General features: G+C 46.9%; 1 protein-coding gene and 1 long non-coding RNA gene across 3 annotated transcripts; both read left to right on the forward strand.

The window, feature by feature from the left end:
• The first annotated feature begins 1,068 nt into the window (after nt 1-1,068).
• On the forward strand, nt 1,069-28,260 carry LOC129383990 (uncharacterized). Its single transcript, XR_008611753.1, has 3 exons — nt 1,069-1,146; nt 2,902-2,998; nt 28,212-28,260. It is a non-coding gene; the product is annotated as an uncharacterized lncRNA (long non-coding RNA).
• A 5,402-nt stretch (nt 28,261-33,662) lies between these two features.
• LOC126528625 (uncharacterized) lies at nt 33,663-98,494 on the forward strand. Of its 2 annotated transcripts, none has more exons than XM_050176467.3 (9): nt 33,663-35,080; nt 82,350-82,485; nt 86,546-86,697; nt 88,218-88,473; nt 89,960-90,123; nt 92,409-92,500; nt 95,721-95,879; nt 97,791-97,860; nt 98,168-98,494. In XM_050176467.3, exons 2-9 carry the CDS (start codon nt 82,355-82,357, stop codon nt 98,248-98,250), a joined length of 1,107 nt encoding a protein of 368 aa, XP_050032424.2. In that variant the 5' UTR covers nt 33,663-35,080; nt 82,350-82,354; the 3' UTR covers nt 98,251-98,494. The 2 variants fall into 2 exon arrangements, with proteins under 2 accessions (XP_050032424.2, XP_054925271.1); XM_055069296.2 differs by lacking the exon at nt 33,663-35,080 and adding an exon at nt 62,989-63,470.
• Nucleotides 98,495-144,179: the final 45,685 nt, after the last annotated feature.

Here is a 144,179-nt window from a genome sequence, read left to right on the forward strand (position 1 = left end):
TTTCGTTCAGGCGCTTCTGCATGGAGCGATGGCTTTGCGGTTCTAGTGCTGTGCTGCGAAGCACGAGGTGGCGATATCAGATGCTGGCTGCGGTGACGGCATTTCAGTGGTGGCGAAATGCAAAAAACACTGGTGCCACGTGCAATGGGGGTACGTTAAACATCTCCTGGTTGTCAAAATTAATCCGGAGTCCCCCACTACGGCGTGCCTCATAATAAAATCATGGTTTTGGCGCGTAGGACTACAGAATTCGTTCTTCTATCTGGGCAGTACACCCTGTCGCCCTGGCGGCTTTCGCTGTCTGTCGTGTATCGTTGAACCGGTTTTCTGTTTCTCGCTGGGTAGCGTCCATATGGCCCAGTGCGGATGTAGAACGCTCCATAAATAAGCATGCCGCTCAGTGCACTACCAGATCGGCATCGCCGCGAAACCCTGGGCTTGCCTGCTGAAGAGCTTGTCGTTGGTGAAATAAGTGGCGTGCATGTATTATGCCTTAATATTGTGATAATGCATCGCTTCTATTTGAGTTCAATATATGCATACATATATATAGATATAATAAGCACCTGAACAAAATATCATTTCAAAATTATTTATGAATGGTTAGCGAAATGCACTGTAGATTAGTTATGTGACAAAGTATTGGAGGAAATAAATAGCCAAGTCTGTCCGTATTGCTGTCGACACTATCAGTAGAAATCTTATATGCCTACACGCTAGTATAAAGGTACCCTATTATTTCCAGAATCATCACGATTTCGCAAAGTGGCCCTCGGACTCAAGGGCGTGATAGTGACAGGAAGATCTCGAGCGTCGAGATCACCGATGCAGCACATATTATTTAATTAAGCCGCGGATGAACAACCTAAATTAGGGAAAATATTGTGAGCACCTCTCATTCCCAATTTTGTCTCGAATAAAGCCATATCTTTGCATGAAACATACCTTGCGAGATTTCTACTAAGGTCATTTGGCACTCGACAGAGATTGAATATAATATAGGTGCTTCGATTTGAGAATGCTGACTTTGTTGATGTAATGCTTTTTCTCTCATGTGCAGTGCTCCTCATCATTGTGCTGTTGGCCATCGCCATCTGGCTGCTGTGGAACATTTTTAACATGCTCCACGGCAACAACGCACAATAAGTAAGTATCCAATCTTTTCTATGCCCTCCGAACGAAAAATTTGTCAGTCGCGTGAGAGAACGAATGGGTGATCACCCCGTAACCAAGCAAAAAAATGCAATAGCTCCCACCCACGTAAGCCAGAGCCTATAAGCGCTCAGCAAAGTGAAGCGAACAGTGCATACATTCATTGGAATCACCCATACAATGCACCGAACAACGTATGTTTCAATAAATAACCAACTCAAAGCAACAAAACAACTCAAATCTCAAAACTCAATATCTCTGAAGCACTTGACTCGACGGGACAAGTTGACATGCTCTTTTAAGATTTTAGCAAAGCGTTCGATAAGGTACCCCAAGGAAAATTAATCTACAAGCTCGAGGGCATTGGTCTTCCATCAAATATTAAATCATGGATCCAAGCCTATCTCCGACATGCTGAGCACCCGGTGTTTTTTTTTATCCGGACTTCGGCATGACGAGAGTCCTTGTTTACATGACGCCACAACGCTCTTTCTCCCGGCGCCGAAATGATGTGGATGTTGATGTGGCTTCACGCGCAAACACACAGGGCACTGGGAGGACGTTGTTCTGATATATGGTTCCGATCTCTAAAGCTTGTTGTTCTGCCGGGCCACCCAGTGGAGATGACGCACAGCCGTGTTTGCGTGACAAAATGTGGAAACCCTACGTATTAACCAATACGTACGCAGTAAGCTGGTACAGTTTATGTGGATACAAAACACATTACGCCCAATGGCCACTGAATCGGAGATTTGACTATACTACTTTTCAAACGAAACTACTGTTTAAGCGGGTATGGTTTAACGAGGTTTTACTGTAATTCAAATTTTTAAAGCATCCCCGCGAATTTCAAATTAACGAGCTTTTACTGTATTTGGTATTTCGGGTAATCTCCGCTGAGTCCTAATACTCCGTCTGTAACTTGGTAGTGCCTTTCATTTGTGTGCATGCTTAAGTTTCCTTTCTTATCTCCCCTAACTACACCCTTGCCTAATAACTGTGACCACCTTATAACCAAATAAAGTAAAGTAGGCCCATTCATGAGTGGTCAGTTGCACCTTGCGGACTTTTGCCCACTACATAGCTTTTTTTGAGGATGTAACGAAACTTACTGCATTTAATGCAGCTGTTATCATCGCAGTTCTTTTCATTAAAAAATCTGTGTAGCAGCAAGTGCTGAAATAGTGACACTAGCAAACCCAGAGAGGCGCCAAAGTAGAGCTAGATTGATAGACTGTTGTATAAAATTCCATCATTGTTTTCTGTGTGCCAATACCTCACATTGTTGCATAGCAAATTGCGGCCCAAATTCCCACTGCGGCTCCACAATTTAAATTGCCCTCACCAAAATGAGCAAGTTGACATAATCTCCACATGTCGTCTCTATAGTGCTCTCTGTGACCTATATCCAGTGCTGACTTCACATGAGTTACGACAGTTCACGACAGGTGGCGCCACTTCGATTTTCTGTTCTCATCGTTTTATCACTTACTGTCCTCTCTCGCTAGGAATGACGAATTTGTTATTACTGAAGCATAACCTTTAAATCAAGCTCAACTTAATATTTTCCTTTATGGTCCTTTTAAGGTCCTACACTTTAATGGCATTAACCTCACCTGTGTGGCAGGAGTATAAGCTGTTTATCTTTCCTAACTGCTGGTCATCCTAGAGCCAAAGCATAACTTGTGTCACTGTGTCTTCCTCTGCGGTGCCTCTGCCTGCAATGTACATCTGCTCCATCGCCGGCAGGGAGTGGCCCGTCAAGGAACGCATTCTCCAATCCAGCGGCAAACATCCCCTCGCGGACACCATCGAGACGCAGGTTGGCGTGCCCACCTCCAAGAAGGTAGGGGGCCTCCAGCTATCAAGTGCTTTCCTGTACACCCCTGAAAATTATTAGGCTGTTTTAGAAGAGGGGCCCTGAAAGACAGGGAGTCCTGAAAAACAAGGTGCCAATACTGTCTTTCGGGGCCCTGAAAGACAAGGGGCCCCTAACAATTACCATGTCCTCCTGCCGCGTGCACCAAACCCAAGAAGTATCTTTTGGTTCGTGGGTGCCCAAATAACAAGGGTTAACGACCCAAACCTGCTTTGTGTCATGTGAACGTCACCGTGAGCATCACAGAAGCGTGTAAATGCCTTCTGATTAAAATAATCGACTATCAGGTCTTGTTTTCATGCTCTAAGATATTACAGATTTCGTGTTTCGATCTACTTATTTCAAGACAGCGATGGGATACCAAAGTGGAATCGAGCTAGTGGGGAACGCCGGAATACAATGCCGTGAGAGCAAAACTTGACGCTCAGTTTACACCGCCTGTAGCATAGAAAGACAGAATAGTGGTGCGTCTGGGCTATCGCCTATTAAAAGCGCTTCCAACGGCGGTGTGGCACATGTGCTGTGAAAGAGTTAGATGACGATCCTTATCGCAGTAGTAGCGTTGGCAGTGATAGCTGTGATTGCAGTGACCCAGGAGGAAATCTTCTGGCACTCGCAGAGCAAAGTAAGTGTGTGCCAGCATCTCCTCGTGACATTGGCAGGCGAGTACTGTGGGAAAGCTGCTGTGGCAGGTGCCTACGGCTCTCGACTGCTTGCCTCGTGCCTTTTCTTGTTCACATGGGACCTATGCGGCTAGAAAATGTTATTGCAGTTTGGCAGTGCACTGAATATTGGTGCCGAAAGATCAAATTTACTGGGAACATACTAACCAGTAAAACAAAACCGTAACTTCTTTAGGTCAATTTACGTGTTCGCTGTAGGTGCCGAGAAATTATACGAAACATGATGTATCAATGAGGTTCTACTGTACTGAGATCTCACCGTAGCATATTGTTTTATGTAGATTTACTGTCTATTCCTCATTGTACCACTGATATTCTTTTGATTCTATCACTCCTAACAAACTCCCTACATTTTTGTGTGACCTCATAGTAGGTCTGGATATTTGTTGGTCTCTCTAGCAGGTCTCTCTAGTAGGATATCTCTAGTAGGTCTAGTAGGAGTGTATTATGGTTTACCCAAGCAGAAAAGGCTAATAATGTTGTTCTTGTTTATTCAATACTGGAAACCTTGTACAAGTCCAAGCAGGGTGGGTAAAAAGATAAACAAAGCCAATACAAAGGTAATAAAGTTTCATAGTATCAAAGTGTGGTGACGTTGGTTATTTCAATTCACTGCAATGGTTCATTGGCTATGAAGTTTTGCTGCTGAGCCAGAGGTCACTAGTTCAATTTCCGATCGTGGGGGTCGCAGGCAGATTTAGGCAAAAATGCAAGAACACTTGTGTGCTTAGATTTATCTGGGAATGAACTCCTTCCATGCGATGCTTTTATCCCTGGTTCTGCTCATGAACGGACAAATTCTTTATTGCAGAATTCTTTGAGAAAAGCTATGCAGACAATAATTGAAGATTTGTTTGTACAAAATTTCACCCAATGATCGCAAAAGTCTAGCTTAACCATATATTTTATAATATGAAAAGCAGAGTAAAAATTAAAAGAAACCTAACTATTTTATCAACAATCTGAACTCATCCTTGGTTGTTTTGCTTGGATATAGAAGTCATCTATCATTCTCATTATTATTGATCATTTAATACAGACACATGTGCAGTAAGTGTTGCCTTTAAACATCACGAGGGCGTAACCGTATCCTCTCTTGGTCACTGACAAGGTCAACAAAATAAGCTGCCTACTCTTCTCTGCAGTTATAAGGGTCATTCCACTCCATCTGTCCCAACCATGGAGCTTGAGAAAAGAATTTTCATTCATATAATTGCGAAAAAAATTACAGGTATATAAGCATTACTTGAACAGTATTTCCCCAAAATATTTTGAATGGAAAAAAACTTTAGGTCATGTGAGCGTCATTTGAATTTCTTAAAATGATGGAAAACCAGGTGCAAAAATTTAATTCACCAAGAACCGACTATATTGCACATTATTTCAAAATTCAGAGTCTTGCGTTGTCTGAATATTGTTCTTTCATTGTAAAACACTTTCACAATATAACTTCGTGTTTTTTACTCCGTAGCACTGAGGTGAAAATGTACAAACTCCACCATTTTTGTGAACTTTTTCACAAAGAAAAAGATGAGGGGAGGAAACCTGAAATTACTTTTATAGAACTGTCACTACAAATTACTACCTTCTAAAATTTTATGTACAAATTCTAGCGTTCTTGTGAACTTTTTCACAAAGAAAAAGATCAGGGGAGGAAACCTTAAATTACTTTTATAGAATTGTCAATAAAATTTACTACCTGCTAAAATTTTATTTTCGGCAATGTGCTGCTCACAGGCTCCAAAATAAAAGCCCGAATTCAGCAAAAACGCTATTTTGGCCTATGTTTAGACGTTAATAACATACTAATGTGCTCCATAAAAAGATTACGCAGGAGAGCGAATATCATCAAGAAGTATAAAAACTAGGGGTGTGCGAATATTCGAAATTTCGAATACTTATCGAATATTTTCCTTATTCGAAACGTATTCGATTCATGGAATGCATATTCGGAAATTCTCGAATAATCGAGGACGACCGCATAATGGTAGAAACGGCGAATATTAGGACAGACTGTGATACCTAGAGCAATTAACGAATCATATGCTTGCTCCGCATTCTCCTAAGAACATGTTTGTTTACTAAGAACTTCGCATAATCCTTTCATTCTCTGTAGGCTTTTTTCAGTACATCTACATCACGCCCGTGAGACATGGTCAGTGTCGGTTTCTTTTTTACCAAGCTTTATTCCAGGACTCTTTCACAACGGTATGTAATGTACTTTCGGGTTCTGTAAGTATACGCAATAAAATATGTCGTGTAATATAATATTACGATATCATCGAGCGATGCTCAAGACGACGATGAAGTGGGTCTGTGCCCTTGGCGCGAGTGAATATCGGCCTGGCGCTCTGGCTCCAGTCCAGTGGAAATAGCCTTTAAATAGCCTCTTTCATCTGTGTCTTTCTACACGTAACATTCTGGTGGAGGTCAGCCATCCCCGTTCTCGCCACGGAACTCCGGAGTGGTCGGTACATCGAGCTTGTCACCATGCCTCCCGGTGACCAGTTGCCCAACATCGCGACCCTGGTGTGTTCTCTGGCCTGGAGGGACAGGATGTTGACGAATGGATCAAGCTATATGAACATGCCAGCGCTAATAACAGGTGGGACCCAACCATTATGCTCGCCAATGTCATCTTTTATCTTTGCGGCACCCCACGCGTGTCGTACCAGACGCATGACGACAAGATAAGCAGTTGGGAAACTTTCAAAGAAAAGCTACGGGAACTGTTCGGCGACCGCATTGGCCGCAAGGTTGCCGCGAGAAAGGCTCTTGCGTCTCGTGTTCAGACATCTACAGAGCCGTGCGTTTCATACATCTTCGACGTCTTGGCTCTATGCCGCAAAGCCGCCGATGCTATGTCTGAATCAGATAAAGTGTCACATGTTCTAAAAGGCATCGCCGACGACGCTTTCACTTTGCTTCTTTTCGGCAACGTCTCGACAATCGACGCCATCATTAAAGGATGCCGTCGCCTTGAACAAGCCAAGAGCCGCCGTATCACACACCACATCACGTGGCTACAAAACACCACTGCTACGTCGACATGTGAGGATCGACCGTGTCAGGCCACCACCTGTGACGACGTCGCCCGTATTTTTCGCCGCGAGCTCGAGGCCGCCTGTTCGCCAGCTTTCTCCACGACGCCTCCCGATCCGCCAGCAACCACGAATGCCATGATTCAGGCCGCATTCAGACAGGAATTTGAGAAGATGGGTCTGAACTCCGTGTGTCCAGCAACTCAACCCTGCGTTCCCCAGTTCTTTACCGGCCCTCCTCGACCGAGACAGTCCTTTTCTACCGCATCGCGCCGCAACCCGTCCGAATGGCGTACGCCTGATGAGAGATCAATCTGCTTCAACTGCTGTCGCATCGGCCACGTCGCACGTCACTGCCGCAACCGATGGCCACCGCCTTCTCGGACATGAGCCGCCACTTATTCCCGCACCTTTGGACCTTCTGTCCCTTATACCACCCGCCATGAACCCGCTGCCGCTGATGCCCCTGCGCCGAACCTTCGCTACAGCCGCTCGCCCTCACCTCGACGCCATCAGTCTCGTTCGCCCCAGCCCCGCCGCTTCTCTTCGCCGCCTATCGCCTCCCGGGCCCAGCCGGAAAACTAGGCACTGCAGCTTTTGGAGGTGAACCTGCGTTGTCGACACTGCCCTCAAATCCTCCGCTCACGTTAAACACGAACCAAAACCTTCTTGACGTTGACGTTGATGGCTATCCTGTCACGGCACTCATCGACACAGGGGCACATCTTTCTATTATGAGGGCTGCCTTCCGACTACGACTGGACAAGCTACTCACCCCAGCGTCGCCACGCGTCGTCCGTGCTGCCGATGGCGGTACTGTGCCTATCATCGGCATGTGTACGGCAGGTGATAGCATCGCCGGCCGCCGCACTCCTGTCCTCTTCACCATGATTGCTCATTGACCCGACTACCTCATTCTCGGCCTCAATTTTCTCTTTGCGCATTCTGCTCTTATTGACTGCTTTGCCAGTACCCATCGCCCTGAGTTGCCGATTCTCGCAGAACCTTCTGACGCACCCCCGTGCCGCCTACGTCCCACCGGCTTTATTCGCCTGCCGCCAAAATCAATTGCTTATATTGAACTCTTGTCTTCTCCACCAGTCCCTCATGGCGAGTACCTCGTCACTCCTCTACCCGACATTCCACTACAGTATGACGTTACCGTGCGTCACAGTATACTTGCTATTACTGCGAACTGCACTTTCATGCCTAGCTTTAACTTTGGATTAGCAAAGCAAATTCTACCGCAAGGTATTTGCCTCGCCAACGTTGATTGTCTCGGCGACCATCACGTGGCAACTTTATCGACTGATACTTCTTGCGAGCTTAGCAGGCCCATCGTGCCAGCCTCGGCCACCGATCCCAGGATACCGAAAATGGTTGCGGCTGACCTGTCTTCTGCGCAGGCTGAAGACCTTTACCAAGTGTTATCGTCCTACAGAGGTATTCTCGACTTCGACGATCGCCCTTTTGGCCAGACGCTCACGGTGAAGCGTCGGATTCTTACTGGAGATGCTACTCCTATTCACCGATGACCGTATCGAGTTTCTGCATCGGAACGCCAAGTAATTCAAAGTGAAGTGAACAAAATGCTAGACAAAAACATCATTGAGCCTTCTTCGATTCCCTGGGCGTCACCTGTAGTGTTGGTCAAGAAGGATGGCACGTGGCGCTTCTCTGTAGACTAGCGTCATCTGAACAACATTACTAAGAAGGACGTCTACCCGCTCCCACGTATAGATGACGCCCTTGACTGCCTCCACGGTTCCAGCTATTTCTCTGCCATTGATCTTCGTTCTGAATACTGGCAGATTGCTGTTGACGAGATGGACAGAGAAAAAACCACGTTCATCACACCTGATGGCCTATACCAATTTAAAGTAATGCCGTTTGCATTATGCAACGCCCCTGCCACCTTTGAGCTTATGATGGACTGCTTGCTCCGAGGTTTCAAATTTTCCACATGTCTCTGCTACCTCGACGACGTCATAGTCTTCTCACCCACGTTCCACACTCACCTTGAGCGTCGAACAGCTATACTTGATGTATTTCGAAAGGCGAAGCTGCAACTTAACTCGTCCAAATTTCGTTTCGGCCGTCGCCAAATTACTGTTCTAGGCCGCCTCATTGACGCTTCCGAAGTACAGCCTGATCCCGACAAAACTCGCGCTATCCGAGACTTTCCGGTTCCGAAGACGGCCGCAGACGTTCGAAGTGTTGCAGGGCTATGCTCGTACTTTCGTCGTTTTATTCAAGATTTTGCGGCAATTGCTAGACCCCTCGCTAATCTTTTGAAGAAAGGCGCACAATTCTCGTGGGGTACTGCAGAAGCCGCCGCCTTTAATCGTCTCGTTACTCTTCTCTCCTCACCACCCATTCTCGCCCACTTCGACCCTGATGCCCCTACAGAATTGCGTACAGGTGCCAGCGGTCATGGCGTAGGTGCCGTCTTAGCTCAGCGTCAGCGTGGCCAGGATCGCGTTATTGCTTATGCGAGCCGCCTCCTCACACCACCGGAGCGCAACTATTCCATTACGGAACGAGAATGCCTTGCTGTAGTCTGGGCGGTTGTGAAGTTCCGTCCTTACCTTTACGGTCGCTCTTTTTCCGTAGTCACTGACCATCATGCTCTCTGCTGGCTCTCATCGCTAAGAGATCCTACAGGCCGGCTTGGTCGATGGGTTTTGAGGCTACAAGAATTTTCATATTCCGTGGTCTACAAGTCTGGCCGCCTGCACCAAGACGCTTACAGCTTGTCGCGTTACCCTGTTGACGACCCTGATTCCTCCAATATTACCAGCGCTGCTTGCGGATTCTCTGTGTCGCAGCTGCTTCATTTCGCCGACGAACAATGTCATGAAGCTTACATCAGTGCACTCATCGAACGTTTCGCACACTCTCTGGCCGACACCAGACTACGCCTCTTCGTCCTCCGCGACGGTGCTCTGTACCGACGTAACCTTCATCTGGACGGCTCTGAGTTCCTACTTGTCACACCTAAACACCTCCGCTAAACCGTTCTAGAAGAGCTTTACGATGCACCAACGGCAGGACACCTCGGCGTATCTCGAACCTATGACAGTGTACGTCGCCGATTTTTCTGGCCGGGCCTTGCCCGTTCCGTACGATGTTGCGTCGCCGCTTGTGAGCTTTGCCAACGACGCAAGAAGCCTTCCCAGCTCCTCGCTGGTTACCTGCAGCCGCTCGACATCCCTGCCGAGCCCTTCCATCGTGTCGGCTTTGACCTTCTCGGCCCATTTCCGGAATCTACATCAGGAAACAAGTGGGTTGCAGTCGCGCCGGACTACGCGACCGCTACGCCGTAACCCGCGCTTTTCTGACCAGTTGCGCAACTGATGTTGCGGACTTGCTCCTGCATGATATCATTTTGATTCATGGTGCATCAATTGCTAACAGGCCGTGGTCGTACGTTCTTAGCCAAACTCATTGACATCATGCGTGCCTGCTCAATACAGCATAAATTTACCACCTCCTACCACCCTCAAACGAACGGCCTCACTGAGCGTTTGAACCGAACCCTTACAGACATGCTATCCAAATAAGTTTCAGACAATATCCGTGACTGGGACCAGGCTCTACCTTATATCACCTTTGCTTTAAACTCTTCCCGTCTCGACACTGCTGGCTTTTCTCCTTTTTACTTCTTGTATGGCCGTGAACCGACGCTACCACTGGACACTGTGCTTCGGTCCACCACAGCATCAACTAGCGCTTATGCCCATGATGCTATCGGCCATGCTGGCCATGCTCGCCAACTTGCGCGCGCTCGTCTACAAGTCTCTCAAGACAAACAGAAGCAACGCTACGACCTCCGTCACCATGATGTCAATTTTTTGCCCGGCACCCTCGTGTCGCTTTGGTCACCATCGCGTAAAGTTGGCCTTTGTGAAAAACTGCTTTCCTGCTACACGGGCCCATATCCCGTGCTTCGCCAAGTGACCGATGTCATCTACGAAATCACTCTAGCCACCTAGCCACGCTCACTACGTCCTCTGCTCTGGCAACCAGTGACATTGTCCACGTCGCCCGACTCAAACCTGACAACTCTCCACGCCCCTTGGATATTTAACAGCACCGTGACGGCGCTTTTACCGCCGGGGGGTAGTATTACGATATCATCGAGCGATGCTCAAGGGACGAGCCGCCGCGAGAACGACGACGAAGTGGGTCTGTGCCCTTGGCGCGAGAAAATGTCGGCCAGGAGCTCTGGCTCCAGTCCAGTGTAAATGGCCTGTAAATAGCCTCTTTCTTCTGTGTCTTTCTACGCGTAACAATATCTATGCATGTAAAATAGGAGTGTATGGAATGCTTCTGACAATCTGGTGATGAACAAGGAGAATTCGCATTTAGCATTTGCCCCTCAGAGGGAAGCTACAGACCATGCAAAAGAGCCTATTCTGGAATGGGGCAAGAGTCCTTGTCAGTGGTGGCAGTCCATTGGCCACTTCAAGTACCCGCTTTTAAGTGCACTCGCACAGAAGTACTTGGCCATCCAGTATTGAATATCGCGCCGAAACCACAGCGCCGGGACGTCAGCGTGACGTCACGGATTCCAAAGTATGTTTTCGCATTCGGGCTGCGTTGGCTGAATAAAGGTTCCCGAAACTTGCCGTGTTTAATGTTTGGTTCCTTTAGAACGGAATATAGTCAATCTGTTCCGACATATATAATTAGTAGGCCCTAGAACATGCAATCAAAATCCAAAATGTCACAGCCCCCAGGTGCGGGAAATTAAGTAGGCGTCGCCACCCGTATTTTGTTCTTGCGCTTTGTCTGGCTTACCAAACGTCTTATCGTTGTAAGAGTGGTGTTTTTGGTGTTGTAGAACGGTAATTTACTCATGCAGAAGAAATCATTTTTCGCTTTAGTGTCCCTTTAACGCTTAGGTAGCGGCATATGTGTTCTTCCAGTAGGACGGAAGTGCGCTATGTCGATCAACCTTAAGTAAGCCTACCTTCAACATTCAAATTCTTCCGAACTTCTAGTGATATCGGCTTTTATTCCTCACCACACAAACCATCATGTGCACCACCCTGGTTTGTATTACCCGCCAACCTGCTATCAGGTCAAGTAGAAGCACGAAGCAAAGTAATGCAAAGGTGGGTCTAAAATGAAAGTTTTCTTCTCAATGAAAACGCAAATTATCTTGATTAAAATTTTCATTTCGAAAGCTATTTTTCTTTTCAATGATACCTGCTTTTCTGCTTATTTTTTCATGGACCACCTCAGTGTCTCACTAACATCTAAGCATAGGCCAATATAGCATTTTTGCCAACTTCAAGCTTTTATTATGGACCCTGTAAGCAGCAAATAGGCGAAAATAAAAGTTTAGAAGATAGAAAGTTTTAGTGAAAGTTCTATAAAAGTAATTCCGGGTTTCCTCCCTTGACCTTTTCTTGTGAAACATTTCTCAAGAACGCTAGAATTTGTGCATTTTCACATCACTGCTAAGGTGTAAAAAACACGAAGTTATGTTGTGAAACTGTTTTATAATAAAAGAACAATGTTCAGACAACGCAAAACTCCACATTTTGAGATAATGCACAATATGGTCGATTTTTAGTGACTTTGTTTTTTCCACCTAGTGACAACTACATCGTGGAAATCTCCCTACCGGTCAGCACGGCCCCGCAGATTGCTTTCGAAATAGTCAACTGGGACGCCTTCCGAGAGAGAAGGCAGGACTACCAGAAAAAATACTAGTCGTGTGCGGACCTCGTAGCGCAGCTCAACAAGGACGCAGCTGCGGTCACCAGGACCGTTGAAACGGACCTCAAGGTCGACCGCATCGACGCTCAATTGGCGCACCTGATCGAAGTCAAGAATTCCCTCACGGCCAGATGGAAGACGCAGAAGCTGAATCGCAACCTCCGGAGGAGGATCGCGGCCCTCAACCGCGAGATCTAATCGCACAGCAAGGTGCACGGCCAGCAGCAATGAAACGAAGTTTACGCGTCGGTCGACGGCCAGGTGCGTGCGGGAGGCAAGTGGAACCTCCTCAAGCAGTTATTGGACGACACGCAGTCCAAAACAAACCACACTCTAGCTAACGATAGGCTGGTCCACAAGCTCAATAACGAAGGCGCATCTAAGAACGAAGTGACGGACGAAGTCGCGCGTCTCTACCTCCCCATCGGGCAGTCCGGATGGGAAGATTACCCGGCCTATGGCGGCAAGGCGGAGGAGCAGCTCGACTCCCCCTTCTCCGTCTCGGAGGCCAGAGCGGCCCTTCAAGGCCCCAATGGAAGATCGGCGCCGGGCCGGATGGAATCTCGAACAGACTCCTTCGAAATCTGGACGACGACTCGATCGAACTGCTCACTAAAGAATTCAACGATGTCTGGGAGGCCGCCATCGTACCGGATGCCTGGAAGGAAGCCACGGTGATGCTAATTCCGAAGCCGGGCAAGACACCAGCCATAGACAGTCTGCGACCCATTTCGTTCACGTCTTGCGTGAGAAAGGTGGCGGAGCTTGTCATCCACAACACAACATCGAGACATGTCGAGGAGCGACACCTCCTCCCGCCGAATATGGTCGGCTTCAGACCCTCGCTGTCAACTCAAGAGGTCATGCTGCTGATCAAGAGGCAGATAGTCGACGTGGTTACGAGAGACGTCGGAGGCATGTTGACGCTGGACATCGCCAAGGCCTTCGACACGGTCAAACACAAGCACCTCCTCGACTGTGTAACCAGACTGAACCTTGGCGAACGCGTTCACGCGTACGTGAGCTCTTTCCTAAGAGATCGCAAGGCCACGATCAAGTTGGGCCAGGTCAAGTCGGACGGATACGCGCTGGGAGCCTGCGGCACGCCGCACGGTGCGGTGTTATCTCCACTGCTCTTCAACATCGCCATGAGAGACCTATTAGTCCGACTCGACTGAATCGGGGCCGTCAATCTAAATCACGCTGTCTAGGCGGACGACATCACCGTCTGGTGCGGCGGTGGGCCGGACGCAGCGGTGGAGCAGGCCCTGCAAGCGCCCTTGCACGTCACGGAAGAATTGCTCGACGGCACTGGACTGGCCCTCTCTCCTACCAAGTCGGAACTCTTGTTGTATCGGCCCGACAGAAGAGGCCGCGAGTTCGACACGACGCTGGACCAAGTACCGATCGAACTCAGAACGAAGACGGGTCAGCGCATCCAGAGGGTGGAATATCTCAGGGTGCTCGGACTGGTCCTCAATGCAAAGGGCAGCAACGCGCAAACGATCGCGCGCCTGAGCGCGAAGACGGAGAACATGCTCAGACTCGTTTCGCGAGTGACGAGCAGGAAGGGGGGGGGGCATCAGCGAAGCCAACCTCGTGGACGTCAGACTCTGGAGTTTCGCAAGACTCGTAGCGCCACCTGCCGGTGCGAAGAGGCAGTAATTGAGTAGTGCGAAGCCCGACTCCCTTGCTAAGTTGCCTATGCGGCTAGCGACTGCGAAACAAGAATGTAACTAGATTTTGGTCCATATTGCGAGTGTTTTGCGCATTTAACACCCAGGCAGAGAGCTATGAATTTCAACGATAGAAGGACGCGCCGCCGAACTGCCATAAAGCGCTTGATACTGACCTTTCTAGTTTTTCATCAGGGTAATTGATGCAGTTCAATATTTCTTCATTTACCTGCGCTGCCCTATGGCGTATGCCGTTAGAAACGTGTTGGAAGACTGCCGATGCTTTCACCTGTTAATTTGTGTACCTGCACCCATATTTAGTGTGCGTCCGTTGCGTGCTTCGTGCATAGTGAATAATTAATTTTTGGCTTCTCTGGGGCAGCATGTCTTTTCTGGAGCCCATGTAGCACGCGCCGACTACTGGTTGTGAAGGACTGAGTGCGCTGTTGTGCTAACAGTGCACCCGATAAAGGCATATGGAGTTCTGTCTGCCGACGCCTTTTAATTTGTTGTCGCTAATTTTTGCACTTGCAGCTTGCTTTTTGTATTCGTTTTACACATTCTTTAAACATGTCGCATATTGACGCAGCCTTTAAGCGCTGCCTTACTTGACGGGTTTACCAAAGTGGTGAATTTGTTTGCATCTACTTCTACAGTTACAGATCTGTTAGCTTCAAATATTGTCGCAACAGGGCATCGCTAATATTAGATAATGTTAAAACATAGCAAAACATACATATCTGTGCGTATGAGCTACACTGTTCCACTTAAAAGACGAATCAATATAAGCGAATGAGTGCCTTAAAGGGGCCCTGAACCACTTTTTATAAATGTGGGGACATGCATTTGAAGTTAAAATAGGGTATTTCTGAAATAGCTTGCCGCAAGAAGTACTTAGATGGATTCAGCAGAAGCGCAGTTATTGGCAACCGAACACGGCCTCCGCCATGCTCCCGTTCCTTCTTCAATGCCTTGCACTGTGAAGGCTGTGGCAGAACGGGGCGTGCCCACAACACTGCGCCTATTGATTGTCACCGTGGTGCGCAGTCCAAACTTGATTTTGGATGTTAACGTAGATACCACTACTTCCAGTTTTGGTACCTACGACGCAACAAACCTAAGCCAAATGCGATTGTCCTCAGCGAGCCCCAGTGCGCTGAGCCAGGGGACTCATTGTGGCACCTTGTGGCGGCCACGGTATCCACGCTACATAGCAGACCGCGCCTGCGTGTAACTGTAGTGCATATGTGCAGCGCTCGCTACGTGCAGGACAGGGCTTGAGTGCATGCTTGCGCTCATACGCTCTAGTCTGACCGTACTACATGGTGCGGACTGGCTTTGTCCTTCATCAGCTTGATCGACAGATAGTAGACACGTCCAACTTACACATTTTGACGTCCTGCCAATAGTCTGCCAAGGTGTCTAACCAGGAGCGCCAAGAGTGAGCGTGCGCTGACAAGTGTATGTGTGGTCTCACCTTAAGTATCGCGTGGTTTGAGGCTAGTTGACGTTTAAAAACTAGTCGAAATTAGCGAAACCCGACGGTTACAACACCAATAATCAGGGTGGCCAAAGTGTAATTCCTACGAGGACGGCTGCGGCCTAGTGTGAACAGACGATAGTCGGATTCTTCGGGAAGTACATAATTATTATTGAAATTCGAAAGCAGATTTTTGCTTCAGCCTGTTTATTAAACTTCGCCAATAAGTATACATAGTAATAGTAGGAAGAACCTCACTGACACAACTTCCTTCTTGATTGATGTCTGCTATTGGCAAGTAGCAGACACGGACCAGAATCTGCTATATTATGAAATAAAGCCTCCACAAAAGAGTGAAACGCAGGCTCTGCTGAAAAGTGTGTTTGAGAATAAAGGTGGCTTCGTGCTCCACTTCCAAGCTCCATGCGCTGCTCACGATTCCATAACTTGGCTCAGATGTTCACAGCAGCATACGCTATCCGTGGACTATGCTTTTTCACCAAGCCCGAGGGATGGTTCAGGACCCCTTTAAATGACAAATGTGAACTAAATACAAATATTACGGGCCGGTAATTCTGATTCTCACTTTTCTTCATCATATTTACCGTTTGTGTATTCCACAAAGTATTGTGGGAGAAAACTGTGTTCGTGTGAGCACTCACCTACAGGCCGTTAAGTCCTCTCGTGAAAACACGGATGACATCGCTGGTATCGTCCGTAACTGAGGGAGATGGTTGTTTATGCTGCCGTACTAAATGCACCATGTCGCTTCTCATTTCATTTACTGGTAAACAGAGTATCTCTGTAATTAGGAAATGCGTCACTATAACAATACATGCTGACCCACTCATATACCTAGTGAATTATTGACATACAAATGTTGTCACAGGGCTGTGTCCCCGCTTTCTTCTTATTATGTGCCTGCTGTGCGAAGTGAAGAGTAGTTGATTTCAAATGCTGAGGTTAAAACTGAACTATAAAAGTAGTTACCTTCTTCCTAACTGGTTACTGTGAACTCTACAGCTTCGCCAGGCCTAACCTTCTTTGAACAGGATCAACATTGGCTCAGTCTTCAGCCCTTCGGAGGACTGAAGTTTGGCCATATCGACTTCGAAAGCATGTTTCGATTCATATTGAGCGCGATCAGTTATATATACAAGTGAAGGTGCTCTGTCAATCACGTCATTCGTTCGGCGGTCGATTGCACCGGGATTGGTGAATCTGTGATCAACATGCTGATTTTGTCTGTTCCGTCAACATTACAGCATGTGCACTATGATGGTTTCCACTTGTCCGTTGCAGCGTTGTCAGCTTGGTGTGACAAAATAGTCCCGGAGACACACCATGCTGAATAGTCGGGTAATTGTTGACTTCGGCATTTCCTTGGTCTCGTATTGAATCAATCTTACCCCAGCTTAAACAAGTACAAGCATGTGCTGCCACCCCCAGCAAGAGAGACACCGCAAGAATACTTCATCAGCAACGTAATGTTTTTTAACTGTCGCCTCAGTGTAACGCAGGGGTTCTTCGATAAATTTGCTAGCCATCAATGAAAGTCTACAAGCAGAAGGTTTATGACTGGGTTGCTCGTGTGTGTTTAGGGCGGCCGTGCTCTGACTTCTCTAGTTAGCGTGCATGGAACTAGTTACTTAAAGACGCATTATTTTAAGGGTTCTACGGAGTGCGTAACTCCCGCAAGCTTAAGTGTTCGTTTAAGGTACGTGTCCTGTATGGACAAGAGGGAGAAACGCGAGTAAGCGTAATGAAACGTTTGCCTAAGACGCAAGTACGCGTTCTGAATAGTGACCACAAAGCTAGAGCGCTTGTGATTACGCACTTGTGGAGATGACCGGACTGTGGCATGAACACGTGCGATAAGTACGCCACTGCAATAGGGTAAGAACAGGCTGTTCGTGAAGTTAGGCCACTTAAGCTATGTTCGGCTGCTTTCATTATTTGTTTACCTCAAAATTAAGGAAAGAAAAGATCAGGGTTTATTTTGACTTAGTAATAGCCTGGCGAGTCAAGGGTGATGAGCTTGCGCTTACACGTAGTGCAGCGCTGTGTTGTTTTGTTTGTGTGACGTACGTTGCCGAGGGCCCAGGATCCCGAAGTTCATCACACGAGGCTCGACACCAGTACCCTACATCTTTCAGCGTTCCTCATGGCCAGCGATTTGATTCCACGGGCGATTCCAAACTTCCGGGGCGAGGAGGAGCTGTTAGATACGTGACCTTTTCCTGAGCCTCCTTCGAGTTCACCAGACCACATCGAATCGCGTCACACTTAATTAATGATCGCAGAAGCACATCTACCACGTTCCCGGGGCGCGGCAAGTCCAAGCAAGTTGGCGTCCCCCACCTCGTGCGCACCATGTGGAGCTATAGTCCCACTGCTTGACTCTTGCCGAAAGTGTAGCGGGAGCTTTGCACGGTTCCAGGTAACGTGGGTCCCGAGCAAAGCTGCTTTGCTACTCTGAAAAGTCGCTCGAGAACAAACCGCCTGCCCCCGCTGTGGGCTTGCAAGCCGTGAGGCAAGACGACTGTAATGCACCGTGAAGCCCTGGAAGCCACCCCCCCCCCCCCATCCGCCTTTGTGATGGCAGTGGCAGACCAGGAAGGCAATACCGCAGAGAAGTACTCCCTAGGACAGGTGGAGGCGCAATATAGCGACCCTCTGCGCCGGGTGTGACTTACATTCGCACGGGTGCCTACGATTGGCCAAAAATGACGCCACCTGAGCGGAATCGCCGATTGGCCGAACGTGATAGGAATTCGAGACACCGAAGGGGTTAAAAGCCAGAGACCGGGAGCCGCAAGAGAGCATTCCTTCATTCATCTCTTTCGAGCTTCTTGCCTCGACCGCAGCGTCCGAGTTGCTGCCGGCCCGTAATGACTTTATGACTGTTAATTTCTTTGTACTCTCACTGTATACAATGTAAATAAACCTCCAGTTTTCATCTCAAAGTCCTCTTCAACGTCGGCCAACTTCCGCACCTAACGGCAAGGTCCAAAACCTGGGGGACAGCAATTAGGATTGTCCTCCAGATCCAACAGCAGGTACTGCGGGCGCTGCGGCCACTGCTCTTCCAGAGTCCCTAGCACCTGGCCCAGTCCCCCATGCTGGGTTACGTGGTGCCTCACTCACTGATGCTGCATTTCCTGTTTGCCAAGACACCGGCTGAGCTTTGGTCACCATACGAGGTGCGTTTCTTTGTGCAGGATGGACTTCCTTGAGCCTATGTTTTGATCAGCAATACTGTGGCGGACGGCAGAACAATTTAGATAGCTGTAAAGGATGGTGACATGGAGGCAGGGGGCTTGAAATGCTGCTTAGCTCCGGAAGTGTAAACAGTTGCTGCCTCACAACTCCCTGAGTAGGAACCCCATTGGAAGGTGGCGTGGCCATTGTTGTTGGACAGTGCAATGCATCACCCTGGTGCTGGTTGCATCAGTGCGCGTAATGTGTATTCCAGTTACGTCGCTGCATTATTAACCATATTGTTATGTGGTTGTGCACTCCATGTTGTCCAGCACCTGTTTCCACTTTGCCCGTGTGCGTTTCAGAAGATGGTGTAGCACAGATAGTGGAAGTGTTTCACATGCTCACGTACAATGCCATGCGCTAGCTCACCTTTGAAGATTGTGCAAAGGCCATGACACGAATGGCAACGTATTAGGCGGAGGCCTTGCGCATCCTCTTCCTTTTGTTTTCTGTCTGCGTTCTGGACAATGCGGAGACAGAGGGAAATAGTCAGATGCATATACAATTCCAGCTTGTCGAATTTGGTCACTGGTGTGTCGCGAGTTGGTTCGGGAGGTGCAACCAAGGAGTTAAAACCCAACTCCCGTCCCTTCATGAAGGTTCTAGATGTAGGAGTGGTGTTCTGCACTTTTTGCTTTGCCAATTTTAATACATCAGTTCTGACGTAAACAGCTGCTCGTAAATACTCTGCACATAAATTCCCATTGTTTTTTAAGTTTAAAGCATCTGTGGATACCTGATGGCAAGAAATAACGAAGGTACTGGCAGCAGGTGAAGCTTCTTCCCCAGTTAAGGTGGTTACGTTGACTTGAGAAGCAAAAGTAAAGGAGTGAACAAACTTTAGTGGCACAAATGCGGGTAGGTGGTATTTTGTTTGAGATTAAGAGGTAGAAGTGTTGTTGTGCCGGTCTTGTAATGTAAACAACAGGACTGCTGGCCAATTATAGTATAAGAATTAAAGCTTAGGGAAGGAAAAAGGAGTCGAGGGTCGCAGAGGATTAGCTGGAGTGAGAAAATGAAGAAATTTTCAGGCATAGGTTGGAGTCAGCTCATGCAAGACACGGGTGAATAGAGATCACCTGGCGAGGCGTTCCCCCTATATTGCAGATAAAGAGTAACTAAGCTCCGCTGTAAAGGCCGTTGCTGTGTCTGTGATGAGGACTTCCTGGGCACCATGTCGCAGCAGGATGCCTTCGACGAAAATTTTTGCCACTTTGGATGCGCTACCTTTCGGCAGAGCTTTAGTTTCAGCGAAGTGGGTGAGGTAGTCCGTCACCACGACGATCCACTTATTTCCGAATGTGGACCTCGAAAACGGTCCCAACAAGTCCATCCCCGTCTGCTTAAAAGCTCGGCAAGGAGGTTGGATCGGCTGTAGTAATCCCGCTGGCCTTGTGGGTGGTGTCCTGCGTCGCTGACAGTCTCGGCATGTCTTGACGTAACGGGCGACGTCGGCAGTTAGGCATGGCCAATAATACCTTTCTTGTATCCTCGATACCATCCGGGAGGAACCGAGGTGCCCGGCGGTCAGATCGTCATGTAGGGTGCGCAGTACTTCTGAACGCAGCCCCGACGGAACAACGAGAAGGTAGTTGGCGCGCACTAGTGAGAAGTTGTTCTTCACGAGTAGATTGTTTTGAAGCGTGAACGAAGATAACCCGCGCCTAAATGCCTTAGGGACAATGTCGGTGCGCCCTTCCATATACTCAGAGGCATTTTAGCTCCGGGTCTCCTCGTTGCTGTTCAGTGAAGTCTTCCGCGCTTATTATTCTAAGGAAGGCGTCGTCATTCTCGTCATCTTGCGGCGGCGGGGCAATGGGGGCGCGTGATAGGCAATCGGCATAAGCGTGTTTTCGTCCGGACTTGTAGGTTAGTGATGTCGTATTCTTGTTGTCGGAGGCACCACAGCGCCAGTCGTCCTGAAGGATCCTTTAAATTCGCTAGCCAACACAACGCGTGATGGTCGTTGACGGCTTTGAATGGCCTGCCATATATATAAGGGCGAAATTTAGCTGTAGCGAAAACAATGACGAGGCATTCGTTTTCGGTGGCATAATAGTTGCCTTCCGCGTTTGACATAGGCCGGCTAGCGTAATCTATCGCCTGTTCGACTCCGTTTCTCCTCTGGACTAGAACGGCACCGAGGCGTAGGCTGCTGGCGTCAGTATGGATTTCTGTATCGGCTTACTCGTCGAAGTGCGCAAGTACCTGTTGCGACTGCATGCGTCGTTTGAGTTCTTCAGATGCCTCGGCCTGTCACGTTTCCCACTTGAACTCAACGTCACGCTTAGTTAGACGAGTCAACGGCTCAGCGATGCGTGAAAAGTCCTTGACAAAGCGCCTGTAGTAGGCATACGTGCCAAAGAATCTACGCACTCCCTTCTTGTGGATGGGTTGCGGGAACTGTGCGATTGCAGCTTTGTTTTCTGTGTCTGGGTGGACAGCAGATTTACTGATTACGTGGCCTAATAACAGAAGCTCATCGTAAGCGAAGCGGCACTTTTCAGGCTTCAGAATGAGCCCTGTATACGTGATGGCCTCTATTACTGTCCCAAGCCGCCTAAGGTGACCGTTGATATTTGCGGCGAAGACGATCTCGTCATCCAAGTAAACAAGACAGGTCTGCCACTTCAATCCTGTTAAAACCGTGTCCATCATGCGTTAAAACGTTGCAGGCGTCGAAAACAGTCTGAATGGTATAACCTAGAACTCGTAGAGGCCGTCTGGGGTCATGAATGCTGTCTTTTCGCGATCTCTTTCGTCACCTTCTATTTGCCAATAGCTCGACTAGAGGTCCATCGACGAAAAGTATTTAGCGTTGCAGAGCCCATCCAATGCGTCGCCTACTCGTGGGATTGGGTATACATCGTTCTTCATGATCTTATTCAAACGACGATAATCGACGCAGAAACATAGGGTTCCGTCCTTTTTCTTCACCAAGGCCACAGTAGATGCCCACGGCCTTTTCGATGGCTGGATGATGTCGTCACGCAGCATTTTGTCGACTTGGTGTCTTATAGCTTCACGTTCTCGCGTCGAATCTCTGTAAGGGCTCTGGCGCAGTGGTCGAGTGCGCTCTTCGGTTATTATGCGATGCTTTGCGACTGGTGTTCGTCGAATCCTTGAGGACGTCGAAAATCACTCTTTGTATCGTCGAAGCAGACTTCTGAGCTGTTGCTGCTTAATCACGGGTAGAATTGAACTTATGTCGAAGGCTGCCTCGGGAACTACGGTCGTCGGTGTAGATGCGTCAGAATCAGAGAGGACAAACGCATTGCTGGTTTCCAGAATTTCCTGGATGTTTGCGATCATCGTGCCCTTGTTGATGTGCTTGAACTCCTGGCATAAGTTTGTCCGTAACACTTTCGTGTTTCCTCCGTGCAATCGAGCGATACCTCTTGTGACGCAAATTTCACGGTCGAGCAGTATACGTTGGTCGCCTTCGATGACGCCTTCTACGTGAGCGGGTGTTTCGGTGCGGACCGAAATAACAATGCTGGAGGGAGGCGGGATGCTCACTTGATCTTCGAGGACACTCAAGGCGCGGTGACTAGGAAGGCTCTCCTGCGGTACTGCTTGATTTTCCGACAGCGTTATTGATTTTAATTTCAGGTCGATGATTGCGCCGTGTTGGTTCAGGAAGTCCGTGACGAGAATGACGTATCGTGAACACTGTTGAACGATAACCAAGGTGGCAAAGAAAGTCCGGTTTTGAATGGTAATTCTTGCAGTGCACATTCCAGTCGGCGTTATGAGGTGTCCTCCAGTGGTCCGAATTTGAGGGCTTTCTCATGTAGTTTTTACTTTCTTCAACTTGGGGGCGATGTGTCCACTCATGAAAGACTAATCGGACCCTGCGTCGACTAAGGCGGTGACTGCATGGCCGTCGAGAAGCAAATCGCGGTCGGTGGTTCTTTGTCTTGCATTACTCTTCGCTCTTGGCGTCGGATCACGGCTGCGTCGCGCTGACCTGTGACTGGTATGTGACGTCGCCATGTCGGCTTTCCTCATCGTATTCTTTGCTTCCAGATATCGTAGGGTCATGGCGTGTCGTTATGTCGTCGAGGTTCTTTCTTTGGCGGCGGAGGCAAAAAAAAACTAGGCAACTAAAAGCAGTAATCGCACCTCCATCGGTTGCTGCTTTTAGTTTTCCGGACATGGGCTCACTGACTGGCCTCGGGCTGGGCCAGTGTATTGTCGCCGCTGCGGCGACAGGTAACGGCCTGGTGATGGCGAACGGGACGCTCCTCGATAGCTCCACTGAGTAGCGGCGATGTAGTCCACGATATTGAAAGGGCGTTCAGCTTGCTGCAGGGCGCGGAGCGTTGATGGCGGAGCCTCGTAGTCCCATCTCCCGCTATGGGAATCGTCGGTAGAGGTGACCCGCTTCTCCGCAGTGGTAGCGGAGCGGACGGTGGTTAGGAGCGCGCCAAATGTCTGTCTTCCTCGGGTAGCTGCGCTGGTCGACGGGTGGGCGTGCTGGCGGCAGTGGTCGATGGAATTGCGGCGTTACAGGGCCCTGGCGCGGTCATGTAGGGGTACCTTGACGGCGGGCGACAGCGGCCTAGTTCATCACTTCTGGCTGGGGCTGCGGTGATTTTGGTTGCACCACGGGAACTCCTAGCGATCGCTGGAATTCTTCATTCACGATTTCGGCGATTGAGGCCACTTGAGGTTGCGATGAAGGGAAGATCTGAAACTCCTCTCGTTGGACTGCCCTAATAGTTTCGCGCAGGTCGTCGGTGGCCAGTGATTGAACACCGGCGTAGTTTGTTGACTTGGTGCGGTGGTTGAACTTCCGGTTCCGCATTTCCAGTGTCTTCTCGATGCTCGTCGCCTCAGGAAGAAACTCGACGACGGTTTTCGGTGGGCTTCTTTCCATTACATCTAAAGGTTCCTCCTTTTCACAACGCATCAGTAGGCGGAGTTTCTTCGCCTCAGACATTTCCGTGTCGGCGTGACGGAACAAACGGCTCATTTCCTCCGTGATGATCGCGATCGTCTCATGTGGCAGCTGCGCTCAGGTGTCCAGTAGAGCTTGAGCTCGCTCTTGTCGCACGACGCTTGTAAATGTTTGCAGGAAGCCGCTTCGGAACAGGTCCCACGACGCCAAGGTGGCTTCTCGATTCTCGAACCACGTCCTGGCGGCGTCCTCCAATGCGAAATAGACATGTCGCAGCTTGTCGTCACTCTCCAAGCTTTTAAACGTAGCGACACTCTCATACGTCTGCAGCCACATTTCCGGGTCCTCAAATGTGGAACCGCGGAACGTCGGTAGTTGCCTGGACTGCTGAAGAATTATTGATGTCGCTGCGGCTGCCATTGGGGTTGTCTTCTTGGTCGTCTTTGCACGATCTTCTTGGACTTTCTTCTTGGTTGTTTTTGGTAAATGACCGTGTTCCCGGGGCAGCTCCTGTAGCCGCCGGTTTGCTTGATGTTCTGGGACGCGTTGGTTTTGTCTTTGCAGTCGGGGCTTGGATTACCGCTTGACGGGACGTACCGTACATGAACGTAAAGCACCTCCACCAGATGTCACGTGGTAGTGACGGTGAAGAAGGCAGCCAAACTTTGATTAAAGGAACTAGCGCTATGGGAATAACTTGTGCCCTCAAAGTAGGCTACACCCAAAGAACGATATCGGCGAATACAATCGGCGATCGTCGAAAATCTGATGAGTGAGTCAAGCGCGTCGGCTTATATGCATCGGTCGTCGAATGTTCCAGAGTAATCGCTGGGACCTGCGTGCCTTCCACAAAGTTCTACATAATTCGCGTCGCGGACACATGTAATCAGATTACATAAGGTTCGGCCATGGACAGCGGATGGAACTATTGATAACATTCCAGAAACTTCAGATACATGGAGGTGCGTCATGCGCTGTGCGATAACATTTGTTAGGCGGTGAAACGTGTCACCCGATAAAGACAAATACAGGTGTCACTATTTCTGACGTATTTTTTGTCAATATTTTTGACGTATTTTCTGACTAGATAAAATTAAATTATGGGGTTTTAAGTGCCAAAACCACTTTCTGATTATGAGGCACACCGCAGTGGAGGACTCCGGAAATTTTTGACCACCTGGGGTTCCTTAACGTGTACCTAAACGTAAGCACACGGGTGTTTTCTCATTTCGCCCCGATCCAAATGCGACCGCCATGGCCAGGATTCGAACCCGCTACCTCTTGCTCAGCTAATAACTACTTCGACACATCGAGCCGGCTGTTCAGTGCAAGTTACCTCCAACATGTACGCTGTTTTCGAAAGGCGGCCGTTGGCAGTGAACAGCGCCAAGAAATATTATCAAACCTTCACGGTCATACGGAGTCAATCTTTTTTAAAAGGCAATCGTCGCACCTGTTTGGTTACTCTTTTGAGATATGGCAAAATGAAAGCAATCCCCCATGTGGGAACACAACAATATGTGCCTGGATATGGTTGTCCTAGACCGAAGGGATTACCGCTTCTCCCGATATGTGTCACAAAGTATTGCCATTGAACGGGCTCCTCGCGTGTGAATTTTTCGTAAATGTTTCGTAAATATAGCTTAATTGGTTGGAGCATTAAACACGTAATGCGAAGACGGGTGATCTTTCCTCACGTGCGGCAAGTTGTTTTTTCATTCACTTTCATTGCCATTTATAAATCATTTCTTTAATTCAATTAGAAAGACTTGGGGTCTTTGTTTATTAGAATTAGAAAGACCCCTGTTTTCCTTGGGGTCTTTGTTTGTTGGCTTCCCATGATACGATTAATAAAAACCGGGCCCCTCGGTTAACCACTTACTTCTCGTTCTTACATATCGAGGATCTCGAATGCGGCCACATTGATGCCTTCAGGTACCCTGTGCGGGGTTATCGATCAGTTGCCTTCGCCCAGGAAAATAACGTACTCGTGACGGCTGCGGCAGAAAGGATGTTCAACATCCGCCATGGAGGTTAGTGAGTTGTGGCGCTGGCTAACACTCCCAAGTTTAGTTCTAGTAGTAACACATACATATATACACAAGAAAGTGAATGGGGAAACGGCGCCGGCGAGAGCTCGGCTGGTTAGAGCATAGCACACGTAATGCGAAGACGTGGGATCGTTCCCCACACGCGGTAAATTGTTTTTTCATCCACTTTCATTGCGATTATTTTATCATTCATTGAATTCAGTCAGTAAGTACAAGTAATTTCCCCGGTTTTTGTTTGTGCATTTGTTTGTTGACTTCTCACGATGCGATTAATAAAAATCGAGCCCTCGGTTAACCCCTTTCTTCTCGTTAATTTCTTTGTGTGATAAAAACAGAAAAGGTGCTAATACAGTTTTACAGTGCTGTAAAACTAAGGCTGCACTGACATCTTTGACAGCCTTTACCAAAATCTCCTGGGCCTGTTGCATGCACATGCGCGCGAAGTTCGCTCGGGCTATAGTTTAGGCATCTTCTGATCTCACCAAGGCAGCATCTGCCAAACGAGAGCGGCATAATTGCTTTACGTTTAATGACTCTTGCTCGAGTAACCTTGTGTGGAGTAAATTGCAGTTGTAGTCTGGTGTTTCTTGTGTCTGCGTCTCTGCCTTGTGCATGGAGTATTTCGCGCTCGTAAAACGACTCGAGGAACACAACATTTCGACGTTGCCCGAGAGTCTGAAATGGCATTTTATCGTAAGGCTTGTTTCCACGAAACAGGGTGCAGCACTGCGCAGGGACAGCTGCTCCTGGCAGCAGTGCATCCAGGTAAAATTAATTGAATAAGGGTGGCCCGCTGCAGTTGCTTAGTGGCTATGGTGTTGGGCTGCCGAACCCGAGGTCGCGGGATCGAATCCCGGCCATGGCGACCGCATTTCGATGGCGGCGAAATGCGAACACTTAGATTTATGTGGACGTTAAAGAACCCCACTTTGCCCGAATTTCCTGAGTCCCCCCACTACTGCTTGCCTCATACTCAGTTAGTGATTTGAGCACGTAAATCTCCAGCTTCTTTCTAATAAGGTTGAAGTAAAGTGCAACAAGGGCGATTAAAATGGAATAATGTGCGTTAAAAGGGATTAAGGCATGCACAAATTAGTGAAAGGTGGTTTTAGGTAGAGCTGTGAAGAACACGAGACAATGTATGACGCCACGTATTATGGACGTAACCAATTAACTGGAAAAGTCAAAATTACTTACGTGACTGTCAAATTTTTGCGTTTCTAATCCCGCGGCCTGGTATGAAGGTATTGTTGTCATTGACATTTTCAATTCGAGCGAACGACTCAGTTCGTGAGATCTGTGGGCCAAGAATGCCTTCCTGGGTGTAAATTGAGTGAGCGCGAACGGGCGCGTCTGAGCAGATTTTACGTGGGTCTCATTGCGAGTGAGCCCTAAGCAAAAAATATCATTTGTGACTGAGTTTGTGAACTCCGTATACTTTGCCGAGCCGTGGTCAAGCGTCGATCTAAAAGCAAAGACGTATGGCACGACTTGACAATAGGAATGATACTAGACAATCGGTGTTGTAACGAAGCACGCGGGTTGAACAAATGGTTCCTTTGAAATTGTAGAAAACGGAACGTAAGAAAAGGGTGGTAGCCTTTTCAACGTGAGTGTGAATGAGGGCGGATATATTTTTTTATAACTGAGGACGACAGTGAGGGATGGCTGCCAAATTTTTCAACGCGAGGGTGAGGGTCACGAGAGTACGACGTCGTGAGAATGAGGGAGCAAAACGAAAAATAAGCGCATCTAACCCCTCTGCTCACCACACACAATCGTTTGCTTTCAGCCGACGATGTCTCGGGTAAAATATCGTATGACAAGGTTTTATAATCGTTTAGTAGTTCAATTTCTCCTAGATTGCGCGATGCGTTCTCTTCCGTAGTTAAGATATAATATTGTTTCGTAATTCATCAGGATAAAGGCAGATGTAGCGTCCTTAATCAAACCACGTGAACTACTGAAGCTTGAAAATCTGAGAAATGCGGCACATATCAAGAGCAGGCATTCTAAAAACAAAAATTGACCGTGCAAATGTGGGACACACTGCTCAGTTCCAAACTATGCGTATTATGCCTCTTAACAGGTGTATTTTCTAGCTTGTAAAAGAATATTGCAGACGCTACTGCCATGAAACATTCAATTTGTAAAGCACGTTTCTCGGCTGCCTAAATTAACGCAGTGACTATTACCTGGAGCGATATGTACGAACGAAAGTCATGGTGCTGAATGTAGTCTTTCAATGCTGAGGTCTCACTAGATGGCAGCTGCAACAAACCCACTACCTTTTGCGTGGCAACAAAACGAATGTACAATATTTTCGTGTGTTACCTCGATTCTTACACGCAGGTGTTCTGGACAACGTTGAGCCAAGCGAGCCAAGCCACACAAACCACAGGTGCGTAGTTTCATCGGGTAATGACCCTTCTCCGACCCTTATTTCATTTTTACTTTTTGTTTATGACCTTGTTAACTTAGTTAAACACTTTCAAGTTCAAGTCAGGCTGTTTGCGGATGATTGTCTTGCGTTCACTGAAATCATTGCCACCAATAAACAGTTACTTTAGTAAAGCCTTCTGTCCCTTGAACTCAAACGGGTCGATGAATAGAAGTATCAAGGTGTAACTATAGTAAGTTCAAACCATACAGCGCAAAGCTGTCTGTCTCACCAAAATATCTACAAGCAGGCTCCCCCACACCGCTTATGAAAGAACGCAGCGTCCTAACGCTTTAGACAAGCCGTAAAATTTAGAGTAATGTTCCCCGCCTAACTAAAAACCACCAGCTTTACCTAAGGGCTGCACATGCGAGACGAACGAGTCACCATCACCGCCACTCCAACTCCACACAACTAACTCCATACAGCCAGAACAGTATCAAGAAGTACAAAATGCTAAAATCTTCGACTGAGACATTAGGGTATGCGATAGATATCACTGATATCTTTTATTCGTCTGATCTTGTTTTTTCGTTCTATTCCACTCATCATAGCCACTAAAACGGCTGCGCGTACAGGTCAGTGCGCTCACGACAGTGAGGTATGAAGCTGTAAAGTCGTTAAGCAGTAATTAACATTTAACCCCGTGTTCAAAATATGGGCAATCGGGCTCCCCCACACCACTAATTGCAACGCTTCAGACGAGGCGTGAAATTAAGAGTAAGGTTCCTCGTCTTAGTTAAAACTGCTTTACATAAGAAGCACAATATGCTAAAGATGTTCGACTCGGTAATTAGGATATTCGAAAAAGATTACCGATATATCTAATTCATCTTTTCTTTTGTTGTTGTCTTGGCACTCCTCATAACCGTCGCTACCGTGGCGCGCACGGGTAAGTACCCTGGCACGAGTGCCCCACCTCCAAATTTCTCTTTCTACTTGCATTTTGGGGAAGCTTTAGCAAGGCCTCAACGCCAAAGCCGCCTATTCCAATACACGTAAAAGACAGAAATGATTTTCTGAGACGACTCTTTGGCTGTCTGTAAGGAAATCCGCTGCATTTCAGAAAACAATATAAATTCAGGTCACTGCTGGGAGCGTAATGATGGTTTAAGGCTTAAGTTGCTTGCCAAAATTTCCGAGAATTCGTAAGGTCACTGAACAATAGTTGAAGCAGGAAGTTCACAATTGCGCAACTCGGCACCCAGAACAGATAATCACAGTTTTGTGAATTGCATAGGTCGGAACATCCATAGGACTCAAATCTGATATAAATATTGTCATCTCACGCAAAGTTGTTTCTTTGTTTAAGGTTTTGCCAAAGTGCGCCACGTATATTGCATCACACTGATCCGCTTCAGGTTTCCTACTGGATGCAATTTGGAAAAACGCGATATCTTTTTTATAATTACCGAGTTAGAGGACTTCAAAGTTGATTGTTTTTTTTTTTTTTTGGAAAACTGTGATCTTCAGCAACTCTCATCAAACAATTCATGGCCTTAATCACAAAATCGGTACCAGCAATCTCTAGAGTTTATCTTTTGTTTTAACCGCAACAAAAGTGATCAAGTATATTGCAGTGGATACCGAGAAAAGCGATTTCTCCGTTAGCGTGTCTTCAGATAAGAGGCCTCGACACCTAAAGCTTGCCGTTGATATCCATATATGAGGTTCAGATAAAATTACCGCGAACTTCCGATATTCGTAACAACAGAACTGCAGCCCATGCGTGGTCACACGGAGCAATATTGGACATTGCCCATTCAGCAACCTGTGGATCTACACCGCAATGCACCAGGGTAAAACTGAGTGGACCGAATATAGAAGAAATTATACCTCAAAATATAGGCCGACTTTCAACCAATTTGAACAAACAGATCCGAGAGGTTACCCAATTCTTTCAACATATGTATTTAGGGCACTTACTCGTAACATGTGTGCTGCCTGAACATGTGTTGATGAGCGCCGAAGTCGCTCGAGGCGTAAAATCATATTTGCACTCCTCTCCCCACCTCATTGATTTGAACAGGCGCAAAATTTAGTTAGTAAAATGTTTTATTACAAATGTCGTGTCACCAAAAAATGCAATGTTTTTTTTTTCTCATTTTTTGCACATCTTCCCAAAGTGTAATCCGTTAAGTGGGTCATACACAAGCACATCGGTGCTACCACTCTGGGAAAGAAATGGTCTGCAATCGTTCTATCGCGACTCAACGTTTAGGTGGCAATCGAAAGGATCGTATCGAAATTCCGCACGCATTTTTCTCTCCATTTATTTAGTACAGCACGTCTGCTACAGCTGTGTGCTGTGCCACGTCGAGCTTCAACTAGCTTGCACAATGAGAGAGATCGTTCGCCACATAAACTGCAGGTATGTGCATGGCGTGGTTCCGTGACTGCAAAAACAATGGTCCATCGCAGCTTCAAGATGTCTTTGCAAAGCTAAGAGGTAGCAGCGAATGCAAGTTACACTGCAGTTCATAAAGCATGTTGTTTTAGTTTATTTTTCAACCATTGCCACTTTTATTCACAATACCCTAAAGCGTTTCGCTCAATTAAATCACTACTGATGTGTAGACTGCAGAAGCGTGATTCATTTAAAAGACAATACACAGTAATTTATTCTCTAATTACTTCAAAATTACGCCGTACGCCGGATGTACTGCTGGCATGTTCCCCTGAATACGCTGGCAGAACCACGATGAGCGGCCACCAGTACAATCCACCTAGCTGTGACGTAGGGTGGCTCACTGTAAGATGCATTGCCATTGTAAGATGCAGGCACTCCGTATGCTGCAGCGACTGTGCATCCAGTACGGGGGCTGCGTGAATCTCGCGCTGGCATAAGCATCTGGGAATAAGGAACGTCACTCGGAGCTTCACGCTGAGCCGCCTGTGTATGCTGCAGGTGTCATCGATGGCAAAGCCCACCTAGCGGGGCCGCCTGGTGTATTCACTTCAGCTGAACGAATAATTTAGCAGCAAGTGTATAAAAACAATCATGAAACTAGATATTATATTGTAATGACACTTTTGATGGAATGAATTGAACCATTTTTCTTGCAGGTGATGTCCGCTTAGACATATAATGTTTTTCGTGCGACGTAATTGGAGAGCATCTCGTAGGCTCTAACAAATATGGTCAAGGTGAAAAAAAAAACCGCTTCACTGACTGGTTTTATGTACACTCGTCGTTCTTTTTTTTCTAGTGTTTGAACTCAAGTAAAATTATAAGGTTTTAATAAGATTGAAAAGAATGCTCTGTGTCATGGAGCTTCTAAGCAGAGGGCATAGAGAGCAAACAATGCAGTGCGTTCTCTTATTTAAATATGCTGATATCTTAATTGCGCAGTCCGTTGTCATAAGTGATTGCAGCATGAAACCATCCCGATGCGATCAAAGCGATCTCTGAGGTAGTTAAATGGTATAGGGAAGTACCAGATGCCTAATATATCCGACTCCGAAATTATATGTGACAAAATCACCACTGAGATCAGTTTTTTTTTTTTTTTATGTTGTCTCCACACCGATCATAGACGCTCCAACCGGAGTGGCCATGGGTAAGTACCTTAGTCGAGTGTCCGACCTGCAAATTTCTCCTCATGTATTCATTGGAAAATGTCTGAGTACACTGTCGCAAACATTTAACACGGTATTCAAAAGGCTAGGACATACATTCCCCTCTCCAGCCCTGTTTTACGAGAAGGTTTTCAGCAGGTACACAGTTCGTAACGGTCGTTCACACCTTTGCGAGTATACCGGGTAAAGCAGGACAGGTTGATTTATATTTCTCGATTTTAGCGAAGCTTTCTACCTTGTTTCAAATTCTAAGCTTACCAGAAGGGTTAATGTCCTCCCCCTATCCTGCTTAATTCAGTTACAGCGTATTTAACTAATCGAGTGCAGTTTGTTGTTATCGTTCCAGAGTTTTGCGTGCCTAACGGGTAATGAGCCTTTTCCGACCCTTATAATATTTTTACTTCTTATTTATAACATTATTACCTTGGTTGAGCACTTTCACGCCAAAATTTCATACAGGATGTTTGCGGATGATTATGTTGTGTTCACAAGAAATCAATGCCACCAATGAACAGTTTACTTTTAGTACAGCATTCCGTGTCTTGAACTGAATCAGGCTGACGAACACAAGTGATCAAAGTGTAAATGTAACCAGAAACTCAGTTCAAATTCGCATATGCCTAATATTTGTGACTGAGCGTTACGTAAATTTCGTCTTCTAAAGCATAAACTAAAACACGCTACAGCAAAACTGAACTTTTAGCTTATTCTTCCATCCCCAGACCTAAATTGTAATACGCGTGCATTTTTGGGATCCTTACACAAAAACAAACATTGACGCGTTCGGGATGATACAGCCGCAAAGTTGTTCCTCTTATCAAAATATGAAGTATCAAAAGCTGTCCCGCACCACTAACGAAAGAACACGGCATCCCAACGCTCCAAACAAGGCGCAAAATTTAGAGTAAGGTTTGGCGTCTTAATACCACGAGCTTTACCGAAGCCCTGTGACTACGAGATGAACTCCACGCAACCAACTCTATACAGCTAGAGCAGTACTAAGAAGCACAAAATGCTGAAGGTGTTCGACCCAGGAATTAAGATACGACAGAAATATCACTGATATATTCTATACGTCTGATTTAGCTTTTCTTTGTCTTCACACCCATCATAGCCACTAAAACGGTTGTGCACACGTAGGTACCATGCAACGAGTGCCCCACCTCCAAAGTTCTCTGCCTACGCGTACATTTGGGAAGCTTAAGCTCGACTCCAACTCCAACGCCGCCTATTCAAATACATGTAAAACAGAGAAATGATTTTCTGAGACAACCATTTGGCCCGCTTTAAGGAAATCGGCTGCAGTTGAGACAAAAAATATAAGTTATAGTGACTGCTGAAGCGTAATATTAATTTATGGAGCCAAGTTGTCTACAAAAAATGCCGAGAATTCCTAAGTTCGGAGACACAGAATTGAAGCACGAAGTTTACAAATGCGCATCCCAGTATCCAGAACAGGTAATCGCAGTTGTGTGAATTGCATTGGTGAGAACACCCAAAGGAGGCAGATATGATATAATATTTGGCATCCAACGCGTATTTGTTACTATGTTTAATGCTTTGACAAAGTGCTACTCACTGACTAGTGCTGCACTTAAGAACCGCGTATCATATTGATCCGCTTTAGATGTGCTATTCGATTCAGTATTGAGAATCGTGGCATCTGTTTTCATTGTCGAGTTACAGAGTTTTAAACCTAATAGTTTTTCGTTCTAAAAATTGTGGTTTTCAGCAACTTTAATCAAATAGTTGAGTGCCTCAATCGGAAATTCGCTGCCAACAGCCTTTAGGCTTTTTGTTCCTTTTCATTTTGCCTCCAATAAAGCTGATCAAATTATGTGCAGCGAGTACCTACAAACCAAACCAATTTCAACCTTATCATATTTTTAGATAGCAGCCCCCAACCTAAAGCTTCCCATGCATATCCACATATATTATTTAGAAAAACGTACGGTAAACTTCCGATATTCGTAATAGAGCTGCAGTACAGGCGTGCTTTCATCATGCAATGCTGGACAAGGCCCATTGAGCATCCTGTGGATCTTCACCGCAATGCACTAGGGTAATTGAAAGGATCCAATATTGAACAAACTATATCTCAAAATAAAGGTAGAGGTTGTACCGATTTGAACTAACAGCAGCGAAAAGGTACTGTTAGTTGTTAGGTGTGCTGCCTCAAAGCAATGGTTTGTTTAGAGTTGAGCGGGGAATCGCTCGAGGCGCACATAAACCGTTTTGTACCCCCCACCCCGCCCCCCCGGGCAGAGGCTACATTGATTTTAACAGGCCCCAAATGTAATTCGTAAAGTGGGAATTATTACAGCTGGCATTGGAACAGTAATGGGAGAAGGATTGCCAATCTATCTGCATACCTAGGAATTCGTGACACTTTGTTCAGTTTCTTTTTTTTTTTTTTTGCTACCGCCTGGTGTAGCGACCTTAAATATTCAAAAATTGCGCCATAACGTATGCCATGACGCACAACTAAATAAAACACAATAAAAAGAAGCAAATTATTTTGCACTTCTCATTTAGAACGATCGCTTAGCTATAGAATCGGCGCACGCGTCCTGTTTAACATCTTCGCCTTAAACGCAATTCTCAGCACCTTTCTTAAAGCATGAGTAAACGAGTATTTGTACCACATATCTGATAGGGTGGAATAAAAGTTAATATTAATTCTATTTGACCTCAGTAGACGGATTTATTTTTCTGAAGAGGACTTGCTTACTTACTGCTCCCTAGCCAACATGGTGCAGAATTGCGTCACCATTTATTTTAGCACTATTTAGGAATACAAATTCTGGTCTTAAATACTTCCATGCGAAGTTCCGTCTAAATAAATAACGACTCTTATCAACCTGACGTACACCCATGAGGAAGAGGCCATGGTGTCAGCGAAGAATTTAATATTTTGTTTCTTTTTTTTTAGCGCAGCTCCGCAAAGTGTAATTGGTTAAGTGCACTCCATGGGTGAAAAACTGGCACATAGGCGCTACTACTCTGGGACAAAATTGGTCTCCAAACATGCTATCGCGACTCTACAATTAGGTGGCAATCGAAAGAATCGTATTGAAATTCATTACGCATTATTTCTCTCCATTTCTTTACTACAGCATTTCTGATGCAGCCGTGTACTGTGCCACGTCGAGCTCCATGGAGCTTCCACATCGAGAGAGACCGTTCACCACATAAACTACAGGTATGTGCATGGCGTGCAACAATTTCATCCAACGTGTGCGCTGTTTTCGAAATATGGCCGTTGGTATTGAACAGCGCCAGGAAATATTATCAAACCTTTACGACCATACGCAGTCATTCTTCTTGAAAAGGCAGTTGTCACACCTGCTGCTTTACTCTTTTGAGATACGACAAAAAGAAAGCAATCTCCCAATGGGAACACAACGGCATGCGACTGGATATCAATCAATCAATCAATCAATCAATCAATCAATCAATCAATCAATCAATCAATCAATCAATCAATCAATCAATCAATCAATCAATCAATTAATCAATCAATCAATCAATCAATCTATATATTTTCTTAAAGAAGGAGGAGATAGGACTAAAAGCTTAGACAGCTTGACGAGGTCCCGACCCCTTGTAAGTTGGCATAACAGCAAGATGACAGCGAGTCATACACAAGAAATGAAAAAAGCATCACAATGTAACGGGTAATACAGGGTGAAACAAGACGGCAAGAAATAATCAACACTCATAAATAACAGTGGGCAACAAAATTAGGAGAATAAGAAGGCATGGTCTAGTCTTGCAAATAAATAGGTTGACAAAAACGTTTAATGCGAGAGTTTCGGTTTCTGGAGGGACCAAAATTTTGTCGGTCTAATAGGTTTAAAAGCGAAGGTAATGTCTAATATAAAGATTGCTCGTCATAGGAGGTTCTTGAGGTGGGTGCGAACTACATTTCTTTATGTCGGGTCTGTCGTATATTTGTATTTCTCGAAGTTTTGTCAGATGAATTGTATCAGCAATGCCAAATTTTACGAAATCTTTGTAGCACAACATCAACCTACAATTATAAAAACAAAGTACAGGAAGAATTTCATATTCAGAAAAGAGTGGTTCTGTGGAGTGCGTATATTGGACATCAGCTATGTAACGCACAACTCTTTTTTGTAGCAAATGTAGTTTGTGCAAGTTTGTTACACCAGTGGTACCCCACACCATGACGTAGTACTGAATGACAGATACCACCACAGCATTGTATAGCATTATTTTTACCTTGGTCGGAAGTAAGCGACGCAGATGAGCTATAACACCAATGCAGATGACAATTTAGATTGGAGATGATCAACATGCTCATTCCAGGTAAGGTGCTTTGTAAAACGCACCCCAAAGGCATTACCACTACTCTCGATACGTGTAACAAAGTAATCGCTATTGAACGTGCTCCTTGCTGTGAATTTTCCTTTAATTTTAAAAACGCCGAGAAACGCTATGCAAAGACGAGACGGAGGCATCGCATGTGCTTGAATACGACTGCACTTTGCTAGACGTAATGATAGTCTAGCAATAACTAATAAAACGTACTGCATTTCTAAACCGCCTGTATGTGTCCTTCATCCTATGGCTGTTTCATTTCTTTGTCGTATCATGAGAGGCCAACAAACCGACCCCAGGAAAACAGGGGAAATTATTTGTATTTAAATTAACTAAATGATAAATTAATGGCAAAGAACGTGAGTATTGCTAAGACACAGCTGTTTTACAATTTTATCTTCAGGGATAATGGCAACCTGCTGTTCTTGATATGAGAATGCCTGCCAAAGGCGCCCCAGCCCATTCTTATTCTTCTGATCATTTCAGTCTCATGATTCGGATCTGCGGTCACTACCTGCCCTAAGTAGATGTATTCCCTCATCACTTCCAGTGCCTCGCTACCTATCGTAAACTGCTGTTCTATTCCGAGACTGTTAAACACTACTTTAGTTTTCTGCAGATTAATTTTTAGACCAACCCTTCTGCTTTGCCTCTCCAGGTCAGTGAGCTTGCATTGCAATTGATCCCCCAAGTTACTAAGCAAGGCAATATTATCAGCGAATCGCAAGTTACTAAGGTATTCTCCATTACCTTTTTTCCCCAATTCTTCCCAATCCAGGTCTCTGAATACCTCCTGTAAACACGCTGTGAATAGCATTGGAGAGATCGTATCTCCTTGTCTGACGCCTTTTTTTATTGGCATTTTGTTGCTTTCTTTATGGAGGACTAGGGTGGCTGTGGAGCCGCTATAGATATCTTTCAGTATTTTTATAGATGGCTCGTCTACATCCTGATTCCGTAATACCTCCATGACTGCTGGATAAGATGGAAGTGGCAATTCGAAATTGCGCAATAAAGAGGAGAAAACTATCCACAACCCTACTACGTTTGTAAATTGGCCCACAAAGACCGACTTACTCCACCTTTCTTCCAGCGAACTTGGAAATTGCGCCACTGTAAAGCTAAGCTCCACCCGAGCAGTTTGCCGTATATATGTGACATGCTAGTACGTAATGCGACGCAGCGCGCTTAGAATAAGTCACAAAACCTGGCAAATATTAAAAAAACAAAAAAAATCATGCGAGCTGTACGCAACAAGCCGCAATCAAAATTGCATTGAGGCATTTTACCTTCAGCCTACATCTCTGAGTACCTAAAAAAACGAAAACACCAACTCCTTCCTTTCTCGAGCGCTCAGCTGTCACGTTTTCGTGAATCTAAACATCAAACTAACTAAAAACATCTTGCCATACCACAAGCAACGATAGCGCTCCTGTCAAATAAAACGCGGCTCGTTATGAACTCTCGCAAAAGTATACTTAACCACTTGCACAATTGCGCGGGACTTTTTGAAACTGTAGGCAACACTGACCCTGTTCGCCTTGAAATTTTCCCCGTAAACTTTCCACTTGATTTTGGGTATCCAACCAAAGCCGAAAATGCTAACAATCTATTTTGTAGTATTTCTCACGCTTCTAAAGCGTTCAATATTTGCAACCTGCCTTTCTGATTTCCGTATTCCAAGCACCAAACGTACCCTATCAGACGAGCTCGATAAGGTCGCCCATTCCGGCATTTTCGTAAAGTGCAGTCTCCAAAAAGGCAAAAGCCGCTAATTCGCCTGACACACCACGTGGCTGTAGGACAGCAGCCTCCAAGCGCTAGCAGAAGGGTACCTTCACAGACCCGCGCGGGCATCGTCCCTTTATGTGATATGCGGCTGCCTTTCTCAATCCCAACCAGTGACCGGCTGTTGTAGCAGTCTTGGGCCTATGCCTTTTCTCCAACATCTGTTCTGACTTATTCGAACAGCTTAGTGCTCGTTCGAATAGGTGAATTTCGGTTGCAGACTGGGTGAACTTGCCGCCTCCGTACACAGTCGGCCCAACCGGCCGGGGCCCTCCGTGTCTTGTTCGCGAAAACCGCTGTCGTCATTGGAAACTGCTTTCACCTTGCTTTTGGCTACTAACGCATTTGACTCATCATTGCACGCAGCTGCCTCGGGAATCGCTCCATGGCGCCATTCTGCTCAATAGGGGATACGCCTAGTTGTTGCTCTGAAAGCTCCCATTATGAAGGATTTTCCCCGTTCCACCAGCGTTTGCTCCGACCTATTCCAAGAGCAATAGGTGACTTACTGTGGCAGGCTGGTCAAAAGTTGCGCCTTCGTACAAACTTGACCATTCGCTGAAATCTGTCGCATATACGGCTTCAACAGGTCCAGGTTGTGGCAAATTCCACCCTCTTCTCACACCTGCTGTCTATGTGGCGTTTTTCTCCGCAGTTGTAGCTGTAGAGAAGGATATGAACGATATACTGGGTCGTCCTCCCAAGCGCTTTCTAGTTCGTCGTCCTCTTCAGCGCATTTTGCTCGGGAAATGCCGTTCGCGCTCGCAGCCCGTGCTCTGCCTAGACTGTCGCTCCTGCGCTGCCCTTGGTCCAAACACATCTACGTTTAGTGGATAATGATGTGCCCTCAAACCTCCCACGCTTCAACTTCGATCCCGAACCTTGTTATCTACCATGCACTAGGACGCCTCCCAGAAAACACCTCCTCCTGCACCGACCCCATGTCCTGGCGTACCTCATAACCACGACCCTGCCTTCAATAGCTCAGCATTCACTGATGTGGGGAACTGGCTCATCACATACGAGAGGGTCAGCGCCCATAACAAGTAGGACGAACCAGCCAAACTGAACAATGTACTGTTCTATATCGCGGGCGCTGCCAGCCTAGGGTATAAAAACTACGAAGTACATTTCCCGATCTGTTCCGCCTTGGAAGAGCACCCCGCTGTTTGTAAGCTGCGGGCCGAGCAGCGCTCGAGGGTGCGCTCTCAGCAGCCGGGTGAATCATTCACTAGTTACATTGAAGACACCCTGGACCTATGCAACAAAGCGAACTCCATCATGGCGCAATCTGACCGGATCATTCATGTACTGAAAGGTATCGAAGACGACGCCTTAAACATGTTGCTCGCCAAGAATCCTCGCTCCGTGGCCGAAATCATGACATTGTGCTAAAGCTATGAAAAGTTTCGGCGGCAGCGGTCGTTCATCCGTCACTCTTCATTGCGCGGCGGCCCATCGCTGGTATGGCTGCAATTTCGGTCTGCGTTGCTCAAAGAAATGAATGCATTCGTCCGTGAAGAGGTTGCCCACCACCTATCATTGCTGAACTTTACGCAGCCGCAGCTATGCAGGAGCACTCCTCGCGTTTTGTGCCTCCGCTCCGCCGCACCATTGAGTACGAGATCAACCTGGCTTTGCTTGAGGTCAACCAAAATCTTCCTGTGACTGCACCTCTCAGCTCCGCAGACGTCGTCACCCGACCCCCACAGATCTGTGCGGCTGCACCAATAAGCTACGCCGATGTCGTCGCCTGGCCCCAACCACTTCCACAACGTTCGCCTCTCAGCTACGCCGACGTCGTGTCTAGACCCCGATCGAAGCCCGCCGCGCAACCATTCTCTTAGCCGCCACTTACAACGCCTCCTGTGCCATGGATGGGCCCTGCCGCAGTGATTAGGTAGCGCACTTCGGACAGTCGACCCACCTGGTTTGCACTTGGCTACGCCGGCCACGTGCCGCGCTCTTGCAATCGCGTGCAGCCTTCCAGCGCCGCATGATACCCTATAGGGCGTCTTGTCGATTTTTCACGCACATATGATGACCCACCTTCTGACTCTTGACCGGCAGTACGCCCGTGGCCCGTCACTCGCAGTCTGCGTGCTCCACATCGTCGCTCACTATCCCCGATGCGGCCTCGCCCCTTCGCTCCCGTGGAGGTAAAGCAGCCCTCGCAGTCAACGAGGCACGGGCTGCGGCGCTATCGAAATCTGAAAGCCTTTAACGAAACCCATCGAATCTCATAAACGTGTTTGTGGACGGTGTTGACGGATCTGCGCTTGTGCACACTGGCGCCGCTGTTACAGTTAGGACCCGGCAACTTAGCCGTGTGCTTCGAAAAGTGACGACGCCACAATCACGACTATTCCGCCCAGCGTGTTCACCCCATAGCGGCGTGCAGCGCTTGTTTTGCCAATGTGGAGGTTCTGTACGCCGTCGAATTCATCATTTCCTCATGTTCATATGAGTTCACCTTAGGCTCGGATTTTCACACCCGCCACAAAGCGGCGATTTATTGCGCCCGCGCCGAAATAGAACTCTAGCCGTTTTCAGACTTGACACTGGCCGCTGGCCGACAGTCTTCGCACAAACTACTCGTCAACGAGGATACCAAAGTCCCTTAGAACTCATCCACGATTGCGGTAGCCTCTCCGGCACCACGGCTCTACTTTCTCCATCCGGCCGCTTTTGCACCCGGAAAGGTCTGTTGCTACCTTTTCCGACCGTAGACGTCATTGAGGGATCCAGTGCTATCTTGCTTAGCAACCTGTTCCCATGCACTGTGAAGATGCTGCGAGGAGAATCTCTTGGCAGTGTGGAAGGCATTGAAGGCACGCACGTTACGGACGTGCCCGATGACATGCACTGCGCCACTTACAGTACGCTCAGTGCTATGTCTACGTCTGCTCCGTGTACACCACACAACATAGAAGACCCCAAAACGAACACCACGAGGGAGCAATGAGAGGCACTGCTCGAAGACCTGCTCAAGCTGATACAGAGAGCTGAGAAGATGGCAACAACCAGCGGAGCCCTGGACTGGGGGCCCCGACCATTAGCGAGTCTTCTGATTATTCTTTAAATAAAGTTTATCTATCTCTCACCCTGGGATGTATTTGGTTTCTGTCCATTGGTGATAACCTTACGCCGGCTCAACATTCCCAGCTTCGGTGACTGTTAGAATTTTGTTCTTCTTTCGACGTCTGACAACCTTCCATGGGTCGGACGTGGGCTGGTACGCATCGCATCTACAATGGCTCACACCCACCACTGTTCCAGCAGAACTGTCTCCCACACTATCTCCCACAGACCGTCGTGCAATTAACGAGCAAGTTGATGATATGCTTCAACGAGAAGTGATTCGCCCTTCGAACAGATCATAGTCATCAGCTGTCGTCCTTGCTGCGAAAAAAAGACGGTGCAATACGGTTCTGTGTGGACGCTCGGGGCCTCAACAAGATTACTCGCAAGGACGTTTATCTTCTACTGCAAATTAACGATGACACTGACATCCTACAAAGAGCAGAGCTCTTTTCTTCGCTTGACCTGTGCTCAGGGTATCGGCAGGTACCCATGGCAGACGACGAAAGACCAAAGACACCTTATGTCACCCTAGCGGCTTGTACGATTTTAACATCATGCGTTTTGAACTTTTCAGTGTATGATCGATACCATTCTGTGCAACTTCAAATGACGTACGTACGTACGTACGTACGTACGTACATACATACATACATACATACATACATACATACATACATACATACATACATACATACATACATACATACATACATACATACATACATACATACATACATACATACATACATACATACATACATACATACATACATACATATTGCTACTCTTTTTCTCCCGCTTTGCCGTTTGTCTTTGATCGTTGCTGCTTACTGCGAGAACTTCGGCGCGTCCGATTAGCCTCGCCACCAATTATGCAGCTCCCTCTTTTTGACCTTCGAAATCGGCAGGATCTGCTAGACCGAAGTATCTGAACAAAGCCTTCTTAGCTCTGTCGTTGTATCGCCCTTTCTCCTTGTACAAGGAGTTCATGAAACACTTAGCGATACTAAACGGCATCACACTTGTTCAAAACCGGCGAGGAAATAAACTATATCCTCGTCTGTTCTGATAGTTGAGAGCTTACATCACGCTATTTGCCATATAAGCGTCTGACTTTCCTCTAAAGCTCTTCAATTCTAAGAGCGTGCCGTTGCGGTGCCTCCTGATCACGCCTCTCGCTCTCCTTTGTTTTAGTTTCTTTCAACAATGGTTTCCAAGCCTCGTCAGTTTCCTCGACGATCACATCTTCTGCCTTCGTGAAGTCGATAACTGCTTCTTTCTTTTGTGCAGCCGGCGAAATTCCCAATGACGCAAATGAGGAGCACATCCAGAGCGAACTTGTTTTCTTTCAAAATCCACCCTTCCTTAAAACTCAAATTCTCTATTTAAAGAAGGTGAATATCGAAAACAGTACCCACCGGAAAACGCAAACATACACTCCCAGCATCTGCTTGCTTGTACAAGAGTTCTGGCAACATGAAATGCAAACCTCGGGCACTACCTAATTTTCCTGCTCTCCTTCCTTGCGAAATAATTTTGCTGGCCTCACTCGCCTCCTCCCAACTGCTCTCCTTATTCTGCAAAATGCTGAAACGCCTATCTGCTTAGGAATTTCGAGGAGTTCTTAGATTTGAAACTCATCAAACCTCACAATGCACACTTTCTTCTCCACTATTAATTCAGCCCGCGAGACACTATATTCTTGGTCTACGAGACAAAAACACAACACTGTACACCATTACCGACTGCCTGTGCTAATGAGTCTGGCCAAAAGAGAAGGAAACACGTAGCACTCACCACACCGATGTAGCCAACGCCGACAGAGCCCACAAGCTGCCAGCCACTTTTGTGAAGTCGGCAGTCCATGAGGCCTCGAAGGTTCTTTGGATGACGCCGTGCGAGACACCGGCAGAAAGAAGGTCCCGAGCGACATTTCAGAGAGCGGAAAAAGTCTTATATTCAAAGGTACGTGGTTGTGCTTCACAAATACGGCTCCAACTCTCGGAGCACACTACGTCCTGGAGTCTGCATGTCCGAGCCTCATTTTCTCAGAAGTCCAGATCCGCTTTTTATATCGTTTATCTTTCACTTCTCCAGAGAATCCACTAGCTAATCACAAACGCCGAACCGTTTACAAGCTCCTGTCCCCAACGTCTCACTATTTTGCTGGCTCTCTTCTCTCCAAAGTCCCACCGTATTGCCGGCTCTCCTCTCCCCGACATGTCCCGTAATGGGCAATGTCGGAGACAGGAGTGCTCATGTCGGAGGCAGGGCTACGTGTTGGCTTTCGTCCCTCAAAGATCCTTCAGGCCGCCTTGGCCGCTGGGCTCTGTGCTTTCAAGAATACAACTATTCAGTTGTATACAAGACCGGCCGGTTACATTGTGATGCGGACTGCTTGTCGCTCCACCCTGTCGACCCTGTCACCGTTCTCTCTCTCTGGCTCGGTTTCGCAATATTGGAGCCGGACATCGTCGGGACGCCTCATTAGAAGACCTTATTCAACGGCTCACTTCAACGAAGCCCGATCCTTCCCGTCACATGTACGAACTCCAAGATGGTATATTGTACCGCTATAGCATGTGCCCGGACGGCCCTGTCCGACTCTTCGTTGTGTCTGAGCATCTGCGTCAGACTGTTCTCGCCCATCTTCATGATGTACCGACTGCAGGTCACCTTGGCGTGTCACGGACTTATGACCGCGTTCGTCGGCGCTTCTTTTGGCCTGGTCTATACCGTGACGTCTGCCGTTATGTCGCTGCGTGTGACCTTTGCCAACGACGCAAAAAGCCGACCACACCCCCTGCTTGTCGCCTTCAACCACTCGACGAACCATCAGAACCGTTCTTCTGTGTAGGTGCCGATATTTTAGGCCCTTTTCCTACGTCTGCTTCAGGAAACGAGTGGATTGCTGCAGCAACAGACTACGCAACCCGATATGCAATCACACGGGCTCTTCCGACAAGCTGAGCAACCGATTTCGCCGACTTCTTCCTGGAGAACGTCCTCCTTCACCACGGCGCCCCTCGACAGCTCCTCGCCGACCGAGGCCGTTACTTTGAAGTTGAAGTTCAAGTTTATTTACATCGCCAAAAAATCAACGATGTGTGTAGGCCCGGGCAAAAAGTGAACACAATCCGTTGAGGGACGCCCGAGCCCCCTGTACAAGGCATACAGCGAAAACGCAAAGTGTAAAAATCATAGTAACGCTCTGGCTATTTAAGAAGGGCAAAAATATCTCGTATATGCATGAGTTTGTGAACAAAGCATAAACAGAAAAAACACAGCATAATAGTAAAAAAACACAGAAATGCATAGCAGCAATATAAAATTACACAAGATACATCGCAGCAAGATACAAAAAAAAAATACATGAACGCGGCTTTCAAAAAGGAGATATTAGTGAATAATGCACTTCTCATGTCCACAAGTGAACATGTTTCAGGAATTATACCCCTTGACAATTATTTATTTAAAACAGTGGGCAGGCTATGTTCTTTTTAAAGTGGTCAATGACATCCTACACACGTGCGCGAGTAAACACAATATTGCTACTGCTTACCATCCACAAACGAACGCTCTGACCGAGCGCCTTAACCGCACCCTTACTGATATGCTGTCCATGTATCTCTCCGCAACCATCGCCTGTAATTCGTCTCGCCATGATACCGCCGGCTTCTCTCCATTCTTCCTTTTGTTTGGCCGCAACCCTACGCTGCCTTTCGACACCGTTCTGCCTGATAGTCTTAATTCCACATCTGAGTACGCCCGTGAAGCCATAGTCGAAGCACAAGAAGCACGCCATATTGCCCGACGTCGACTTGTAAAGTCGACAATCAGCGCCGCTTATATGACGCCCGCCATTGTGACGTCCATTACACACCGGGCGCCCTGGTTCTCCTTTGGTCGCCGTCGTAACGCGCTGGCCTCTCGGAGAAGTTACTTTCCCGCTACTCTCGCCCTGACCGTGTCTTGCATCAAGCAACTGGCTTCACGTACGAAATCGCCCTTCTTGAGCCAACCGTGGCTCAGCAAAGCTCCGACGTGGCCCGCGTCGCGCGTCTAAAGTTGTATCACTCGCCCGCCTCCTAACCAGCACCGAGCCGGTGCTTCAGCCGCCGGGGGTCTTGTTACACGCTGACGATGTTTTGATCCTGGTCGGAAGAAGACGGCGCTCTGGACTTCGCGTGCTGTCGACCATGTTGTCAGCTGCTACAATAATTGTAAATAGCTTGTAATTATACGTCTGACAGTTTTTAACCCCGTAACAGTATGGTAGAGCAAGAGGTTAGTTGCAAGTTGTGTAATTGAAGGGTCCAGAATAACTATAATAAATTAGAAATCACCGATTACGGCACACCAAAGCACATAATCGTAGACATTAGGGACCTGCCAGGCTAGCACGACTTTGGCGAAATTCCTGGAAACCTGGAGATAGGAAGCGGTAGTAATGACGTCACTAATAATTTCACACAGAAAAACGAGGCATAATATTTAACTGGCTAATTAATGGAAAACAGTTGCCTCCGAGATAGGTTCTTGCGTTGCGTTCGCCTAAAGTTAACCTAAAGAACACCAACGCCGAGGTGCGAGTGCCGCTAAAAGGGACCCAAATCAAAGATTAGGGTCGCCTACGATTTTCTTAGCAATATCCACCGTAGCTTTAAAATGTCTTTACCTTCAACGTGAGGAGCACCATCAGTGGCGATTTTATGCGCATTTGTTTCACGTTACGAATAATGCAATACGAGAAAGTGTTTGATTCTGCCGAAACCTCAGCAGTCTTGGAGGCATTACAGAATCAGGGTGTAGACGAGCCGTATGTAAGAATACTGAGAGATATCTAGCGGCTCCACAGCCACCGTAGTCCTCCATAAAGAAAGCAACGAAATCCCAATAAAGAAAGGCGTCAAGCAGGGAGATACGATCTCTCCAAAGCTATTCACAGCGTGTTTGCAGGAGGTATTCAGAGATTCTGATTGGTAAGAATTGGGGATAAAAGTTAATGGAGAATACCTTAGCAACTTGCGATTCGCTGATATTGCCTTGCTTAGTAACTCAGGGGACCAATTGTAATGCATCCTCACTGACCTGAAGAGGCAAAGCAGAAGAGTGGGTCTAAAAATTAATCTGCAGAAAACTAAAGTAACGTTTAACAGTCTCGGAAGAGAATAGCAATTTACAATAGGTAGCGAGGCACTGGAAGTGGTAAAGGAATACATCTACTTAGGGCAGGTAGTGACGGTTGATCCGGATCATGAGACGAAAATAATCAGAATAGGAATTGGCTGGGGTGCCCTTGGCAGGCATTCTCAGATCTTGAACAGCAGGTTGCCATTACCCCTCAAGAGAAAAGTGTATAATAGCTGTGTCTTACCAGTACTCACCTACGGGGCAGAAACCTGGAGGCTTACGAAAAGGGTTCTACTTAAATTGAGGACTACGCAACGAGCTATGGAAAATGTAATGATGGGTGTAACGTTAAGAGTTTAAGAGCTATTAAGAGTTTTTTATTATTATTAGACAATGCAATTACAAAGAAAATGTAATACAGAAGGAGGTCCCAAAGTAAAAACTGTCAGGGGGACTTGCTGTAACATGTACAAAATATGTAATATAGGATTAGCAACGAGGGTAAGAACAGCGTGAAAATACAATCAACATATTAGGAGTAATTACTGAAACATCGGGTAGTTGAAGGTTACACAAAAATTAGCAAGAGTAATTCCATCTTGAAATACACATGAAGGTACTAACATTACAGTAGTTGAATAGAAGTATAATGATTATGAACAAAAGTGCGCAATCCAACAGTGCAACAAAATTAATTGACAAACGGCTCATAATCTATGAACATAAATCGGGAAAAACAATCAAACGTGGCTACACAGTAATAAATGTATACACACACGCGTACATAGATACACACCTATATATAGACACACATATAAACGTATGTACACTTGTCAAATAATCAGGTAAGGTATGTTGTTAATAAGAACTGTTTTAGGAGCCGCCGGAAACAGTGTAATGAAGAGCATGATTTAACATTTGATGGCAGTGAATTCCAACATGAAATTGCGGAAAAGAAGGCTGTCATTTTACCGTAGTTAGTGTTGACTTTAGGAAGCAAGAGATTATTATTTACAGAAAACCGTGTGGTATTTGTATGGAAAAGTTGCGTTGGGGGAAGTAATTCAGTTGGAATGTCAATGTTTCTACTTCTATACCATATAAGAACTAGTTTCAGTTGAAATGTGCAAGTTAAAGGTAGAATTTCAAGAGTGCAAGAAATGGGCGCTGCTGATGCGATGTATGAACTGTGGGTAATTCTGAAGGTGAATGAGGGTTGTCAGATTGGCAGGATATGTGTTGTCCCATGATGAAATGCAGTGCTTAAGGTGGCGGTTAATGAAAGCGTAGTAAAGTGATTTTAGTATATATTGCTGAAAACAGTGTCTTGTTCGAATGGGCACGCGGATGCCGAAAGCAGTCTTCTTAGTGACAGAGTTTAGGTGAATGTTATACTTAAGTTGGAGGTCTAATGGGACACCAACGAAAGTAATAAAATTAGATGGGGTAATGACGTAGTTATCAATGTATAGTACAGGGGTTCTTGTAGGCGTTTTTTGGGACGAGTGAAATAACATAAAGTTTGTTTTAACAGGGTTAAAGTTTAGAAAGTTATTTTTACACCAAGACACAAGATTCGTGATATCGGCGTTTAACTTTCTAAGTAGACTGGTAATGTCTTTATCACTAGTGAATATCGTTGTATCGTCAGCATAGAGGATGCACTCAGAACTGTTAATCGATGACGGTAAGTGGTTAATGTAAATGAGGAATAACAGAGGACCCAAAATTGATCCTTAGTGGAACGCCCTGGTTCGTTGTTATTGGAGTGGATAAAACGCTTCCATATCTAACAACCTGGGTTCTGTTAGTGAGGTAGCTTTGCAAAAGAGCTAAAGCAGGTGCACAAATTCCAAATGATTCAAGTTTAGCGTACAAAATGGAGTGGTTAGTAGTGTCAAAAGTTTTAGTTAAATCAACAAATACCACTCCCGCCCATAGCCTATTGTCAATGAACTGCTTTATGCTGTCAGTTAGTTGTATCAGTGCTAATTCGGTTGATAAGTTAGCACGAAAACCAAACTGCTTAGAAGTCAAAATGTTCAATTTTGTTAGGTAGTTCGTTAGGCGATTAACAAGGAGCTTCTCAATTACTTTACTGAAGAATTGCAGTATCGTTATAGGGCGATAATTAGAAAAGATATTCCGATCACCATTTTTAAATACTGGAGTTACCTTTCCTTGTTTGAGACTCGTTGGAAAAACGCCGGTACGAAATGCAGTGTTAATAATATCAGAGAGGACAAAAAAAATTCACGGGCAACAAGATTGATTTTTGATGGATGAATTGAATCTAGGCCACAACCTGTGGTCTTGAGTCCTATTATAGTGCGATGAAGTTCATTTTGCGAAGTGGGTTTTAAGAAAAAGGAGTGAGGCACGCGGGGCAACTTGGGCAAGTTAGGGACACCGGCTGCAGAGCTCTTGAAGAATGATTCATTAAATGAATTTGCGACATCTATAGTAGGTTCTTCTAGCCTGTTTAAGTAAGACGGTAAGAGTTTGTTAATATAATTTGAATCGAGCCTTAAGGGCGAGGTTAAATGGTCGGAGTTTAAATTTTTTGAAGAGGTTATCTTTTTTATTTATAGAGCGCACTAGTCCTCTAGTGATCCACGGGTGCCTGGGGGTGGAGTGCCAAAGTGATATGGAGGATACAGACGTACAAGTATTTATAATATCTGTTAGTTTCTTATTTAAAGTGCTGAACGCTTAGTTAACACAAAATTTCTCGGATAATAGGCCCCAGTCAGAGCCGGACACCAAATCCACAGATTTTCCTGAATCGAAAGAACTCTTAATAACCATTTTATTTTTATAAGAAGTTTAAATAGTTAGTAAGAGAAAAATTGGATAATGGTCTGTCAGATTAAAATTGACCACACCAGCTTTTTGATTAGTCATGATATTACTGAGTACATGGTCAATAAGCGTATTTTGACCGGAAGAAGCACATCGTGTTGGAGAATCTAGTAAAGATTCCAAACCATGTCCAATGAAGCACTTGGAGTACTGGACACAAGAACTATCGTTAATATTTGTAATGTTAATGATAATGTCGCCGACAATGATTACATTATAATCTTTGGTAATGAACGAGTTTAATAAACTATCAAGTTCACCACAAAAATCATCGTAAGATGACGATGGGGAACGGTAAATTGAACCAATGATAGTTCTTTTGTTGGTTGGTAGAAAGTGATTGTCAAATTCAAGGCAAACTAATTCGCATTTTATCATGGAAAATGAGATATCTGCACGCCGTTAATAAGATAATGTGTTGGAAATAAATATTCCCGATCCACCGTGGCGATCAGCCAGACGATGAAAATATTCAGAATGATAGCCCGGTATGGAAAATAAGGTATCGTCAGCTGCAGAAAGCCATGTTTCCGATAGACATATGAGCGAAAAGTCGTGATTGGTTAAAGTATGAAAGTTAACCATATGATCAAAGTTTTTGGGTAAGCTTCGGACGTTAAAATGTATGATAGAAATCTGAGAAATGGACGAAGAACTAAGTAGTTGCTTCAGCTCATGAACACTGTGTGACGCCATGGTGATTCCCAGTCATTAAGGCACAGGAATAGTGCTTTTCAGGTAAAAATGGCTAGATCATCGACTCCAGAGATGCGGTACACCATACTGTCTGTAGACTTTCTTGCTTTGATACGGCAGTTGTTGACCCAAAGGAACTGCCACTGATTTTGCTTTTTAAGAGGCAATGCTTGAGCAAACTTGAGCCAAAGCTTGTTCTCCGGAGTCAGGTGATCGTTGACAAATATGGGCTTATCCTGATTCGTTATGCCAATGGACCTGGTTGACAGACGCGCCTTCCTAGCCTATGTAGCGAACTCGGTCTTCTTTTGACGAGAACCAAAACGCGCAATAATGTTTGAACCACCTTTAGCAGGGACCCTGTGCACAACATTAATTTCTGCAGGGCTCACAGGACAACCAATTTTTTCTGCGATATGTTGCAGAATTGCTTCACAGCTTTCGCCCTTTGTTTCGGTACGCCTTTGATTTCCACATTGTTCATGCGGGAGTATTGCTGCAACTCAGCAACCTGTTTTCTTAGCTGCTCGTTTGTTCGCGAGAGCTTCTTATTTTCTTTGACCAGGCCTACCTGCTTTGTCGTCATCGTTTCAAACGTTTCATTAAATAGGGCGATGCTGTTACGCAATTCCTCAACTTCTTTTCGCAACGAATCCATCTCTCTAGATAACTCAGCACACGTTGGCATTATGATTTGCCAGCAGTGGTACGGCAAAAAATGTGAAAACGAATTCCTATGCAGTGATGCAAATGCAACCAACCTTCGTAGGCGACGGAAAACGTTCAGCAGAAGGCTCCGCTGCCGCGACCTCAGCTGCCAAGTGATGAATTCCGCGGTGATACCACTTTATATGGTTTCCGGGTACCGATGGTTCCTGGGGTGATGGACAGGTGGCGTTCGTCACGGGTGACACGTGGCACTTCGCTGACGCAGCCATTCCTGTTAAATCTTCGTGAGTTAGGGCACACGTGCTTTAAGTAGGAGAGTCGAAGCACTGCTGACGCTGGTTCACGGTAGTACTGCGCCGGATCTGTAGAAACCTGCGTAGGCGACGGAAAACGTTCAGCAGAATGCTCCGCTAAGGGATAAGAGATAAGGGATAAGAAAAGAGCAGATTGGGTGAGGGAACAAGGGCGAGTTAATGACATCTTAGTTAAAATGAAGAAAAAGAAATTAGCATGGGCAGGACATGTAATGAGGAGGGAAGAGAGCCGATGGTCATTAAGGGTTACGGACTGGATTCAAAGGGAAGGGAAGCGTTTTAAGTTTTAAGGCGCAAGCGTTTAGATCTCTATGTTTCAAGGTGGCGTTATAAACTGGAAGTATCACATGTCCCAAGGAAGGCCACAGGTGACCCAAATCATGTCCACCCCTGTATAAGAGAATGCTTACCCAAGTAAATAATGAATCATTAGTGATTGACATAAGGTGGATTAGGTAGGATTAATGTTGATTAGAATGTTTAAAAGAAGATTAAGGTGGATTAGAGTGCCTTAAGAAGGATTAAGATGCATGAATAAAGATTATGGTGGGGGAGGAGGATTAAGGTGAAGGGTTGATGAAAGGGTATTTAGACCGATTAGGGTGTAATAGCGTGCATGAACTAGGATTAGGGAGGATTGAGGTGGATAAAGTAGGATTACGGTCGAATAATGTGCATTAAGGTGAATTAGGGTTGCTGAACAGTATTAAGACTGATTAGAATGGATTAGGGTAGATTAAGGTGGGTTAGGGACCATGGAGCTGGACTAGGTTTGATAGAGGTGGATTAGGGTGTATTAAGGTAGATTCGGACTATTAAGCAGGATTAAGTTGGATTAATGTGCATGAATAAGGATTAAGGTGGATGATGGAGGATTATGATGGATTAGGGTTGATAAAGGAGTATAAAGACCGTATATGGTAGGCTAAGGTGCATTAGAGGCGATGTAGGTTGATTAGGATGTACTAAGCTGGATTAAGGTGGACGGAGGAGCATTAAGGTGTATTAGTGCGGACTAAGGTGAATAAGGGTTCATTGTGTATTAAGACCGATAAGTCTACCATAATCCTCCTAATGCCCATTAATCCACCGAATCCATATTCATCGACCTTACTCCTCCTTCTCTCACTTTAATCCACCATAATCCACGAGAGTCCTCCTTAATGACCCTAATCCACCTTCATCGACCTTAATCTACTCTAACCCTCCTTAATGCTCTTTAATCCTCCGTAATCAACCCTCCTGCTTCATCATTAACTTTAATCCACCCTAATACATCATAATCGTCCTTAATTCACCTTAATCCACATTCATCTACCTTAGTCCGCCCTAATCCTCCTTAATCCACCCTTATCCTCCTTCATTCACTTTAATTCACTTTAGCCCACCATAATCCTCCTTCATGCACCTTAATCCTTCTTAATCCACCCTCATCCTTCTTCATGCACTTTATTCCACCCTAATCCACTATGATCGTTCTTAATGCACCTGAACGCACCTTCATCCACCCTAATCCACCTTCATCGAACTTAATCCTACCTTGTCCTCCTTTACGCACCTTAATCCACTTTCATCAACTTTAATCCACCTTAACCCTCCTTATTACACCCGAATTCATCTTAATCCAATCACTAATCAATCATTACTTTGCTAATCATTAATCATCTCCTAAGCGCGGATGCACATACTTTGGTTCACTTCCCGCCTTACTTTGGTCACGTTCAATTTTCTGTAGCTCACAACGGGACCTTGAAACAGAGGTTAATGCTTTCAAATTATCAAGGGGCTTTATTCAGTGCAAAAATTATCAAGGGATTTTAGCTCTGAAGACACACGAGCGCCATCTACGGCTTCCCCGATCCGCGTGGGCAACGCCGTAGTAGACAGAGAGAAAGAAGTGGCTCTTGATGGGAAGGAGAAAAGGCTAGCGCTATTTTCTGCAACCAATGCGGGAGCACGGCTCAGCGCCAGCAGGGTGCAGGGGCTGGAGTAAAAAGAGAGAGAGGGTCGGAGGGAGTAAGGTAGAGGGTCGTATAGATGGAAGCGAGAGACAGAGAGAGAGAAAACATTTATTTGTCATCAGATTGGGCGACTTCCTCGCAGGGTGGAGCCCTTAGTTCAGGAACCCATTGGCCCGCGCCACTCCGCGTGCCCGCCGGATCAGCCGTCGCTGCTCTTGCGGGTCTGAGCTGGTCAGCGCAGTCTCCCAGGAGGAAGGTGAAGGTGAAGGAATAGAGGAGTAGCCCGGAGGGTGTGGGCACTCCCAGGTGCAGTGATATATTGTGGGCTTTGCTCCACAATAGGGACAGTATGAGGGATATTGTGTGGGGTGGAAGAGGTGAAGGTAAAAGAGGCAGGGAAATGAATTAGTTTGAAGCTGTCGCCACGCGACGGCATCTTCTCGATTAAGGGAATTATGTGGTGCAGGGAAGTGTCTCCTGGTATCTCTGTAATATTGTAGAGTTTCAGTGTAGTTCAGTGGTTCTGTCGGTGCGTCGTCTGGGTTGGACAGCTCTTCCAATGGCGCCCGGTTAGCGAGCTCTCGGGCTACCGCATTAGCGCGTTCATTACCATGGAGAGAGGCGTGTCCAGGCATCCAGACGATACGCACCCTGTGTAACGCTGTGGGGTGTAATGATGTAAGGATGCGGTGTGTGTAGGGTGTCACCCTCCCTTGTGCCAAAGTCCTGCAGGCGGTCTGAGAATCAGTGACCACTGTGATAGGTCCATCCGGCGCCGGCATGGTTGAAGCGTGTACGATGGCTAGGGCAATAGCAGCCTCTTCCGCCGTGCCACTGTCCGCAGTGTTGAGCGTGGCCGAAACTCTCAGAATGTCTGCACTATCTAGTACGACTAGACATAGGGCACGTTTCCGTGGGTAGCGGGCCACGTCGGTGTATAGGACTGGAGTGTTTGATGTGTCATCGCCAAATAGGCGAGCCAGGGCTTCTGCTCTTGCCTTTCGGCGACCTTAATGACGGTCAGGGTGCATATTCCGGGGAATTGGGGCCACGTGGATTTTGTTGCGAATGCTAAGCGGAAGAAGTTTGCGGTTTTCCTGTTGTGGTTTTCTTGGTATTAGGTATCCTAGCCGGGATAGAATGTGGCACCCTTGCATTGTTCGTTGCAGACGTTGCAATTGGCTGTTAAGATGACCTTCAACTAGTTCGCGGATGGTGTTGTGCACCCCCAGTCGTAGTAGCAGCTGCGTAGACGCATGTTGGGGTAGTCCCAGCGCTGCCTTTAGTGCCGTACGGAGGAGGGTGTCCATCTGGTGCATCTCAGTCTGAGTCAGAATATGATAGTGGAGGTGGTAGGTTAATCGGCTAATTATGAGGGCTTGCACAATTCAGAGTGCGTCTTTTTCTTTCAGTCCTTGTCGGCGGTTTGTAATGCGCTTTATCATGTGCGTTATTTGGGTAAGTTGTTGGCGGAGCACGTGTAGGGTATGTGTGGCCTTCCCGTTGTGTTGTATGTGAAGGCCTAGTACACGTAGTCTGTCTACCCTTGGAATAACGTTGCCACTGAGATGCAACGTGATGGCTGGTGGAATATCGGCCTTGTTCCGTTTTTTTTTAATACAAGCAGGAGCTCCGACTTCTGAGCTGCGCATGTGAGTCCTCCGGCTGCTGCATACTCTTAACTATATTGACGGCTTCCTGTAGTGCGTCTTGAATGGCGCCGTCTGACCCTGTGGTCACCCAGATTGTAATATCATCGGCGTACAGGGCGTGCTGCACGTTCGGAAGTTTGTCGAGGAGTGGTGCTAGCTTTGCCATTGCCACGTTGAACAGGGTGGGTGAGAGAACCGAACCCTGGGGAGTCCCTCTGCCGGGAAGTTTTATGATATCCGACCGAATATCACCTAGGCCGATGGTGGCTGTTCGGTCCGATAAAAATGCTCGGACATTATCATAGATGCACTTTCCGCATCGGGAGAATGCAAGGTTGTTTAGAATGAGGTCATGTGAGACGTTATCGAAGGCTCCTTTGAGGTCCAACGCCAGAATGGCTCTTGTTTGAGCTTTACTTGGACTATCCACAACATCCTCCTTAAGTTGTAGGAGTATGTCCTGCGCAGACAGACCTGGTCGATAGCCGAACAAGGTATTGGGGAAGAATTGGTTCGCTTCGAGGTGAGGCTGGAGGCGATTTAGAACTACGTGCTCGAAGAGCTTGCCCACACACGAAGTCAGGGAAATGGGTCTGAGATTTTGGAGGGACAGCGGTTTCCCGGGTTTCGGAATTAAGGTGATATCGGCGTGTCGCCATTTCTGTGGAAGCATTCCGTTTTTTCCAATTGTCGTTGTAGTATGCAGTGAGTTGCCGTATGGCCTGTTCGTCGAGGTTGCGTAGCAGTGCATAGTAAATGCCGTCTGCTCCGGGCGCCGTGTTTCGTCTTATGCCGTGTAGGGCTGCCCTCACTTCCGTCTCTGTAATATCGCCGTCCAATTGGGTTTCTTCATCGTGTGGATAGTCTTTGTACTCCGGTCGGTGGCCTGTAGCAATGTATCTTTGTTGCAGTGTTTGGAGGAGCGCGTCATCATCCATTTGTTCTTTGTGGATGATAGTGCGGACTGTGTTCGTTGTGTGTGTTTTGTGTGCGTTGGGTTGAGTAGTGCTCTGAGGAGGGACCACGTTTTGGAACTACTTAGTGTGCCATTAAGGCGGTCGCAGACGTTGTGCCAATTGCTATTAGTGAGGCTGGTGGCCTATTCTTCAGCTTCTGCTGTGATCCGGGCGATTCTTTGTTTCAGCCTACGGTTGTGCCTGTGCCTCTTCCATCGTTTGGTCAGGCACCTTCGAACATCCCAGAGATGGAGCAGATGTCTGTCCACATCCGGTGTCTCCGTTGTTGCAGTAAGTTGCTTGGTGGCTGCTTTAAAATCTGCTCGTAGCTGTTGTGTCCACTCGCGTAGAGATGGCGGGTCGCGTTGTTCAGATTTGGTTCTGTTGCGCCGGAAAGTGTCCCAGTTCGTTATTTTAATTGAGCGATCTGGGGTGCGTATGGCCACCAGTTGGACTTCTGTAGCTAGAATGCTGTGGTCACTGCCCAGATTCTCCATTAGGTTGTTCCAGGAGCATTGAGTCAACCCCTTGACCATTGTTAGGTCAGGGCAGGTATCCCTGCTTACGCTGTTGCCCGTTCTGGTAGGTGTGTCAGGTTCTGTCAGGAGAGTGAATTGATGAAGGTTCATGGCGTGGGCTAGACGGCGGCCTTTTGGTGTTTCTGTTTGGTACCCCCAGGCCGGGTGGGACGCATTGAAATCTCCCAGAATAATCAATTTTTTGGCTTGTTTACTGGCGGCCGAAAAAAGTTGTCCGAAGTCGTCTCGTCGCGATTTGGGTGCACTGTAGATATTAAGTAAAAACAAGCTGGTTTCATATCGATTCCTAGGTACAATTTTAAAGAGCACATGCGGAATGTGGGAGCTGTCGAGCGTGTGCTCGATCACTGTGATTTGTTTGGACACAAGGGTGGCAGCTAGTGGTTGTTTGGTAGTGAAGTAGTGGCCGATCAGGAAGCCCGAGGTGGTGGGATGGCCGTTAGGCCATGCGTCTTTGTAGAAATGTCCTATAGTGTCGCCGAGAGCCCCGACGAGTCGAGGTATTCGACGACACTTAGGAAGGCTGGTAGCTGATTACGACAGGGGAAGAGGATATCTTCCTGTCGTGAACATGGGAGTGCCAGGCGGTGGAACGCTTGCAGAAGTCGACCGCGGTGCTGCAGGTGAGCAGGGCAAGCCAGCAGGAGGTGCTCCAGAGTTTCTGGTTCACCACGGGAGGCACAGGCTGGCGAGGTGGCTTTCCCAAGGCGGTGCCGGCGGGCTGCCGTCCAGTAGCAGCCAACTCGCAGTCGGAGCAGCAACGAGGCATCCCTTCGTAGGAGGCCGTGCTGTGGAAGAGGCCGTGGAGGCCGGCCCAGGGATACCCGTTTGTCCGGGTGGCAGGCGATGATGTGCCGGCGCAGCCTGTGCCTCGAGAAGTCTGCGGCCGTTACAACAGGGCTGAGGGGGACGCTTGAGTGATGGGCACTTTTTGCCAGAGTGTCCACCTCTTCATTGCCCGGGATCCCCACGTGTGCCTGTAGCCAATGCAGAGATACTGAGCATCCTGCGTCCTGAAGGGCCGTCAGTGTTGAGGAGCGTAGCGCTACCCCAAGGCTAGCCCTGTCAGGGTTCTGCAGGCAGAACATCGCCGCCTTAGAGTCGCAGAAGATGGCTGCCGGGGTCGCTGGTAGCTGCTCTGCAAGTAGGTCCACAGCAAGGTGGAGTCCTGCTAACTCTGCTGCGGTGGAACTTGCATGACCCGGGAGACGGCACAGCTTGCTCTTTCGTAGGGCCGGTGCAACGCAGGCTGCTGTGGATGAGCCAGTCTCCGATATCACGGATGTATCGACGAAGATGTGAAGACGGTCCCCAAATCTCTCTTGAAGGAGAGAGGCTGCCGCCTGCTGTAAGACACATGTTGGGGAACGGTTCTTCGAGACACCTGGCAGCTCTATCGAGATACGGATTGGGGGTCGATGTGGTGGGCGAGGCTGTACAGCGTTTGCAGGCGTGTCCCCTATGACCTCCTAATAGAGGCCAGACAGCCGTCCCATGTGTGATACTGGCCGGGAGCGTAGGCGGGTCAGGAGTGCTTGACCATCTGCGGCATGGTGTAGGCGATCAATGTGTCGTAGCCCCTGTTGTAGGAAGAGTAATGACAGGGGCAAGGCACCTGCCTCAGCCAAAGTGGCGGCCACTTGTGAGGTTCGATGCTGATCGATGCTGTAGCTCCAGTTTCCGCAGGCGGGGTGGGGGCAGCGCCACAAGAGGGAGGGCATACAGTAGCCGTGAAGTGACTGCAGCTTCAAATAGCTGCAGGGCCCACCTGGTGGTACAGCGCTGTCCACGGGCAAGGAGCTGTGAGATAGCCGTGCGGACCCGAAGCGCCTGGGCGCACAGGGCCTTGGTAGCCGGCAGCCAGTTCAGCCGATGGTCAATGCGCAGCCCTAGGTAGGTGACTGCCTTGTTCCATGGGATCTGGACGCCCTCCAACCGCAGCCGGCCAGCTGAGCGGTGGGCTGATGCTCTTGGGTGCAGTAGCAAGACCTCGGTCTTCCTGGCCGAGATGGTAAGGCCGATGCTGCACAAGTAGGCAGCCGCAGTGTCCAGGGCTCTCTGTAGGGCCGCACGTGCCTTGCAGATGTGTTGCGGTGGTCCCCGCTCCCATAGGGCGATATCGTCCGCGTATATTGAGGACTGCACGGGGAAGTGATGGTCGATTGGCAGGGCAGCAGGCAACCGTGCCATGGCCAGGTTGAAAAGGAAGGGGCTCACCACTGACCCCTGTGGCACGCCTCCAGCGACTGGACGGGGGGTGCTCTTCCATTGACCCACACGTACCCTGAGGGTGCGGTTGTGCAGGAACGACGAGAGGAACTCCCGCAGGTTGCCGCAGATGCCGAGGAGGTCCAGGCCTTGCTGGACAACTGCGTGAGGGAGGCTGTCGAAGGCACCCTGTACGTCGATCAGCAAGAGCATCACGAGGTCCCCGCCGGCCTTGGCGTCCTCCAGGGTGGACATCATGTCAGCGATGGAGTCCGGATTGCACGGCCGCCGCCGGAAGCCCGTCTGTTGGTCTGCCAGGAAGCCGCGTACACGGGCCACCCAGTCCAGTCGTGCCAGGGCCATGGCCTCCATCACCTTGCAGGCAGCGGAGGTGAGAGAGACCGGTCGATAGGATGACAGTTCCCTAGCCGGTTTTCTGGCCTTAAGGATGGGTGCCACAATGGCTGTGCGCCATGCCTCTAGCACCTGCACTGACTGCCAGATCTCATTGAAGCACTCGAGCAGGCGCTGTTGCTCGCTAGTGCCCAGGTTACGGAGCATCTGTGGCGTTACACCGTCTGCTCCTGGTGCGCTGCGACGTTTCCCTCTCCTCAGAGCCGCCTGGAGCTCGTGCAGGGCAAGTGGCTCTTGGCAGAGGGCTGCGACCTGGTTGGACGTCCAAGCAGGGTGGATGCTGTGTAGACAGGTGGGTAGCTGGGCAGGGGGGGTGTCCGACCGGTAAGATCGCTGCACTCTGTGGCACGGGAGGGGCGAACCGGTCCGCCAGAAGTTCCGCAAGGGCCTCTTCACTGATTGCTAGCGAGATGGCCACAGCGTGGACGGGTTGACGGCTCGTGCTCTTGCCGATGAGTGACTTGAGTAGTCGCCAGGCAAGGGGGCCCCTTGAACGGTCCTTGATGCTGGAGCACACGCTCACCCAGCTCTGATTCCTCCTGCGCCGGGCCTGTCTTCTACCGGAAGCATCCATCCGTCTGCATTCAGTCCAGTGCTCTGTCTTCCCTGTCCGAATTGCTCTGCGCTCCGTGCGACGCCTGGAAGAGGCAAGGGCCTCTTCACTGATTGCTAGCGAGATGGCCACAGCGAGGACGGGTTGACGGCTCTTGCCGGTGAGTGACTTGAGTAGTCGCCAGGCAAGGGGGCCCCTTGAACGGTCCTTGATGCTGGAGCACAGGCTCACCGAGCTCTGATTCCTCCTGCGCCGGGCCTGTCTTCTACAGCAAGCATCCACCCGTCTGTATTCTGTCCAGTGCGCTGCCTTCCCTGTCCGAATTGCTCTGCGCTCCGTGCGACGCCTGGAGGCGTGGAGATTGATTAGGCGGAGATCCGGGGCAGGGGTGTCCAGTGGCGCAGAGGACTGAATGGTAGCCGCCTGGGCGCACTGCGCGATTGCATCTAGAAAGTCACAGCGATCGGCCGCCTCACTGCAATGCTTCCTAAACAGAGACCAGTCTATGACATGGAAAGTTCTGGTCTTTGACTTCCTTCCATGTACAGCGGTGATCACAATGGGGAAGTGGTCCGAACCCCAAGTGTCCGGAGTTGTGTCCCAGGACTAGGAGCACTGTTCTGTAGTGAGGGAGAGATCGCTGGCTGAGTTCACCCCTCGGCGCACATATGTGGGTCCTCCGCTTTTCAAGATCACCAGTCCGGCTGTGCTGATGGCGTCGGGGAGGCTTCGGCCTCAGCTGGAGCAGCGGCGACTTCCCCAGTCTGTTTGATTGGCGTTGAAATCGCCACACGGGACTGCCTGCCTCCCGAGGCGTAAAGCCAGCTGGTCAAGGATGGAGAAGTCCCATGTCTTTCCTGGTCGTATGTATATGCTTGCCACGGTTGTGTCTTGGCTGCCGAGACGCACCGTGACAGCACAACACTCCAGAGGGCCTCCTACGACGTCGGCCACTGGAACCACAGCATGTGCCAGATTGCACCGAACGTAGATGGCTGTGCGTGGCTTGCCAGGCTGGAGGGCGTCGTCCAGGCATGGCGCGTCCGTGCAGCCGCGTGTCGTGCAGGTGGTGGCGACTGAGTAACTGGTGTATCCCGAGAGTTGCAGGTCCTCGGCCATCGCGTACACCTCCTGCAGAGCAAGCACGTCGTAGTCGCTCTGCAGGAGATGCAGGGAAAGGTCAGCGTGTCGCCGCCGCAGAGAGTTAGTGTTCCACTGGAGAACACTCGGGCGGCGGCGAGCCTTTCCTTGCTGTTGGCTGATCAGCCATGGTGGTTGGATGGCTGATGGCAAGCCACTGCCTGCAGGCAGATGGGTCGGAGTGGGTGGTCAGCTGGCAGCATTGTGCTGACTGCTTCCATGATGAGCAGCAGGTTCGCTACCAGCTGATCCGCGGTAGTCTGGGCAGGAGAAGCGGCAGTGTCCTGTGTCGCCTGGCTGCGGGAGGCACGAGGGGCTGGCACCGGAAGCCTGGGTGCCGGGCTGGGGCCCTTCAGCGTGCTGGCATAGGACCTCGCCGGAGGTGAGGACCGCTGCTGCCGCTGCTTCCCGCGGACTGCCGCCCTGAGGGCGGCACGCAACATCAACCCTCGCGCATGGCGCCTATTCTTCGTAGCCGACCGCATTACCACGGCACCCGCCTCCTCGTCGACACCAGAGCTGAGCAGCCTAATCGTTCCCGCTACGAAAGCAGATCGACAACTTTGTATGTCCAGACCCTCGCTCTACACAGTGAACAATACTGACAGCGCGTCGTGTGGACTACGGTCAAGACCACAGACAGCGTCGCTTACGCAGATCAGTGTTTGTGATGTGATCGCCAATGTCTGCTCAAGCCATACTGGGAGTGGACTTCCTCAGCCGTATCAACCTAGGTGTAAGTGTCGCGGTCGGGGCCTAAAGGATAACGTCACATCCCTCGATGTACTTGGGCTGCAGTCCAACCTCCCCTCATCTTGCATCCGTGCGTGTCGTCCGGTGTCAACGTACGACAAGGTACTTGCTGAGTATACCCGCAATGCACGAAGCCCAGAAACGATGCGCTGCCAGTGAAACATAAGGTGATGCATCATATCACCACCATCAACCCAAGTCGTCGCGCGGCCACGGAGACTCACTGGACGAATCTTGGAAGTCGCCCGCAATGATTTCGAACACATGCTTCAGCTCGGCGTTATTCGTCCTTCCTCCAGCAATTGGTCTCCACCTCTCCAGCTGGTTCCAAAGCAGGACAGTGACGACTGGCCGCTATTGGGGCTTACGGAGCTTTGAATGCCGTCACTACTCCGGATCAAAATCCTCTTCCTTACATACATCACTTCGGCGCTCGTCCCGCTGGAACCAAAATATACAGCAAGATCAATTTGATGAGCTCGTACGGCCAAATTCCTGTTGAACCCAGCGTCATTCCGAAGACAGCAGTCACTACTCCATTTCGCGTATATGAGTTTGTCCGTATGCCTTACGGTTTCAAGACTGCGGCGCAAACATTTCCAAGGCTGATGGATGACGTTACGCGCGGACCCTAATTCATTTTCGTCTGCATTGACGACATCTTTGTTGTAAGTGTCATAGACGAAGTGCACAAAGAGCATGTTCGCCTTCTATTTGAGCGACTGGATTAACACGGCGTGGTCCTATAACCCCAAAAATGCATGTTCGGACTAGAAGTCCTGGATTTTGCCGGCCATCGCATTTCACCCCAAGACAACCAGCCACTGGAATCACGCGGGCGCGAGCTATCGAGGATTTCCTTGCCCAACCTTCTTTCAAAAGTTGCGCTAGTTTCTGGGGCCTATAAGTTTTCCCAGGCGCTTCATACCATCCTGTACACAAGTTCTTCAGTGGCTCAATGATTTGCTGCGTCGCGACTCGAAATAAATGCCTAACTTTCAGTGGTCCTCGGAGCACGAACACTCCCTCCAGGAAGTCAAAACGCGGTTGGTGTATGCAGTGTTATTGATTCATCCGTTGCCCGACGCACCAACTCGTCTTGCGGTAGACGTGTCGACCACGGCAGTGGGTGCAGTACTGCAGCACCACGATGGCACATACTGGAGCCCACTGGGCTGCTCAAAGCGCCTCAAACCCACAGAAGCTCGCTAATGCAGCTTCGGGAGGGAGATGTTGGCCATCTACTGTGCTGTCAAGCATTCCAATTTTTTTCCTTGAAGGCCTTAGCTTTAACATTCTCACCGACCACCAGCTGCTAAAGTTAGTTTCTGACAACAGTTCCTCATACTGAGAACGTGAGCGATTGTAAAATTTTCTATATCTCCGATAGTTTTAAGGACATCCGCCATATTTCTAGGACCAAAAATCAAGCAGACGACGCACTGGTGAATTGGCGCTAGAGTGCTGGTCTTGTGGATTTCCAAGCTCTAGCCTCCGCCGAGGGAAACGACCCCGAGCTGCTCCAAACTGGGGGAAAAGGGAGGCGGTCCCAGGTTGCGGAGGTGCCGGTTCCCTAATGAACATTGGTCACGTAAGACACATCGCAGGCAGATCCTCGCGCCTTTGTGCCACATCAGTTTCGGTGGCCAATATTCGATTCACTGCACAGGTAAGCAATCCCGGCATCAGAGCGACAAAGAGGCTTGTCACAGACCGCTTCGTCTGACCAGGCATCAACAGTGATGTGTGGTGCGCGACATGGTGCGGTGATCGGGACGGTCAAGAGCAGACGACAAGGAGTGCGCGCGCCGAGGCGGATTCCGTGCTGGAAGGAGAAAGACGACAACGCTGAAGAGCGTCCGGCACGTGAAAGTGCGGCGCCAGAAAAACAACTAAAAGAAGAAAAGCAAACTAATAAGAAAAGACCACGGGGCATCAGGCAGCCAATCGGAGAATGCCTAATCGGCCAGAGAGAAGAAAAGGCGTGGTGCGCTGGCAGAAGCGGGAGACGCCGGGGAGACGCAGAGGAGACGCAGGGGAGACGCCAGGAGAGTCCCAGGAAGCGGTGGCAGGAGGAGGTCAACCACCGGAGCGGGCGTTGAAGACGGGCCGTCGGGTTCCGGACCCGAGCCACCAGGACTTACCCGACCGGGGCCTCCTGCCAACCTGTTCCTGCGCGTCGCCCGTCTACCCGAGCGCGCCGCCAGCTCCTCAAGGCCGGTGAGCTTCCGTGCTCGTGGGTACGACGAGAACAGTCGAGCTTCGGGCCCGAGTTCTACGTGAGCTGCCCGGCCAGAACGCCACCCCCGTCTGTCGTGCCGCCTGCTGCCCAAGGCCGGCGTTTGAGCTTCTGTGCCCGTGGGCAGGACAAGAGCAGTAGGCCTACGGGCCCGAGCTCTACACCCAACTGCCCGGCCAGAACGCCACCGCCGTCTACTCGTGCCACCGAGCCGCCTGCTTTACTTCTCCGAGACAGAGCTGGCCAGCTCCGGTCGCCCGGTCGACCAACTTACACCACGACCTTTGGTGAGACCGGCGCCACTCCTTTCGTCGGCTTGTCGCCGCGTCGCCGCGTCGAGACTGTTGTCTGTCCCTGCCGTCGTGGCAAGCCCAGACTCGCGCACTAGTTAGCTTCATATTAGCCCCAAACCCGCCGTGGTTGCTCAGTGGCTATGGTGTTAAGCTGCTGAGCACGAGGTCGCGGGATCGAATCCCGGCCTCGGCGGCCGCATTTCGATGGGGGCGAAAGGCGAAAACACTCGTGTACTTAGATTTAGGTGCACGTTAAAGAACCCCAGGTGGTCTAAATTTCCGGAGTCCTCCACTACGGCATGCGTCATAATCAGAAAGTGGTTTTGGCACGCAAAACCCCATAATTTTTTAATATTAGCCCCAAGTGTGTTTCTTACTGCGATGATGTCTATTTCAGTGTTTCTTTTATGCGAAGCATATTACTAGAGCTCAACCCAGCTCCTCAGGCGCGGCGGTGTCGCCTTCAATACCACGTGACACCGTGACGTCACGACAGAGGAGAAACGGGGCTCCAACTCGCGAAGTCGCTCGCGGCGTCGCGGCGGTATATAAGCAGCTGCGCTTGTTTCTAGGTGGCTTTGGCTTAACTCTTGCAAGATGGGCTGGGTGGGAATCGAACTAGGGTCTCCGGAGTGCGAGACGGAGACGCTACCACTGAGCCACGAGTACGATGCTTCAAAGCGGTACAAAAGCGCCTCTAGTGAATGCGGTGTTGCCTTAGAAACGAGCTTCGTTGCCGCGCCGAACGCTGCGTTGCTCGGCGCTCACCGCGTCCAATGCGGGGCGCGTAGTCGCTGCGCCGTAGCCCATTGTCTTACACCCCTTGGCGGGTCGACGGGAACGCTGTCGCGTTCCACTCTTGAAGGCGAAGCAGAGTAACGCATGAGTTGTTTCTTCGTCTAGCCGAACCAAATATAGCCAAGCAACAGCAGTTCACCAGGCTAAAAAGTGGTTCAACAACTAAAATAAAGGCTTCGCATCCTGGGCTTAACCTTAGCTAAGCCACACCCATTTTTTATGTTTTCTATTTTCTTCTATATCTTTTAAGCTTTTTTTCTGTTCCATTAAATGTTTGTGTGTGTGTTCGAAAAGAACGGCTTTGTCTTCAAATGGGTTCTCGGAGGCTCCGCCTAAGAGAACCGTCAGAACCTTTTGAGTACACGAACCTTTGTTCCCATATTAGGGTCATCACAGTTTGGCGTCCGCGACAGGACAAAGCCGTTCATTCGGATTTTTTTTTCCTCCAAAGGCTTGGAACTATGGCTGCTAGCAGACGAGACTTGTTAGCCTTAGCCAAACGTATGGGGCTAGAGGGTGCGGAGTTGAGAGAATGGATAAACGAGCAGGAAGCGCGTGCGCGAGAAGAGCGGGCAGCGGAGCGCGAGGCTAAAAAGCAGGAGCTTGTATCAGAGGAGAAGAAATTACAGTTACGACCTAAAGTCGCGGAAGCTGAGGGCAATCGTGGTGAGACGAGCCAACAGCAGCTTGAATTGGAGGAGCGAACGCTTCAGTTGCGCCTTCAAATGGCGGCAACGGATGCTGCAAGAACAGCTGACCGAGGGCCTGGATGGAGTGGCGCATTCAGCTTGAATCCTCACAGTTTGATGCCGAGATTCAATGAAAGCCGGGACGACTTGGATGCCTATTTAAAAAGGTTCCAAAGCGTCGCCACCGGACAAGAATGGCCTAGAGACAAATGAGCCACGGCTCTAAGTTTATGCTTGAGCGGAGAAGCTCTGAAAGTCTTTGGACGTCTGTCTCCGGAAGACTCCCTCGACTACGATAAAGCCAAGTTGGCGTTGCTCCAGCGTTTTCGTTTTACGGCGGAAGGCTATCGGGAGAAGTTCCGACAGAGCAAACCCCAAGATGGCGAAACTGGAAAGCAGTACGCAACTAGGCTACTGAGTTTCTTTGATCGGTGGATGGAAATGTCCAAAACCGAAAAGGAGTACTTGGCACTTCGCAACCTAATGGTGACGGAGCAGTTTTTGAACAACTGTCATCATCGGTTAGGACTCTTCCTGCGCGAGAAGAGCTACCGCCAGCAAGATGACATGGCCGAAGCTGCCGATAATTTCTTAGAGGCTCAGAGACAGCCGAATTTGTTAGTGTTCCGACAGAAATCGGAAGGCATTAACCCTACGGAGAAAATCGGAAGCTCATCCGAGAGAGTTCCAATGCGATGCTTCGTATGTTTAAAGCTGGGTCACGGGGCATCGGACTGCCGATCTAAGCTGAGGCAACCGTACTGCGGATATTGCCGTAAGCCCGGGCATGATGTCAAAGCCTGCACCAAGAAAAATGGTCAATCAAAGAAGACGCTTTGCCTATTGTCGCCAGAAGAGCGCCTCGAAGATTCCAACGCAGTAGTCGTTGAACAAGAAGACATAGCTAGCACGGTGAAGACCCCCACAATGAATGTGGCACGCAAGATGCCTGTGCTAAAGGGCGTCATGTTCGGACAGACCGCGTCAGTCTTGCGAGATACGGGAAGCAATACGCTGGTCGTGCGTGGTTCCCTCGTACCAGACAAGGCTCTAACAGGTACGACCGCTAAGCGTGTCCTGGCGGATGGCAGCAGCATTGAAGTTCCCGAGGCTAAGGTTGAAATTCATTCACCTTATTTTTCTGGTACGTCGATTGTCAAGTGTATGACAGCTCCTTTCTATGATTTTATTATCGTAAATGTACCAGGATCACGAGAAGCCCATCGAAGATGGTATAGCAAGTGGGAAAAGAACCAAGGGAGAAGACCATTCCCCGGTTGCTTTGCTGGTCGGCAGCAAAAGCCGAGACCAACAGCCGAAAACATCCACGATCAATATCAGCGCCTTGAAAATAACCAGGAATGATCTTAACCACCGCCCAGAACGAAGATAAGACCTTAGAGTCTTGCAGGAACAAAGTTGGTCAAGTGTTCCAAGGCAAAGGATTAGCATCCTACTCATTCGAAGTAGTAAGGGGAGTGCTGTATCGTCGTTACCGGCTACCCTCGGGCAAAATGACCGAACAAGTGGTAGTACCTCAAAGATTACGCGGCCAAGTGCTCACTTTGGCACACGAAAATCTTATGTCAAGGCACCAAGGAATTAAGAGAACAATTGATCATGTTCTAGAATCCTTCTACTGGCCAGGAGTATAAGAAGCAGTGAGAAGATACGTACGCCCTTGCGACACTTCCCAGCGAACGTATCCTAAGAGCAAGGTGGGCAAGACACCTCTTGGTCGCGTGCCTTTAATTGACACTCCATTTGAAAGAATGGCTGTGGGCATAATTGGACCCTTAAAGCCTACGTCAAATAAGGGTAACCGATACATACTGATCCTGGTGGACTTCGCTACACGATATCCAGATGCGATAGCTTTGCCGTCGATCGATTCGGCTACGGTGGCCGAAGGACTGATAGAAATTTTTTCTCGCATTGGATTTCCACGTGAGATAATGTGCGACCAGGCCTCCTGTTTCACATAGGACCTAATGAGAGAAATAAATGACTTGCTGGCTATCAAACATCTAAGCTCGACGCCGTACCATCCCATGTGTATTAATGGTCTGGTGGAACGATTTATTGGCACGTTGAAACAAATGCTATGCAAGATGTGCAAAGAAGAACCAAAGTGATGGGACCAATTACTAGCACCCCTCTTGTTTGCGTAACGAGAAATGCCTCAAGCCAGCAGGGGGTTTTCTCCTTTCGAGTTGATCTACGGTCGACACGTCCGAGGCCCACTCAGTCTACTTAAGGAACTATGGACAGGAGACCACCTATGCGATGGGATCAAGACATATGGGTATGTCTTGGATCTCGGAGATCGTCTGGAAAAGACACTACGGTTGGCTAAAGTAAACTTGTCGTCATCTACAACGACCCAGAAAAATAACTAGAATCGGAGAAGCAAGATACGCCAGCTGAAAGTTGGCTACCATGCCCTTATCCTGCTTTCGACGACGGCAAAAAAACTGTTGCTGCACTGGAAGGGGCCTTTCTTGGTCACAGCAAAAAAGCAACTTTGATTACTGGCTGGACTTGGGACATACTACAAAGTTGTTCCATATTAACATGCTGAAGCGCCTTGAAGAGCGTGAAGCGGAAAGTTCCCCACAGTCAGCATCATTCATCCTGGTGGAGGACGAGGAGGAGACGGACACCCCCATACCTTCCTTCAAAACAAATGAGGGCTCAGGTGTAGAAGCAATTAAACTTTCCAATGACCTTCAAGAAAATCAGCGTGCGGAACTTTGCAGGGCGGACTACAGGAATAGGATACAGGGGGGACTACACCCCTACGCCTCTGGATGTTGCCTTTACCATAGCAAGGTTTACCATGCTAGTTTATTTTTTTCCTTTTTCACTTGCTGTGCTTCCTTTGAATTAGTGATTTCTTTTAATGTTTTTATCTGTGTGCTCAGTGAACTGCGCCATGGAACCATACAGTGCGTTCTCGTGAACGGACCATGACTGTAGTGTTCCGAGCATGCGTGAACTATGTCGCGCACTGAGCGGCGGCAGTTTTTCTTCAGAAAAACTTAAAGAAAGGGGGCCTTATGTGATGTGTGTGGTGCGCGACATAGTGCGGTGGTCGGGACGGACAAAAGCAGACGACAAGGAGTGCGCGCGCCGAGGCGAATTCCGTGCGGGAAGGAGAAAACGACAACGCCGAAGGGCGTCCGGCACGTGAAAGCGCGGAGCAAGGAAAGGAACTAAAAGATGAAAAGTCAACCATCTAGGAAAGACCAAGGGGCGTCAGGCAGCCAATCGGAAAATGACTAATCGGCCAGAGCGGAAGAAAAGGCGAGGCACGCTGGCAGCAAAGGGAGACGCAAGGCAGACGCCGGGAAAATTACAGGAAGCGACGCCAGGAGAAGGTCAACCACCGCCCCGCGAATTGATGACGGGTCGTCGGGTTCCGGACCCGAGCCACTAGGACTTCACCCGACCGAGGCCTCCTGCCAAGCGGTTCCTGAGCGCCGCCAGTCTACGTGAGCGTGCCTTCTGCTGCGCAAGGCGGGCGAGCTTCTGTGCCCGTGGGCAGGACAAGACCAGTCGGGCTACGGGCCCGAATGATACGCCCAGCTGCCCGGCCAGAACGCCGCCGCCGTCTGTCATGCCGCCTGCTGCCCGAGGCCGGCGTTCGAGCTTCTGTGCCCGTGGGCAGGACGAGAGCAGTCGGGCTACGGGCCCGAGCTCTACACCCAGCTGCCCGGCCAGAACGCCCCCGCCATCTACTCGTGCCGCCTAGCTGCCTGCCTCTATCTTCAAGCCAGAGCAAGGGCGCTCCGGTCGCCCGGCCAACCTCCCTGTGCCCCGACCTTTGCAGAGACCGGCGCAACTCCTTTCGTCAACTTGTCGCCGCGTCTCCGCGTCGAGACTGTTATGCGTCCCTGCCGTCATGGCAAGCCCGGACACGCGCACTAGTCAACGTCATACTAGCCCCAAGTGTGTTTCTCACTGCCGTGATGTCAGTTTGATTGTTTATTTTATGCTTTCTATTTACTTCTACTTATTTTAAGCATCTTTCTAGTTCTATTAAAATCTTGTGTTTGTTTTCGAAACCAACGGCTTTATACTCAATTAGGTTCTCGGAGGCTCCACCTAAGAGAACCGCTAAAACCTTTGAGTACAAGAACCTGCATCACACTGTGTGGCAAATATACACCCTGAAAAGTCTGAACTTTTTTTAGAGTGTGCTCTTAGACAAAGGTGCACTCTAAAAAAAGTTTGCGCCCTATGGCGTGTATATTTGCCAGTATATTCATTCGTCTTGCCCGCATTTCTTTTCTTCAATATGCTGCGCTCGTTACTTGCCTATTGAGAATGCTCTGTCATGCTGATAACACGCATGCCGTCCGCGACTTGGAAGTGCCGGGCTCGCAGTGCTAAAGAAAGGAAATGCGGGCGAGGCAGATGACGATTATTCATCATCATCATCAGCCTTGTTACGCCCACTGCAGGGCAAAGGCCGCTCCCATACTTCTCCAACTACTCCGATCATGCACTAATTGTGGTCATGTTGTCCTTGCAAACTTCTTAATCTCATCCGCCCACCTTACTTTCTGCCTCCCCCTGCTACACTTCCCTTCCCTTGGAATCCAGTCCGTAACCCTTAATGACCATCGGTTTTCTTGCCTCCTCATTACGTGTCCGGCCCACGTCCATTTCTTTTTCTTGATTTCAACTAAGGTGTCATTAACTCGCGTTTATTCCCTCACACAACCTGCTCTTTGCTTATCTCTTAACATTACACGCATCTTTCTTCTTTCCATACCTCGTTGTGTAGTCCTCAATTACGTAGAACCCTTTTCGTAAGCCTCCAGGTTTCTGCCCCGTACGAGAGTACTGGGAAGACACAGCTGTTACACACCTTTTTCCTGGGGGATAATGACAACCTGCTGTTTATGATCTGAGAATTCCTGCCAAATGCACCCCATCCCATTCTTATTCTTCTGATTATTTCAGTCTAATGTACCAGATCCGCGGTCACTACCTGCCCTAAGTAGATGTATTCCCTTACCACTTCTTCCGAGACCACTTTTCCGAGACTGTTAAACATTACTTTAGTTTTCTACAGATCAATTTTTAGACCCACCTTTCTGCTTTTCCTCTCCAAGTCAGTGAGCATGCATTGCAATTTGTCTCCTGAGTTACTAAGCAAGCCAATATCATCAGTGCATCGCAATTTACTGAGGTATACTCCATTAACTCTTATCCCCATTCTTCCCAATCCAGGTCTCTGAATACCTCCTGTAAACACACTGTGAATAGCATAGGAGACATCGTATCTCCCTCCCCGACGCCTTTGTTTATTGGGATTTTGTTGCTTTCTTTATGTTGGACTACGGTAGCTGTGGAGCCCCTATAGATATTTTTCAGTATTTTTACATACGGCTCGTCTACGCCGTGATTCCGTAATGACTCCATGGCTGCTGAGCTTTCGACTGAATCAAACGCTTTCTCGTAATCAATGAAAGCTATATATAAGGGTTGGTTATATTCCGCACATTACTCTATCACCTAACTGATAGTGTGAATAGGGTCTATTGTTGAGTAACCTTTAGGGAATCCTGCGTGGTCCATTGGTTGACAGAAGTCTAAGGTGCTCCTGATTCTATTTGCGATTACCTTGGTAAATACTTTGTACGCAACGGACAGTAAGCTGATTGGTCTATACTTTTTCAAGTCTTTGGCGTCCCGTTGCTTAAGGATTAGGATTATGTTAGCGTTCTTCCAAGATTCCAGTGCGCTTGAAGTCATGAGGGATTGCGTATACAGGGTGGCCAATTTTTCTAGAACAATGTGCCCACCATCCCTCAACAAATCTGCTGTTACCTGACCCTCCGCAGCTACCTTCCCCTTTTGCATAGCTCCCAAGGCTTTCTTTACTCCTTCTGGTGTTACATGTAGGATTGAGAATTCCTCTAGACTATTCTCTCTTCCATTGTCGTCGTGGGTGCCACTGGTACTGTATAAATCTCTGTAGAACTCATCAGCCACTTGAACTATCTCATCTATATTAGTAATGATATTGCCGGCTTTGTCTCTCAGCGCACACATCTGATTCTTGCCTATTCCTAGTATCTTCTTCACTGTTTTTAGGCTTCCTCCGTTCCTGACAGCATGTTCAATTCTATCCATATTATACTTCCTCATGTCGGCTGTCTTACGCTTATTGATTAACTTGGAAAGTTCTGCCAGTTATATTCTAGCTGTAGGGGTAGAGGCTTTCATACATTGGCATTTCTTAATCACATCTTTCGTCTCCTGCGATAGCTTACTGGTAGCCTGTCTAACGAAGTTACCACCGACTTCTATTGCACACTCCTTAATGATGCCCATAAGATTATCGTTGATTGCTTCAACACTAAGGTCCTCTTCCTGAGTTAAAGCCGAATAGCTGTTCTGAAGCTTGATCCGGAATTCTTTTTTTCCCTCTTACCTGTAACTCATTGATCGGCTTCTTATGTACCACTTTTTTCCACTCCCTCCTCAAGCCTAGGCTAATTGGAGTTCTTACCACCCTACGGTCACTGCAGTGCACCTTGCTGAGCACGTCCACATCTTGTATGATTCCAAGGTTAGCGTAGACTATGAAGTCTATTTCATTTCTAGTCTCGCCATTCGGGCTCCTCCCCTTCAACTTTCGTCTATCCCGCTTTCGGAAGAAGGAATTCATTATCCGCATATTATTCCGTTCTGCAAACTTTATGAATAACTCTTCCCTGCTATTCCTAGAACCTATGCCATATTCCCGCACTGATTTGTCTCGAGCCTTTTTCTTGGCTGCCCTGGCATTGAAGTCACCCATCAGCATTGTGTAGTTTGTTTTGACTTTACTCATCGCCGATTGCACGTCTTCATAGAAGCTTTCCACTTCCTGGTCATCATTACTGGATGTAGGGGCGTATACCTCTACGACCTTCAATTTGTACTTCTTATTAAATTTCACAACAATACCTGCCACCCTCTCGTTAATGATATAGAGTTCCTGTATGTTACCAACTATATCCTTGTCAATCACGAATCCCACTCCTAGTTCTCGTCTCTCCGCTAAGCCCCGGTAGCACAAGACGTGCCCGCTTTTTCACGCAGTGTATGCTTCTTTTGTCCTCCTAACCTCACTGAGCCCTATTATATACCATATACTGCCCGCTAATTCCTCCAATGTAGTCCCATATTTGCATATATCAACATGCACGCGCAAATACTTTGCTAATAAAACACTTTTTTCCAATATTTCAGCATATTATTTCATAATGCATGCCTAATGAATAACTAATTATCCGGCTAAATTTGTGTCTAGTATTTATGATGCTGTTTTATTATTGCAACGATTTGAGTTTAAAGTGACATCCAGTTTAATTCAACTTGAACATTGATGGTGATGGCAAACCATGATAGATATGTATGTGCTACTATACTATACTGGCTACGATAAGTTGTATATCCTAGTCAGCTTAGTGGGAAGCAGATTTTCACAGTGAGTGTTGGAAGACCAATAGCAAGCAAAGAATTCATACGTAATGGGCACAAATGACAATCATACAGATTTGGCACATAAAACATGTGATTTTGAAGTTTGCAGATAGGTAACATAATTTCCAACTAAAATTCTGAAATATTTGAAGGACAATGTTCTTGGAGGCAGCCACTATCGTAAAAAGTATGTTTTCAAATCGTTCTGCAGGCCGTAGATCAGCAAAATTGCTTAAATGAGGTTGCTTACAATATGCTTTCTTTGAATGTCCTGTCGGTGCCTCTACATGTGTGTAGCTTCAAGGTGCCAAATGAACATAGTCCTAGAAAGCATGTTTATCCTCGGACATATAATGTCAAGTATTGAAGCTCGTAAGTGCTTTATTTTGTACAGTAATGATACAGAATTTAAGTATGCTACATCTCAAATGAATGAATCTTACTCTATTCAATCCAATGAAGGATGGCCCAGATATTGCAGTAGCTTTTCCTATGTAGGAGGAGCGTAACTGTCATTCAACAAGCTATACAACATACATTATAGAAGACAAAGCATTGTGCTCCACTTCTTATGCATTAAGGCATTGTTTTCGGAGATTAGGCGTATGCTATTCGACTAAACACTACATTGCAATATAGTTGTAGTGGAATGCACTAATTAAGAAAGGAAAACAGAACCCACCAGAAAAAAAGGTTGTGAAGGTACTCATTAAAGCTAATCCAGCACCTTCTCTTGTGCAGTATGCTGAATGTGGAACCAGACTTTATGAAAGAACATGCACTGTGAAATAGGCTTTGTAGAATGAGCTGAGCACATATCCTATAATATTTTGTCAAATGTATGCCAATTAATTGTAACTGAACATGAGTAGAAATATCATTAAATTAAAATCCATAGCTTTCGCAAACCTTAATTGGTAGTAACAAGTAAGTGTATATGCAATACAGTGTATTAGTTATTCTTCAGGTGCGACCAACTTTAGTGAAAATAGAATTAATTTTATGAGATTTCTTTTCCGGCTATAGGATGATTTTATTTGTTTTCTTGCTTCCTTTTATGTTATTTAAGGTGCTAGACGTACAATCATGTATTTATCAACAAAGCGCCAATTAGTCTAACGCCTTTTGGTTAATATATTTCCATACGTCTTGATTAGGCAGAGTCCACCATAGTACATAGAGGGCTCTGCAACATCGAATTACTTTCATGCATAAACCAAACCTGCCCAATGGCCACTAATTTTGTTATACCCCAATCTCATAACACCATTCTGGGCAATGCTGTCACCGTTGACTGCATTTCCATCTTTTTGAAAACCAAATTCTTTTATTCCAAATAGATCACAAATAGTCTGTCCTACACATTGCAAGAAACGCCCATTTCCTGTATTGGAATAGGTCATCAGTTGTCCTTCACATCGAATGATGTGCCCCGCTGTCAAGCTAATCCTGCAGAGCTGCACTATTGCAAAAATGCTCTATTGAAAGGCAAAGTGCCCACCGAAACGTAAACCTTGATACTTGATGGCCAAGACTCTAGCCAACAAAGCCTGCTTTTTTAGCTGCAAAGAATGCACAGCGCAGGATTTCACTGTCAGATGGCCACCTCGGTGCTAGAAGCTCTTGCCAAGGAAGCGCGGGGCCCATCAGAGCTCCGCCTAAGCGAGGAGTCAAAACGTCGGAGACTTGTTGCCATCCCGTAATCAGTGTGCTTGCTTCTTCGTCCGTTGTCGTCCGCGCCGTTTTATTATGCATTCAAATGTCTGGGAATTGCCAGAGTGAATTGGAAAATCTTGTCAATGTCTGATCGCTTGGACTGGGAAGTAAAACCTGAGAGTGCTCGTGTACGGCCTGTCCAACGTAACCGCCAAATATCTAAGCGCCAACGATTATTTGCGTCAGCCAGCTTCATCCTTATCATGCATCTACTGTCTAGTGGGTTTGAAATCATTATACCACGTCTGCGATTGCCTCCTGTATGAGCCAAATGAGCTTGATAAACACAGCGATCAATGCGTTTGACGAACCAGCGTGATGCATAAAAGATTCATGTGTGCTTTGGCGTTGCGTTTTAGCCCTGTAGGTCTTAAAAAAACATGTTAGCGATTACATTACTCCCTAATCGAAACTTTTAGCGCTTCTCGATACGTGTCATCGTTTCACGATATATTTAGGCAAACAATTTCAGACAGAAATCGCCGCACGACTAGCAGTGGACCAGTGCTCTCAGCGCCTTCGCAGAGGGAGGGGCAGTATCGGAACGCTGTCATGATGAGTGGCATCGGAGCCGCCTGTAGAAGAGGACAACGACGAACGTGCAAGAATCGAACGAGCGTGTTTGCGCAGAAACGCCGAGGGACGACGGTCAGTGCAGGAACGGGCTTGTAAAATTTTGTTTTTTTAAATTTGATTTCAGCACAGACTTGAGACATCATTGACTACCGTCAGAACGACAACGAACGACAGTGAGAACCACAGCGGCCAGCATGAACTCACAGACGGAAATCTGCACTGTGTTGTTCTCGCTCTCATCCGTTTTTTTTTTTTTTTTTTTTTTTTTTTTTTTTTTTTTTGTGACGGTTAGTGATGCAACATGTCTTTATTGCGGGCCAGTTCGCCCAACTGTGTTCTCCAACTCTCTTCATCGTCTCCATTCGCAAAAAAAAAAAGAGGAAAACATTGCCTAACACCGCAATAAGGCCTCGCAAGGCCGTGCTGCGTGCAAAACTATAAATAACACAGCATCTACCACTGCCTCGGACGCGCGATTGAACGCATGTGAACGTAAACAGCACAACTTATTCCGCAGCAAAACAGCACCCAAGCTGTTAGAATCATCATGTTTCGTACTACTGATTGCTGATAAACCACGTCACGTTCGTGAAACCAATTTTTAGAAATACGCAACTGATCTTCGAGGCCGATTGTGGGCTACAACACACGCGCACACATTGCGCAGGACGCTCGGTCCGCCTGAACGCCTGTACCTACTGCAGTGATGCAAATATATATCACTTCACTTGTCTCCCAGAAAAGGCGTGAAAAAAAAAAAACAAGAAGACTAACAACTACCGCTGAGCGTGTACCATGGCATACGACAGCAAGCGCTCGTCCAAGTCAGCATGCCGACTGCCCATAGATGGCGCCACCACCTAAGCAAAACAGTATGAGCAGTCCGCAGCAGAGATTAGTAAGTGGCGATTGGAAGATTGGCGGAAGAAAAGTAGGGAAACAACAAACAATAGAGGAATGTCAAAGCAAAGTTCGCAATAGGGGTTCAGGAAGTTCGGTTGTGGCAATTCACCACGGTTTTCTTTTTCCTTTCATTTTTTTTCTTCTTAACGTAGGTAGGACATTAGGCAATATAGTAGCAAGAGCATGGGGGCGCAACCCACCACCCCGTTCCAAGGGGGACGCTCTTAGCATCCATCCATCCACAGTGAACCAACAGTCCCAATATTGTGCCGGGATACAAGCGTACAAATGCCTTGGTATAGGGTTAAACGAAGGCAATAGATATATTAAAGCACAGGAAGAACACTAATAACAAATGGAAAGAGAAATGCCGGCACAATGAAACATAGAGCCCTTTGAGTATATAAGTACGAGGTGCTCCGGGCTACACTCTAAAAAAAGATTACACCTTTGGGGTGTATATCTGACACAACAATAACCGTCATCGTCCTTGCTTGCTTTTCCTTTCTTGAAAACGCCGCGCCCGCTACTTTTCTGTCGGCTATGATATGTCACGCTGACAACGTGCATGCTGTTCGTTACTGGGAAGTACCGGGCTCGCAGCGTTAAAGAAATGAAATGCGGACAATACCGATGGCGTTTATTGTTGTGTGGCAAGATACGACTCAAAGGGTGTAAACATTTCTTAGAGTGTATATGGAAATGTGTAATTGTTCCAGGACTTACATTCGGAAATGCGATTGTTGTCATGAAGTCAGAGGTACAATCATGACTCGATCGCAATCAAAGGTTTGTGAGACGCCTCGCATCGGACACTCATGGGAAGACTGCAAATGAAACTGTGCAGGGCGATATGGGTGACAAGTTTTGAAGTGAGGGAAGCTCAGAGTAAAATTGATTTCGAAGAGTGACAGAGGAATATAAAAGAAATTAAATGGGTACTGAGAGTGTTCAAGTATTTCTAGAGGATTGATTCGAGCGATATTGGCTCAAGTGGTGGAAAACAACTAGGAAGCTTACCAGCAAGCTTGAGGCCCGTATAAAAACACGTGAACAAAAAATTTTAATGAGGCCGTAAAAATCACCTGGGCAGCGGCAATGGAAATGAAACCACCTATTAATAGCAACCTAAGAGGTAAAAATGTGATAAGGAAAGGAACAATTTACGATGACTCAAAGGGAAACAGTTCACGTTTAGAAGCGAGATCAGGGTGCCCCAGACCGCGCAATTATATATTGAGGTAAACCAATGAAAAAGGAGCCTATACTTCGGTGCGCTATAGACAGGCAAACGATTTAACAGGTTTTATTAGAATACGAATAATTCTACCGAGCAGCGGCTTCAGGCTTCGCTGGCTTCCTTGAAGCCCTAGGGCTCAGGGATAGCAGGGGGAATGTAAACATGTCCGCATTAGAGATTAGTAAAAGGTGATTGTAGATTTGGTGAGAGAAAGGTAGGGAGACCACAAAGAACGGAAGCGTGCAAAAACAAAGTTCGCTCTGATGGTTCAGAAAGTGTGACGCTTGGAATCATTGTTAAAGAAAGAAGCGCTGGGAAACCCCGACATTCGGCAAACTGAGAAGAAAAAAGAACTTGCTGGCGCAACCCACCAGCCCGTTCTATGGGGGACGCTGTTAGCATGCATCCATCCACCTATATGGCGGCCCTTATGAATAAACAATCTCTGTAGTTGCATTCACTCGAGATCATGCGGAGTCGTTGTCGCACGTAGTTGCGTGGACACGAAAATTATGAAGCACATAGTGTTCCCAAGCAGTCAAGCCAACGCAAGCTCCAGTTTACCGGCACCCATTAATATTCCCGCCCACTCGCATCACCTCACTAAAGCTCGCCCGGACTCACGTCGACTCACTCAGACTTCAGCCTGACTCACACTCGGACACCGGTTGAGTAAGTGCGCCTTGGGCGAACTATGCTTGCGAGTACCATTTGTTAATTGCATTATAATAATAATAATAATAATAATAATAATCCTATTGTATGCCAAATGCAGGACGAAGGCCTCTCCCTGCGATCCCCAATTACCCCTGTCCTGCGCCAACCGATTCCAACTGGTGCCGGCGAATTTTCGAATTTCATCGCTCCACGTAGTCTTCTGCCGTCCTCGGCTTCATTTCCCTTCTCGTGGTACCCATTCTTTGAACCTAATGGCCGCACGGTTAGCTAACCAGCTCATTACATGACCTGCCCAGCTCCATTTTCTCTCTTACTGTCAATTAGAATATCAGCTATACCCACTTGCTCTCTGACCCAAACCGTTCTCTTTCTGTCTCTTAACGTTATGCCTAACATTCTCCTTTCCATGGCTCATTGCCCGGCCCTTAACATAGTCTCAAGCCTCTTTATCAATATCCAAGTCTCTGCCCCATTAGTCAGCACCAGTAAAATGAACTGATTGTACACGTTCCTTTTCAATGATAATGATAAGCTTCCAGTCAGGAGCTGACAATGTCAACCATATGCAATCCAACCCATTTTTATTCTTCGATGTATTTCCTACTCATGATCAGGGTTCCCTGTATTAGTTGACCTAGGTAAACATACTCCTTCACAGACTCCAGAGGCTGACCGGCGATTGCGAACTCTTGTTTCCTTCATTCCTACAATTTGTTCAATTGTTTCTTTTTATTTCGATCACAGAGTTCGGGATTACCATATTGCGGTCAATTCAATTGCAATTGGCTGTTATTTCACTTTCTTTTTTAACCTTGCACCGAAGAGGGTGGGCGCAGTCTTTCTTGTCACGTTATTTTTCGAGCTCCTTTCCTTAACGAAACCATACAAACAAGCTGAAGTTGACACCCTTCTAGAGTTTATAATTTGTACGCTTTGATTCCATGTGCCACAAAGCTGTTTCTTGTCTTCTTAATTTGGCACGCGGTGGATAAAAATGGCGGGACTGTCTCCATTTACCTCAGCCTTTGTTGAAATTTAGATTTTTTCTCTTCCTTTTCGAAGGTTGTAAAAGGAAAGCGTGCGTCCTCATTGTAGCTTGGCATTTGGCGCGACGGTATTTTATGCTTTCAAGACCTGCGCTTGAGTTCGTTTTCTGGCAACCGAGCAACTGCAAGCGCGCATCCGCTCCTCTTTCATTCCGTGTGCTTCATAATCGCGCAGGAAATGAAACCACATATGTCTGTAAAAACCAGCTGCTACTCGAGCAGACGTGCATATTTTTTCCAGTGAACCTCATTTCAAAATCGTTGTTGCCATGTGTCGCACGAAAGCGTACCTTGATTTGTTCAGACTCCACGCGAGCAACCAATGGAACCATTTTCCCCCTTCAGTTGCTGCCACAAGTGATGCTACCGCCTTCAAAACTGGCTCTTTCGCAGCTATGGGACGTGCAACCATAGTCCTTTAATGTTAAACAACTATGGTATCACTTGCGCTAACGCATTATGGTGATGATGCTAAATGGGATGATGGCGGCTTCTTTAAAAAAAAAGGCACACATTTTGTGCGAGAGATAGGCCCAGCTGATTGGGTGCTATTGCGAGAAAATTTATTGCAAGCGCTCTTTGCCTGCAAGTGGATAAGATTAGAGTTAATTAAAAGCATATGTTAACCCTAATTCAAAAACAAAATTTTTTGAACGAAATTTCTGAATGCGGCAGCGTCACTGATGGCGCCAACAGAAGTTGGAAAGTGGTCTCATCTGCTACTGGTGCGGGGTTTGAAATAATCAAGGTACGCGTAAGTGCAACGCGTAGCAACACCGACATTGAAGTGGTGTTCACTGTGAGAGGAAATGCCACACAATTCTAGGAGAAGTTCATCTTTAACACACAAACAATTGGAGTCTTCGCAGCGTCATGACAAAACCAATCTCATTTTTATTGAATCTACGCTGGTAATACGGCAGCAACCTGAGTTACAGGAAAGGTGAAAAACGGTGGCAACTCCAGTTGAAGTCGACGAAGCACAAAGTCATTCTTAGCAAGGTTAGGATGAGAATGGGGCGGAGTCGCAGCACAAGTCACTCTATTGCGTAATCTCTCGCGTGAGGGGAGTAGGAGGAGCATGGGACTGCCTAAATATATCGGCTGCCCTAGGTTCGGGATCGGCGGACAATTTGGCGTATGATCACGTGTTAAATTAAAATAATTGTTAGGGTTTATTGCATGCCAAAACTACGAAAACAACGATCTGAATAGAAGGGACGCAGTATAGCAGGAAAAGCGTCAGTGACGTAATGAATACAGTATCGGGCCTCTATTCGAATTCGGCTGCCCCAGACACTTACTTGTTAAATAATTAATCATTCAATGTATTTTTTTGTTTGTTTGTTTGTTTATTCACGTACTCATTGTTTTGTAGATTGAAATATACACATGCGTATTCTCAAGGTCACGGTCACATGGCCGCACATGCCATGTCTGGGTTTGGCCCACGTTAGAGGCTAGAAACGTACTCGATAGGGAAACGAATAAAGACTTCTATAAAAAAAGTGTTTCATTTATGGGCTCATGGTGTTGTCGTTTCACTATATGTAGCCCAAAGCCTACTAAGGAGAACCAACTAGCATGTAGAACGGCGAATATGTTCCTGGCGTTGTTTCCTGCCTGCCTATGGATATAACGAGACAGCTGTGCTTCAATGCGCGTGTTACATTACAACAGCTCGACTTTGCACATGCTGAGTATTCCTTATAGCTTACGTTTAAAAAAAGTCTGGCGTATTTAGAGCGGCGGCGGAAAGCTTTCGCTCATTACACAGCAATGGGAACTTGTGTGCGACAAACGCACTCAACAGATCAGAACTCTCTGTTCACGCGAAACGGCACCATCGGTAAGTGGATCGGCTTGCAACAACGGCGTCATTCAGATGAACAGGAAATGTTACTTAACATGTTCGTTTTTTTTTTTTTTTTTACAAAGATGCATCTTTAGTTCTGCTTCGTGGTCTGGCTTTTTACTTGTATTGTTATTCCATTCCGTAGTCGGATGGAATAATAGAAAGACGCTTAGTTCTTGCTTAAAACGACTTCATTTTTGGAGATGCATCACACCAATTAAGGTAACACAGTAGGCAAAGAATTTATCAAGGTGAAAATCTCGAAACCACAAGGAAAACACTCCGCGACATAGCGAGGAGTCCCTTGAGTATGTCCCAGGGAGCAGACTTGCAGAGAGAGAATGTTCGCAATGGAAAAATTTACTGTAAATTGTGTAAACCATACTTCTATATTCACGTTTGCACTGTTTCTTCTACCTTTATTTCTCTGTATCCTTCTCTTCTGTTACAGTTCGGGCGATACCTATTTCTAACGACTTAAGTCGACCGATCCTGGCGTTGCTAGTCCAGCACGATAAACCAAAGAGAGAGAGAGAGAGAGAGGGGGGGGGGACTTGTGTCGTCGCCGTCAACGCACAAGTCACACGGATGAATGCTGAACATCTTATTAAATCTGGACGCTCGGTCCTCCCCTCGATCCCCCTCATGAAGGCGAAATTATTGCAACGATTGAAACCTTGATCTATACGACCGATCTATACGATTGAGACCAATCTATACGAGCCTAACTGGCGACCCGGTAATGAAGTCCCATGACAGTGCCAAAATCAACGTTCGCCTTACAGTGCCAGAACTGTAAACCTGTGGCAGTCGAAAATATGTGGTAGAGACCACCACTTGCGTGAGCGCTTCTTGGCACTGATATGATAGTTTCCCTAATCAATACGAGCTAAGTGCTTCAGAAACTAAGCTAGACAAAGGAGCACAGAAAGACGGTGATTGGAAACGATAAACAGTTCTTTTCTGTTCTTGGCACCCCTGCAATTTCTTTTTAGCTGCACGGTCAAATATACGGCATATTATGGTTAAACAAATGGATGTAGTCCATATATGTGACGCATATGCATATACGGTATGTAGAACTTGTCCTTCATAACTAACAGATCCCCGCTACTTCTAAGAAGAACCGACAACACAACCCGTAACCATCCCCCCGATCGTTTTCTCGCTGTCACAGCACACCCGAACGGAAAAGATCATTTCAACTTGCTACATCGTACCCCCCCCCCCCCCCCTTACAGGGAACTGCAGTGAACATCACACTCCACGCACCTGCTTACTCTCGTCCTCCTTTAGGGTTAAGGGAGATCGAGACCAGTTGTTTTTGAGGAACTTCGATTCGGTAAGTGCGCTTACGTAGTTCACAAACGCGCTGTTTGAAATACATGAAGGCAACCGCTATAGTGTGTGGTTGTATGGGTACTCTGCAACATCGACAGTGCCTTTCTGTGGTAGTTTAAGCGATTTCAATTGGCCATAGTTTGGTCCGAAGTACTCGGGCGTTAGCGCAGAAACTTTAGCCAGATCGTGAAGCGTTTCCACATGCTGAGCGTGTGCTCGTGCGCAAATTACATGTTTCGTGCACGTCAATTCGGGTGCTGTTTGGTGCTGTAGGAACTTTTGGAGGCCTTGACGTCCCCAAGAATTTGCTGGCAATTTTTTTCGCCTGTTGGGAATAATATTCAGGCTGATTTCTCTCATAATTTGCTTCCTTTGCACTCGTACTTCTATGTAACTAATACCCTGTCTAGCAATATAAGTGAAACGTGTAGCCTCAGACTGACCTAAGCGGGTCACACCAATGAAGGCCGTAAGCTCAGACAACATTGCAGCGGTAATTTCCTTTTAACTACAGCGGGCTTAAGTATCAAGAAATTGTGACCGCAGGCGCAATGGCCGTGACCACGGTAGCTGATATCCAGCGCTTGGCCGAGGCCAAGATGGAGGAAGGCGTGAGGACCTACATCACCCTCGGGGCCCGCGATGGACAGACCCTCAAGGAGAACAGCAAAGCCTTCAAGAGGTTGGTGATTGTGGCCTTCTTACACACGCAGGTTTATAGAAACTTGCTTGAATCCATGCATGAGAGCGAGAGAGAGAGAGGAAAAAATATATCTACTGAATCGTACGCGGTTGAGAAGGTGCCATCTCCCTCCAGCTTTTGTTGGCGCACTTGGCCTATGTGGTGAATGCGTGCCCTGAGTGGGGACAGATCTCCAGGATAGGATGATGCAGCTCTCTGCGCTTGCAAACGCGATCATTTTCATTTATACCAAGGTGATCATTTATCCACAATCATCCCAGGCTTCCGAAAGGTTTTTCATGAGGCGGTTATGTAATATACATCTACGACCTACTATTCCAAGCTGTTAGAATGGGTTGTGCAAGAAGACTGGATGCTTTCAGCACACATAAGCGAGTAGAAAGTACAACGTACGTCAGCAACGCAAGAAAAATGCCAACACTGAGAACAGATCGCCTTAAACAACACGTAGAATACCAAGTACTTGCATTGCTAAGCAGCTTACATGCTCCCATGGATTCTGATCATATATATTCTAGTACCATGTTCAAGTCCATCTTCACACGTCATGATGTTGAGTTTCCCTAAATAATCAAATGTTTTTGCTTTATCGTACTTTATGTCACTTTGCATTCTGTGATGCAAATGTTATTTTTGTTTATCTGATGTACACGCACGTCTTTGTTACCTTAGTTGTATGAATGTTGATAATGTACAATGACTTCTGCCATAGTTACTTTCTCCGACCTTTTTCTCTGCTGTGAAATGTAACTCTTCCCGAAATGATTAGAGGTGCAATATTGTGTAAAGTACATCAGCCTGCTTGCAAACTGTAATAGCGGGAGAGGTCTTTTGTCAGACTATGTAGCCTTTCGACTCTGTTCTTGCTCCAGTAAGTAGGCAGAAGAAATAAACTTGAAATGTCGAACTTCAATATCTACTCGCAGAACCGTTACAATATTAGAAAAGACGCAGCTTTGCCCGTAAGGCGAAACATCGATCGCGATAACAAATTAGCAGACAGCCATGCGAACTAAGGATAGTAAATTTGTCCGCCGTATCAACTTCTAAAAATTCGTTTGCTCACTAAATTAACAAACAACTGGGCAGGACACGTAATGAAGAGAGAAGAAAACCGCTGGTCATTAAGGGTTACGGACTGGATTCCAAGAGAATGGAAGCGTTGCTGGGGCGGTACAAAGTTAGGTGGACGGATGAGATTAAGAGGTCTGCAGGGACAACATGGCCACAATTAGCACATGAACGGGGTAGTTGGAGAAGCATGAGAGAGGTCTTTGCCCTGCAGTGGGCGTAGCCAGGCTGATGATGGGGATGGCTTAGCATTGAGAATTCGTTCAAAGAAGAAATGCCTTGCATACCGGCTACCTAGAGTTTGTTGATTCAATATGTGCCGTGAAGTAATTATTTGAAAGGTAATAATTGTAAGTATGTTAATTATTCTACCTAAACCTCATTGAGCAGGCTATATCATGCGTTAGAAATGTTATATCTGGCACAGGCAAACACATGTGTTGTGATATACACATGTGTAAAGGTTATGGTATACATAGAATATTATGGTGTACACATAGAGTGGGGAAGAGAAAGTAAAGCAGACAAATTGCATATATGAGTGCCAAAAGCTTGCTGTGTGCAACTGGACCCCGAGAGCCTAACCAGGGGGACAAAGTAAATAGTGCAACAGGGTTCGTCACAAAATTAGCCTGCGCGTCCTTACGTTGCATATTCAGCCCTTTACGTCCATCGCGCGGAGAGAAGCAACGCTATTAAGACTGCGTTATTCATCATTTGCAGAGCGGGCTGTCTACTCCAGCTTGACTTATTGTGACCGCCCCCTTAACCTTCTTGTCGCCTAGGGGGATGACTTAACCGACAGGCCGGGAGAAACGAGACGGAAGATTGCAGCGGGGGCATCATGGAGTTCGGCTGTGGTCTAGGTAGCCGGACCGTTGATAACTCCAATCTGTTATGAATATGCCTTTTTTCTAACTACTATCGTTGCAAACATAATAAATAAAAGAAAAATTTGAGGCCATTCCACCCCGCGAAGGTGAATGACCAGTGGAGCTATAAACATCGTGGTAAGGCCTTACTTTAACAGCGTAGTTACAATGTGGGCTGTGTCGTTCGGATTTCTTGCCCAATGATGGCCTAAGGTCAGCAACGTGGCTAGACTATTGGCTGAGCCATTCTAATAGAGGTCCAGTGCCGGCGCGGATTGCACAGGCAGCACTCAATATTAGCACTACCATGCGACAAGGCGAGAATTATTAGAGCGAAAGTTTTATATGCTTGATATCATGGGTATGTTGGCTTCCTTGGGACAACTCTAAGCTCGTAATATGCAAATTTTGTGTTCCTGATTAGTTTTGATGTATTTTTGTACGACTTGCTAAGCCTAGATCACGTTCTAAGAAGCCGAAATAAACTTCAATTCTGGGGTTTTTGCGTGCAAAAACCACGATTTCTTTGTGAGACACGCCGTAGTGATGGACTTCGGATTAATTTTGAACATCTGAGCTTCTTTTATGTAAACGCTGCGCATGGTACAGGAGCGTTTTTCACTTCGCCCCCATCGAATTGCCACCCTACAACAAGTCCAGCGAACAGCGTAGAAAGAAAAGGAAGACGTATAATGGGCAAACTGGCCGTAAACTGACCGGCTGACGAATGTTAAACGTGATCGCTTGGCGCAGGACGTGTGTGCACGTATTGGAAGTTTCTCGAATTATATAGATAGTTACGTCCGTTGTCTGGTTGTTACCGAAACTTGTGTAATCGGATTGTATGAGCGACGCGAATTGTGTATTACTTTCTGGAAGACACGTAGGCTCCAGCGATTACTCTGGAACCTACGATGACTCATTCATCAAATCCTAAGCTCTTAACCAGCTCATCAGATTTCATTGATCGCGCACTATGTTCGCCGCTATCATCGTGATTTGATGGTAACTTGCTCTTGTGGCCACAGTTTCACCCAATAAAAAGTTATTCACAGTTTTGCTGCTGTTTTTGACGGTCAGTACAATGTGACAATATCAGATAGAAATGCTCCATGACGAATGGTGCGGCGAAGTTTGAAACGGAACAACGCCGGCAAATGCTGATACGACTCATTTTGTGTGACCAACCTCTTCCGCGACGCGTAGTATCACTATTTGCCGCGCCATGCCATAATTCAAACTTGGTCACGGCATGTTTCCGTGTGGCATAGCGGTGAGGCCCGCTCGGTATCAATATTGGCTGGATTGAGCTTGAAATTCGATGAAGAATATCATTAACTAGACTTCATTTTCATTATAAAAGGAATGAGAGTTCATTAAAATTGGATTGGCTTCAAGTGTACCACTTGATCTGCCCTCCGACACTAATTCTATTATTATCGAGAATTTCGGTGTTTTGTTCTTCAATTCACTTTATTAGTGGCAAAGAACATCCGCCTCGCCTAGAACACCGTTATAGGTGATCTGATACTTTGAAATCCTAAGGATGTCCAAGGACCACAGAAAGTCCCGCAATTGGCCTGCGCTGAATATTCGCATATCCAGTGGACGTCGGGTAGACAGTGTGAAAAGCGGTAACAAAATTTGTAAAATACCGAACTTCAGCTTCTGACGCACGTCGGACCAGCCCGGAATGTAGAATTATTTGGGCCTTATAGTTCTACGGGCGTTCATTAGTGCATCCCATGGATTAGTTCCGTACGTGCTACCGACGTTCTTCCTGTCCGGCATCGTGATCTGGAGGACGTCTTAGGCTTGTCTATTGTCCATTGGGATATGACATGAATGGATTGAATCACACTGAGACAAGCATAGTGTCCAATGCAGCGAATACGAACAATCATGTCTACAGGTCGGTAGCTCATGTAGTGTTGCACACGATCGAGCTCGTGCCTCGGTCCGAACAGTGGTGTTGCCTTGTGTCACCAACTGATCGGAGCCGTCTTTCCTAGGGGCAAATCCGGCATGTTGTCCCCCTTTAAGCACAGGATAGACCTTCAGACGTAGCCACACTGGTATCCGGGACATTTACGCAGGCTGCGTTTCCGACCGCGGATTCTCGTGGACGTGGAAAAGGTGAACACCTCGACCACCGTCCTGGGCCGTGCAGTATCTTTCCCAGTGGGGCTGTCTCCATCAGCGGCTCACAAGTTGGTACACCCTGCAGGAGAGATCGGCCCTGCTCAAGGCAAGGCCTTCCATCGTGTCTTCTACGCCTTTGTGGTTGCCAGTTTTTCGATGAACACTTCTGCTTTCCCATGCTGCCATGTTTCGGCTAGCGCTGTTTAGGATAAAAGGAATGTAATCGCAGCCAACCTCATACGCAGTGCTGGCATATCTTGCGCTGGGAGGCAGGGACATCTTTTCTGCGAACTCGACGTTCCTTTTTATCGTGTGCTTTTCTCGGGTATAAAACCGCCTTTTTCCCACTTTAAACAAACGATGAGTCTCACAAAACGATTCACGTCGTCTACAAGCATGGTGAACATATGTTTTAGAGTACAACTAAAAGGTGTCCGTTCCTCTGGCGGGCGTCGGTTTCGCCGTAACCGAGCAAACCAGTACAGCGAAAGACGAAAGAGAACGCGGTGCGCAGCGTGGGATGAAAGACGCGAGGAGGAAAGTGGAGGAGGAGGGTATGGCGATACGATGAGGAGAAAAGCGCGGTGCTGCTACGATGGCTAACAGATGGCGCCACGGTAGCGCACGTCATCCGGTAAGTCTGTCGGCGGCTGCTGCTGCTGCGCCAGCCAAGATATCGCGAAATGAAAACACATATTGAGCTGTGCTCAGATTTCGCATTGCGAAGTATCGCAATCGGCGATGAATGCTTTTATCACTGACTTGTTGGTTTACTACGTGACATTTAAAACTTCAGTATTCGCTGCATGATTCATCGACAGACTTATTAAAATAACTTGCATTTACTGTAGTGTTCCAGGAACACCTCAGCGGTACAGTAAGATCTGGCACCAGATTTAACAAATCCTAACTATGTAACTAAATTGATGTAAAGAATTTTCCGCAGTGGCGTGTGCGCACTTATTTTACGTGCCAAAAGCCACGTTTTCAGTGTCCACAGGTCGCATCGCGAGTCAATGAATGCTCTTTCTCCGTCACCACTTTGTTCCGACAGTTTGACGAGAAGGGAAGCGGGTTCATTACCTAATGCACTTTAATTGAAGCCTATTTTGAAGGACGCCTCACCATGGGCTAAAGTAAAAACGGGGTATTTTACTACCAACACGCAGGAATAAGGAAGTTCGATTCGTTGCAAAAGACGATGACCATCGACTGCCGTGACCAGCCTAGCGTACGAGGCGGTTTGAGAAATCTAAATATACTGAACGAAGGTGTGAGACCGGGCTACTTGATATTCCATAACCGGGGCGAAAGTAGACACGAAACACAAGAGGCAGCGAAAAAGACTAGCGGTGACATCCAACTGGCGTTTATTAGAAAGATGTACATGCTTCTTTCTAATAAACATCAGTCGGAAGTCAGCGCTCATCCTTAAGTGTGGCTTCGTTCTGTGTTCCGCGTCTGCTATTGCGCTGTTATATCATCATTCTAAGTATGCGGCGCAGCGAACACCTTTGTGCTTGTCTTAACCATCTTTTTTTATCAATCCCTTCACAGATGCTTAGCACAAAGTTGCTCTTCCAAAAACGAACGCGTGTTCTACGGTTGATTTTGAAATCTATACAGCGGCACAGGGCGCCGGTACGGTGATGATATTGAGCAGCCTGAGCACCGTGACCCTGGAGGACGTGAGGACAGCGGCGCGCGGCTGTCTTCTCTGGCAGCAGACGTACATTTTTCGCAACCGGTCACTCACGGAGTCACTGGTCAAGAGGGCAGCTGCCCATGGCTTCGCGGCGATTGTGGTCACCGCGGACTCCCCCGTTTCTGGAGACGGCGTGTTGCACCATCCCTATATGTCGCAACTGCCACGTGGCCTCAGGTATCCTTGGGTTTCTTCAAACGCACATGTACTCTTAATAACAGTTGTGCATCCATTCGAAGCTTAACTTTCTTGTCCCTAAACAATACTGGTCATACATCTTTTGTCCTTTTTGAGCACCTGGTACTTGCATGTCAGGAACGGCACGCAAGTGTCAGTGCACATAGCGTTCATGACAGGAAAATACGGCGAACGGAAAGTGGTAAATTAGAGAAAAGCCACGCAGCACAGATGATAATGATTGTTTGGGGATAAATATAAGGATAAGAAGACAAATGGGGATAAGGAGTGTAAATCTTCGTTAGGATATAAGGCTGAATATTGTTGTATTTTAGTTGTGAGATAATTTATAGTTTGCTCAATTAATCTGTGTTCGTTAGCAGCCGAAAACTCTGTAGGTTTCCACTAACGTTCGTACAACAGCGGGGTTGTATTGCTTAAGTATGTCTTTGCGTTATTGTTTACCTAGAAAGAATGGGGTAGCGTAGGTCTGTGGTTTCGCAATTGCGCCACCTGTCGATGAACGCCTGAGAGGTCCAACGGGCAAGGATTCGTAAATTAGTAGGAAGGGAAAGAGACAAAGAAGACACCAAAATGCCAGGAGAATGATTAGCAAAGTATGTTTTGGCCAGCAGAAGCTCAGTATCTCCCATGGCTTCTACCAATTCATGTAGATTACACCAAAGTGTCTGGCATCTCTCGTAAAGATGACCCACCTGAATTAGCCGTGGAAGAATTTACATTGTGACATATCTACTATGCCTACAGAAATAACATTCGAGTCACGGATGGTTCGTGCCAAATTGAAATGCGATGTCTGCATTCTGCATACCCTCTCCGAGAGAGCACAACACAACCAAATTATCTAACGTCAGTACCTCTCCTACAGCAAAACATTACGCCATAATGACTGCCTTCACCTTCATATGGTCACAATCGCACCCGCTCAAATGAGTCATCCTAATTTTTCCAGGTATCGCAATTGAGCATTACTGCCACAAGTATAAATAAAAATGTGCAGGCGCGTGTGTACAAAATGTACATCTATATACATATATATATATACATATATATATATATACATATATATATATATATATATATATATATATATATATATATATATATATATATATATATATATATATGCTAAAGCGATAGCCTTGCAGCATTAGATCATATTTCAGCGGATTTCTATTCACTGTGGCATTCTGGGCAACGCAGAGGCAGACAGTTTAGCGTAAGCTACCCGCAATCAAATTGCCTCATCAAGAAACTGAAGTGGTGAATTTAAATTTGTAGAAAGACAGAACACTCGAAAAAAATGCTAAACTGAATCCGGAGCACTCTATAACGTGGTGGCGCTCTTGGATCAGCTGTTTCTGTGGTTTCTTACCTTCCCATGAGTAGTACAATTTCTTTATTTCATGATTTTATTAAGGAATACAATTACTGTCTCAAGCTTCCGACTCTTGTACTGCCGCAGTTTCGCCAATTCCATGGCCGCATTTTCGGATGAGGCACATGGATGCAAGCTCCAAGAAACGTATTCGAGCGACATGGATACCCTGGCTTCGGCCACGTTGAACGACATCGAATGGCTATGCGGCTTATCGAAGCTGCCCGTCGTCGTCAAGGGAGTCCTTACTGGTAAGGGCATAGTTTCTCAACGGCACTGCGGCCTCTGTGCGGCGCGCACCCGTAAAATGAGGAACACGTATGCGTGAAACCACGAAGCCCGTCAGACGATGAAGGATTGCCGCCTGGATTAGATTTGATGGACGCGTGGCATGGACGTAGGACGTAGGACTGATCAGATAGTTCCTACGATCAAAGAGGAAACACATGCGCGTCACAAACATCTGATCTGTTTGAAGATGCGTCGTAGTAATGACTTTTTGCTTAAAGGGGTGCTAAACTTAGAGCACTGCACGGGCTTTTGTTCTTCATGCCCGGATGTGGCCCTAGCACGAAAGTGCTATTGTCCCGCCTCCGGCCCGGTGATTTCAAACCTGTCCCGTACTCGGCCCGGGTCCTAAAGATTCAGATCCGGCCCAGCCTTGCCCGGTTCAATTCGACACGTTGGGTATTGAGTCTACATGAATCTCGAGTTCTTGATTAATGTGAGATGCTATCACAAGACCAATTGGCACCGGATGGTTTTCGAGCTGCGGCAAGCAGCGTTTTGCCCTGCGTCAGCACTTCCCGGCTCCTCTGTCTCTGTGCGAGAAATTAACATTTTATTTTATTTCATTTCATTTATTTCAACCTAGGTAGGACCTTAAGCAGTATAATAGCAAGACCTTCGGGGTGCACCCCACCGCCCCGCTTTAAAGGGGACGCTCGTAGCATCCATCCATCCATCCATACATACATCGCAACGTCCCTCAATCTCCAAAAGTAGCGCCAACCCCTTCCCTCCTCCTCCGCTCGGCGCCGTCCATGCTGGCCCTGCCGTAGGAGACGACGGCTAACACGCTACCGGAGGGAATCCGCGGCAAAGTTCGTTCGAGCCCTGCGGAGCAGTTTTTCCAATCGAGATTTTCCTTCCTCAAGCGCTAACTGGCCCTAAGGATGTCGTGTTGAAATTGCGTAAAAAATACATAAAAGGACCATAATTTAAAAGGTAAAGCACGCGCACGTTGAGAGTTAGTGTTGCTGACACACGATGCATGCACGCGGTGTCCTTAGACACGCACCTAATTACCATAGTTTCAGGTTTTGACAGCGTGAAAGTACGTGTACGTGGTTTCGTAGGTTAACATAGAGTGCATATGACGCATACGATACCTATTTACATAACTGGACGCATAAAAATGTTAACGTTAATCAGTAAAAATGCTAATCCTTATCAGCGGGCCTGCGGTCCTTTGCGGCCTTGTTCGACCATTATAATCCTGCACGCAAAACGTGCGAGTAGCTGCTGCTCATGCCTCCAATATTGAGGACGCGTCCGGCACCAGCCGGGATGGAGGCGAAATGCAAGAGGCCCGTGGACAGATTTCCCGATGGTGTTTCGTAATTCTACTCGCACGGGCGCGCTATGTTGCAGCAGTCGCGGTGCGCTTTTTTCGTGGTGGGGTGCTTTGGTATTCACGACGGTAGATTTTTGTTACAAGTGCTGCTCCAGGAGGGCACATGTAACGGTTAACAGAGGCCGCCTCTGGAGATCATCTGATGTTACAAGTGTTACCGTTGCCGCTTTGTTGCCCTGAAGGCGCCTTAAATAATACGAAATAGTGACACCTTGTTACAAAAAGCAAATAAATCTAATAAAGAAATACAATCACGCAGAGGCGCCAACATCTGGTGCAGCGCTACCGCGCCCGTGCGAGAATTACGAAACGCCAAAGAGCAATTTACCGGCCCGAGTACAACTACGATCAAAGTGCACGTTAAACATCCCCAGGCGACCTAAATAAAGTTATCCGGAGCCATCCACTATCCCCTCGATCATAGCCTTAGTCACTTCGGGATGTTAAAAGTGTTGATCACAACAAACCAAATCAATGCATGCGGGCGTAAATTCGAAGCTAAACGACTGCAGCCGAAGCAATCTTGCAAGAAAGAAGTTAGTATTGAGTCAGAATGTCTTCATAAAAGGACGCAGCCAGATTTGCATAATAATGGTCCTAGGTTGCTGGATGTCTTTCTTCACCCTCTCAAAAACTATAACATCAATACCTGTAAGTTTTAACATTTAGAATCACGTTGAAGCAACTAAGCACAGGGCGCAGCTGTAGCATGTGTTGCCAATGTGTCTGCATGTAGAGTGCAGACCATGGGGATCCTATAATTTGAGCAATAGCAACCGCTTGCATTGCGGATACGGGATGCACAGTCTAGTCATTACCGCAAGCATTGTTTTCTCTTCCACCGCGAACTAAACAATCGCCCAAGCTGCTGCGGCTATACACTGCTTCTTCGGGTTGCAGCCGAAGCGGCGCTCCAAGCACACCACCACGGCGCAGCGGCCGTCATCGTATCTAACCACGGAGGGCGCCAGCTGGATGGAACCCCGGCCTCGGTACGTGAATCATACTTGAAATACCTGAACGAGCAATGCAGACCAAAGCTGCGCGAACAAAAGAAAACTTCCAGGGTCTTAAAATACGTATACTACCTTCCTCCACCACAGTTTAAAAAAATTACGAAGCTAGCTTCCTGGTAAAATCGAATTTCACATAGGTTTCACTTCTTTTTATGTTTCTCAATTATATAAATTATTAGATCATTTACTCCTTTGACTTCTGCAATAGTTGTTCTTTACCTATGCTTCGACACGAGGCCTTCCAAGGGGACGAAATCGCAGAGGGGAGGGAGGTGGATTTCGGGTAGGTAGATGTCACAGACCAATGCATAATGACAAGTTGTTAATGCGCACTCGTTTTATTGGTAAATATTCATTTGCAGGTTAGAATTATGGTCTTGACCATGGGCGGGGCATCCACCGTCCCAATCCCACGTACTCCTCCCGCGGCCGATGAAAGTGGCACGGGCATAGTGCCGAGGGCGCATTGCGAAGCGGCAGACCTTATGCTGCATGCGTCACAGTGACAAGAACCTCTCACTCATGACAAACAGCTGCCGCTTCGCCATAACGAACTGTGTATCGGCCGTTATGATCCAATTTACATAGAAGTTGAAGTGGCGCTTACACAGGGATCGAGCAAAGTGCGTCGTCTTTCGTTGAACCTAGCGAAACACACATTACAAGCAACAGTCCCTAGAACGAGGTCCCCAGATCTCGCGAAAGACTCCTGCAAAAGTCCCTGGATGTCCCTCTTCTCTGCCCACGATCTTTTATCGGGGAACTACGAAAAAGAAGTGATGCTGGTTATTAACAAGGCAGCTTACTGAAAGTCTTGAGACTGTTGGGGGCGAGCTACACTACTGGAATAATGGGCGTTGCAGTCAGCGTGACGTGGTATCAGGAATCAGGTGGGTATACCTTCCAAGACGGCTGTTTCGAAACTACAGGAGGGAGCTAAGAACAAACTTCTTAGCAATGCAACGGAAGCCTCAACGGTGCTGTGGTTCGCAGCTGGAGCGTGATAAATAAGGTGACATCAAAAATAATTCATTGAAAATAAAGACTGAATAGTCGCAAAGGGCTACAGCATCTCCCTACGGTCAATGAAGCGTCTAGCTGAGTGTCTTTCAAACTGCGGGACATGATCCGAAATATGGTTATGAGGTACTTTATGGAAGTCAGGGAAGGTCGACCTGTATGCACATTCTGCTTACACGTACAGAGATTACTTTTCAGTCTCGATGCCCACACTCTTTGAACGCTGTTTATTTAGGTGTACAATAAGCCGACCCACACATCTATGCATACCTAAATATAAACGGCAAAACAAACGGCGAACTAATCGTTATGTCACCACATCCTCAGGACGGATTTCACTAAAGCGATGCTAGTCTCAATATGTCTGCGTTCCTAATAAGGCTCCACTACGTCTCGGTTCCAATTTCGGAATTTTACCAAGTGATGAAACTGTAAACAATATTGGCGCGTAAATTTAGTTAGCTATACGGTCATTTCAGTTCGCATACAAGAAATTTCTGCCTCTTCATGTAGTGCACTCGAACGGATCGAAGGACGCTAAGCTTGGCAGGCGATCTTGTAAAAATGTCTTCCAACTAAAAAAAGAAAACGAGAGACACAAAGGGTACTCTTCTCTCGGCGAAATGGAAATATCGCCCGGTCGAATCCACGCGCATCACATGCTGAAAATTCGCGTGATCGTAACATTAAGAAGACTTTGCAAGGCTGCTGTTTTATAGAATTCAACACGGATGCAGTTTTGTGCTTATTTCACGCGAAAAAAGAAAGACGGCTTGGCGGACTACACAACGACGACCGCACCCAGTGGTCATTATCTTCACAATTGTATTTTGTGACGATAACGCGTGGGCATATAGCATTCGGGGTTTGCAGTTTTCCCAGGGCCAGCCATATTTCGGTTGCGAACTTACACAACTGGTACAGGAGGGCGTCTGCGCAATGTTTTGTTTGAAAGCAAGTAGCGAAGCTGAGAGACGCGCCTTGTTATCCCTATTACATCGTCATGCCGGAAGATGGAGCCATCGTAGGCCATGGCCCCCAATCGTCTCGTGGCATGGAAAAATTGCAAGATGACGCGCACTGTTATTGCTTCATACCTCCGGTGGGCGAAGGACCCGAAAAAAACATTACACGCTGCGGGTGAAGATGTAGAATGAATAGGAAAAAGCGGAGAGACCACGAGGACACAAGACACTCGCTGCTGGTGTTCTTTCTGATTGGTCCCGTTCAGTGCGCTGCTTCTCAGATATTGTATTTGTAACCAAAACCGCCCAACTTTTCACATCACTGGAACCCAATAAAGTTATCCGCGAGTATCCTGTAGTATCGCCATTTCCCATAGAAGAAGCTAGAAGCTCCCAGAGTTATCCATAGCAAGGAAAAAGGGCCATCCAATATAGGAACTCCTTCCTTTAAGGAAGAATCTCTGCCACTTCTTCATTTTATCGGTGTACTTTCACTGTAAACGCGAAGTAAGAAGTCATATTGACACCATTTCTTAGCTTGAGAAACTCACCGGTCAAACATTCAAATAAATAAGGCGGGAGAACACTCATAACTTGTGAGGATGTGTCCAGCGCTTTCTACGCAGTATTAAACTTACCTATGCATTACTTCGTGTTTGAAATGAACCTCGAATAAAAGTTCTTTCAAATACCACTTACAAACTTTAATTATGATGTTGGACGCTCCACAAAACCACATAGTAAGTTTTTTTTTAGTTATCTCCGTGATGGTTGCGTTTTGTAGAGCAACTAAAGCGTGTCCGCCTCTTCACGTAGCCCAAGAGAAAAGGCTAAACAATTTACGCCTCACAAGTAATCACAGAAACTGATAGATTCTTACTAAAAGAAAGATAACACGAGATCTGTCACGAGCGATCGATAGCCCAGATAAAGAACGTGTGAATCAACAGCGCCCACGCGTCCGTTGTTGAACATTTCGCTTGCGATCATTTTCATGCAGCTATCATGTTATCGCTTTCACGCCAGACACGTGTACTGTGGCGAAAGTAGTTGAAAGCTTCTCTCGCCGGACGTGCGTTGTATATACTGGCCCAGGACCTTCTCTTGTGAAAGTGGAAAGGTATCATTGAATTTCTCTGTGACACTGGATACCGTGCATAACCACCTGCAATGATTCTATGCCGTTTAGAAGCCGCATACGCCTGTTTCAGATTGACGTCCTGCCCGAGATCGTCGCCGCCGTTGGTGACAAGATGGAAGTATACTTGGACAGTGGAGTCCGAACAGGTGCGGACGTGGTCAAGGCGCTCGCACTGGGAGCTCGCGCTGTGTTCGTGGGACGACCTGTGCTCTGGGGACTCGCATACGACGTAAGCCGGTTTTATTACTTTTTGGATACTCTATGGCCGCGCTGCACCGACCCTTTGGAGCATGTTCAAGGGTGGCCTGTGGCCATAAGTTATGCACGTCACTTCTGTTAGCTTGTCGAACAAGAAATGTTTCTTGGAGCATGTGTTTACAGTCGCAAGCTGCATGGTCCCGTTTCGCTGCTGTGTCACCACTGCATATGACGAGGAGACCCGCATTTACCTGCAGTTGTGCAGTCGCGTTCTGAACCATTCTTCGCTGCGCATCGGCGTGGCTCTGTGTCGCGTTCTTGGGCGATATGTTCACCGCGATTAGTAAATGTACCTCGCCGTTACTCCACGCTGCTCCACTTTGCATTTACCAGCCAGCATGCTCATGCGTTTTAATTCCACTGCGGTTCGCTGTATACCGAAGACGTTCCCGATCGTCTCAATGCTTCTTCCGAGCCTGTGTCTTGTCTGCGCTTAGTACACGCTTCCACCCCATTTCGTTTGTCTTGCAGATCACATCTGCACTCGGTGTAGAATGTTTTGGCCCATTCTTGGCCCATTTATATTTGAGGCTTTGAGTCCTAGCTCTTCATGGCGCATCGTGCAAGACAGCAGCCAGCACGCCGAAGCGGGGCGTCGGCAATCCGAAACAATCGAGGTCAGGCAACCTCAGAATTAGCGCGTATCTCAGGGGTCCGCAAAAGGCGTATGTAGGATGATGATAGGGCGAACGATAGCTGCTAGAGCGCTCCACTAATCTGCCTACCGCTCTGTGCACTAGCAGGTAGGCAACGTATCGCAACCGAGTGGTTCCGCGCTGAAGAGCTTATCGTATCGTTTTAAATGGGTACAACGCTTTCTTAGCGAAGTTTTACCGTTCATGATTGCTTTAGGTTTGTTTTATCAGAAAAGCGATCTCACATTTTGGAGTGTACACTCGATACACTCGATGACATGCTGCTTCTGAGATCATGCTCAGTGACTAGATTCAAGGCACTGAGCATGATCGGAGAATTCACATTACGCTCATTGAGAAAATGCATACTGTGTGTTTATCATTACTTCGCTTCAAAAAGTTTTGCGCGCGAACAAAAACCGTTACCAGCCGTTACGGATCATTTTTTTTTGTTCCAGAGCAGCAGCCGAACCGGAACAAAACGTTTTTCAGTGGAACGAAACTAAAACCAGAACACACACAGAAAAGTCGCAGATTCGCCCGAAAGACGTAGCATCGATTGCGACAGCAAATTAGCAGACAGCCATACGAAGTAAGGATAGTACTTTTTCGGCTAATATCAACTTGTAAACATTCGCTCGCTAACTAAATTACCAACCATGGTGTCAGCGCGCACAGCACACGTGAACACATCACACTCGATGGCCACGGACGCTCGTCAAATCGCTGGCCTGAGAAAACGCAGCAGCAGCAGCTAGCGAAGTGACCTTCGTGCTCTATATTGCTTACACGCAAACTGAGCACCGAGAACATACAGCACGCACAAAGCTACGAGCCCCCGACCCACATAGACTCTGCCCCCAACGCAGATCGCTCTCGAATTGCGCAGCCGCTACATGCGCAATTGCAGCAGGAGCAGGAGTGTATTGCGACCCCCGTGTCGCAATAAATCTTTTCGTTCTGACACGCTTTCGCAAACACCAAATGTTGCAACCCTAAAACGGATTGTCAGACCATGTGGTATTCCCTGAAAATTTATGCATTGCATTTATGCTTTTGTTCTCCAAACGAATACGCTACTATTCCTATGAAGTGAAAACGCACAATAATCAATAAATGTGAAAGCACATTGCGAGACGACTATACTTGAACGTTTATCATGTGCGTGCTTAGCTTGCGCTCAACCAAATCATTGGGAAGTATGCATGGGCAGAGTTCTCTCTCCAACGCAAGTTCCTTCTTCGCAGGGGAGGCAAGGTGTCGAGAGAGTGCTGAAGATATTGAGAGATGAACTGGAGCACACTATGCGACTTCTAGGTGAGCTACACTTGCACTTTTTTCTTGTTCTATTGACTGTCCACTCTGTATGTCTCGCTTTTTTGAAGTAAAATTACCCTACACAACCTCGCTCTTCCCCCTTCCCATCCTCATAAGAAAGGAGTACATATGATTTGCTCAGAACTCCCGTATGCAAATCAGCGTTCCGATTTGGAAAGGTGTAGTATTTCTTTTTGCTTTCAATAAATTGTGTGAGCTTGGGAAAATGGGACACAACAAACGACCAGCTCAGTTTTGTTCATTAAAAGCCACAGAGTATGTGCTTTCTTTTTTACTTGCGTTCTAGGTTGTTCCGACATTAAGGACCTGTGCGAAGAATTTCTCATCAGCAAGAATCACTGTTCGCGAAGGTTTCGATCTACGCTATAAGCGAGGAAGACATGGTTGCAGGGCCTGCTCAGTGGGATGGTGACGTATATGCTGCAAATTTGGGAGCCATCGGAAAGAGATGACCCGAACGTCCTGCTTTTGATTTTTAGTCGATGTTAATACCTGCCCTGACCAACGACTATCACCTTTTTCTGTCATATTCTTTCTGTATCTGACTCGTTATGTACGCGTGTTGAGCAACGTTCAGAAAAACAGAAACTTGCTCAGATATCGTTCTTGCCAACATTTGTAATCGACGGTGCCTGAAACTCTCGTTCAAGAGAATGTGTACGCGAGTTTGTTGGATAAAGAACGCTCGTATTAAATTATCGTAGGTTTTATTACGAGAGGAATCGGAATAACGAAATTACACGAAAACTCAGTTTCTTGAGCAATGGACGCTTGACGTAAAGTAGTGTGGTTTAGTAGCTAAAACGCCTGTTTTGCAGCGACCAGTTGAAAGCTCACATAACGTAGATGTTATAGATGTGTAAATTCCAGGGATAATAATACGTGTGCAGAGCTCAAAAGAGCGATCTTTTCCTGCAGAGAAGGTGTGTCAGAGTAATAATGTACATATAAATTGTTCTTTGTGGAATTTGTTTTCATTGCCTTTCATTTAAATGCAATGCAAATTGTTTTGACTCATCACCAACGACATGTTCGCCAGAGTAGAATATTCGAATGGTGCAGCGCCTGTGAGCCAATACCAAAATCCCATTAAACGCTGTGCCTAAATATGATCAACCGCTATAAGCTTTGGAACCGATTGTATTCCTAACATCAGGCACCTTTACTGCTCTTTTAAAAAGCTATCAAAGAACTATGATAACACAAGGCCCATCTAAGTACTCCATTATCACGCCATACCGATAGCAGAGATGATATTCCAGCATTATAAAAATTTGCCACCAACTCTAAGTGGCATAGTATGCAATAATGGCTACATCCTCATATTCATCAGGGTCGCTAAATACAAATGGTCACGTAAATGTGCTCTGTGATTTAAAAAGTAATCGTGTGGCATGCCAAAAAATTAATCATTTTGCACCATGTGAAGGGAATGGATGATCGAAGCGAGAAAATGCACCTGTACAGGGAGAGCGAGCCCCGAATAGTTTACTTTTTAGCGGCGTTAGCAGTATATAAAACGTTCCTTTTACCGAATCCTCTTCTAGGTAATGTGTGGTACACAAATACAGCATTTCTCTGGCTTTTATTAAGAACCAATATTTTAATTATTCACGTGGCACATTTCGGTAGGTAACGCATTAAACACGCTAACCACATCGACATCTCTGCAGTGTTCTCGGCTGTGTTTTGTGCATGCGCATGCGACTGCGCATGGGAGTGTGTTCTGTGCACGCACGCACGCACACGCACACACGAACACGCACACACACGCACACGCGCGCGAGCCCACACACACGCGCACACGGGCGCGAGCACGCGCACACACACGCACACACACGCACGCACACATGCACGCACGCACACACGCTGCCCAGGCTATTCAGAGGGAGCAGGAAAGGGCGGATCGTCACGGCGTTCTGTCCTCTAGGTGGGCGCGGCGAGCGGCTACAATGGCCTCCCGTTAGGAGGTCCTGCCAGTAGCTCCTTAGGATGAAATGAAGTTCATTGTCTGTTTGTCTCTCTGTATGTCTGTCCGTCTACACACAGGCTGCGTACACATCCCGGAAGTCCTTAAAAACACTCGAATTTGGCAAAGAAAATTTAGGGTTCAATAAAGCTACTTGAAACTAAATGTTCTCAAATTTTGTGAGTGAGTGAGCGAAAACTTTACTGAGCTGTAGCAATTGTATTTTCCTGCGGCTGGTGAGGATTCTTAAGGGGAGTCTTCCTCCTAGTGTCTTCCCCGGAGTTCTGCACCTGCTACTTCGTACGTCCTCTATCGCAATGGTCGGCTGCCCTCAGTCCAGGGCTCCGCTGGCCTCTGCTGTTTGAAAACTCGGACTGGTGGCGACATTCCGACATGCAAAGTAACAAATTCAGCAATGGAATTATGCCATGGTGTTCCGACGCCTGTTTCTCACACCACGACCGGCGTTACTGTTCGGTAGCCTGGCGGTGTCGGTGGGCTGCAGGCGTCCGGTAGACCATGGCGACCAGGCAAGGACGAGACCATTTCTAGTGCGACACTTGTATTCAATGGTTGGTGAACGATAAGAAGAAGAGAATGAATGTATAAGAAAGTGCATTGCGGGACCCTTTAAATAGGCCCACTAAAATCGTAGGTGGGATCTTGCTCACGTCAACGTCACGTGACATGCACTGAGTCTTGTCGGGAATGGGTGGCTGGTCCCGTCTCCCTGGTGACGTGACACGTGCTCGTCTCCTCTGGAGGCAACCCGTGGAGTCTGGTCGGGGACGGGGGGATGATCCTTTCACCAGGTGATGTTGCACGAGCTTGCCTCCTCTAGCGGCCACTCGCGGGTCCTGTTTGATTCACGGAAAAGGCCTCCCCTAGAGTCGAACAGTTCGTGGAAATGGTGCTCTCCGGGAGTCACACAGTTTCTGAAAAGGGTTCTTCCCTAGAGTCGCACACAGAGGGGTCGGTCATCACTGCGGGGCGCCTGCCAGACCGGGAACCGCTCGAGACAACCATACCAAATTATGAGTCTATCCTTCGTTTTGATTAGGCATGGCCTATAAGCATCCTTTTTGCCCAGGTTTTACACGCTAACCGTAACAGAATGTCCGGTGGGAGAGGAAGATAGAGACGGGTAGGAGCCAGCAGCCACTGGGTGAGGGATTGGCGTTTCAGCAGCAGAATTTCCCTCTGGGGTGACGAACCCTTGGTTCATAGCTGGTAGATTCCTCGGGGTCGTTCATCAGTGCTCGTGGCGCTCTTGTGTGCCTTTGCTCCCTAGTCCGGTCCGGCGAAACGGGACTTGCGCACCAGTCTCGCAACTTTTCGTCTCCTGTTTGGGCAAGCCATCACTCCAGAACCGTACCAGACCCACAATTACAAAGTAAGCATGCACAAGGCCACCCTCCCCCAAGACATACCACGCTTTACAAAAAAAAATAAAAATACCCGCTACTGCTTTTCCCTCCCTTTCTCGCGTCCTCCCCCCTAAACACTAAAAAGAGACCTTTATAAAGTGGTAAGACGCGGTTACTAAAATCAGCTAACAATCAACTACGACTTCGCGATAATAAAAAAGACGTATGAAAAGATATACCGGCGTAAAAGTGCCACGGAAACCAGAGTGAGCATGATGCTTTCGCTACTCTAGAGGCAACGACTCAGACCGTCGGCATTCCTGTTAAGTTTACCCTTCTTGTAGCGGATATCGAAGGTGTACTGTAGAAGAGCGAAGCTCCAGTGCAAAAGACGGCCGTTTTTTCGTAGACATGGACTCCAGCCATGTGAGGGGACAGTGGTCAGTCTCTACGGTGCCCCTTGAACCAGTGATATAGCAGCTTGCTTCTGCACCACCCATACCACGCAGGTGCATTCCTTTTCTGATGCACTGTAAGCTTCCTCATGAACTGAAAGCTTTCGACTGGCGTACAGTACGGGGCATTAATTTTCGTCATCTCTATTGTGACAAATCATTCCCCCCATACCCCGGTCGCCGGCGTCATACTGAAGAATGAATGACTTAGAGTAGTCGGGCGCGTACAACACTGGCTGACTCGTTAGAGCTTTCTTCAGCATACTAAAAGCCTTTTCTTTTGCATCATCACACTTCACCGTTTGCGGTTCTGGTTTTCTGAGAACATCTGTTAAAGAACTTGCAATCTCGGAATAACGCGAGATATATCTTTGGTATTAACCTCACAAACCAAGGCATGACCTGAGGTCCCACTTGGTGCGTGGTTGCGGCAAGTAGTCTATTGCGGCCACTTTAACCTCTGGAGGCCGACAATGGCCTTGCCCTATTACATGACCTAGATAAGCTAGCTCCGCGTGCCCTAATTGGCATTTGGGACCCTTGACAGTCAAGTTGGCATCTCGTAGATGACACAACACGGTTCGCAAGTGTTGCATATGGTCGGTCCATGATGAAGCAAAGATTGTTATGTCATCGAGATACGAAAGTGCAAAGCCCTCGATTCCCCGTAGCATCTGGCCGATAAGGCTACAGAAACAATTGGAAGCATTCTTCAATCCAAAGTTCAGGACTTTCGGCCGAAAGATTCCCATCGGGGAAATAAACGCCGCAAGCCTGCTTGCCCTCTCTGTGAACAGAACCTGCCAGTATCCTCTGACTAAATCGAGTGTAGAGAGCAAATCAGTACTGCTCACTCTCTCAAGCCTTTCCTCAATATACTGTATTGGGCAGGTCTGGTCCTTCGTGCTTAAGTTGAGCCGGCGGTAGTCGATACACGGTCGCGGCTACTTTCCTGAACCCTCACACAAGTCACTCTCTCCTGACTCGATTAAACCTAGCTCTAACATCTAGTTTAGTTCAGCGGTCATGACTTAACGTTGACGAGGTGAAACGTGATAAGCTTTCAAACGAACTGGGTCCGATGAGGTTAACTCGATATCGTGAATGATCGCAGTGGCTCTGCCAGGCGTGTCTGAAAATATGTCTTTAAATTCGAACACGAGGTCCCTCTCTTGGGTCCTTTGATTGGGATTGAACTCTGCTTGCTCTACTAGCTTGTCAATGGTGTCGTGAATGTCTTTTGCACCCGTTATTGATGTTAACTCCGGAAAGTCGACAGGCATCTCCCCAGGTTGGTTAGTTGACATGTTCACAATGGCCTTCCTCTGCCGATAGGGCTTAAGTTGATTGCTGTGGTGCACTTGTGGTGTCCGTCGTTTTGCCGGTACCGTGATTACGCAGTTTGTTTCAGATAATTTCTTAATTATGTCAACCGGTCTTTCCCATTGAACCTGTAGTTTGTTTTTCAATGAGGGTTTAAGCATTATTGCCTTTTCCCCAACTTCAAAGCATCGCCTTCGAGCCGTCCTGTCATAGTATCGCTTAGCATTGCTTTGGGCCCTGCGCTTTTCCTGCCGTGCTAATTCTTGAGATCTGTGCAGTCGGTCTAACAGCACTCGCACGTATGCCACAACTGAAGGGTCACCCGCCCGGCCTTTCCAAGCTTCTCGAACAATGCGAAGAGGGGAGCAAAGGCAGCGGCCGTAAATGAGCTCTGAAGGTTAAAAACCTGTTGACTCGTGTGGAGTAGTTCGAAGCATGAACATTGCTGCGGGCAAGCAAACCTCCCAATCTGTTTTGTGCTTATAAGAAAGGGCCCGGAAAAGCCATTTCATGACCGAGTGGACTTTGTCTACCGCGTTTGACTGCGGGTGGTAGACTGGGCTATGAATGATTTCCATACCGTACGTTTGCAGAAACGCCGAGGTCGGTGCGCTCGTAAATACGGATCCTTGATCTGACTGGATTTCTGTGGGAAACCACAGTAGCGCGAAGATAGACAATGCGCCTTGATGATCTACGTCGAGCTTAGTTCTTTGAGGGGCACCGCCTCTAGGAATTTCGTTGCTGGGCATAGTGCAGTGAGAATATGCCGATAGCCAGAGAGCGTTGCAGGAAGTGGTCTCACGGTGTCTAATATGAGCCGGCGAAACGGCTCCGTGATAATTGGAACAAGCTTCATTGGTGCTTTAGCCTTATGTCCGGGCTTGCCTATGCGTTGACATCCGTCGCAGCTTCTCATGAATGCCTCCTGTTCCAGAAAGCAGCCAGGCCAGTAAAATTCCTGCAGTAAGTGGTCCTTTGTTTTTCGAATGTCCAGAGACCCTGTGGAAAAGCCTCCGTAGACCAGGTGCAAGAGCTGCTCACGATAGGGATGCGGTACCACGAGTTGGTCCAATCACACTACCTTTCGACTAGCGTACTTTCTGTAGAGAACGCCTGCCCTCTTAAGAAAATTTACGTTCTGTTTGGCCACCCCTTCTTTCGCGTCTGGCCTTAGGTTACGCAGGGCGGAATCTTTTTTCCTGTTCAGCAATCAATGTGGCAGGGCTTACATTGAATAACTTTCTTCTGCATTCTGCCTCTCGAGACATTTCAGGCTCCGGTGCTTTCCTGACCTCTTTATTAGCTAGTGCACTTTCCACAATATCCCCTATGGGGCTGTCCTTTTTGGTGCTGGTTGGCGAGTCCTCCGCCAAACCTGTTTTCTCCACCACTGGACATTCGTACACTGCCTTGGCCGCGAGCGCCCTTGCCCTGGAACGAGTTAGGGCTTGCAGTATGCCCTCACTAAACCGGATTCCCTTGTGTCGCAGCAGATCCTCAGATTTGTTAGAAAATAAATATGGGTGGTGTGGCAGCAGATGTGCCGAGACGGCGGCTTCAGTGTCCAGTACTCGATACTGGACTTACTTCAATACGAATCTTTGCCACAGGGAGACAAGCACAGGAGGCCTCTTCGGCTTGCCTTATCCAAGCACATTTTCCTGTGAAATGAGCTTCCTCCACGTACGACGGGTGGAGCACGTCCATTGTGGCTGCCTAGTCGCGAAGCACCCGACACGGTTTGTCGTTTATTACGAGGTCTCCAATGTACGGCTCTAGCAATTTCAAATTTTCTTCGTTACTCTTCAGTGACATCAGCACTAGTTTGGGATATTTTCACCCCACGGAGATATGCCCCGTTTGCTGGCAGTTGTAGCAAACTAGTGGTTTCTTTGCCTCGAAAGCTTTTTTCTTTTGCCTATCTGCCCTCTGTTCGGGTGACTCCTTCTTCCGCTTGCGGTTCTCGCCACTAATTTTCATCGAATCTGACCTTTCCTTGGATTTACACTCACTTGATTTTGACCATCGCCCTGGCTTGCCGATGCTGTATTTATTCATCTCCTTCCTATGGGGCTTCATTGCGCTCGAACGCACGCTGATTTACGTACTCCTCAGCGAGATCGGCCGCTCTCATAATAGTGCCCAAGCCTGGCTTGTCCTGGACCCAATACTTGATGTTTTCTGGCAGCCGGCGGTAGAACTGTTCTAAAGCAACACACGCAACACACTGCATTGTCTTTTCGGCGTGGCCGAGTGCACCCTCTTCTCTGAGCCATTCTTTCGAGGTTTACCTCCAAAGTGTGTGCGAAATCTGAGTATGACTCCTTTTTGGTCTTCTCGACCTCCCTGAATTTTCACCTGAATGCTTCTGATGATAATCTATACTTTTCAAGCAGATTCGCTTTGACTTGGTCGAAGTCCTCTGCTTCTTCTTTCCCCATGCGGGCAATGATATCAGCTACCTCACGTGGCAGCAACGTAAGCAAGCGTTGCGGCCACGTGTTTCTCGCAAATTTTGCCTTCTTACACGTGCGCTCAAACTGCACCAGAAGAAGACCTACAGGTGTATGTCCACTCCTACTGCGTAAGGTGCCATCAAGTCTGTCATTCGGCGCTTGCTCTCTCGGGCCTCTAGTAGTCTTCCAGTATTTTGAGCCTCCAAAAACACATTATCTAGGCGCCTCATTTCGAGGTCGCGCGCTGGTTTGGTCTGATGTACTGCCAACTCGCGCTCTTCTTTTTCTTCTAGGCGCTTACGCTCTTCTTTTTCTTTTAGGCGCTTACGCTCTTCCTTTTTTTCTGGTTGCTTACGCTCTTCCTCCTTTTCTGCAGTGCTTTGTAGGCATCCCTTCAGTTCATCATCGTCTGTCCCGCTCGCTTCGGTCGCCTCAATGATCTCCGGCTTTCTCTGTGATTCGGTAATTAGGAGGCCCAATTCTCTGACCAAGTTGAACAACTCCGGCTTCTTTAGAGCCTTTAAGTTCATGGCTGCCCTTAATGCTGCTAACTCTTCACTTTGTAGCAACCTCGACATACTCAAAACTTGCGTCCATGGCTAAAGAAAAATCACTGCTCTCTACTTCCCCAAAAATACGTAAAACCAAGCGATATCTTCGTGAAGAAAAGCCGTTTACTCACCATATGCAGTCATTAATCATGACACCTTCCTTCCGAACGTTGTCACCAAGACGAAGAGGAGACGATCCCTTAGATGTCGTCTAATGTTGGGGTGTCCAACGTGGCGTATCCCATCGCTGCCAACCAGTTGTTGCCACGCCTGTTTCTCGAACCCACCGGTGCTACTATCGGGTAACGTGGCGTTGTCGGCAGGCTGCAGGCGTGCGGTAGACCATGGCGACCAGGCAAGGACGAGACGATTTCAAGTGCGAAACTTCCACTATTTATTGAATGGTTGGTGAAAGATAAGAAGAGAATGAATGAATTAAAAAGTAGATTGTGGGGCCCCTTAACTAGGCCCGCTATAGAAGTAGGCGGGATATTGCTCAGGTCAACGTCACGTGACATGCACTAAGTCTGATCGGGGATGGGCGGTTGATCCCTTCTCCCAGGTGACGTTGCACGAGCGTGCCGTCTCTGGCGGCAACCCGCGGGTCCTGATTGGTTCGTGGACAGGGTCTCACCTAGAGTCGGAACGTTCGCGGAAAGCGTGCTCCCATGGAGTCGCACAGTTTGTGAAAAGGGTTCTCCCTTAGAGTCGCCCACAAAAGGGGGCCTATCATCCCTTCGGGGCGCCTGCCAGACCGGCAACCACTCGTGACAACCATAGCAAAGTATGAATCCATCCTTCGTTTCGATTAGGCCTGGTCCTTGAGCATCCTTTTTTCCCGGGGTGTTACACGCCAACCCTACCAATGGTCGCTGTCTATAGGGAAACAATCCTTGTAAATAAGCCTTTTCATGCGTCCGCTCGCCTCAGGTGTTGTTCAACATACCATGGTTCAGGCATGAGTTGACGATTTTGAAAGTTCCTATGGATAGCACCAAGTGATAAAATCCCCTGCAGTTATTGCGACGACTGGCTATTTCGATTGACATCGGGAGACGCAACGCACTTACCTAGTTCGTTGTCAATCACGTTGTCAATCCCAACTTCCAGACGATAGAATGTCATATACGCAGAGTGGGCACGTAATTTAGAATTACCTTACCGTGGAGGATTTGTTATTAGATCAAACAAATGACGAACGGTTGTCCTGTTTTTGTGGTGGTACGCACAATCTACCTTGGAAGGCCTTAGTTCCTGCCCACTGGACGCATCGTATTTCTCCGGTGTTGTGCTGTTCCGCGATGTTGTGCGCAAGCGCGGTGGGGCAACTCCAAGTGAAAAAGCAGAGCGCTTGCTCCGCTTCCCTTCGCAATGTGGCTGCTTGTTCTGTTAAAAGCAAAACGATGTGCTCTTCGCTCAGCGTGCGTGAGTGGTAAATCACCATGTTTGAGGCCAGCCTCCTACATTTGAAGCAGGAGCTTACGCTGCGTTTTGTTCTCTTTTGCCGCTATAGTTGAACGGGAATTATTCTCCCTCTCGGAAGGGCAGAGTGAAAAGAACTTTTGCTCACCACTTTCTAGCGGATCATTCCATTCCACTCGACATTTTGCGGCAGTAAAGCAATGCTTTCAAGAGTAAATCCGACCCTACACTCCTGTGATACTTTCCCTAGCTTCCCTAGCTCTTTGAGTGCACGAAGTGATGTTACAGTTTCATCGGCTGTGTAAAAACACTAAACATTCTCTTACAATTAAATTAAGCGTGATGGCACGCATGCACTGGCAAGCATGAATTAAATTATCTCACTCGATGACACAATAACACGCGCTGAAACAACTTTGTATTGATGAAGAGCGATGGCACAGGAGGATGAACGCGACACCTTGTCTGGCTCTCGTTTGAGCGTGTCCGAAATTCGAGATTATGCGAGCTACAGCGCGTAGGAACTCGACAGCGCCTGTGGAGCCACCAGTGATCAGCGCTCGCCCAAACTTTTCTGCTGTCGCAGATTTTCTGCCAGACAGCACGCGTGGGCCGGCCACACGAAGCCACGGCAAGGTTAGAGAGGAGATGCAAACTCACCTGCACCTCCTCTCCCACCTTGAGTGCGAGGAAAGACGGCGCACATCAAGCCACTATCCTTTTCAGTCACCTGCGCATGCTTTTCCTCGAATTCAAAGCATTCGGTGCACGGGCGGCGATAGGATCTTATCGCACTTGTACTTTTACGGAACAAGATGGCGGGAGGTTCTTGAATTTAGTCCTAGTACAGCTTCTCGTGTTTACCACTGCTGTTGCCTGACTAACGAGGGATAGTTGGTTACAACAAAGAGTCTAAGTTTTGTCTGAAAGGCGAAACATTAATAGTGATAGCTAAGTAAGAAGCAGCCAGGTGAAGCAAGGGTCGTAGCTTTATCGCCCATATAAATTGCAGTAAATTGCAGTATTAAACACACTTCGTCATGTTCAGGTTCAAGTTACATGGTGATCTATGGATAAGAAGTTACAAAAAGTTATACTTTATTATATCGAGAATTTTGTTATAATGCAGGTAGTTATGCCAGGGTTTAAGATACATACTCGTGTTGGGTTCGGAACTAAAGTGCCAACAGCTCTTGTTTACTGAAGCCGTATTGTGTTAATGTTCTATTTCATTTTTTGATTATTTTCGCCTTCCGTCAGTGGCTCGGAACATGATACGCCACCCAACGTTATCACTAAGATTGACCATTGTGCATCCCGCATGATAAGAATGAAAAGGCAAATGTAAGATTACTTGCACAGGTGTCAAAACTGACAGAAATTACTTTTTAACCGCAGCGGTATTTGGGGTTGCTAAAATCCTTCTTAAGAATCTGAAGGGCACAACAAGAAACATGACAAAGCCACACAGGTCGTGCCTTATATACATAAAATGCTGCACTTCAATCATGTGGCGAGCAGCGTGGCATTAACCTTGTACTTCCTGCCCCCAACTAGCCAGCCCATCTTTGCCTTTTAATAGCTACAGAAGCTAATATATAATATACATAAAGAAATGTATCGCTCATTCTACAAGCTTTGTAAAATGCAGAAGACATGTGCCAGCTTTACAGAACCCTTGGTTAACCAATGGTCTACTAACTAGCCTACATGAAAAAGATAACCTGTACCGAAAAATTAAACAATGCCATTTTAACATTCGACTCAAAACTCGCTGTAAGATTTATTCTAATTTGCTAAACGAGCTGCTCAGGGTAGCCAAGAGAAAATATTATGAATTCAGAATAGCCGAAGCCGGCGCAGATTCAAAACGGCAGTGGAATATAATAAATTCCTTCTTGAACCGAACCCGTCGGGCTAGAACAATAAGTAAGCTTCATTCATCAGATGCCCCGTTTGAACAAGCAGAAGAAATCGCGATCACATTTAATGATTTTTTCTGTGACCATTCCTCTGATCATGCCACTGATACTTAACTATCATTTCAGTGATGCTTACAATCATTGTACCTATTTCCAACTGGCCCAGATGAAATAATTATCATACATGATTTAAAGTTACAGGAACAGGTCTGGTCGAAATCAGTTCTGTTAATATTAAATTAGTAGCTCATCTTATCGCTCGCCCGTTGTCTCATGTTATCAATTTTATATTTAAGACTGGAGTATTTTCAAGTCAGCTCAAAAAATCTAAAATTATTCCAGTAATAAAAAGGGGTGACCGCTCCTACATTTCTAATTATCGCCCTATTGCTATTCTTCCTTTCTGTAGCAAGGTTATCGCAAAAGGTATTGAAAAACGCTTAACCAAATACTTCTCAAAATTTAACATTCTTTCGCCAAATCAATTTGGCTTCAGGGTAGGATCCTCGGCTGATTGTGCTATACTTTATTTCACGGATAAAATAAAAGGCCCTATAGATGCCGGTTTTTACGCAGGATCAGTTTTTATCGACTTATCCAAAGCATTTGAATCCATACACCACGTCATCTTACTTGCTAAACTACGAGCAGTAGGCGTGGATGGCCCAGCATTAGCACTTATAAAAAGTTACCTAACAGATATACAACGAGCTGTGTATTTTAGTTCCTCACTTTCTAATTCCAGAATGACCAATAAAGGGGTCCCGCAGGGGTCTGTACTTGGCCCACTCCTATTCCTGCTTTATATAAATGATTTACCCGGTTGTTTAGAGAAGCTGAGGCCTTTCTTTACGCTGACGACACTACATTACTTGCAACTGATCGTTCACAACTTCTCTGACTACTAAGCTAAACACTGATCTGAAAAATATTTTAACGTGGTGATAACTTATCTCGCTAAGCATAAATCCTACCAAAACGTCTTTTATGCTTTTCATTCGTATCACAGGATACTAGAATTCATTCCCACTGTCAACCTAAACTCTCTTAACATCAGTGCAATTAATGAATGCACATTTCTTGGAATAATCCTTGACTCAAACTTAAAATTTACGCAGCATATCGCCCATTTGATGCGCGAAATGTCTCCCGGTATTACAATTTTACTTAAATCTAGATATTAATTTAGCAAACCAACATTGCTGACCTTGTATTCTTTTATTCACAGCCATCTCAATTATTGCATTACAGCGATAATTGATATATATCGAACTATCCAACTCATATAGCACCACTACAGCATTTGCAGAATCAAGCTATCCGGATACTGTCGTTAAGCCCATTCTACTCCAGTGCTTCTGATATGCTTCTCAACCACAGAATACTTTCAGTAAAAATTTTGTTAAAAATAAATTATCCGTAATGTTATTTAAGGTAATACGTAAGCCTCCTCCAGTAAATATATTTTCTGCGCCTACTTTGGTTACCTTGAACCAAACAAGGTTTGCAGCTAACAACAATTTCTCATTGCCACTAATACATACTAATTATGGAAAACAATCTGGATATTTCGCAAAATTATCCACTGGGAACAGCCTCCCACTAGTGTCAAGCGCTCTTCGTCTTTAGGTTTCTTCAAGAAAACATTATTCACTTTTCTACTAGTTCGCCAAAATAATCCACATATCTAAGCTATTCACTTCACTCCTGCTCATTTCCTTCCCGTGTTTCCTTTTTCTTTAGTTTTTTGTTTCTCATTTATAGCCTTTATGAGTATTTTGGTGTGTTCTGCTGCGAATGCCTTAAACTACTGTTTTAATTCTACGACTAGCTATTGACTTTAGATTACTTTACAGTTTGTACAACATTTACTTTGTATAATCTTCCTCATAGTGACTACTGTATTGCTGTTTTATGCTTTGTATTTCCTCTAATGTATATATTTTCTGACAGGAGGTGCCCTTTAAGCCACATGCTGTGGGACCTCCTCCTGTATACTTGTGTAAACATGTATGTCGCCTCCTTAATTAAGAAATAAAGTAAACTGAAACTGAAACTGAAAAGAACCACGCTCACTTATTCGTCAAAGCAACTTCCAAGGTAGTAGAATATAGGACATACTACTGTCCTGTGGAAAGCACGCATCGGCAAAACAGAGTGGCACGTAAATGACCATTTCAGAAACAACCTTTGAATATATATTACGTCATTATTGCGCAATTCTTTCTTGTCTTTATATCATTGTCGTCGCATGTCTTCAATGCCTGTGCATGGTCATCATCGTGGGTTGCCCCTTGGTCTTTTTTCAGTGTCTTGATTGGGTTCTAGAAAGGTTGGTATAACGGCTGCCTCGTAATATAATAGACAAGTAAATAAATAAATTAAGTAAATAAATAAATAAAAAGCATGCATTTGTTTGAGTACGTGAACTCTTGTGGTTATAAGGGCATTGTTTTCACATGAAGATACTTGGCCAAAGCTGGAATGAGCATGCCTCTTTATTACTGGAAGCGTGAGTTACCGCTCTATGTATAATAAATGGGAAATAGATGTGGCTTCTGAAAGCACACAGAGCCAACACATGGTCAACACATAGTCAACTTTTTTTGCATCTTTTTTGTGGACACTGATGCAGGTCACCAGAAATAAGAGAAAGCGAACAGCTTTGCAGATGGCTTGAGCTGTGTTTGAATTTCAGCTCATCTGTGGTTCCCAAACTTGGCCATCGCCATGGGTACCATAAAATCACATATACTCATCTCTGAACAGAACCAGCATATATAATGTAGAGAACTCGAACCGTGGCAAGTGGAGAGGTTATGTGAGTCGTGAAATATCCTAGGAATTCATAAAAACGCAGCATCGGTCCTGACAGTGTCCATGGGAGGTGTTCGTGGTACATAGAGGAAGTGAAACCCGATGATATAACGCCCTCGAGACAAATAAGCAAAACTTCCAAGCGCACCCAATCTCGGAGACCATGGTGGAAGCCTGGCCTGTGTTTCTTCTTTTTTATATCTCGTCTCTTCCACCATGCGCCGTCAAGAAGAGGATTACGCCTCGAGAAGGCGAATACAAAGGTGGGACAAACGATGGGAGCTGCTCCCGTAGCGGAAGTGCACCGATAAGGGAGGCTTCACAACAGCAAGACTGTACACTTGCGTACATACTACACTAACGAATTTATCAATCAATAAACCTTTATTTTAGACAACACTAAAAGCATATACAACGATATTTGGTGCAATAGCCTAATGTGGTTAGTTGCCAGTCCAGCAGCAGAACAACAAAACATGCTAGAAACATATATAACCTCTGCTTATCTCAAGTAACATTTCCGGGGCAAATGCAACTCGCCAAAATGAGCGTATTGCACAAAAAAGGTAGTAAGAATGATTTTACAAATTATAGACCAGTATCCGTACTACCCGTTTTCTCAAAATGATTTCAAAAAGATGGTTCTTACTAGGATGACAAATTTTTGCGAACAATGCAATATCATTCACGGTGCGCAGTATGGCTTCCGGAAATATCGTTCAACAGAAATGGCACTGTTAGAGCGAAAAGAATTTATCCTGCAATCGCTTGAAAGAAGTAGCCCTTGGAATATACGTAGATTTTATGAAAGCTTTCCATTATTTAAATCACGCTATCCAGTTAAAGAAACTTGAAATGTACGGATTCCGCGGAACAGTTCTACCACTACTGACGTCCTACCTTAGTGAGCGCAAGCAGTACGTGTATATAAATGGCTGCTCTTCTAATGTATTACCAATTTCTGCCGGCGTACCTCAAGGGAGTATTCTGGGCCCATTTTTGTTTACTTATACTTGAATGACATTGTTGACGTCGATCCTATGGTGAAATTTGTTATTTATGCTGATGAGGTGACACTGTTATTCTCTGCAGAAAGTACGGATGAGCTGATTCTGAGAGCGGCCAGAACGCTTGTGAAATTAAATACATGGGCGCAACTTAACAAATTGAAAATAAACGTTAGTAAAACGAAGGCTGTTATATACTGTGCGAAAAACAAGAAAATTAATATTACCTCAGACATTAAGCTGCAAAACTCAAAGGTAGAACTAGTAAGCGCATTTAAAATACTTGGAGTGTATTTCAGCGAAAATATGACCTGGGACATTCATATCGACCATGTTGTGTCAAAACTGTCTCGCATCGTTGGATTGACATACGCCAGCAGATACATTCTACCGTCAAAGGTTAAGCTTCTATTTTACAATGCGCTATTCTACTCACATATGAAATATTGCCAATTATATATATATATATATATATATATATATATATATATATATATATATATATATATATATATATATATATATATAGTTTGGGGGAACCCAACAAAAGGTAATTTGCAAAGAATCATGATATTACAGAAAAAATGTTACGAAATATTGAAAACGTCCCCATGAGACACCCTTCCCACCCTCTGTTCTTGAAGTACTGTGTAATGAAAATAGACGAGCTATATCCGCATTGCCTGTGTTCACGTTATAAGTTTGAAGTAAAAAATGACAGCTATTCCCTACTACGGTTGGCATCGCTTTCTAAAAGGACCACACCTTATGAGAATCGAAACACACAGCCATGGCTAATCAAAACGTGCAGAACCGGATACGGACAACAAATGGTAAACAGAACGCTACCGCATTTGCTAAATTTCTGCCATAACAACGGTTTCACTCCCGAAACAGCATCGAACCAGAAACTGAAATTGTTCTTCTGTGGCAAAGCTCCTTTCCCATGACTGAATTTCATGTGGTTTTTTCATCTCTGCGAATGTACGCTATACGCATTGCAATGTACCAATGTACTATTTCTTACTACACCAATGCGTGCCGTTTATTTTTCGTTTCCTTCATAATGTAGCGCTTTTTACTAGCAGTTTTTTCATGTTTGTACGTTTCCTTTACCATTTATCTATCACGCAATTACCAACTTTTTATTTCTATAGTTACTTATTCTCGCTGTTATCGGCAAGTTATTGCTGCATTACTATTATTTTTTGTTTGTGGTTTCTATGTTGCCATGCGAAAAGTGTTTCTGTTTCTTCTATTTTGTACTCCGGGGAGCTGGGAACTAGTCAAGCTGACTTGTCAGCTTTTTTTCCCGCACTCCCTCACTTCATGAAGGAAATAAAGATTATTATTATTATTATGATTATTATTAAAAAGTTGGTGAGCTCCGAAAAATAACATAAGTTGAACAGAAAGTTACAACAGGCTCGACACATATTTCCAATATGAACGATATGTTCACAGGTGTTGCATAGACAAAAATCAACTTTCATATTATTCCAAATTTATCTGCAGTTTTTATCTCGACTGGGTATCATGTTCCAAGGTCTGGCTCGATTAATTTCTATGAATATTTCGCTATGAAGGTTACGTTTAGACAAGTTGAAACTCCCGTTCGAGGCATATATTGTGTAACAGAAATAGGGCGTTTTCCTATTGGTCCAAATGATCTACTGAATAAACCATGGACTACCCAGTGAACCAAGTCAGCGGTAAATTTATTACAGACCCACCTAGACACAAAGAAGTGTGTGAAGTAGATGAAGAATTATGATCGCTACAAAATCTTAGTTGAGAAATTGTAGAACCTATTGATAAAATTCAAAAAATGGCATTTCCGAGTTAAGGCTGAAGCACTTACAGGAATTGCAGAATCCTTCAATACTTCTCGAAAGTGTTGAAGGACCCAGGTTATAGCAAGGTTTAGCGCTCTGCTAGAACCCTTCGGATTGTGTTCTAACTATGCGCGGGTGCGCCACTATTTCTCCGGCCGATAAAGCGGCACTCACATGGTATTTTGGTTATTCATTTCTGTGGCGTTAAATGAAGGCAAGAAACGCAAGAAAAAACGCAAGAAAAACAAGAAAACGCAAGAAAAACCAGTGACAAGGCTGCCATGAATAATTTAATATATCATCCTCTTAACAGCCAGTTTCGGCTTCGTTTTTTATGAGGACACCTTGTCACTATGCTGCTTTAGTGGCCCTCACAAAAAGTAGCAGTATACGAGGCAACCGAGTGGGCCGAAGTGAGTGTCGGATTGTCCTGCTCTGACATACTTTGTCGTGACGTCACGGTACAGTATCTCCCTGGAAACGATACGGAAACCGACTGTAAGTAAGCTGTCATGTTCAATTATTAACGACGCTCTGATATATACCACTACTTTTCGAGGATATTGAGGTCTAGGACTTTTTTCTGCCTCAAAATATGAATAGACGAAAGAAACATGCCATTACATCTTTTAAAACCTTCGAGTGTAGGACCTGTAGTGCCATAGCATTGGTGCCCCTGCACTGCATGTATTTAGCGGTGCCAGTAAGGTCACATCCTTTGGAACTTATGACAATTAATATTGTTTGGGCTTTTTAATAGAAAATTTGTAATGAAATGCAAGGGCTATGAAATATTGTTTCACTGACCTTTCCTTGTGCAGTGCAAGTTCTAAATGTTCTGAGAAATAATTCAGACAAAAGGATAGGCTCAGCAACTTTGGCGGTAGGCCGCGTAGTGGGCTTTTACGAAACCACGCTAGGGAGCAGTCGCAGATGACGAAACTTTGCCTAAAGGATGGCTGAAGCTCGCAGCTGCGATTTCTCCTCTGCAATAACAGCTGCAGGAAAGGCGCCGGCCTCTATGAAACCTCACATATACACGATGTCAACGGAGTTTCGGACAACGCCCTCCGCCTACGTGGCCAGCGCGTTTCGCAGACGAGCGTAAAGAAAAGCCCTGCTACAAAGTCGAGAGCGAGTTAAGTAACCTTTCGCGTTTTGTTGACTAATTTGACGTATCGATCGTATGTATTTCTGGAATTCTACCCTTGCCGCATTACTGTTTCTGTACCTCATTAAAAGCACACGTCGTTGGTGCAGACATATCTCAAACGACTCCACACGGCACCATGCCGGTACACAGTACACAATGGTCTGGCTACAGCGGAATGCCTGTGTCATCGCCGAATAACCGGCGTGAGAATGGCGTCATAAAGAGTAGTTGTGAACATGCCAACATAAGTGCGTACCTTCGTCAAGGAAATAAATGGCTAAATGTACAGCTAGATGGACGCGTGAGTCAGCGCTGGGCTGCCGATGTAATTCCGCTGCGTACGATGACGAGCTGCCCTTTCCACTTGTGTTGTCTAAACTTGAACTTCTCTTAGTGGCCCACTTGCAAACGTACTAAGCGAAAGTCATCCCAATTTTCGGTATTTTTGAATTGTTACTGAATCAAGAAGCCAGACTAAATTTTAAAGGTGAACCAGCACTGGCCAAGGTAGACGGGCGCTCACGGCAGGGTTGGGTTCCGTCCGGAGCTGCGTAAACGCTGCGCTCAAAAAATTTCGATGATTATAAAATGCACACGAAAAGGTTTCTCAACTGCGCAATAAACAAAACACTCTTTGTTGCAGATGCGTCCAAACGGCAGCAAGCTTTATTAACTTCACAATTATGATGCGCATTTTTTATGGAGAATCCACGAGCAGCAACTATAACAGCAGTCTTCGCCCTGACCTGCCTCTTTCGAAGATGTCCTCGTTCGAAAAGAACCAAGCTCTTAAAGATACACTTGCCCCACCCGTCCTCATTCTGATAAAACCGCGATTCACCACGGTATAAACCAGATGACGTGAAAAACAGGTACCAAATAAAATTCTTTGTGATTCAACTGGCAACAGTACAATATTCTCGAAGCTCTGCACAAAATAGATCCTCTGACCTGAACTGTGTAACAGCTGGTGTGACAAATTAACGGGGCGCCTGAAACCAACAAAGTCAATGCTTGCAAGCCGCAGCAGCTTTAGTGCACAGCGCCATGCATTCGTGCAGTCGTGCACCCTATAGGCGGTAAGCGCTTGACGTCATCATCCGCGAAGAGCGCAAGCACCGTCCATGGTTGGCGCCATATTGCCGGTTCCGATTTTGAGCGTTCGTGTGTTTTGTGTGTGTCATCTGCTGTTGAAACAGACGTACCGTCCTTTGTATATAAGTTCTATATAGCTGCCCTCCGGTGGTGGTTGATGTCCGGCCATCTACATGTCTCGTCGACACGAAAAAAGTTACGGCTCCAGTTTTTCGCGAATGCTCTGTAGCTCTCGATCTAATGTAGATATTTAGGGGAAAATTATACTGAAATGGGCCGCTACAAGGACTATATCATTACGCCAGGTTTTATTTACTTGTCATAATTACGTAGTTCACAGTGAAGTTGTAAACGTTAGGAGAATTCCTGTCTGCTGTCAATACATGGTCGTCTACGGAGGGAGAATGGTTACGAAAAATGGCTCCTTTGTTTTGTCGTAACTACCCCAAAATATTATATGACAATAAGCAGCTAAGATGAATCTAACCTTACGCTGAGCTTCATTTACCTTACTCTTCACAATTACGTAGTTAACAGTGAAGTTGTAAATATTCAGGAATTCCCGTCTGCTATCAATACATGGGCTTCTGCGGGAGGAAGACGGACGGCCCCATGTTTGTCCGCTAGAATAACACTCTAGTGCTTCCAAGTTTCATTCAGCGAATTAACTACGAAGTATGCTCAATCGCAAATTACAAACAAACGTGTTTTCTTTCGTGCACTGCTCTGACTGCGCCCCGGTCAACGCATATCGTCGCTCGCGTCGAGGCTCCGTTTAACGGCCACCTGCGTCCCATACACGCGGTTACCACCAGTGGGCGTTGTGTGTTGTGGTTATGCCACAGTCACCTAGGCGACCTTATTGGTAGTTTCCACGGGGCTGTGGCCTTGGCTCTGGTATGGCCTGGACGCGTGTTGAGGGTTATACCATGGTAATACTTATATATACATGGATGCGTCGACTGAGGTAAAGCGCACCAACGCTTCGCTGCTCGTCCATCTTCAGAGTGTAAGGGCTGATGGATTTTTGACTTCGTCGCCTACCCGTGTAAATGTCCTCAAGTTTAAAAAAATCGATATGAAAGAATGAAAGCAATCGATGAAGTTTCTCGCCCAAAGGTGTCGATCCATTGCTGCCATCACTCTCGCACAGGGGACCTCGCGGGCTATTTGAGGCATTTTTTGGCATTTGGACGCTCCCCCACACGACAATTGTTTTTCGACATGCATTTAAGCTTCGGCCACTACACACATGTGATGAGTGTTCCTGGTTCTTCTCTGGAAACATTAATCAAACATTGCCATGAGCAGCGATGCAGAAAACTACGGTTGACGGCTGCTTTCTTCTCTACCGCACTTGGGAAACACGCCACCAGTAGCGCGTTTATCAGTTGGCTGTAAGCGCAGAATACTTGTATATATATGCGGAATATCACGGTGACTGCAGTGTAGGAATAATTCGCACTGATCTTTATTTTCGTGCGAATGCATCTGCTATGGTTTGCATTTTTCCGAAGCTGCAAAGAAAGCGCGCCGCTCTTCAAAAATGTACCCTGTGATTACGCCCTTGTGCGCAGTGACATTAGCACCCTTGACAATGATGATAAATTGTCATTCCCATGGAAACAGGGCGGTGAGAAATAGTCACTGTCACGGCTTGTAACCCGTTCACTGTCGACGCGAAGTCGTCGATTAGGAATACTTGCCGGCTGTTGGTTCCGTATTCAAGCGAGCACAGTGAAGGGGGCGAAGGCGGGAGAAAGAAAGAAAAATTATCGACTGACAACGATGCATAAATTTAAAAAAATGACAAGAACAGTAACATACATGTACTTAATATAGATCAATGATGACGACAAATGAAATACAATGAGCAATTAAGGCTGGATATAAAAACGAACGCTACACAAGAATGCACTTAACAGTGGTCCACTAAAACAGAGTTCAAAAGAAAGCAAATGATGGCACACGCATGGCCAGGCAGCAACAGCAAGTCCGTAAACCATGGAGTCGACGGCACAGCTTTTCTGAAGAATGTTGGCAAGCCGATCTTTTTGCGGTGGATGTGATTGCTGTGCTGCGTTTCCCGGAAGTCTAGATCTGACGACTTTCCTAGAGCAGGTTGAGCTAACTTGAGGGGAACTACCGTGAGCTTCGTTGCACACGTTGGTTTGTCGTGACATGGTCAGATCGGAAGAGGACTTGGCACCAGGAGGTGCCGTGTCCCAGAGGTTACATGTACTCATCAACCCAACATGATTCTGTACATTGATCCCGGCACTCCTCCTCTATCCGGTTTGACTGGGCGGGGGGCTTTGGTTAGGGCAAACGGTCCTTCCCGGACAAGGGAGCTGTTGTGGTGAAGGGCAACTTAACTACTGCACTCAACACACGAGCAGCCATATCGGTCTTACAGGACACGAGCCTGACAGACTCTCGGATTGCACTAACACAAAAAAGGTCAAGCAACCATGGAGACCACCACAGCCATCTGCGGAGCATCGCGACCACACGAAGGTGCGCCACAACCGCTTCCGGCTCTGGGCTCCACTGAGCCAAACAAAACCCCGTGGATGGACTGGCACACACGGCCAGTTCATGCGAGCTTAGGAGCATGCATCATAACATTATGGGGAGCTTTCCAGCTGACTCATCAAAAATCATGGCAGGACAAGCCCACACTTCGAGAAACTTCTTGTCGCCCAAGTGATACCGCTCCTGGGTGAGATGGTACCAGATCTCCTTACGTGCTTTCGCAAGCACTTCGTGAAGGCCTGGCGCGCGCTCCCGGAAATCGCATCACAGCGTGCACTCGAGCACTCGACAAGAAGCACGAACTGGTTGATCGTCTGCTTTGGCAAAGTCACTCGGAGTACAGACGCGGCTGGGCGGCCCAGGCGATACTGGACGGCACTACAGCCTCGACGCTTCTCAGCTAATTATGGGCTCAGCTTCTAAACTGCTTCGCTCGGTCTAAGACGTGCGTTTATGTAGCTTCTCCTTTCCCTAATTCCTGGGTCGGGCAGCCGCAGATACTGGTGACAACGCAACAGATTTCACCTAATTACGACTCCTCTAGAGGTCTTGGAAACGCCTCTTTTAATTAGGGGCGAGAGAACAGGTTATTCTCCCCTGCTGTTGCAGGGTCGCGCCCTTGCATTGCATGACACAGACACACACGCGCACCCTTGTGTCCATGGCGGGCCTCTATTGTCCGTCGACAAACACAGAAGAAGCAACGGCAACCAGCCATACGGCGCCAAACCACCCGACAACAAATGCACGGTTAGCAATGCGTGGAAACAGTAAAGCAAAAGACACCACATTTTTCGGAGTATTCGCCGCCCCTCCTGTCTTAGCAACTTTCTTAATGAACGCGCGCGACAGAGAATGCACTGCAGGGGTGCCTACAAAAGACTCACGGGCTGTCGAGGTCGCTGCAACAACAAACAAAATCTCTAAACCTGCCTTCGACATTTTCGGCTGCTTGTCCGAGTGGATGGCAATGCCCGTGCTACTCGCCGTTTCATACTCCCACGACGACCTTTTGCCGCCCGTTGGTCACTGCTTTGCCCACTCGAACAATGCCGCACCATTACAGTCACCTGGCCTGCTTGAGCTAATCAAGTAATGGATTTATAATTATCAGTCTACAATTTTGTCTGTCTCTCCCCAATCTTTTATCTCTTTCTGAAAACCTTTATCTACCTTGTAAGGTTGTTAAGTATGCCTGAATTGGATGCGGTCCTGTCCATCTTTTCCCTGCTTCCACCAATACTCTAATCATCTGGTATCTCGGCTGCGGACGAGTAAATCCTTCCATCTTCTATGAACACGAACGCTTGTGTAAGATGGACACTCCCTACGAGTCGCGCTGGCTGAATGTCTTGATATTCCATTAGAATGAGCTGAGCTGTCTCCGGAGTTCTGCTGCAGCAGACACATGCCTCATCGTGTTGCGAATATTTGCTACGATGTGGTTTTGCCCTTAGGTAACTAACAGCTCGAGTCTCACATGGCAAAGCGCTGGCCTTTGCGTTAGGGTGCAGATTTTGCCTTCTAGGTTCTTTCTTCCTATTTTTTCATACATTCTCCGCGAAAATTTTATGATGTCAGCTTATACGAGGTCATCGAATAACCGGGTGCACCAGTAGCTACAGTATCCGGTAATTTCTCGTGGCTGTGCCAGTCATGGCGGCGCATAATCAGCCGCGTTGGGAGTACGCGTAGCCACTGAGGAATATCAACGAAATTAAATGGGTTCCGATAGTGTTGAAGCATTTTAGAGGATAAACGTTGATTCAGAGCGGAGAAAAAGAACTAGGAAGCTTAACAGCCACCGGCATAATAACATAGATACGAAGAGTTTTAAAGAGCCTAAGGCAGTGTCCAGGTCAGCGGCAATGGAAATGGAACCGGCTATTAGCAGCTACCTAAAAGGTAAAAATGAAATCAGGAAAGAAACAATTTATCGCCCCTCTAAGGGATACTGTTTAATGATACCTAGAACAATTCAAAAATCTATCCGGACGCCATGACGGGCTTTCGTCGAGGTCGCTCGTCCATCGACAACGTCATCGACATCGTAACCCGGGTCCAAAATCAAAAAAGCGTCAAGTGCCTATCAGTGGCACTTTTTCAAGATATAAAAGCAGCATACGACAATGTCTCCCATGAGGCCATACTGAACTCGCAGGGGGCTATTGGAGTTGGGGGCCGGATGTGTCGATGTATTCGGGACTATTTGAGTGAGAGGTCCTTTTTCTTACAAAGCGAAGACGGCCCAATCTCAGACCATTACAACTGCCGTGGTGTGCCGCAGAGTGGAACGTTGAGCCCTATTTTGTTCAACCTCGTCCTATTAGGACTAGCGGAGTACTTACCGCAGACAGTTCATGTCTCAATATACGCCGACGACATTTGCATCTGGGCCTCTGCGGTGACTCGCCCTCAGGTATGAGCCTGGTTTCAGCGGGCGGCGACCGTGACGGCGTCTTATCTCTGAGAATAAGGCCTCAGTGTGTCTACTGAAAAGTGCGCATGGGTTGGTTTCGCGCGCAAGCAAATGTCATTGTAGCTTGTTTCAATCAGTGGTCAAGCTGTATCCTATGTTAAGACGCATCGCTTTCTGGGCGTCATGATTGACCGCAACCGCTCGTGGAGCACTCACTGCGTCTACCTGAAGAAGAAGCTAATGGCGATTGCTCAGGTCTTCCAATTTCTCTGCGGGAAAAACTGGGGTACACCAGTCCATTCTATGATGCAGATGTACAGGGTATTGTTTCTCGGACTCCTATGTCACAGTTTACCAAAGCTGTCAAATGCATGCAAGACGAACTTTCGCACTTTGGAGAGCATACAAGCTCAAGCCCTACGCACGTTTTAGGGCTGCCTCGATGCACCTCGACAGCAGCAACAATTGCCATCGCGGGAGACCATATAATCAAGACACATGTAGCGGTCCACTGTCTCAGAGCACACATTCGCTATCTGTTAAGAATCCCCGACCATCATTTGGCCTCCCTACCAACCGAGAGACTTCAAGGGACCTTTTCACGTGTGATTAGCGCTCATCAAGAGTGCATACCGACATCTTTTGCACCGGCGGCGAAGCCTTCATCTCAGCTGTGGTGCCTGCGACAGCCTCAAATGAATTTTGCTATTCCTGGAATTACGAAAAAATCCAATCATCCATCGCCGCCTCTAAAGCAACTTACGCTCCTATTGCTGCACCAGACGTGTCATGACCACATTCATGTATACCTATGGTTCGACCTTACCTAGCCGCTCAACTGCCGCATTCGTCGTTCCAGCTAGGCCGGTTACAGTTAGATTCAAATTGTCACACATGACTACATCTATGTCTACAGAACTTGCAGTTCCCCATACCGCTATGAGTGGGTCGTATTGTGCGATTCCAAGGCAGGTCTTCACAGTATCAAGTCTACATTACATCACATACCTTACGAGCAGATATCTGACATCAGGGAAGTGCACCACCAGGCTCTGGAAAGAGAGCACCACATTATATTTGAGCAGATTCCTGCTCACTGTAGCATCGTCGGCAACAACATAGCTGACAAGGCTGCCGATCTGCCCACCAAGATACCCAGACGCGTCCAACACCTTTGGCGAGATCGGACGCTCCCACGGAACTTCACCTTCTTGCACGCAAGAAGTCACAAGATCTCTGGAGTTCAAGTGCCTTCAATTGCCGATTACATAAACTGGACCCCACGCTAAGGCTACAACTGCCATGTAGCCTTTGAGGCGGCAAAACAACCTTGGTGTGCCGCTTGTCGCTTTGAGTGGCGTTCACTAACGCGTACTGCTGTCGTTTGGGAATGGCCGAGAGCCTGATGTGCGACTCCTGTGATTGCCAGGAAACCATCCAGCACCTATTGTGCACGTGCCTCTGCTACGAAGTCCAATGCCTCTCTCTGCGGGCAACTTTACATCTACTGGACTCGAGACCGTTCACCGAGTCAAAGATACTCGGACCGTGGCCACACCCGTCACTGGCTCGAAAAGTGATTCGTGCACTAGTTCAATACTTGAAGTGCACCGGCTTAAGAGACCGTTTATAGTGTCCCTGTGTGCAGGGTCCCTCCCACACGCACTCAGTGCTTACTCTCTCCCTTTTTTCCTCCTTCTATTCCCCTTTCCCCACCCCCAGTGTAGGTTTGGAAACCAGATGCTCTTCTGGTTGACCTCCTTGCGTTTCCTATCCTTGTTTTCTCCCTCTCTCTTTCCAAGTGAGATCAGGGCTCTCTAGATTGCGTAGTTATAAATGCATGTACACCAAGGAAGAAGGAGCCTGTACTTGGCTGCGGTATAGGCACGGAAATGATGGAGGAAGAAGAAAATAAACTATTAAAAAGAATGGTCCGGTAGTTTTCGTTCTGGTGGCGTTAGGTGGGGGCCCAAATTCCTTGGACTCGGGTGGCTTCTTCGGCTTGCCGGACGGACCCGAGCTGGTCTTTCAACTCCGAACTTTTGCGAGCCGCCTGTCTGCGGTGGCGACGCCGGCGGAAAAGGTCCCCGGTGGCCCACGAAGCTGGGGCGGCGTCGGGAAGAAACGATGGAACATATTTTACTAGAGTGTGAATTTATGTACCGAGCTGCGGGTTCAGGCTCCGCCAGCCTCTTTGCAACCCTTGGGCTCAGGCATTTGCAGGAAGAAAGTGAACACGTCCGCAGTAGAGATAAGTAAAAGCCGATTGTAGGTTTCGTGGCAGAAAAGTAATGAAACCAGCAACCATCCCCCGAGGGAGGTCGCCGTCGCTCCAGATCGCGGTGTATGGGTCGCCACCGCTCAAGTATTTTATCCCGGAGCTATTCCCGTGGTCGCCCCAGAGGACGATCTGTTTTCATTGTTCGCTTCGAGCCCAGAAGCCAATCCAGGTCAAGATTCGGAGCCAGGGGACAGCAGCAGCAGGTCGTCCACAAGGAGGGCTGCCCCACTTGGGCAGATCGGGACCGTGGAGGACCATCGGAAGTGATGTCGAGGTCACTGGTTTCCCGCACATCAGGGTCAGATAAAAGTGCTCCTCCCAACCTCAACCAGTCGGCTCACGGGTCTGCGCGTGAACTTGCCCACCGCGCTACCATCGACCATCGAAGAGGGACACGCCCTCCACCGACAACGAGATTACCAAACACTACTACCTCGGCCGTAGAACCTACCTTTTTTCTCATCCGCGGCTCAATAGAGCTCAAGCAATAACGCTCCGTCTACTGCAAACGAATACGTATCCCAATCCGTCGCTCTTACATAAAATCTATCCGGATACTTACATCATACTTGCCGCGACTGTGGAGAAATAGCCGCGTTAGAACACATGTTCTGGTGATGTGACCGGTCAGGCTCTATGATCGATAACAGCTCGGCCAGATGGGAGGCGGTTCACCGCAGCCCTCTTCTGGGTAACCAACTCTGGGCTGTCCAGCAGGCCCACGATGCGGCCGAGAGGCTCGGCCTTCTGGTTCCCACGTGAAAGCAGCCCGCTTCATGAAGACTCACGATCTGCAGGACTTCAATAAAGTTTTACCATACCATACAAACAGCGGAGGCGTGCAAAAAACAAAGTTCGCAATCTTGCTTCAAAACGTGCGATGCTGGGAATCGTTTCTTTGTTTAAAAATTAGGGGAATACATTAGGCCGCATAAAAAAAATCTTGGTGGCACAACCCGCCGCCGCGTTCCAAAGAGGACGCTCATAGCATGCATCCATCCATCCATACGGAGCTGCCTATGAACACACAGTCTGCACAGTTACATTGACTCGAGATCATGCGGAGTCGGTTGTCGCATGTAGTTGCGTGGACGCGAAAATATAAAATCACATAGTATTGCGACGTGCTCAAACCAACGCTAGCTCCACTTTACTGGAATTCACTAAGATTCACTACCACTCATGTCACTTCACTTAAACTTGCTCGCACTCACTGCACTCACTCAGACCTGAGGCTCATTCACACTCATGCACGTATTGACTGAGTCTGAGTTGGCTGACCTATGCTTCAGAGTCGCTTTTGTTAATTAGTTTTTTGTTATTTCGATCACAGAGTTCGGGGTCACCATATTCTATATTAAGTTCATTTACGACTGCCCGTTATTTCAGTTTCTTCTTTAACTGCACTGGACAGTGCATGCCCAGTCTTTTTTGTCAAGTTATCTTTTGAGCTCGTACCCTTAGGGAAGCCATACCAAGAAGCTCCAGTTGGCACCCTTTTAGAGCTCATAATTTCTATGCTTTCACTCGACGTGCCAAAAAGCTGTATCTTGTGGCCCTAAAATGGCATGTTGCGAATAACAATGGTGGGATTGTCTCCCTTTGGGTAAGCCTTCACTGAATTTTTTTCTCTTCCTTTTAGAAGGTTGTAAAATGAAAGCATCCATCCACATTGTAGCTTGACATATGGCGCGACGGTACTTCATGTATGGCAGACATGAGTGTGACTTCATGTTTCACAACCGATAAACAATGTGCGCGCGTCGCATTCCTCCTTTAACCCTTGCGCTTTAAAATCGCGACGTAAATGGAACCGCCATTTGTCTGTTAAAAACCAACCCATACTGAAACATACTTGCATTTCTTATCGTAGCAAACATCGCTCCAATGTCGGTGCCGCTACGTTCTCACTAGAGCGTGACTTGATTTCTTCATACTCCGCACCAGCAGCCAATGGAACTGTTTTCCTCCTCCACCAGTTATGCTGCCCCCTACAAAAATTTGCTCTTTCACAGTTTGAAAGTTTGAGTGTACAACCAGAGTCCTCTAATATTAGGCGACTCTAGCAAAATATGTGCGAATGAATTACGGTGATGATGATGGTGATTATATTGATGATGGTTATGATAATAACTTCTTTCAAAAATGCCACGCGTCTAGTGCTGGACATAGGCCAAGCTAATCTGGTGGTACTACAAGAACAATAACTACGGCGCTTTTGCGTTGAGGCGGATAATATGACAATAAAGTGAATAAAGTAATAAATTATGCCCAGTTCAGAATCAGAAAATTTTCGAAACAAGATTTCTGAATGCGGCAGCATCACTGATGGCAGCAACAGACGAGCCAAAGTGACTGCATCCGCAGCTGGTGCGGGTTTGAAATAATCAAGGTACACGTTAGTGCGACGCGTAGCGAAACCCACATTGAAATGGTGTTCACTGCGAGAGGAAATGTCGCACGGTTCACGTGCGCCTTACACTTTAACGTACATACTAGTAGGATTCCAAGATGCACAAGAATGTTGTGTTCGAGGAGAATGCTGAAAAACGTGAAAATGTTCTACTGGAACTGTCACGATGAACGTTTACTGAAGATACGCTGGCAACGCGGCAATAACTAGAATTACAGAAAAGTTGGAAGGCGGTTCAACTTGCTGTTGTAGTCGACGAAGGACAAAGCCATTATCAGCAAGTCTTGGAGGAGCATGGGGCGCAGACACTGCCCACGGCACTCTATGGCGTCACTCCTCGCTTGAGGGAAGCAGGAGAAGCATCGGATTGCCTCAATTTATTGGCTGCACTGCGTTCGGGATTGGCCAGCAATTGAACGTATGATGATGCGCTCCTTTTAAACAACATTTGGTTTTTTGCATGCTGGAACTACGAAAAGTGAGATCTGAATAGAAGGCTTCCTCTAAAATAGGAAAAGTGTCCGTGTCGTAACAATTTTAGTAGCGGGCTCTTATTCGAATGCGACTGGCAAACAAACTTATTTATTTACACATACACATAAGTATTCACAACATCACGGTCACCAGTGGCCCCAGCAGCATATATCAGCCCAAATATGCAGACTGTGATATCTCTGGGATCGGCATACATTAGAGGTGACGAACGTACTCGACACGGAAAAGAATAAAGACTTGGTTTTATAAAAACAGGTATTTTGTTTTTGGGCTTATTGCTTTGTCATTTGACTCTGTGTTGCCCAAAGCCTACGAACGAGAACCAACTAGCCTGTAAAACGGCGAAAATTTTGGCGTTGTTTCCTGTCTGACTATGAACATAGCGAGACAGCTGTGCTTAAATGCAGCTGCTACCATGGCGATAGCTCGGCTTTGTATATGCTGAGTATTCCATATAACTTGCGTTTAAAAAGTCAGGCGTATTGAGAGCGGGGACGAAAAGCTTTCGCTCATGACAGAGCAATGCGCACTTGTGTGCCACAAACCCATTAAATATATCAGAACGCTCTGTTCATGCAAAACAGCACCATAGGTAAGTGAAAGCACTTGCATGAACGGTGTCATTCAGTTGACAGCAAACGTTAGTAAACGTATTCGTTTTTATTTTCTTCTACAACGATGCACCTTTAGTTCTGTTCTTGTGCTGTTTTTTAACAATAGCGTATATATACCCACTGTGGGGGCATTGTCCTATAACCAGATGGAATGTTCAGATGGCGTTTAGTTCTTGCTTAAAACATTTTTTAGGAATCAGGTGAATTAAACGTAGCACGGAATGCTAAAAATTTATCAAGATAATCACCGCGAAACAAGCAGGAAATAATCCATGACTCAGCGAGCGTTTCAATGAGAATGTCCAAGGGATGAGACTGGCAGAAAAAGAACGTCTTGAATAGAAAAATAAACTCCAAATTTAAACCACGATTGAAACTGGTCGTTTTACTCTTGAGTATATTTCTTTTTACCCTTCTCTTCAGTTACTTTTCGGGCGATACCTATCTGTAACGACTTCAGTCGGACCGATCCTGGCGTTGCTAGACCAGCCCTATAAAGAAGAGAGAGGGGACGTGCCTCATTGCCGTCAACGCGCGAGTAACACGAATTAATGCTGGACATCTTGTTTAATCTGGTCACTCACCCCCCCCCCCCCCGCCCCTGCGCACCACCGATCTTATCTGGTGAATTCGAAATTCCAATAAATGCGCAAACCGTGAAGTGAATCAATGTATTAGACCAGTCTGTACGAACCTCAGGGGTGACGCGGTAATGACATCACAAGAGAGTGCCAAAATCAATAGCGCCGGAACAGTAAACCTGTGGCAGTCGAAAATATGTGGTAGAGACCGCCGCTTGCTTGAGCGCTTATTGCCACCGATCTGATAGTCGCGATAAGCAATACGAGTTGCGTGCTTAGGAAACTGACCAAGGCAGAGGGTCACGGGATGACCGTGACTGGAAGCGATAAACATCTCTTTTATGTTCTTGCCGCCTCTGCGTTTTCTTTTTATCCGCACGGTTGGATATGTGGCGTATTATGGTTAAACGAATGCGTGTAGTCGATCTTTGTGACGCATCTGCATAAGCCATATGTAGAAGTTATTGTCCGTAATTAACAGCTCATTCATACTTCTAGCAACAACACAACCCGTTACCTTCCGCCCTATCCTTTTCTCGCTGTCACAGCATACCCGAACAGCAAAAATTATTTGACTACCCACACCTTAGCCACACGTTACAGGGAACTGCAGGGAACCTCTTACTTGACGCAACTGCTTATTGTCCCCCTCCATTAGCGGTAAGGGAAACCAAGCTATATAATGGTTGCGAAGGAAACAGTTGCCCTCTTGTCTCAAGCTCCTGCTTGGCTACAGCAGAAGACGTGAGGCTCTGGCCTGAGAAACACATTGCTAGACCAAAATCAAGAAAGTTATACTTTGTTAAACCAGTTATTTTGCAAAAACTTCAATTTGGCAAGTGCGCTTACGTAGTTTACAAACACGCTGTTTGAAATAAACGAAAGCAGCCGCTTTAGTTTATGGTTGTATGGGTGCTTTGCTGTTCAACTGCGCAAGATACTTTCTTTGCCAACAATGCCGCTCTCTATAGTCTCTGGAAAAACTATAGTTTGGTCCGAAATACTCAGGCATTCAGCGCAGGAACTTCAGCCAGATAATGAAGCGTCGCCACACGCTGTGCGTGTGCTCGTGCGGAAATTTTCTATTTCGTGCGCGACTATTGGAGGGCTGTTCGGCACTGCAGGAATTTCTGGAGGCCTCCGACGTCCTCAAGAATCTTCTGTCAATTATTCGCCTGCTACTAATAATTTTAAGGCCTATTCCCCTCATCATTTACCAACTCCGCACTCATACTCCAATGTAACTAAACGCCTGCCTGGAAGCAGAAGTGAAACGTGTAGCCCGAGACTGACATAAGTGGGTCCCACCAATGAAGGCCTTTGTCTTAGGCAACATTGCAGCGGTAAATGGCTTTCAACTGCAGCAAGACAAACTATCAAGAAATTGCGACAGCTGGTGCAATGGCAGTCACCACAGTAGCAGATATCCAGTGCCTGGCCGTGGCCAAGATGGAAGAAGACTCGAGAACCTACATCGTCATGGGGGCCCGCGATGGACAGACCCTCAGTGAGAACATCGAAGCCTTCAAGAGGTTGATGACTGCCGCCTTGTTACGCACACATGTGTACACAGGCTTGCTTGAACCTATGCATGAGAGAGAAAAAGATCTATACCGAATTGTACGCGGTCGACAAAGTGTCTACTCCTCCAGCTTTCGTAGGAGCACTTGGCTTATTGGTGAATGTATGCCGTGAGGGAGGATGATATCTCCAGGGTAGGATGACGCAGCTCTCTGCGCTTGTAAACGTGATCATTTTCATTTAGAACAAGGTGATTATTTATCTACAATGGTATCAGGCTCCCCAAAGGTTATTAGTAAGGCGGTTATACAGTTTCTATCTACGCTCGGAAGCGCTGTAAAGCTAGAAAGTAATGAGGCCTGCACATTCATAAGTATGATTACTATAGTATATACATAATAGGGCATTTTTTGAGCTGTACCAGATTTACAAAAATTGTCTGTGGCAGATAGCATGATTCTAAGCATCGATCTAACTTACTTAATGAGCTAGTCATTATTTCAACGAGAAATCGAAATGGCTAATTGAGTAATAAACATATTTATGCTATTTCGTTAAATTAACTACTTCATGGCAGATATTTCATGCTACGAATAGTAGGTAGTGAGTATGCAAGCACAATGTCTTTAAATTACTTCATGGCAGATATTTCTAGCTACGAATAGTAGCTAGTGAGTATGCAAGGTATGTCGACATAACACGAATTCTGAGGACCGCACGGATGTCAACATATGGTCCGTCAGGCTTTTCCGAAACATTCACTGTTATTAAAATTCGGTTCACTAAACGAATGAATCCTTCTAAGAGAGAATCTTGAACACTGCAGTGCTATATGCTACAGCTATGCTACACCTATTAAGAAGCGAAACAATTCACCTAATCCAGGCACCTAGAACGAAAGACCACTGGGGTCGCCTTTTATTGTAACTTTTTTTCGATTAAAGGGCCCCTGAAACGGTTCCCTGAAGGGTCCCTGAAACAGCTAAAGTAAATCATTCACACCACAATTTGCCTTAATCGTCTCATAGTAAGAAAGCTATGGACGATTTGATGTCACCCTCCTCTTTAGCTAGCATTTTCTCCTAGATTCCACGAATGATCGGGTTTGCAGTACGCCTTTACTGGTTCTGCGTCATGATGGAACGTCATGTTGTCCACTTCCGGTTGTCTTGGAGCGGGTCGATACAAAGCGAAGAACACCTAATAAGACGAATAAAATTGCGGCCGGCCCTCAACCTGCCTGTTGCTAGAGGGACGCCTTGACCGACAGATCGGGAGAAACGAGGCGGGAGAGTGCAGCGATGATGTCACGCAAGTTGGCTGTGCTATAGTGATCCCGGCCGTTTCGTAACCCCTTCTGTTTTAAATACGGCTTTGCTTTTAATGCTATGGTCGTAAATACATTACATTAAAGAAAATATGGCAGAGTGAATATCTGATGACTATCAAAGCGATCTGCCGTGGTAGCTTAGTAGTTATGTCGTTGCACTTCTCAACACGAAGTCGCGGGTTCTAAGTAACTGCATTGCTCATGCATTTCTTGGCACACTTTGAAATTTATTATCCCGAAATTGGCTTAGTCTTCAGAATTCGTTAGAAGTCGATATGCCTTGCATAGTCACGAGCTACAGTTCGTATATTGAAATATGTACCGTAAAGTAATTATTTCAAACAGTTAAAAATTATGATTATATTAATTATTCAATCTAGCATTTTGATTTCTCATAGAAAAAGAATGGCCGCCTCATCGAGTAATTTAGATCAAGTGCCAGAATTGTCCTATCTGCCACAGGCAACTTAAGAAAGTGACCAACCCTACGCCTACCAAAAAATGGGGGCGAGCGAAGCTTGTCCGGCTTGTACCTGGCTTTCGTCACGGTTAAGTAACCGACAGGTAACGGGGCCGGATTGCGTCGGCCTCCTTCTCCCTCAGCTCGTGATCTTCTCGTTGCTGTCGGATTGCCTGCGCTCGGGTGGCTCTAAAGGCGCGTTTATAGTATCGGTGCGCGGGCGACGCCAGTGCATCGAACCACCGGTAGATCTATAGACGCTGTTGTGCTCACCAACGAGATGTAACTTGTGCGCGCGCTCACGCTACGTCGGGCTATATTTAAGCCTTAACGGCTAGATCGGCGCGTCAACGGCGAGCCCTTTCTAGTTGCCGCTCGCCGAAGGCTGCCAGTTCCTCAGGGGAACGCACAACGCGTGACCGCCTCAACGTTTTGTCCAAGAATGAACTGAACGGAAACGAAGGCGGCGCAGCGCGTGCGAAATCCTTTCCTTCCCTTTCCCTCACCGGCGGAACGGCTCTGAATGGTTGCGCTCTTGGCGTGAGTGTGCACCAATGCAGCTGGAATCCTTGCTAGTTAGCCCCGCTCCGGTGTCGGTGCAGCTGCATACTTATAAAAGTGCCCTTTCCCGCAGCTGCTCTACTCAGGGAGCAACTGGGTTTTGCATGAACACATCGCCACCAAAAACTGTGAGCGAATACAACCTTCGCTTGAAAAAAGCACCCTGTGTTATACTATGCATAAGAATAATAATAATATATGGGGTTTTACGTGCCAAAACCACTTTCTGATTATGAGGCACGCCGTAGTGGAGGACTCCGGAAATTTCGACCACCTGGGGTTCTTTAACGTGCACCTAAATCTAAGTACACGCGTGTTTTCGCATTTCGCCCCCATCGAAATGCGTATGCATAAGAATAATTATTATGATACACATATAAGGTGTACACATAGAGGGTGGAAAGGAACATGAAATAAATAATTCAAATATAATCTGCGGTGTGGAACTGGTCACCGGAAATGTCAAACAAGGGGGACAGAATAAGTACGCCGAAGCAAGTTACCCTGCGCACGCTTACGTCGTATATCCAGCCCTCTACATCCCTCGAGTGGGTAGATACAACACAAACACGACTGAATAAGACGAATAAAATTGTGGCCGGCTCCTAACCAGCTTGCCACGTAGGGGGATTACTTGACCGACAGGCCGGGAGAAACGAGGCGGGAGACAGCAGCGATGGCGTCACGGTGGTTGGCTGTGCTCTAGTGAGCCCGACCGTTTGTGATTCCAACCGGTTTCAAATGTGTACTTGCTTCTGGTGCTATGTTCGTAAATGCATTATGTTCCAAAATATCAGGCAGAATTAATCTCTGATAACTATGCAAGCCCCGGTAATTTAGCAGGTATGGCGTTATGCTGTATAACAAGCTGTCGCGGGTTCAAGTCCCACTCGTTACACCCTCATTTCGATGGGGGCGAAATGCAGAAACGACTTTGTGCCGTGCACTGAGTGCAAGCTAGTGATTCCGATGAGGCCAAAATTCATCCATGATCCCCCCTCTATATGGCGTTCCTCGTTATCAGGCCGAGGCTTTGGCATGCAAAAGCATAGAAAAATATTTTTCAGTTGTGTGTAGATATGGCCATGTTGTTATCACCACGGCTCCGTGACCATGCTCGCCTCATTCAGTCGTGATTATGCCATCGTCGTCATTGCGTCGTTCGTACGGCGTCATCTTCCTGCATTTGTTGATATGGCACCGTCGTGTTACCGTGATGTTCATTCCCTTGTATTTACAGCGTCATCGTTAGGCTATTATCATGATGTTATTGTCAATCCACCTGCGAAATACAGTAGTCGCCTCACCATCGTCATCATATCGCCTTCGCCGTTTAATTGACGTAGTTTTTCTTTGTCATTATTTCGTAATCATGCTGTCGTCATGAATCGTAATCGTGTCGATATTGTCATGTATAGTCGCGTACCTCAGGATTTATTTTCAATAGTATCCTAGTGCGGGAATAGCTGCAACTCATGCTGTTTGACGCATGTACTGCAGCCAGGCTCATCTCCCGCACTTCCTCTGTACATGCTGCGCCATCTAGTGGCGCTCCTGCGAAATCTTGGCGTGGCCTCGAAGATGTGTGGCTTGCCGTTGCGTGCATACACCAAGAGTTACTCCATTCCTCCTCGCGGGCATTAGTGGCGCAGCCGCCTACAGTGTCATGCTGTTGTGCTTAGTGAAACCGTGTTACGCTGTTCAAATTCTATCCAGCGCCACATAAATTTTCAAGAATTTTAGACTGCACTACCTTCGGAATCGGTTCACATTTTTTTGGCGGCACTACTTTCGGGATATTGGTCCAAATTTTTAGACTGCACTATTTTCCGGATCATCCTATGTAAAAGGTTAGATGTCTTTGTACGCAAAAATACAAACAGCTCAGTGAGTGGGTATGGCAACACAATGAGATAGCTTGAAAGAGAGAAAGAAAAGGAAACAGTACAGCGCTGTCTCAACTAAAGCTGATCGAACATTAGCGAATTCAGCGTGTCTAAACGCCGCTCCGTCGCACCTGAGTCGACAACACCTGCATCTTTAGAGCGGCGTCGTAAAATCCTTTCGACGACGTTGAGACCTTTATGAGGGGCACAATCTGGTGGCTTTTTTTTTTGTGCACGAACAATTCAGTCTGCCGTGTTGCAGTGACCCAAAAGGGGCCATGAAGACGCGTCAAGGTTCGTGTGTAGGTTTGACGCTAGAGAAATACCTAACCCGCGTCGTCAGACGCCCATTGGTGTTGTATTTCAGCGATCACAAGGCCATCATCACTTGCGTAGCCAGATAAAGACAAAATAAAGAGAAAAGAGACAAGGCAAGAAATGATTGTGTATTTATTCTTGGTTGCCATCTGCAGAGCAACTGATCTGCAGCTGCTTAGCAGACTACAATACTTCATTTGATTACCTGAAGTCTTGTATGTTGAAGGTACGTTCGCAATGGGAAAGTTCTCGATGCCCGTTTGTCCGATAAACATGTCAATGCACCGGTCAACTGACACCGTCACTGCACTACGCACAGCGGGCGTACGGTGAATTGCTAGGACAAAAACACGACCTTTGAATCCTTGATGATCAGAGTTCACAAGTCTGACAGCGAAAAGTTTAAAAGAGCCCGGCAAAACTCCGCAAAACTAACGACTTTATTCTTCCGGCCTTCTTCTTATGCGGCAACAGAAAGCTCAATAACTTTTCCCAACGATGTCGTTTCTATTCAACCTTTCTTTTCTTCTGGTGCCTCTCAAGCGGAAGATGTAGAATGTGATTTATACTCGGGGCAGTTCACGAACGTGCTGGAGACTGCGGTTTATTTAAGGCGAACGTGCTCCAGAGGCACTTCAAGGACCTTGCTGTTCAGCGCGTTCCTGCGCGTTCCAATGTGTTTGTCCTCTTGGATTCTGCGGCATGTACCTCGACAACCCTAGTTTCCAAATAAGAGTTCGACACAAATCCAACTCTCTCCCTGAATAAGCAGGAAGAGCTCAGAAGTCTTCTCCGACGATACAAAGAGAGCTTTTCGACGTCATTGAGGATTCGTCAAGCACAAGTTGCAAAGCGTCGCATTATAAACGAAGAGTGCGCTCGACTACTCCGTCAGAGCCCTTATCGAGTTTCGACGCAAGAACGTGAAGCTATTAGGCAACAAGTCCACGAAATGTTGCACGACGACATCACCCAGCCACCGAAAAGACCGTGGGCATCTCCTGTAGCCTTGGTGAATAAATAAGACGGAACCCCGAGTTTCAGCATCAATTATCGTCGACTGAACAAGATCACGAAGGTCGTATACCCCCTCCCACGGATAGACCACGCATTTAATCGGCTCTGCAATGCTATACTTTTCGTCACAGGAACCTCAAGTCTGGTTAGTGGTAAATAAAAGTCAATGAGAGAGATCGCGAAGAGACCGCCTTCATCACGCCAGACGGCCTCCATGAGTTCAAGGCTACGCCATTTGGACGGTGCTAGGGGTGCCTGCAAAGTTCCAGCTCGTCATGGGCAGTTGTAGCAAGATTGAAGTGACACACCTGTCTTCTTTACTTGGAGGAAATCGTAGTCTTTGCCGAAAATTTGAATGACCACTTTAGGCGGCTTGCGACAGTACTGAGGCCATCAAGTCATCAGGATTCACTTTGAAGCTGGAAAAGTGCCGCTTTGCTTGGCATGAGTTTCTATTCCTGGGCCACGCGATCAGCAAATCTGGTGTCCGCGCCGACCCGCAGATGACTGCTGCCATCGCAAAGCTCCCGCAGCTCATCGACATATTCTTGAAATGTGTGTGTATTACGTGCGCTTTGTCAACAACGTTTCACGAATCACTGAGCCGCTGACACCTCTAACTAAATGTGATGTCTAGTTCATGTGGGAAACGCCACCGGTCAGTGAATTTCAAGAACTCAAACGACGCATGCAGTCACCGCCTGTACTTGCGCACTTCGACGAGGACGCCGATACCGAAATCGACAATGACGCCAGTAGCCTAGGCCTCAGTGTCGTCCTAACCCATAGAAAAGACGAACTTGAACAGGTCATAGCCTACGCCAGCTGGTCGCTGCAAAAAGCGGAACGCAATTATTCTATGACCGAAAAGGAATGCGTCACCATCATTCGGGCTACAGCGAAACTCCGCCCTTACTTATATTGCACCCCATTCAAAGTCGTCAGCGACCATCACGTCTTGTGTTGGCTAGTGAAATTAAAGGACCCTTTAAGACGGGTGGCGCGGTGTAGCCTTAGACTAAAAGAATATGACATCACTGTAAGCTATAAGCCCGAATAAAAACAGTCTGATGCCGATTGGCTGTCACGCGTCCCCATTTACCCACCACCGCAAGATCACGCGGATGACGACGCCTTCATTGGAATAATAAGGGCGGAAGGCTTCACTGAAAAGCAACCGGCAGAGCTGGACCTCAAAAGCCTCGTCGGCTATTTGGAAGGGAACAACGACGTTGTCGCCAGGACATTCCACAGAGGGTTGTCTTTGTTTTCGCTTCAAAACAACGTACCCGCAAAAAACTCGCCAGTCTGTGCCAACTACTTTCTTTTTGTTCCCTCAGCGCTGCGTCCATAAGTACTGCATGCGCTACATGACGATCCGATCACTGGGCACCTCGGATTCTCCCGTACGCTATAGAGGATACAAGGAAAGTATTACTGGCCGCGCCTGATCGCCGACGTCGCCCGTTACGTCAATACATCCCGAGACTGTCACGAACGCAAGACACCACCGACAAGGCCAGCGGGGCTACTACAGCCGATCGAGCTTCCTTGCCGACCATTTCAGCATATCGGGACGGACTAGTTTGGACCCTTTCCGATGTCATCAACCGGAAATAGGTGGATCGTCGTTGCAACGGACTACTTACCCGCTTCGCTGAAACAAAAGCTCTGCCGAACGGTAGCGCAGCCGAAGTGGCGAAATTCTTCATCTAGAATATCCTGCTGCGACATGGCGCCCCGGAGGTCGTCATCGGCGACAGAGGAACGTGTTTTGCAGTGCAGCTCACCCAAGCCATTCTGCAATACTGCCAGACAAGCCACAGGAGGACAACTGCCTACCACCCGCAGAAGAATGGTCTTACTGAATAAGACCGTCGCCGACATGCCAGCAATGTACGTCGATGTCCAACACCAGACCTGGGATGCCGTCGCGCCATACGTAACCTTCGCTTACAACACGTTGGCGCAAGGAACAACATGATCGCTCCGTTCAAGCTAGTTTACGTCAGGAACATGACGACGTCTCTCGACACCATCCTGCCGCACATCACAGACGAAGATAACCTTGACGTCGTCAACTATCTCCAGCAAGCCGAAGAAGCCCGACAGCTCGCCCGCCAGCGCATGAAGAACCAGCAGAGGACCTGTAGCCGACACTATCATCTACGGCGACGCTACGTCGAGTACCATCCCGGCGACTGTGTTTGGGTTTAGACCCCAATACGCCGACGAGGACTTAGCGAGAAGCTTTTACGCCACTATTTCGGACCCTACAAGATCATCGGACAAATTTCCGCACTCGAATATGAGGTCGTGACAGGCGGCATTTCGCTATCATAGCAGCGCCGTTCACGACCTCATATAGTCCATATTGTGCGACTTAAGCCGCTCTATCAGCGCTAGGGAACTTAGCGACATTGCGTAGCTGAACTTTGCACTTTCTTTTTTTAGACTATACTGCTTTGGACTTTCTTTGGACTTTGTTTATTTGTAGTTTTGTTACTATTTTATATAGGTATCTGTCTTTTAGCTCTCCTGTTATATTTGTAGCATCGGGAAGATGCTTTATGAGAGGGGGGCTTCGGCACGGGAACTTGGTTACCTTTTTCGGGTGACCGTTTTTAACTCTCTAACAATTGTTATCCCTCAGCGTGGGATGCGCCCGCATGTATCGGAAGTTTCTGTTATTCATGCTTCTTTCTTCAGTCTGTTGTCACCGAACCTTGTGTAATCTCATTCCATTAGCGATGCGAAATGTGTAGAACTTTCTGAAGACAGGCGGGCACCAGCGAGTATTCTGGAACCTTCTATGGCTCATGTATAAAAGGCGATGCGCATGACCGGCAGACCATTTCGACGAACACCGACCAGGTTCACAGCTATCGCTGTGCTTTGATAGTAACTTGCCTTTGTCGGCACAAGTGCGCCCAATAAGTGTTAGTTTCGTCATTGACAGATTTTCCGCTGAATTATTCGCCGTCACTACTACATGACATACATACTGTGTGAAAGTGTACAGACAAGCAGGATAGCTTCTCCAGAGTGAGATCGTTCATTAAAAATCTACTCTTGCTTTCAAAGCATACATATTTTGTACACAAAATCTTGGGTGTTGGCCTACAGTGATGTATTCGGATTCGGGCAAGGGTACACGCTTGATATTGGAGCGACAAAGGACAGTAACACGAAAAAGACGCAGGAGGAGCCCTCTGTGTCCATTGAGCGTTGCCATCGTGTTCCGCACTGATTTCAGATATGCACACGTTCAAATCAGTCGTATTGCTAGCAGCGCGTTTGCTATCACAATGTGTTGGGTAGATCTTCAGCGCTTATTTGGCTTGAACAGGAAAGGTAATCCTCCCAATAAACTTGAAGAACTCATTCATTGCTAGTGCGCTTTATTCCCGAGCACATGAGCACGCATATGTTATTTGGTTCGTCTATTCAGGTCATTGTATTTGCCCGTGTAAAGTTACATGCTGTTTCATATGTGCATAATTGTGATGTAAGCATCCAGTGCAAAGTTCTGTTAGCCTTCAGCATGAACTGTTGCTTCTGCGTTACGTCGTGGCTGAATACAAATCAAACCCAATCAAATTTATGACACTTTTGTTTCTTGTAGTGGAAGATAGCTCAAGAAACGGACAAAAGATACGCAACACAAGCGCTACGTTGTCTGTTCAACATGCTCATCAAGTTAGTAATGACAAAACATACACAAGACAAGTGCTGTGTTGTGTCTTCGGCACGTTCTGTAAGCTAGTAACTAGGCACGAATTTCTTTAAGAAAGTCTGGGGCTTCTGGCGTGCTATGACTCTCACATATTTGTCGCACTTGTAAAGGCCATGTCTCATACCCTGTCACAAGGAAAAGCCAGAAACAATTTTCGGTCACTTTCACACAGGCTGCACAGCTTATTTGATGAATGAGTGCAAGTGGTGATAACGAGCTTCTGTACAGAGGTGTCGCAGCACCCACGTTTAGTGACTGATGATGTGCAGAGCATTTTCATTGCCCCTCGTGGCAGGTACCCATAATCTCCAGATCTCTTTTTTTACAGGAAAATGGCATGCAGACTCTCATCTGTAGTTTTTTGAAAAGAAGCTGGAGTTTGAGAGAGGGGCCAGGAGCAAGGAAATGGAGCTAGAGAGGAGTCGCCTTGCTGTTGAAGACAAGCGCATTCTTATTGGGCAGGAGAGGCTCTCCATTGAGAGGAAGCAGTTCTTGAAGAAATCGCGTGAATAAAATTATCGGCCCCGAATTTGAACAAGTAAACTTCTGTTCTAGCAAACAAGGTTGAACAAGGAATGTCTCTGGAGCCAGCGTTTGAACAAGTGGACTTGTTTTTACCGGAGAAACAGTTGGTTTCCTTGAGAGCCTTTATGTACCTTCTTCTGGAACACCCCCGTTGGGGCAGCAGAATAAAAAGAGGTCATATAGCAGAATAAGACACATCGAAATTTTTCTATGCGCTTTACACTACTCTGTGCGGCCTTTTTTATTCCCAGAGGAAGGTACATAAACACTGTCAAGGAAAGCAATTGTTTCCTTGGCAAAGACAAGCCACTTTGTTGAAACACTGGCTCTTGGGACATTCCCTATTCAACCTCTCTTGACCACTTCGTCCACAGCCTCCAACGATTTCACAACAGCGCATATCATATTGACCGCAAATAACAACGGTGACAGCGGAAGAGAACACAAAAACGACACGGGCGACACCAATTAGGCAAAACTGAAGTTCTTCTGAAGCACATCCAACGGTTCTGTCAGCCTCATGAGAATAGTGTAGGTTGCCAGGGACGCCCTGTCCTACTGTTGGCTTCTTGTTCCTCAGATGCTTTTGGTACCCGCTTGGCCTGTCTGCCTCTGCGTGGTGAACTGGCTGCTTTGAAGGCGAGGTGGTTCCTATGCTCTATCTCGGTAGTTCCTTGCTGCACTGAGAAAGCTACACAAATTCTTAACCAATAGGAAGGCCGAACGTCCCTCTAGGCATGCTCATACTCGCCGCGTCGTCGGATCAGCGTCCCCTTGCCATCCTGTCCATACATGCGACATGGTTGGTGTATTGACGAAAAGACGTTTTGTTGCCATAACCATCAGCTTTGTTTACATGGATGAAACAACAGGGCTTCGTTTCCGTAACAACAACAGCCTCCATAGCAAGTAGTGAGGGCGAACTCCGTCATAAATGTTCCCCTGCGGCAAAGCGTGTACTCGGCGTCTACTTGGAGTTTCTTCCATACCGTAATCACGTACAATGCTAGAGAGGTCTAATAAATTATTGATGCCCTGAACAATTAGGTCTTTATAGCATTCAGCATCGTCAACGCATCGCCGGTGTCAATTGTGCGGCACCATCTGCTAACAAGAAATCAAGCCAGTTTTACGGTTTGGCGCCGTGTCTGTAGCCCTATAGCCGCGCGGAAATGAACACCCAATCTCAACAATTATGACAAAACATGCCTAATGCTTTGACCTCAGCGTGATAAGAGACTAGCGATGACGGATTTCACCACTTGTTTCTTGCTGACAGGGCGGAGATTCATTACCAAGGGTGATATCAGATCGAAGTGGGTAGTCGGCGCTGTAAGGGCGCCGCCATGTTGCTATAGTTGATCACGGTTAGGGTGGCTCTTACGGTTACCGGTGTTAGCTGCCACAGTAATTCTCTGTACACGATCGGTATGTGCAAAGGACATGTCACGTATCGCTGTAGTGCAGCCAGTTACGCCCTCAACTATATATTATTACGCCCTCACTGCGCAAAGATATTGCCTGTGTACGCCTCATACCTTCGGCAGTTCTGCAAGGTACTTGTAAGATGGAGTATAGAGATACAGACCGTGGTGATGACTGTGCGGACTCATCGGTGACTGACGGACAGATGGACTCACGCGCACAGCGCACATGTTGTTGAACCACGAATATGTGATTCACGCCTGCTCCAGCATGGCTCTTTATGCTCCATTCGTCAGTTTTTCACAATGCAGAGTGGCACAGTAACAATCAGATTGTGAGCGATGCCAAGATTGTAAAATTTCAGGGTCATTCGGATTCAAAAGATGAAAATGTTCGGAATATGGATTCTAGTTCTGTTGTCAGTGATGAGGGCGACACCTTTGCAAGAAAAATAAGCTTTCAGGCAGCGTCAATAATTTTTAGGTTAGGAAACTTTGCGTTAAGGTTCACAATTTTAACTCAACGAATTACCACTGGCTGTGATGGCAGAGTGATAATGTTGTTTTGTTGCCTGTAGCTTACTGTCGTTATAAAATGCAAAATGGTTCAACTGCCAATGTTTCAAACATCACTTACAGCGTGTACATAGACAGGGACGAAAAGAACGACGAAGACAACTGCCAAGGCAGATTTGGTTCGGTACAAAACATGCGAATTGAAAGGCATTATTTTTTCCTACACGCCGCTTTCAGAGTTATTTATTAAGTCTACAAATATCCCACCTAGGTACAAGATGGCGCGAGGCGAGACACATGTTTTTATGTTCTATCTTTGCACAGAGTTACTCCTAACTAAAGTTCGAATAATTACAATTCAAAGGGGGTTAAGAGGTTGAAGGGAACGTTACATGATAGCAAGGCTTCAAACTAAACTAGTTCACAATACTTCACATTTAGAAAAGTAAAGATGACACAGCCAGAACAATTGACAAGCCAACAATGGTTTATCCTTGCACATTTGCTTTTCCTTTGTGAGAGCAAACCAGTCACTTCTTTATTCGTGCATGTGAGCGATCTCCCACTCTGCTGAGGCAGTAGCGCCATAGTGAATATATTTTTTTTTCGTAAGCCCGCCTGATGGTTGGAATACCAGAACCTTTGAAAAATATTGCACAAAAGCTAATGATATTTGAAAATTTACTATTTGCAACATTTGAAACTAACAAAATATTTTGCAACGTATACCTATTGAAGACTGGTCACTGCTATCCATCTGATAAACAAAGACTAAGAAATGATCAGAAATGAAACAAGAAAAGTTACAAGGGAATAGAGAAACAACGAGTAATGCAACGTTTGTTTATGCTTTTCCGACGGAAGTCTACATCACATTACGACTTTTGCTTTTAATGTGTCATGCAGTGTTTTTGGCAGTCTAGTCAGAAGCAGATGTATCTGTTAAGCTACAACCAATGATGTTTTCTTGCAATTGGCCCTTGTAGCTGTCACTACGGCAAACAAGACCTTCAATAGCTTTTTTTCTCGTTTTCCAGTGCTTCAATTTCCTTTCGGCGGCACTTCAGTGTCTTTGCAGAGTACTCACACAGCAGCAGTGCATTGTTGGAAAGTTTGTTTGCCATCAGGGCCTAGAAATGTCAGCTAATTGAGCAATTTATGAAACTACAATTAGTGTTATGGTGTTTTGAACCGATTATTTGCCCCTGATAGTTACTCGTTTTAGCCGCGATCAGCACAGTAGTGGTATAGAACTATACTGAAAAAAATGTTCCTATTGTAAGTGTGTTTGAATACTCTATATTCAGTCAATATTATTCAAATTCGATAAAGTTGACATTCATCCACCTCAACAAGAATACAATATTGTTGGACCCGCCGTGGTTGCTCAGTGGCTATGGTGTTAGGCTGCTGAGCACGAGGTCGCGGGATCGAATCCCGGCCACGGCGGCCGCATTTCGATGGCGGCGAAATGCGAAAGCACCCGTGTACTTAGATTTAGGTGCACATTAAAGAAACCCAGGCGGTCGAAATTTCCGGAGTCCTCCACTACGGCGTGCCTCATAATCAGAAAGTGGTTTTGGCACGTAAAACTCCATAATTAAACAATATTGTTGGAGTGCATACGAATTCTTAGGAAAAACTTGTACCGAGGCGTTGAGCAGCTAAACACAAAACAAGTCTAGTTTATTTATGCGAAGAACAAGCATGCTATTCTACAACTGCTTGACATCCACTTCAAGCTTGGACATAAGCGTAGTTTATCACAGGCAAGGTGTTTTTCACGCTAACATAAATTTTTCACATGAATGTAAAATGTATCAGCTACACCCTGGGCCACCAAATAAATAGACAAACAGAAAAATATTGCATGGCGCTCAACACTCACGCGCAGAGTTCAGATGGTGAAAGCATGCACACACAGCACATTTTACGCTGCTTTGCACTAGAACAATAGCAGCTTAAGGCTATTTTCCTACATCGCATGGTGAGGCAAGTTCATACTGGAATTGAAGAAATGTCAATGATCTGCTCATTTTCTCCGAACACATACAATGTCGTAAAAATAGGTGGATAAATAGTGAGAATAATTAAATGTTATCATGCTGATTTTGAATATGTTGCACGGACATTCACGTAAACTGCACGTAAAGTATATTCTACATAAGGTCGATAAGTGGACGCAAAAAACATATCTGGACTACTGGCACTGAACATTTCTGCGGCTGATTCAACAGGCACCATATTGAAAATCTCTACAGATGTTCGTGTGCATCTTTACTTCGGCAACA

The sequence above is a fragment of the Dermacentor andersoni genome, chromosome 9 (genome assembly GCF_023375885.2).
Source record: "Dermacentor andersoni chromosome 9, qqDerAnde1_hic_scaffold, whole genome shotgun sequence".
NCBI lineage: Eukaryota > Metazoa > Arthropoda > Arachnida > Ixodida > Ixodidae > Dermacentor > Dermacentor andersoni.

Bases quoted from the DNA above. Each gene is read 5' to 3' on its own strand.
- LOC126528625 (XM_050176467.3), top strand. From the start codon at position 82,355: ATGGCCGTGACCACGGTAGCTGATATCCAGCGCTTGGCCGAGGCCAAG. The intron at 88,474-89,959 runs GTATCCTTGGGT...GTACTGCCGCAG, and splicing joins CAACTGCCACGTGGCCTCAG to TTTCGCCAATTCCATGGCCG. The intron at 90,124-92,408 runs GTAAGGGCATAG...TTCGGGTTGCAG, and splicing joins CGTCAAGGGAGTCCTTACTG to CCGAAGCGGCGCTCCAAGCA.